At 43.4% G+C, this 144,179-nt stretch overlaps 6 protein-coding genes and 2 long non-coding RNA genes across 13 annotated transcripts; 4 read left to right on the plus strand and 4 right to left on the minus strand.

Annotated features, from left to right (window-relative positions):
• Positions 1 to 6,115: 6,115 nt before the first annotated feature.
• LOC138795879 (uncharacterized) lies at positions 6,116 to 12,136 on the plus strand. The gene is made up of 4 exons (XR_011363680.1): positions 6,116 to 6,144; positions 6,665 to 6,728; positions 6,999 to 7,022; positions 12,123 to 12,136. It is a non-coding gene; the product is annotated as an uncharacterized lncRNA (long non-coding RNA).
• A 9,144-nt stretch (positions 12,137 to 21,280) lies between these two features.
• LOC138795880 (uncharacterized) lies at positions 21,281 to 44,207 on the plus strand. Of its 5 annotated transcripts, XM_069975562.1 has the most exons (8): positions 21,281 to 21,404; positions 22,869 to 22,904; positions 27,270 to 27,305; positions 28,996 to 29,019; positions 35,921 to 36,013; positions 36,162 to 36,224; positions 41,239 to 41,331; positions 42,635 to 44,207. In XM_069975562.1, the coding sequence occupies exons 1-8, from the start codon at positions 21,366 to 21,368 to the stop codon at positions 43,352 to 43,354; spliced, it is 1,104 nt and encodes a 367-aa protein (XP_069831663.1). In that variant the 5' UTR covers positions 21,281 to 21,365; the 3' UTR covers positions 43,355 to 44,207. The 5 variants fall into 5 exon arrangements, with proteins under 5 accessions (XP_069831663.1, XP_069831667.1, XP_069831665.1 ...); XM_069975566.1 differs by lacking the exon at positions 36,162 to 36,224; XM_069975564.1 differs by lacking the exon at positions 28,996 to 29,019.
• A 4,769-nt stretch (positions 44,208 to 48,976) lies between these two features.
• On the plus strand, positions 48,977 to 55,538 carry MRPS22 (mitochondrial ribosomal protein S22). 2 transcript variants are annotated; one of them, XM_069973926.1, is made up of 8 exons: positions 48,977 to 49,101; positions 49,446 to 49,606; positions 51,471 to 51,635; positions 51,718 to 51,861; positions 51,944 to 52,027; positions 52,103 to 52,248; positions 54,147 to 54,249; positions 55,354 to 55,538. In XM_069973926.1, the coding sequence occupies exons 1-8, from the start codon at positions 49,023 to 49,025 to the stop codon at positions 55,438 to 55,440; spliced, it is 969 nt and encodes a 322-aa protein (XP_069830027.1). In that variant the 5' UTR covers positions 48,977 to 49,022; the 3' UTR covers positions 55,441 to 55,538. The 2 variants fall into 2 exon arrangements, with proteins under 2 accessions (XP_069830027.1, XP_069830028.1); XM_069973927.1 differs by having other exon boundaries at positions 49,088 to 49,161.
• Positions 55,539 to 57,141: 1,603 nt separating this feature from the next.
• COPB2 (COPI coat complex subunit beta 2) lies at positions 57,142 to 73,101 on the minus strand. The gene is made up of 22 exons (XM_069975568.1): positions 72,998 to 73,101; positions 70,217 to 70,354; positions 70,046 to 70,132; positions 66,950 to 67,076; positions 65,673 to 65,821; positions 65,436 to 65,582; positions 65,247 to 65,346; positions 64,768 to 64,910; positions 64,285 to 64,484; positions 63,583 to 63,693; positions 63,072 to 63,160; positions 62,852 to 62,958; positions 62,613 to 62,756; positions 62,216 to 62,346; positions 60,516 to 60,723; positions 60,217 to 60,327; positions 58,996 to 59,210; positions 58,676 to 58,768; positions 58,355 to 58,535; positions 58,174 to 58,242; positions 57,566 to 57,691; positions 57,142 to 57,472 (listed from the first exon to the last, which is right to left on the minus strand). Exons 1-22 carry the CDS (start codon positions 72,998 to 73,000, stop codon positions 57,380 to 57,382), a joined length of 2,772 nt encoding a protein of 923 aa, XP_069831669.1. The 5' UTR covers positions 73,001 to 73,101; the 3' UTR covers positions 57,142 to 57,379.
• Positions 73,102 to 77,713: 4,612 nt separating this feature from the next.
• On the minus strand, positions 77,714 to 81,178 carry LOC138794991 (retinol-binding protein 2-like). Its single transcript, XM_069973928.1, has 4 exons — positions 81,004 to 81,178; positions 79,654 to 79,832; positions 79,463 to 79,564; positions 77,714 to 77,850 (listed from the first exon to the last, which is right to left on the minus strand). Exons 1-4 carry the CDS (start codon positions 81,074 to 81,076, stop codon positions 77,797 to 77,799), a joined length of 408 nt encoding a protein of 135 aa, XP_069830029.1. The 5' UTR covers positions 81,077 to 81,178; the 3' UTR covers positions 77,714 to 77,796.
• A 1,650-nt stretch (positions 81,179 to 82,828) lies between these two features.
• LOC138795883 (retinol-binding protein 2-like) lies at positions 82,829 to 88,056 on the minus strand. The gene is made up of 4 exons (XM_069975570.1): positions 87,863 to 88,056; positions 85,594 to 85,772; positions 84,930 to 85,031; positions 82,829 to 82,994 (listed from the first exon to the last, which is right to left on the minus strand). The coding sequence occupies exons 1-4, from the start codon at positions 87,933 to 87,935 to the stop codon at positions 82,941 to 82,943; spliced, it is 408 nt and encodes a 135-aa protein (XP_069831671.1). The 5' UTR covers positions 87,936 to 88,056; the 3' UTR covers positions 82,829 to 82,940.
• On the plus strand, positions 87,119 to 93,720 carry LOC138795884 (uncharacterized). Its single transcript, XR_011363681.1, has 3 exons — positions 87,119 to 87,225; positions 89,738 to 89,830; positions 93,075 to 93,720. It is a non-coding gene; the product is annotated as an uncharacterized lncRNA (long non-coding RNA).
• RBP1 (retinol binding protein 1) lies at positions 90,986 to 116,332 on the minus strand. The gene is made up of 4 exons (XM_069975569.1): positions 116,159 to 116,332; positions 110,351 to 110,529; positions 96,372 to 96,473; positions 90,986 to 91,200 (listed from the first exon to the last, which is right to left on the minus strand). Exons 1-4 carry the CDS (start codon positions 116,229 to 116,231, stop codon positions 91,144 to 91,146), a joined length of 411 nt encoding a protein of 136 aa, XP_069831670.1. The 5' UTR covers positions 116,232 to 116,332; the 3' UTR covers positions 90,986 to 91,143.
• Between the last annotated feature and the right edge of the window lie 27,847 nt (positions 116,333 to 144,179).

The following is a 144,179-nucleotide window of genomic DNA, read 5'->3' on the forward strand; positions in this document are numbered from 1 at the left end:
GCACAAACCAAGTTAAGCCCTCAAGTCTGTACAAAGATTATCTATCTGCTGCCAAAGTGTTTTATATTATTCAGAGACTGCACAGTACAGCTGTTCTATTTTTATCACTGGGACTCAGTCATCTTTTCATCAGCACCAGCACCTTTACACATTCGCCACACACCTTGAGTAATTTTTTTCCCCTTTCTGTGGGTGGAGGTACCGATAGTCCGGGTGGGTCAATTGCCACTTAGGACTACCGTGACAGGAGCCCAAGGGACCCATCACAACCCAGCAGGTCACCGACCATTTCAGGGGGATACAGTCAGCCACTCTACAAAGCAGGTACTAACACCACAACTGTGTGCTGGACTAGCACTGGCACCACAACATTACCATCTTTGGCTGAGCTGTATCATACCACTGAAAACATCACTCCCAGTGGTCACCACCCTAGTCAGGTGAGGCGGCGCCATTTTCCCCTTAGCAAATGGTGACCTCAGCTTCCTCACAGCACACAGCTCCAGGGCCTTTACATAAACTATCACAAACTTCACAGAGCTCACAGTCCTGGGATTGGCAGGAGCATAGGAGACAGCTTCCTACACGACAGGAAATGGAACATTTTGTGCAGCGCCTAGAAAATTCCTATAAACAGGAGCTGACATCCATTAAAGCTGCTATTCAAACAGCTGAAGCTAAGATTGAGGAACTGGCTGCTGACCATGCTGCAACATCAGTCCAGATAGAGGAGGCAGTGAATAGAGTGGATATGCATGATTTTCACATAGCCCAGTTATACTGCCTTCATGATGACAACGAAAATAGAAGCAGGTGCAATAATATTCAGATACACAGCTTACCAGAGGCTTGAGACAGCAAAAGATTGGCAATTTGTACAAACAAGCCATGATAAGTCCGCCGTGAAGGGCTGGCTACAGGCTGTGAAGAGTCTACACTAAGGGGGACATTTATTAAGTCCAACGTTTTTTACGCCGGACTTAATGTCCTTAATGTGACTGCCTCTACATAAATCCTGTGCGCTCCGGTGCGCACGGCTGAAAACCTACGCCAGCTGAGGGCTGGAGTAGGTTTTCGGCGTATATTTAAGAAATAATGAATCGCGCTGACTATGAGTCCGCGCCCCCCGTTCCGCCCCCCCCTTCCCCCCGGCGTACCCGGCGGAAAGTGGCAAATTGCAAATATTTTATTCGCAAAACGGCCATTTGCAAATAAAATATTCGCAAATCGGCACTTTCCGCCAAAAAATATGCATTTTCTTCTTGATACATGTCCCCCTAAGACTTTCTTTTGTGCATTTGAAAAACATGATAGAAGCGCATAAAGTCTGATATAATTACCCATATAAGCAGAGAAAAAAAATCTCCACAACACCACCAATACCTCTCCCTACAGAGGGTTCTGTGTTGTTGAACCACTGGTGTGTTTTTTTTCTTTGCACCTGTCCTAAAGTTCTCATGTTAAAGTGGTGAATGACGTATGCAGTTTCCCCACTAGGTGTCAGTGTTTCTTGTATGTATTCTATTGCACAGCTGAAGGAGGTAATGGGTTAATGTTTTGTGGACGGATGCAGGAGAGTCTATCTCTAACAGACAAGAGTTCATTCAGACAAGCAACCTTTCATTATGCAGTGCTAAACTACAAGTAGGGGAGAGCAGCCACCAATGAACACCCTAGCCCACGCCAGGAACATGTCTAAACAGTGCAGGACAGACTCCTGAAAAAAAGAGGAGCTGATCCCAGTAGGACAAAGCTACCATAAAGAAAATGTCTACGTATCCTACTGCCCAGTGCAGGTAACCGGGAAATCTCGGACACCTAGCTACATCCAGATTGCCATGACTGGGGCTCGTGCTACCCACCTAGGACGGGTTCTACCAAACTAGGGGGCAGAAGGCGGTCAGACATTGTCTAAACGTGAGTACGAGTATCCTTTCATTACTAAGATATCTTCAGTAAAGTTCTGGCGGAGTATAAAGGCTACATTGGGCATAAGGCTCCTCTGGAAAACTCCTCCCATATCGAACTTCTACAAGCACTACTAGAAGCAACTATCGTGAGCACTGCGTCAGCACTCAGGTTTGTGTCAAAGTTTGTGTTTGTGTCATTTCTACTGTCTGCAAAACATGTACTGTTCTCTTGCAAAAGCTCAAAGCTCAAACGTACAAGACTATGTCTTCCTCTGTCTGCATCAGCACCTATACACACACACCTCCACACACCTTGGGTTATTTTTCCCCTCCTCTGTGGGTGGCAGTGCCAACATCCCGGGTGGGTCAGTTGCCACTCTAGATTGCCGTGACAAGTGCCCAAGGGACCCGCAGCAAACCCAGAAGGTTACCGACCATTTTAGGGATTACAAGCTGGCCATACAAAAACAGGTACCAACATCACACCTGTGTGCTGGACTAGCACTGGTATCACGACAAGTAACATCTGCAAACATTGGCCGAGGCTTAGGGAGACTACCACAGTCCCACTATGGCAGAGAGTACTGACAGCAGGGAACACAGGTATTTATTAAAAAAAAAAAACAGTGGGCTTGTGAGAACACTGGCACCTCTGGGAGTGGAGTGATATTATCTGAGCCAAGCACTAGAGGTCAGTATGTACACACGGCCCACACATGCACAGGACTCACGTGGAGCCTCATGAGGGAAAACTTCCTGATCCTTCAGCGCACAGTGTATTATGCCGATAGCAGTGGTTGACAAACGATGAGCCCCATGCACGAGAGCCAAGTATGCACTCGTATGCAGGGCCTGATAACATATTTATGGAAGCCAAGGCACATAACACACACCATGTATATGGAACCCATGTATCCAATGCAAATTTAAAAAAAAGTAATTCTTAAATACTTTTTACATATTAGAGGGACATGTCAAAAGTTTTGATTGGTCCAGGTCTGAGTGTTTAGACCCTGACCAATCATGAGAACTAGCCAGGAAAAGGCAGCTCTCAGCATCACGTGATGAGTCGGGCTCATAATAAAATCAGCTAACCGTGACGCTAATTCTGTGGTGTACGGCTAGTGATGGTGGTTGTCGTGACGCCAGTGCTAGTCCACCACACGTGCGGTGTTGATACCTGTTTTAGATATGGCCAGTTTGTACTGTTCCCAAATGGTCGGTAACCTGCCGGGCTGTGATGGGTCCCTTGGGCTCCTGTCACGGTAGTCCTGAGTGGAAAACGACCCACCTGGACTATTGGTCCCGCCACCCACAGAAAGGGGAAAATGACCCAAGGAGTGTAGCAGATATGTGTAGGTGCTGGTGTAGTGATGAATGAGTCCCAGTAGAATAAATATAATGGCTTTTCTGAACAGTCTCTTGGAATACAGAACACTTTGGCAGTAAATAACTTCTTTTGGTACAGAAGTGTGTTCACTGAATCTGTGCTGGGAGATACTTGTAAGTGCTGATATAAGAGGTAGTTTTAGCGGTTCTTGTATAGTTTAAAGTTGAACAGTGAAGACTAAAGGAGAGGAGTTTGTCGAGAGGGGTCCCAACCCAAGGTAGTTGTGTGCTCTGCCAGAACTTTTAGAGATAAGAATACTTGAGACTTGAGAGATACTTGTGCCTGTGTTTTGACTATAGTCTGACTACCTTCTGCCCTACAGTGTCGTGGGACCTGTCCTACTAGGGTGACACAAGCCCCAGGCGCGTTACCTGGGCGAAGCTAAATGTCCAAGGGTGTCCCTGTTTCAACTGCGCTGCAAGACAGAGGAGTATGTAGACCTTCGTTATGGTTGCTTTGCTCTATCCAGGTCAGTTCCTCTGTCCTATGATACTGCCCTGCACTGTATAGAGAGGTTCTTGGCGTTGGCTGGGATGATCCGTGACTTGTCCTCCTTGTGGGGTCTAATAGTACATAGTGGGAATAGTTAAACTACAGGAACTGAGGGTCTCTGGTTGCTCCATACACGTGTGTCTTGAACTCACTAACTCCCACACTATACTAGACTGGAATAGTCTATGTGTGTGTGTAATGTGTGTGTGTAATGTGTGTGTAGAGAGAGAGCAGGGATAGGTAGAGAAAGAGAGAGCATCTCCTATGGGAAACTATACAATGCTACCTTCATCACCACTAAAGAGACAACTTTGCAACAGGTGCCTAGGGCACTTCTGTGGGATACCACCCAGCTTGTCCCCCCAATTGGTACGGGTTTGAACACTCTGGTCTGAACTGATCAAAACTTTTGACATGTCTCTCTGACACGTCAAAGGTTTTTTATGATGACAGTGACTTTTTATACCATGTAACAACCAAAGAAAAGGAAAGTACTAAATCAGCACACCCAAAATATTATATCAAAGAATTTAAATTTTATTTGAGCACAAACATGAGACTTTACATTTAAAAACATACAAACATAGTGCCAGCCACAATAAGCTGCACTAAACCCACTGTCCACAAGGTGGCAGTAATATACTGCCTATATCCCACAATAAGGAAAAATAGTGTAAAGATTCCTGCATATAGGGACGAAATGCAGGCAACATAGGTAAGGTATCAATGATGCATAATATCCTGCCACTTCCCTCTATATGCAGAAAAATAAAATCCTAAGTACAAACAATGCAAGTGCCATAAGGCTATCCTATACAACCTGCCAGGGGCGTAGCTAAAGGCTGATGGGCCCTGGTGCAAAATGTTAGCTTGGGGCCCCCCCCCATCTCACCCGATCAGGCAAAGTCATATCTAACGTTATATCCAATTACTCTAATGTGCCACCATGTTCTAATGCACTGTCACTGCCTCCACCTCATGTACTGCACTACTGCCCCCTATAATTAATGGACTGTACTGTGTCATTGTCTAATCATTGTATTCTAATCTTTGACTCTCCAGCTGAAAAACTACAACTCTCATCATAAACTGCCAGTTGGAAACTATGGGGGTTGTAGTGCTGCAACCTGAAGAGCCACATGCTGCAAAACTACAACTCCCATAATAAACTGTCAGCAGGGCACAATGAAGTTTGAACTTCTGCAACCTGGAGAAGTCACCTGATATCACCTGCAGTCCTATGTAACACCACAGATAACAGTGATATCCCTCTGAGTACAGATAATGTAGTAGTCACCTGCAGTCCTATGTAACACCACAGATAACAGTGATATCCCTCTGAGTACAGATAATGTAGTAGATGTCATCTGCAGTCCTATGTAACACCACAAGTTAACACAGTTATATATCTGAGTACAGATGATGTATATGTCACCTGCAGTCCTATGTAACAGCACAGATAACACAGTGATATCTCTGAGTACAGATAATGTAGTAGCTGTCACCTCGGGGCACCCCTACTAAATGATGTTCTACAAAATAAGAAAACCGTCATACAGGGACTCACAGGTGACGTCTTCTTTGAGCTGAGGCGTCACTTTCCCTTTTCCTCTCCATCCGGCCCAGACCTCCATGATGATTCCTTCCAGATATGTTTCATCTTTTCAGAACCTGCGAGACAAACAATTTAGGCTCCGCACATTTCTAGCAACTTCCTTTCCTTTCTCCCTCCTGTAGGTTCCCATAGCCCCCAGAGGTGCCCCTAAAAAACAAACATCCTACTCACCTAATCCACGCTGTGTGGCTGCAGGCAGCAGCTCTTCCTCCTCTTCGGGCTCCATCTTGCGAGCCGCAGGGATGGGACTTCCAGCAGGCGTGATGACGTCACATCATCACGCCTGCCGGAGAGGTCACATCCCGGCGTCCCATAGGCTGCTGGTATGAAGTGCCGGCAGCCTATGGGAGGGAATACAGGAGTAGCAGGACGCTGACAGGTTCTGCTCCTGTATTCTGATTGCTTTAATGTTCAAAACATCAAAACGATCAGTGCATCCCGAGAAGCTGCGCGGCCGCAGCTTCTCGGGATGCTCAGAGACAAGTGGCAAGGGGGGCGGGCCCCCCTAGCGTAGGGGCCCGGTCGCCATGGTGACCGCTGCGACCCCTATAGCTACGCCACTGCAATCTGCACCACAGCCAATATGAAGGGGCCAGTTGGAGAAGAACCGCCCAACGCGTTGCGTCGCACAGTCAAACAGGCAAGGTCTTGAGGGAGTTAACTTTAGGTAAAGTTTAACTAGTTGTCATATACTATCATCTCCATTTGAAGTTTCACTTCCAATCAGCAGGACCTCTGTGAGTATTCTAGTATTCTTCTAGATAATTTCTAAACTAGATTGCCTCCTCCTCTAAACCTTCATTTAGGTTATGGAATGAGGCTGTTGAAGCACAGCTGTATTCTTGAGTCTCCTTAAAATACTGTACGTAACCAATGTAGCTGCTACTACACTGAAATCAATTAGCTCAGTTGGTATGCTGACATGTACCACACAAGTATTGTCTTTTTGAGATGTTTATGTAACTTTTAAAGCAGGGGTAGTGAACCTTGGCTCTCCAGCTTTTAGAAAAACTACAACTCCCATCATGCCTGTACAGCCAAAGCCTCCATTTGACTCTTAATGGAGGTCAAATACCTGCAATTTTTTACCTCTCTTCAGGTAGTTTCTGTTAGGGTAGCTCTGATCATAGCTACACAGAAGAGATATCTCAAGTGGCGCCCCCCAACATATACCCCCACTGGTGTAAAAAGAGCCTAAACCATAATATGGCATACTGCACATTCCATTTATCTATAATGTTTGTGTTTCTCTTCCAGTGTAATAGTGCTGAACACTTTCTAGATCAAGGATTTACTTTTTTAAAACTCAAATTCTAAAATGGTAAGTAAAATCAGGTTTTCTGCTGTTTAAAGTGGTTAATCCAGGATTAGAAAAAACACATCTACTTGGTTTAAAAAAAGTAAATAGTGCCACCCCTGCCCTTAGGTTGTGTGTGGTATTACAATTTGGCTCCGTTCACTTCAATGCAACTGAGTGGCAAATCCATACCAGAAGAGTGGTTCTGTTTTTTTTAAACCCTCTTAACTCACTCATTTATCCATTAATTTCACTAGACCTCATATATGTATGGTTTTGTGTTTCTTATTATAGACTTACCAGACCACCCTCCCAGAGGTAAGTTCTAAATGTACCAGTATTCTACTTTGCCACCACTATACCAAATGTCTGGTCTTCACAGATTTAGGCATGTTATGTTATGTTATGTTCATGAAGCCTGTAAGGAATCACTATGGATCACCTAGGCTGGGTTTGTGTTTATGTTTGAAGGAGACCTGTCACCCCCCGAGCTCAGGTGACCCCCCCAGTGCAGACCAATAAACTTACTGCTTCAGAGAACTCACAGTCCCGGAACCCATCCCGCCACCGAGAGCCACGCGCTCGCATCCCAGAGATGAGTCCGATGTCTATAGAGAATGATGGAGCCGTCATTCTCTATAGGTGTCGGACTCCTCTCTGGTGAGCGTGCGCGTGGCTTCAGATGGGGATATCTCCGCGGCGGGGCGGGCTCCGGGACTTCACAGAAGCAGTAAATATATGGGTCTGCATCGGGGGTAGGTCGGGCTCTGTCCCAGCATGGGGGGGTGACAGATTCCCTTTAAAGGGGTTATCCAGCTAAAATCTTTTTTTTTTTTTTCAAATCAACTGGTTTTAGAAAGTTATATAGATTTGTAATTTACTTTTATTTAAAAAATTTCCAGCCTTTGAGTACTTATCAGCTGCTGTATGTCCTGCAGGAAGTGGTGTTTTCTTCCCAGTGCTCTCTGCTGCCATCCCTGTCCATGGAATTTGCTGCTGCTCTGGACAGTTCCTGTCTCGGCCAGAGATGTTAGCAGAGAGCATTGTGTCAGACTGAAAAGAAACAACCACTTCAGGACAAACAGCAGCTAATAAGTACTGTAAGGCTGGATAGAAAGATGATTAGAAAGAAAAAGACTTTCACTGGCCCATTTAAATATTTTTTTATTGAAATTAAAATATATTGAAAACATAAAACAAAAAGCACTAGTGTTTCAGACTACAAACATACCATATACTCTTAGCACACACACTGCCCCATACTTCTTGCTAAAGGTGCATTCTGGCAAAAAAAACACCAATGGCTGTGTTAGTAACTGCAAGGCTGCAAAAGCCCTGTCCTCACACGAATGTTCTCAGGGTCCACCCTACATACACAGATTTAACCAGAGCCAAACCTTTCACGTTCGTATAGCAATTTTGCATAAAGCTATGTATGTAACCAGAAATGATAGTACACTGGCAGTACAATAGTTTCTGTCAGTATAGAGTGTCACTTAAGTTTTTTAAGGGGGTTTTCTCACCTGCAGAAATTCAGTTAGACACTGCTTTCACTTTCTGGTTCCTGGTACAGTAAGAAAAACATTAGCAGGTGAGAAGACCCCTTTAAGTAAAGCAGGAGTTCCTTTTCCTCGTATTAAATTACCAGGTGTTTAGAATTCTCCTAGTGCTTATTTTTTTCATGCAATTTTACCACAATTTCAGCTGCTTTATAGTAAATTGTGCTATTTTATCACAATTTGGGCAATTGCTGGAAAACAGTATCATTTATGTAGCTATATCACTGGAATTGCTGCAAAAGAACATAAAAAAACACACTGGGGGAGATTTATAAAACTAGTGTAAAGTAGAATTGTCTTAGCCCTAGCAACCAATCAGATTCCACTTTTCATTCCTCACAGATTCTTTGAAAAATTAAAGGTGGAATCTGATTGGTTGCTAGGGGCATATAATCAGCTTCTACTTTACACCAGTTTGATAAATCTTCCTCCATGTGTCAAAACAGCCTTAGTGACATAGAAGATGACCATCTGGTCCGCCCTTATATTACAATTATTACAATCTTCAGCTAAGGAGACCCATGACTGTTCTACCCTCACCACCAGGGGACCATTAACTTAACCATAGGCCCCAGGCTGTTGACACACTCCACTCATAGATAGATTTTTTTGCAGCTTATGGTAGAACTCAGGGGCGTAGCTAATGTCTCTTGGGCCCTGGTGCAAGAGGTCAACTTGCCCCCCCCCCCCTTCATCAACCAAGCGATGAGATATATATATATATATATATATATATATATATATATATATATATATATATATATATATATATATCTCAAGACTGATATTACTAATAATACCAGTATATGGGAAATATCACCATGCATGTTACTAACCAAATCCTGTATACTGAGACCAATATTGCCAATAATACCAGTATATAGAACAAAATTATTACTGCCGCACCACAACCACTACCATCACCACCATATTTTTACTGACCAGATCCTGAATACTAAATCAAATAAAACACAGTACCAGATAACAAGTAACAAATAACACCACCACATACTGACTAACACCACCACTGCTACTGACTAATACCACCACATACTGACTAACACCACTGCTGCTACTGACCAACATCACCACTACTGAATAACACCACCACATACTAACACCATACTAACTAACACCACCGCTGCTACTGAATAACATCCACTGTACACAGATCACTATCACTTCGTCCAGTCATATAGAGGTAGCCTCAGCTCTACACAGGTCCTGTACACCATATACATTACAGTGCAGTTACATCAGGTGACTCACATGGGACATCTTCTCTGATCGGAGTTCTTCCCTTTTCATCTTCTTCTTCTGTCCTGAGCCGGAACTTCTCCGAGCCAGGAATCCACAGAATCTGCCAGACAGACATGTTAGGCTCCTCACTTTGTCACCATCCTCATCTCTCTCTACACACTGCACATCTGTATTGTCCCCTTTACACCCTCATTTAGTGGGTAGGCTGACTATGTGACCCACTTATAGTACATGCCCTATTGCATACACTCCCTATGTAGTCCCCCAATGTTTCCCCCTTATAGATGGCCCCTTATAGATGCCCCTTATAATGGCCCCCATATAAATGGCCCACATGTAACCCCCTTATAATGGCCACCATTGTAATCCCCCTTATAATGGCCCCCATTGTAATCCCCCTTATAGATGGCCCCCATTGTAATTCCCCTTTATAATCCCTTTTATAGATGGCCCTCATTATAATCCCCCTTATAGATGGCCCCCATTGTAATCCCCCTTTATAATCCCCATTATAGATGGCCCCCATTGTAATCCCCCTTTAAGATGGCCCCCATTGTAATCCCCCTTTATGATGCCCATTATAATGGCCCCCAGACTGTACAAAAAAACAAACAAACAAACACGCAACTCACCTGACAACTCGCTCCCCGCCGTGTCTCTCTCCTCCTCGGTCTGTGTGTCGGCTGCCGCCCGGCTCCCGGCTCCCGGCTCCATGTCTGTCCCGTGCCCGGCCGCACACGCACCATAGAGCTTTGTGCACGCAGGGGATGGTACTTCCGGCACAGAGGTCACTGCGCCGGAAGTACCATCCCCGGCATACACAGAGCTCTATGGTGCGTGTGCGGCCGGGGACAGGACAGACATGGAGCCGGGAAACGCGAGCCGTGCGGCAGCCGGGGGCCCAGTCTCCCGCTTGTGACGCAAGCAAAACCCTGCTTGCGGTCACAAGAGGGAATAGGAGGGGGGCAGTGAAGTGGCAAGGGGGGGCGTCGTGGGCCCCCCCTTGGTAGCGGCCCGGTCGCAGCGGCGACTGCTGCGACCGCGGTAGCTACGCCACTGGTAGAACTGTAGCCAGGAGACATTACACCACTTTTTTGTGGTCTGGGCTGTAGGCAAATGCCATGGCATCCTGTAACTGTCCAATGGGGACCCCATAGTGTGACTGCGGGGGTCCTGATTGTTTTAACTGACTGCCAGAGGTGTCTTACCCTTATTAAATCAATGTAATAAGTCTCCTAGGGGGACTTGAAAAGTAAAAAATAAAGATTTTTTAAAAGTTAAAAAAAAAAAAATGACAGAGCCCCTCCCCGAATAAAAGTTTAAATCACCTCCTTTCCCATTAAATAAAACAGATAAACATAAAAAAAATATATATATATTTTACTGTAGCATGCATAGTTGTCCGATCTATTAAAAAATAAAATAGTATAGTGAACAGCATAAATGAAAAAAAGAATGCCAGAATTGCTGATTTTCTTTGTTACATTTTATGTCAGAAAAAAATTTATAACAAAAATGTCCTATCTACACAAATATTGTACCAATGAAAACTAGAGATTTTGGCGCAAAAAGTAAGACCCCAAACAGCCCTGTAGGTGGCCCCAGCCTGCCTGACACAGCTAAATATCACTGCTGCATTCAGTGCTAGTAATGCTGAGCCTTCCCTAATGTCTATTCTAATGCATATATATATATATATATATATATATATATATATATATATATATATATTACACTTGAGCAAGAAACCTGTGTCATTAGCACTGCAGGCACGACACCCTGTAACAAAGTAAGCAGTGATTGACAGCTTTTGCCCTCACTGCAGTGCTGGTGACGCAGGCCCAAGTGTAATGTGTATTCTAATGCCAACATGCATTAAAATAGATATTAGAGGAGGCTCAGTATCACTAAGGGCCCTATTACACCAAAAGATGTCTGACAGATTATCTGATTTTTTACAAGTCAGGAACAGAGTACAAACAGAGAACAGGTTGTAAAGATAAGACAGATTTCTCCTCTTTTCAAATCCATTCCTGGCTTTGACTGAAAAAATCTGTCAGATAATCTGTCGGACATCTTTTGATGTAATAGGGCCTTAACACTGCATGCAGTAGCACTAGTGATATGCAGCTATGCCAGGATAGGGCTTATGCAGCCCTGCAGTTCTTGACAAAACCTCTAGTAGCAGCAGAGAGGCTGTGTCGCCATTTACTGCTGTCACTCAATGTCAGGGGTCACCATACAACATCCCCATTTCACTGCTAAAACCTTCCTGAGCTTTCCAGACACGATATCCACCGGAAGAGCTATATATAAAATAAGTTATATTACAAAGTTATATAATTTTATTAAATGGAAAAAAATCTCTCTCTCTCTTTATATATATATATATATATATATATATATATATATTATATGTTCACCAGAATGCCCCTATAACCTATAAGTGTATGTTAGTTAGAAGTAGAGGATAGATGATAATAGGACTGCATTATTAGACTACACAGGGTGTTTTCTTGAGACACCAGAGCTGTAGCCAGGCTTTTCTTCACCCCGAGTATTAATTTGTTTGTATGTATGTTTTTTTAATTTCTTATAGCTAAGAGTATATGATGAGCCACAGGTATGTACTTATTTTATCACCTAAGTATTCTAACATTTTTCTGATTTTCAATAATTAAAGCATGTCATGTATAGTACGATTCATTATTTTTTTTCCCTAAAAGATACGCCGAAAACCTACTCCAGCCCTCAGCTGGCCTATTTTTTCGGCCATGCGCACCAGAGTGCACGAGATTTATGTAGAGGCAGTCCCGCCTCTACATAAATCTCCATAGAGATGTGGGGACATTTTTAAGTCCGGCGTAAAAAACGTCGGACTTAATAAATGTCCCCCTTAGGGTCCTATTACACTGAGCGATTTTTAGCGATTAACGACTAACGATAGCAAACGAGATTGTCTATAGTTAACCTGAAACCGTTCACCATATTACACAGAACGATAGTCGTTATTTACGATCGTTACTATGATCATTTATTCCTTCTGATCCCAGAACAATGTGCAATTACACTGAACGATTAGTGGAAAAAAACGCGGAACTTGAGCGAATGAACGTGGAATTACAGCGAACGATTAGTGTACGATTAACAATGATTTTAGGTTCAGATCTAAATCTACGATCATACAAACGATTTTTCGATCGTTGCCTACAATTACACTGAACGATTATCGTTTAAATTCGAACGATATAACGATTTTTCGCACGATAATCGTCCTGTGTAATAGGGCCCTTAAGATTTAATACATAATATAGCTCTTAGGGTGATATCAAGAATCGCTTTATAGTTGTTGAAGATATATGTGGTATTTCCTAAAAGTGATTTATAGATAAATAAGTCATGATTTTTTATTTTTTTACTAGTTATTATGTATTCTTTATAATATATTATATTATATTATAATTATATTCATTCACCAGAATGCCCCTATAACCTTCAAGTGTATGTTAGTAAGAAGTAGAAGATAGATAATAATAGGATTGTTCTATTAGCCAAGGGCTGGCTCCTGACCACCAAAACCACCATATTAAGTTGCTCTATAAGTCAGTGTAATGACAAGGGAAAAACCAAGGCCAGGTATCCATCCACAGACAGCTGTTTCGTGGGTGTTGCCCTTCATCAGTGTGGAGCAGCATTTTGGGTAGGTGGGAGCAATGCCTGGTAAAGTCATATGGGAAACAGATCACTGATCTCAGGGAGACCAGCCAAAGACAAGACTGCCGGCTGTTGTGAGTGCTTTAGCCAGCAGTCGACAGTGATATCTTCAGCTGGTCTCACTGAGATCAGTGATCTGTTTCCCATATATTTCTTTACCCTGGGCATTGATTCATTTGTATGTATTTTATTTTAATTTCTTATAGGTACGATATAAAGATGATCAGCAAAATGATCAGCTTCAGGTATGTATTTATTTTTGACCTAAGTATTCTAACATTTTTCTGGTTTTCACTAACTAATGCAAGTTGTGTCCATAAAGCCTGTATTGGGGCACACAAGGTCACTATGGTTCTCTTACAGCAAAGTATTAGTATTCTCTAGAAGAAATGCTACTAGGATGGAATAACTAGAGGTGACCATACACTGTGCATTGCTGTTGTTCAAACGTTTCATTCACCGTTATCTCTCCTGACTTCCCCATATACATGAAGAAAACTCTGGCATCAGCTGATTTCTCCAAAAACAACAGGATCGGGCAGTAAAAACCCATCTTGCCTAACCGTCCCTTCTATCCACTGACATCACCTGTTGGGGTAGAGTCAGAAGGTTGTCATACACTTAGTCGACTTTAGTGTAAGGTGTATGTGATGTCTAATGTTCCTGTACAATCTGCTAGAAAACAGCTACATGAGCCTCTTTAGAGAATGAACGGTATACACAGCTATAATACACCTGTGCACGTAGAGATTTTCTCTTCTGTCGAGCTAATGGTTAATACATTGTATCTCTGCTGATTTTGAGTGGATTATAAGTTGATGTATAATGTCCTTGGTGGCCAAAGATCACAAAAGATTTAAAGGGAAACTCCACATAAGGAAAACTGTTTTTCTATTAAAAAACACAAAAAGTTATATAGATGTGTCTATATACCATATATACCATATCTGTGCGGTTCTGCCACACTGGTAGCTGATTGACATCCAGGAAGTGAAGAAAAATGGCCTCTGTGCCACATTGACTGCTGCTCTCACTGCTCTTCCCACCTTAGGAGACAAATATTCCATGCCTCTGTCTCACATTGTGTGTGTTTGCCGAACACAGGCTGATGATGCAGGCAGGGGGGAGGGCGTGATGTCACAGGAGGTTTGGCTGGATCACCCACCCAATCCCCTGAGTGATTCACCCTCTGACCGGCCAGAAGCAGGTGCTGCAACTTCACTGATTGTGCAAACCTCTGCAGTGAAACTGTGTTCACACATGTTGAAGTTTCAATGCAGTACTGCGGCGTCTTCACAAAAATGATGCAGTAACACAATTAAATGATGCTAAACGGCACAGCGTATCAAAGCCGACACTGCTAATCCCACCTGGACAAAAATCAAGGCATAAACAGTATATCCCATGTAAGATAATATCAGATAAAGTCCTTATTGTGGGGCTGAACTTCAAAGATAAAAGATACTTGATCATAATACGTGCGTGGAAATTAAAAGTAAAGTAAAATAAATTCAAAAAGTTCTTTACTTTATTCCAATATCAGCATTACAGGTAGAGAATACAGCATGCTGTGTGGTGTTACAGGTAGAGAATACAGCCTGCTGTGTGGTGTTACAGGTAAAGAATACAGCGTGCTGTGTGGTGTTACAGGTAGAGAATACAGCGTGCTGTGTGGTGTTACAGGTAGAGAATACAGTGTGCTGTGTGGTGTTACAGGTAGAGAATACAGCGTGCTGTGTGGTGTTACAGGTAGAGAATACAGTGCACTGTGTGGTGTTACAGGTAGAGAATACAGTGCACTGTGTGGTGTTACAGGTAGAGAATACAGTGCGCTGTGTGGTGTTACAGGTAGAGAATACAGTGGGCTGTGCGGATGGGACCACAATGAAATGATAAAGAACTGCAAATAATTCAGTAACACAATGAAACTGCAATGTGTGGACATAGTCTAGAAGTTCTACAACAGATTTGGGCGGGGAATGGGCAGGGTGGAGGACTGTGATGAACAGCTGAGGGAAAGCAATGCATTCTGGATCCTGTAGTACTGTGTACAACTGCTCAACCAGAAAGTACAACCACACAATACAGAACAAACCCCCCAAAGTAATGGATTTTGGGTAGTTTCAGAACTGGGATAGACAGGTAAGCAATGCTATATGCTTCTGGAGCAGGTTTATAGTTTGAGGGTCCTGGATACCTGTAGTGTATAGTTGGTGGAGGTCTTGTATAGCTGTAGTATATAGTTCGGGGGTCCTGTATACCTGTAGTGTATAGTTTGAGGGTCCTGTATACACGTAGTGTATAGTTTGAGGGTCCTGTATACCTGTAGTATATAGTTGGTGGAGGCCCTGTATACCTGTAGTGTATAGTTTTGGGTTTCTGTAAACCTGTAGTGTATAGTTTGGGGTTCTGTATACCTGTAGTATATAGTTGGTGGAGGTTCCGTGCACCTGTAGTGTATAGTTTTGGGGTCCTTTATACCTGTAGTGTCCTGTATACCTGCAGGGTCATATTTACCATTAGGCACCCATGGTCTGGTGCCTAGGGTAGCATCTTGCAGAGGGGCAGTACCCTCCCGTTCAGACTTGCCAGAAAATCTGGTGTCTTTTCGAGGGGGGTATTGCGGTATTGGTCAGGTCTGGTATGGCGTTGTTATCCAGTCACAGTATGGCGGTATTGGTCAGGTATGGTATGGCGGTGTTCTCCAGTCACAGTGTGGCGGTATTAGTCAGGTCTGGTATGGCAGTGTTATCCAGTCACAGTATGGCGGTATTGGTCAGGTCTGGTATGGCAGTGTTATCCAGTCACAGTATGGCGGTATTGAACAGGTCTGGTATGGCAAAGTTATCCCAGTACAGTATGGCGGTATTGGTCAGGTCTGGTATGGCAGACATAGTTGGGGGGTGGGGGGCTGTATACCTGTAGTGTATACCAGACCTGACCAATACCGCCATACTGTGACTGGATAACACCGCCATACCAGACCTGACCAAATACCGACACACTGTGACTGAATAACACTGCCATACCGGACCTGACCAATACCACCATACTGTGACTGGATAACACCGCTATATCAGACCTGACCAATACCGCCATGCCCCCCCTCAAAAAGACACCAGATTTTCTGGCAAGTCTGAACGGGAGGGTACTGCCCCTCTGCAAGGTGCTACCCTAGGCACCAGACCATGGGTGCCTAATGGTAAATACGACCCTGCAGGTATACAGGACCCCAAAACTATACACTACAGGTGCACGGGACATTCACCAACTATATACTACAGGTATATAGGACCCCAAAATATACACTACAGGTTAACAGGAACCCACAACTATACACTACAGGTATACAGAACCTCCACCAAATCTATAATACAGGTATACAGGACCCCCAAACTTTACACTACAGGTATACAGGACCTCCACCAACTATACACTACAGGTATACAGGACCCTCAAACTATACACTACAGGTATACAGGACCCCCAAACTATATACTACTGGTATAAAAGACCTCTACCAACTATGGCCAATACCGCCATACTGTGACTGGATAACACAGCTATACCAGACCAATACCGCCATACCCCCCCTCGAAAAGACACCAGATTTTCTGGCAAGTCTGAACGGGAGGGTACTGCCCCTCTGCAAGGTGCTACCCTAGGCACCAGACCATGGGTGCCTAATGGTAAATACAACCCTGCAGGTATACAGGACACTACAGTTATACAGCACCCTAAAACTATACACTACAGGTGCACGGGATATTCACCAACTATACACTACAGGTATACAGGACCCCAAAACAATACACTACAGGTATACAGGAATTCCACCAACTATATACTTCAGGTATATAGGACCCCAAACTATACACTACAGGTTTACAGGAACCTAAAACTATACACTACAGGTATACAGGACCTCCACCAACTCTATAATACAGGTATACAGTGCCCTCAAACTATACACTACAGGTATACAGGACCCCGAACTATATACTACTGGTATACAAGACCTCCACCAACTATACATTACAGGTATACAGCATCAACCATATAGTACAGGTATACAGGACTCCCGAACTATACACTGCAGGTATACGAGACTTCCCAAACTATACAGTACAGGTATACAGCCCCCCCCCCAACTATATGCTACTGGTATACAGGACCTCCCTCAACTATGCAGTACAAGTATACAACCCCCCACACACACACACACACAACAGGTATACAGGACCCCCAACTATGCACTACAGATATGTGAGACCCCTAAAAACTATAGACTGAAGGTATACAGAACCCCTTCAACTATGCACTACAGGTATACACTAATTCCACTGATTAACTCAGATGAAATAATACCTTTAGGCCTTATTCACACGTTCCGTAATTTACGGATCCATATTTCCGCATCCGAGTTAGTGCACATTGAAGTCTATTGGGCTATTCACACGATCAGTAGCAGAAATGGATGAAAAGCAATCCGTAAAAAAAAAAAGGACATGTCCTAGTGCGGACCCGGTGCGGACCCAGATTTTTTTACGGATGCTCTCATTGAAATCAATTGTCTACTGATTGTTTGCGGATTGCAACATGTTTGGCATCCGTATTTCCGTAAAAAAAATATGGAACTCATGCTCCTATTTGCACAGCAGTATATAGAAGTGCTGGGATCTATAGTTCTCCGGATCTCTGCTGCACATCGTGTGCCGATTGTAGCAGAATCAGTAGACGAATGCAGTGTTGGTGATGGTATATCAGAGAGCTGGGATCTGTAGTACTCCACAAGGTGAAGACCATACAGAAGGGTGCCTGCTCGGAACATTCATGCTTTTCCTAACCACATAGTAAACACCAATTTATTGTGCTAATTGGTAATGATCATTGGCAGCTGGGCTACAAACGTAAAATTACCAATTACCTCAATAAATTGGTGTTTTCAATGTGGTTAGGAAAAGTATCAATGAATCAATTAAGAGCACTGATGGCAGTACGGCACAGGAGGATCGCTTAGGAGATCGCATCATTACCGCAGGAGAGGTCTGAGAAGGAGGTCTGATTATGCTGCAGCAGAGGGGTCTGATATGCCTGTAAAGACCGAGCACAGAAGTGTCCCCGTGCACCTCCTGCGATCACCATGGCAACCGGGGACGCTTCCGTGCTCGGTGGTGATTGCAGGCATCATCAGACTGATGCGATCTCCTTCTTGTCCTGTGCCGTTTTTTCTCTCTCTGCCATTCATTCAGTGCTCAGTAACTCTTAATTGATTCATTCATACTTTTCCTAACCACATTGTAAACACCAATTTATTTTGCTAATTGGTAATGATGAGTGACAGCTGGGCTACAAACGTACAATAGCTGTCCTGTCAGTGTAGACAACTATGGCAGGGCAGCATTAACATTAAAGACTGAACCCCATAGAAAACCATTAGGACAGATAGAGTAGTCCAGCTGTCAATCATCATTACCAAATAGCACAATAAATTGGTGTTTACAATGTGGTTAGGAAAAGTATGAATGAATCAATTAAGAGTTACTGAGCAGTGAATGAATGGCAGAAAGAGAGAGAGAACGGCACAGGACAAGAAGGAGATCGCAGCAGAGAGCCATAGGGCTGTGTAAGTAGCAAATCTCTGCATCTTTTCCTACACAATGTTAGGACAAGGCTCTGTGGTAAGATAAGACAATAGTTTTGGAGGAAAATTAGGTGTTTTTTTGTGTGTGGGAACAGATCTAGACATTGGTGATGATAATTGGCAGCTTTGGATACTGTTTGGTAATTGGCAGCGTTTGGTGATGAATTATGTGATAACAGCAGTTTGTGACAGCACTGTATTCTTTATTTATATCTCGATGGTCGATACAGTGCATGTAATTTGAGAAAAACACTGTAGCTCTCTGTGCTGTGAGATCGGCGATTTCCACAGGGATTAAGCAGCATGCATATTAGACATCTCTCACCCTTCTGAAGTCTGGTCCATCAACGGATGGAATACGGATGTCAAATCCGCAATTTCTCACGGGTTGTTTCAGGACCAGAAAAAAATACTGAACGTGTGCATAAGGCCTTAGCTTGGCCTCCTGGGCACCTTAGAACAAATCTAATTAACACACTGACACTTTATACCCGGGTACATTTTCTAGTATAGATTATTTTACTAGTTATTAACATCACTGCTGGGTAACAATGACTCCTTTATACAAACTCCAGAAACCAGATGTGAATAGAACATCAGCATACAGCTTTCTTTTACTGGACAGGTTAAAGACATTGAAAGGCTATGTTTACACATTTATTTTGCTCCATTTAAAACTACGTCCGTCATTTCAAACTCATTTGAAAATTTGGTTGTGTCTTTAATTGAAAAGCCATTGAATTTAATAGTAAAAACAGTGAAAGGACGAAGAAAAAAGAAAAACGGTGTGTAAACAACAAATAAAATAGGCGCCCAAAAAGAATTGTCATGATCATTATTTTGACGCCCGCACAGATTATGTCCATCATTTTATACACTGTGTGCATTGGGTGCATTGCATTGAAGTCAATCACATCTGAGCAATAACGGACGTCTTTTTAAATAGAAAAGGTGGCTGCGGTTGAATGCAGAGATCTATGGTAAGATTTGCCTAAGCTGAATCTCGTTCCACTTTCCAAACGTTCTGTCTCATTCTAGAATTCTCTGAGTAAGCAAAACGCTTGGAAAGCAGAAAGATAGCTACAAGATTTAATGGGCAGCTGATTCATGGTATGTTTTCCCACCCCTGGATACACTGGCAAGTGGCTTTTTCTGTTAGAACTGGTGTAGTGCAGGTGTCACAGTAACCACTGAGTCCCAGGCACTTAAAAGGGTTATCCAGTGCTACAAAAACATTGCCACTTTCCTCCAGATAAAGAACCACTCTTGTCTCCAGTTTGGGTGCAGGTTTTGCAGCTCTGTTCCATTGAAGTGAATGGAGCTTAATTGCAAATTGTACCTGAACCGGAGATAACAGTGGTGCTGTCTTTGGAAGAAAGTGGCCATCTTTTTGTAGCAAGGGATAACCCCTTTAAACAGGTAACGTTCCCATTAGGGTAATAAACAGTTTTTATACAGTTTAGAAATCTCGAGAATACAATAGACGTCTTGAAAAAACTCTAGAAAACTCAGAGCACTTCTACAAATCACTTTAACACAAGCAAAAACCACATAAACATATAATCATATAATGAAGGTCATAGAGCACATTCAACACAGATTATCATCCAGATGCTAGTTGTACATTAACAGGTTATCTGTCCATTAGGTCGTCAATAAAAGGAGACTTTAATACTTGTCCTATAAAAGACTTAAAGAGGAATCAACAAATATTACAGTATTCTACACTTCTTACGGCCGTCTTTATATTAGATGCACAGACACTGTATTCTTGGGGTTTACAAGTCAAATTGAACTTTTCTCCAAATCTTACACAGTGAAGATGGCTCCTTAATGCAGACATAGTTGACAACAGTTCCGGTTTTGCCGGGACTGCGCCGATTTTCAGGAGACAGTCCCAGCAAAACAATGTCCTAGGTATGTCCCTGGAAGTCCTGCTTCTGCCGACACGCTTTTCTAATGAGTGCTTTAAACAGGGCCATTTCTATCACAGCCAGAGGGCTGACAGCCAGGGGCGCGTGATTCACTGGCTCAGCAGTGTGAGCTGCTACCAGCACTACACAGTGCACCACTACCACTCCAGGTGATGCATAGATCACAGACAGCGGGCACCTGCACCACCAACCTCATCCTCTCTGTTGCCCGGCTGCAGGCTCCCCGCAGTCCAGGGCACCACCAACCTCCCCCAGACTCATCCCGTGGCACTCACCCTCGCCCAGTCGCAAGCTCCCCCTTTCCAGTGATCACCCGGCCGCTGCTAGGGGGCACTGATAGGGGCCACACGTCCCAGACGGATTAGCCTGGGACGTGTGGCCCCTACCGGTGCCCCCAAGCAGCAGCCTGGTGATCACCGGACAGGGGGAGCTTGCGACTGGGCGAGGGTGAGTGCCACGGACTGGTGCTGGGGCCGAAACTCTGAAGGGTAATTTCAGTGTAGGCTGTGCTTCAGGCAGCCTGCATCAGAAGCTCTTTTATTAGACGCCGATGGGAAGAGAGAGCAGCTGCTGGGGAGTGATTGGTCAGGTGAGTATGTTTTTTTTTTTTGTTTTTTTTATAGGAGTGACCTATACTATATATTTACTTGGGGGGGCACTATATCATATGAGGACTTATAGACTTGGGGCTATATTAAATGGGGGCTGCTGGACAGGGGCTATATCATTTGCTGGACAGGGGGTTAGCGATACTATATGGGGATTGCTGGGCAGGTGACTATATTATTTAGAGACTGACAGACGGACGGGGGTTAAACTATGATAGTGGGGTGTATAATATACTGAGACCTGATAGAAGGGTGTGTAATATACTGGGAACTGATAGTAGGGTGTATAATATACTGGGAACCTGATAGTGTGGTGTGTATTATACTATGGACCCGATATTCGTGTGTGTAATATACTGGGAACCTGAGAGTGTGGTGTGTAATATACTGGGACCTGATACAGGCGTGTGTAATATACTGGGGATCTGATAGTAGGGTGTGTAATATACTGGGAACCTGAGAGTGTGGTGTGTAATATACTGGGGATCTGAGAGTGTGGTGTGTAATATACTGGGGATCTGATAGTAGGGTGTGTAATATACTGGGACCTGATCGTGGGGTGTCTAATATGCAGGGGACCCGATAGTGGGGTGTCTAATATGCAGGGGACCCGATAGTGGGGTGTCTAATATGCAGGGGACCCGATAGTGGGGTGTCTAATATGCAGGGGACCCGATAGTGGGGTGTCTAATATGCAGGGGACCCGATAGTGGGGTGTCTAATATGCAGGGGACCCGATAGTGGGGTGTCTAATATGCAGGGGACCCGATAGTGGGGTGTCTAATATGCAGGGGACCCGATAGTGGGGTGTCTAATATGCAGGGGACCCGATAGTGGGGTGTCTAATATGCAGGGGACCCGATAGTGGGGTGTCTAATATGCAGGGGACCCGATAGTGGGGTGTCTAATATGCAGGGGACCCGATAGTGGGGTGTCTAATATGCAGGGGACCCGATAGTGGGGTGTCTAATATGCAGGGGACCCGATAGTGGGGTGTCTAATATGCAGGGGACCCGATAGTGGGGTGTCTAATATGCAGGGGACCCGATAGTGGGGTGTCTAATATGCAGGGGACCCGATAGTGGGGTGTCTAATATGCAGGGGACCCGATAGTGGGGTGTCTAATATACTTGGGAACCGATATTGGTGTGTGTAATATACTGGGGACCTGAAAGTGGGTGTATATTATACAGGGGTGTGTAATGCTCCCTTTGTATTGTTCTGACTGTAAAATAGTGGGTGACAAGCCACACCCAGAATAGGCCACACCCACAATAAGCCATGCCCCTTGTTGTCAACGCTAAAGTGTCCCTGGAAAAAAAAAATCAAATGTTGGCAACTATGAATGCAGATGGCTGGTACCATAGCTCTACGTAGTACATAGGTGTAGTCTGAGAAACTAGAGCTATAAAATTATATAAATATCTTTGTATTATTTGTTCTAGCCTTCTTCTTATATTACTGATGAAATTCTTCTATCGGTAAGTAGTGATCTAATTTTACTTACTTGAAAACTCCTTTCTGGGCTCCATATCCATGCAGCCTACACACAGTAACTATGATTCTCCTAGGTTGGGTTCATACTGCGTTTTGCTCCTATGTTATACATACATCTTTTAATACTCGCAGAAATTATAAAGCAGAAATTAAAAATCGCTGAAATTAAAACCTACACAACATAGACAATGTTTCTCTGTCCTCGTTTGTTGCTTTACATAACAATGTATCAGTTTGGGCTATTGTATCTAACAAAAAACATATGTTGCTTTATGTTAAAATTACATTGTATTTTAATGGGCAATGGATTAGAATGTGTTTCTTAGCATCTGTTTAGGCTTTTAGGCCTGTTTAAGGGTATAACAATGGTATACATTAAATATAAGCACCAACAGTGTGAACCCAGCCTTGCAACAATGTATTAAAAGAAAACATCTAACCTGTTTATAGGTCCCAGTAATGCACAGGACGCTGAGGATGAAGGGAATTTTCTTACCTTGATCCTCAGCACCATACTCGGGTAAATGAGATGGTTTGGTGCACTGGGGGGGGGGGGGGGACTACCGCCCATCAGTCCACCAATCTACAGAAATGTGGGGACAATGTGCCAGATGAATATACATTAGCTGTAGCTAGGCTTTTCTTCACCCCTGGCAAAGTTTCATTTGTATGTTTTACAATTTCTTGTTGCAGCAATCTTATATACATGGATATCAGACACCGGTAAGTATTCATTTTAACACCTAAGTATTCTAGTTAAAAACTAATATTCAGTTACTACCAGGGCCAGTTCTAGCTTTTCTGCTGACTAGGGCAAGAATGCAAATGACCCCCCCCCCCTCAAAATCATAAAGGTAGTACCGAATCCCCTGCAGATTTTATGTTGCGTACCTGCAGTATGGTATTTCTGCACCAAACAAAAACATTTGTAATCTGCAGTATGTACAACAGTAAGCCTACTGTATGTATATAGACATACAGAATTACCAATAATAGCAGTACACAAGGAACATACTCCAGCCCCCCACATATTGTCATCATACTTACTGACTAAATACAATATATGGAGACCAATGTTATATACAGAACACATAATACCACTGTGGTAACCCAGGGGAGCCAGGTGATGTTTACCTTGGGGCACAATGGTATGTCAGGGTGGCCAGGAGTGGTATGTGCCCACCTCTGGATGTACAGACACACAGCTTATTTTAATAGAACAGTTGTAGTGTTGGTGTATTGTGAGAGGAACCACGTAGTCCAGCAATAAGACTTAACCAGGAATACATATACTTGAATCCTTAAAGGTGCAGTACATAATAACAGTCTCTTTCAATAGTAGTTCAATAATACAGGAACACTTTGAAGACTGAAATCCCTTGAGCTGAGTACTTGGAATAATACTTTTAGGGTCCTATTACACAGCCCGATGATTTTAGGTCTGGACTTAAAGAAATTATCAGCCAATGATTGTTTTATCGACTGATTGTTTACTCTATTAGGGTGCGTTTACACAGAAAGATTTATCTGACAGATTTTGGAAGCCAAAGCCAGTCTTTCCTTTATGACCTGATCCCTGTTTATAGTCTGTTCCTGGTTTTGGCTCCAAAGATCTGTCAGATAAATCTGTCTGTGTAAACGCACCATTACATGGAGTAATAATCGGCCGAACTGGCCTGATTCTGCCGATTATCACTTTGTATAATATGGCCCTTATGGTCCTATTGCATCAACAGATATCTGACAGATTTTTACAGCCAAAGCCAGGAATGGATTTGAAAAGAAAAAAAAAATCCAGTCTTTCCTTTATGACCTGTTCTCTGTTTATAGTCTGTTCCTGGCTTTGGCTGCACAAATCTGTCAGATAATCTGTCAGATATCTATTGGTGTAATAGGCCCTTAGACTCGAAGTACTTGACTATACTTTGAAATACACTTGACACTACTCCGAGAATCACAGCTTCTTCCTGGCGGACTAAATCACAGCCTCTCGCTGATGGAAATAACACTTTAGACAATCACAGCTTTTCGTTGGTGAAATTGGGATAGTCTCTAAATACTTGAATAGACTTAAAGGAGAAGTCTAGTGATTTCTAAAAGCCATCAGCCTGCAGGGGGAGGGGAATTGATTTCAAGTAGGAACTTACCTCTCCTTGTGCCCGTGGTAAGCGTCAGGAGCGGACCCCCGTCGGAAGTAATTTTTTCCTTGAGTTGTGATGACCTCACGACTGAGGGAAAAATCCCAGTCATTGAATGGCTGAGTAGCCAGTCCATCAGCCAGGTCGTGACGTGGACACTCTGGAGATCCCAGAGTCTTGTGGGGGTCTGGCGGCCGCTCCTGCTGCTCACCGTGGGCACAGGGAGAGGTAAGTTCCTACTTGTAATCAATTTGTGGAGGCCTAAAGAAACAGTACCTACATCCACGGGTATGAACCTTCTGCATATTGCTGTCTGTGGACACCGAGTGACCTTTAATTGTTTGGTATATAATGCAAAAGCATAGCACAATTATTATTATTTTTTTTGCATGGGAGCCTATATGCTTGAGAGACTTTCCATTTGAAGTATAGAATGTAAGGGAAGTCCTCCTGATGTATTCCTCAGACTCAGACTTAATGTGAATAGAGCCTAGGCATACAGCTTTCTTTTACTGAACAGGTGAAAGACTTTAATAGGCTATGTTCACACAGTGTCTTTTCTGCTCCATGTTAAATGACATTTATAATTTTGAGTTTAAGACGACGGACGTCATTTTGCTGTTTGTGCTGATGGACAGCCAAAGATGGCTGTTGGTACATTATTCTACTATAGGTAAACTGATTGGATGTCTTTAATTGAAAAGCCATTGAATTTCATTGTAAAAATGGTGAAAGGACAGTGAAAAAAGAAAAACTGTGTGTGAACAGCAGAAAAATAACATCCGCTGTTTGCCAATAGACATCCGCAAATTGTCATGGTCATTATGTTAACGTCCGCACAGACAACGTCTGTCATTTTATATACTGTGTGCATTGGACATCTGTCATGCCATTGACTTCAGTGCATTGCATTAAAGTCAATTACATTACAGCAATAATGGACATCTTTTTAAATAGAAAAAGGGCTGAAGAGGGGAGCCGGGAATTTCAAACGGCTCCCCTTCAGTCAGTCAGTACTGGAGAGGTGCACTGATTGGCTGAAGAGGAGTCGTTTGAAATTCCCGGCTCATCTCTTCAGCCAATCAATGCGCTGAAGAGGGGAGCCGGGGATCTCGAAGACCTGCACGGAGCAGGTAACGTATGCTCTTGGCCGCGGCGGCGATCGGAGCGGGGTGGGGGCGATCGGAGCGGCGGCGGGGGTGGTGAACGAGCCGGCGCAGGGGGCTGCGGATGAGCGGGGGGCCGGGCGGCTGGACTATGGCGCAACAACTGTTTACACGGAACGATCAGCGAATTTTTTGTGACCGACGATTTATGAACATGTTAAAAGATCAAAATGAACGATTTTTCGATCGTTCGCCGCGTTTACATGTACGATTATCGTTCAAATTCAATCGTTATCGCGAACATTCCCCGATAATCGCTCCATGTAAACCCAGCATTAGGGCCCTTTTACACAGAAAGATTATCTGACAGATTATCTGCCAAAGATTTGAAGCCAAAACCAGGAATGGATTTGAAAAGAGGAGAAATCTCAGGCTTTCCGTTATGACCTGATCTCTGTTCATAGTCCATTCCTGGCTTTGGCTTCAAATCTTTGGCAAATAATCTGTCAGATAATCTTTCCGTGTAAAAGGGCCCTTATTCAGGTTGCAGCAAATTGTAGCGCTTCAGCCAATTATCGCTCTGTGTAATAAAGACCACAATCAGCCGATGACAACGATCGTCGGCTGATCGTTGATATAGGTTTGAACCCATAATTGTCGGGCGCCGACTGCAAATCGCTACGTGTAATAGCGGTGCACGGACGGTGGCTGACGATATACATTACTTATCCACGCTGCAGGGCTCCTTTTGCGGTCTTCCCCCGAGTCCCGCACGCTCCAGCTTCGGAGCGGCCTGTCTGGGCTGACAGGCTGCTCAGCCAATCTCAGGCTGGGACCACCGCGGCCAGTGATTGGCTCAGTGGCCTGTCAGCTGAGACAGGCCACTCTGAAGCTGGAGCACACGGGACCCGGGGAGAAGCGGACCGCAAGAGGAGCCCTGCAGCGTGGATAAGTACTGTATACAGTTCGGTAACTATATCCATGCAGCCCTTGTTAAAAGATTATCGGGCCGTGTAATAGGTCCAGTAAACGAGCGCCGATCTGAGCAACCAGGGCTATAGCTAGATGAAAAATGATATAAATGTCTTTGTGTTATTTGTTCTAGCCTTCTTATAATAATCTTGATGAACCTCTTCAACAGGTAAGTAGTGACCTAATTTTTCTTACTTGATGTCAGGACTGTATCTTTGCGGAGCTTGATGCGCCCCTCGGCTCATGCTGTGTGGCCGAGAAGGCGCTGATTTGACTCCCAGGAAAATAACTTGGGCGCATAGGTACCCTCTGGCGAAATCAATATTTCAAGTTCTGCTGGACCAGTTTTTCCTGTATCTGATGTGAATTTACCATGTTCTTCTGCCAGGCCTGTCAGTAAGCCTGTTGTCTTCTTCTCATGAATGGGAGCCAGATGTCAATTTTCTGAGTGAAGTCAAGTCCTGTGAGGGTCCTGAGGCCCCTCATAAAAGAGGGGGGTACTATCAGGACTGTATCTTTGCGGAGCTTGATGTGCCCCTCGGCTCATGCTGTGCGGCTAAGAAGGCGCTGATTTTCTTGATTTTGTTTTGTTTCTGTGTTTTGTTTTGCATCAGTCTGAACACTGGTTTATTTGTCTGCTCACTTGATTTTGTAGACACACCCGGCTTCACCTTCTGGTTTCTGTCTGGCCATTTCATGGTTAATCTTGTTTATGTTATTTCTGTGGATGTGTTTTGTTGTCAGGTGTCTGTGGTTGGAGTTCAATTGTATTCTGGACCAGACCCCTGGCCTCCTATATAACACTCCCAGTCTGTATACTCCTTGCTGGTTATTGAGCTAGTCTCTGCCTGCTTGTGCTATTGTCTGTTCTGTATATCTGGTTCTGGCCTTTTGGCTTTTGTTCCCTGACCTTCCCTATTTGCAGCCTGCCTCGATCTTTCTTTCTGCCTGACTAGTCTTTAGGATCCAATTTTGATATTTTGCTGCCCGCACTGATCTATTGTGTTTGTTTGTCTGTCCGTGTTTTGTGTACCACCTATACCAGAGCAGGGACTGCCCTTGTGGTTGTCCACAGCCACTTAGGGTTGTCCATGGCAAGTAGGCAAGGACAGTGGGCAGGAACAGCGCAGTGCTCACTGTCTGTGTCTTTCAGCCTATTCCACCCGTTGCTACTGACGTTCATAACACTTGAAAACTCCTTTCCAGTCTTCATATCCATGAAGCCTACACACTGTCACTACGATTCTCCTAGGTTGTGTTCACACTGCGATTTGCTCCCATGTTATACATGCATCTTTTTATACACTTGAAAATCGCTGAAATGAAAACATACACAACATAGACACAATGTTTCTCTGTCCTCTTTGTTTGTTGCTTTATATAACAATGTATCAGTTTGGGCTATTGTATCTAACAAAAAACATATGTTGCTTTAGTTAAAATGACGTATTTTGATGGGCAATGGATTAGAATGTGTTTCTTAGCATCTGTTTAGGCTTTTATCCTGTTTAAGAATATAACAACGGTATACATTAAATATAAACACCAACAGTGTGAACCCAGCCTTGCAACAATGTATCAAAATGAAACATCTAATCTGCTGAATATGTCCCTGTAATGCACAGGACACTGAGGATGAAGGGAATTTTCTTACCTCGATCCTCAGCGCCATTTTCGGGTAAATGAGATGGTTTGGTGCACTGAGGGGGGGGGGGGGGGGGAGGGGACTACTACCATCAGTCCACCAATCTACAGAAATTTCGTGACAATGTGCCAGATGAATATACATTAGCTGTAGCTAGGCTTTTCTTTACCCCCGGAAAAGCTTCATTTGTATGTTTTTCAATTTCTTGTTACAGGGATCTTATAGCCATCAGACACCGGTAAGTATCCATTTTAACACCTATTCTAGTTGAAAACTAAAATTCAGTTACTACCAGAGCTGGTTCTAGCTCTTCTGCTGCCTGGGGCAAGAACCAAAATGACAAACAACCCCCCCAAGATCATAAGGGTAGTACCAAATCCCCTGCAGATTTTATGTTGCGCACTTGTGGTTTGTTATTTCTGCACCAAAACAAAGACATTTGTAATCTGCAGTATGTACATGTACAACAGTACTAGCAAAGCCTACTATATATTTATTTTGTGGGAGGATTTGCTCAGTAGAGTGCAGGATCGCAGTGTGAACAGCAGTCAACAGGCTCAAACGAGTAAAGTCCAAGTACAGGCTTTGGCTCGATTCACACGTTGTAAGAGTGCGGCTGTATTTGCGGCTGTAATTGTGCGGCGGTATTTTTGGTGGTTCGTGTGTATGCTTGGAAGTATAGGATATGCGGCTGCACAGTGCACACTATGTATGAATCTACGGCCCTATCGTAAACGGACCCGTAAAAAATGAACAAGACCATTGTTTGCGGCTGAATATGCGGCCGTGGATTGACAGGCGGTCCGTACGGAGTACTTCAAAAATAGCCGGCAATGATGCCGAATGCCGATGCCTCTAATAGTTAATATATTAAATTAATCAAACACATTTTCTTTGTAATCAAGACACTTTCGTTGATCAATAATTTATTTCTAACGAATCCATCATTTTGCAATTAAATATACTGTTAAAAAAAATAGATATATAAATAAATGTATATTTATCTATATATTTATTTTTTGACAGTATATTGAATTGCACAATGATGGATTCGTTAGAAATAAATTATTGACCAACGAAACTGTATTTATTTCAACGAAAATGTGTTTTATTCATTAAATATTAATTAGTACAGGAAGCTCTATAAGCCGGTAATTCATATGCCGGCAATAGAGCATTCTGTACTAATCATCACTTTACTTTAATGAAAACATCAAATGTTTCTTCTAATTATGTTATCACAATAGCATTATTAGAAGAAACATTTAGAATTATATGTGCGCTCAGCTGATTGGCTGTTCGGCTGAGCGCACATATAATAAGCCGGTCCGCAGCACAGTGACTTCATTGTGCTGCGGACCAGCGAAGAGGACACATCGGGGTGAGTATAGAGCTCTCCACCCCCTCCCCAGCACTGCACCCATCCCAGCAAGGAAGGGGGGGTCAGTTAACCCCTTCCTTGCTGGGATGGGTGCAGTCTGACATCAGTCTGGCCCCCAGGGGGTTAAGGGGGATGCAATACATCCTCCCTTAACCCCTTGGGGGCCAGACTGTAAGCAGCGATCTGTAAAGATGCTGCATACTGTAAGGTGCACAACACCGCTCACAATGATGGGTGTTGTGCTCCTGTTTGTGTGTTTTTGTGTGTTTCTCCCTTTTTGTTTTTCAGATATCGGTATCCTGGGGATTACGTCGGATTCCATGGACTACGTCGATGACCAGCGTTTTTTTAATGTTTTTTTTTATAAAATGGTCAATGAGGGGTGTGGGGGTGTTTTTATTTGAATAAAAAAATTTGTAAACTTGTGTCTTGTCTTTATTTCTTTACTTTATAGACTTAGTAGTGGAAGCCGTCTAATAGACGGAATCCATTACTAAGTCGGGGCCTAGTGTTAGCCGGTATAAAATGGCTAACACTAACCCCCTATTATTACCCCAGTACCCAATGCCACCAGGGGTACTGGGAAGAGCCGGGTGCCAGTGGTCCTGGAGCGTCAAAATTGGCGCTCCTGGACCGGGCGGCAGCAGGCTGGTAAGATTTAGGCTGGGGAGGGCCTAAACCAATGGCTCTTCCCACCCTGGTGTTACCAGGCTGCTGTCGTTTGGTTTTTAACCCGGCTGGTTATAAAAATAGGGGGGACCCTATGCGTTTTTTTTTTATTATTTATTTATTTAAAAAAAAAAACGCATAGGGTCCCCCCTATTTTTATAACCAGCCGGGTTAAAAACCAAACGACAGCAGCCTGGTAACACCAGGGTGGGAAGAGCCATTGGTTTAGGCCCTCCCCAGCCTAAATCTTACCAGCCTGCTGCCGCCCGGTCCAGGAGCGCCAATTTTGACGCTCCAGGACCACTGGCACCCGGCTCTTCCCAGTACCCCTGGTGGCATTGGGTACTGGGGTAATAATAGGGGGTTAGTGTTAGCCATTTTATACCGGCTAACACTAGGCCCCGACTTAGTAATGGATTCCGTCTATTAGACGGCTTCCACTACTAAGTCTATAAAGTAAAGAAATAAAGACAAGACACAAGTTTACAAATTTTTTTATTCAAATAAAAACACCCCCACACCCCTCATTGACCATTTTATTAAAAAAAACATTAAAAAAACGCTGGTCATCGACGTAGTCCATGGAATCCGACGTAATCCCCAGGATACCGATATCTGAAAAACAAAAAGGGAGAAACACACAAACAGGAGCACAACACCCATCATTGTGAGCGGTGTTGTGCACCTTACAGTATGCAGCATCTTTACAGATCGCTGCTTACAGTCTGGCCCCCAAGGGGTTAAGGGAGGATGTATTGCATCCCCCTTAACCCCTTGGGGGCCAGACTGATGTCAGACTGCACCCATCCCAGCAAGGAAGGGGTTAACTGACCCCCCTTCCTTGTTGGGAGGGGTGCAGTGCTGGGGAGGGGGTGGGGAGAGCTCTATACTCACCCCGATGCGTCCTCTTCGCTGGTCCGCAGCACAATGAAGTCACTGTACTGCGGACCGGCTAATTATATGTGCGCTCAGCCGAACAGCCAATCAGCTGAGCGCACATATAATTCTAAATGTTTCTTCTAATAATGCTATTGTCATAACATAATTAGAAGAAACATTTGATGTTTTCATTAAAGTTAAGTGATGATTAGTACAGAATGCTCTATTGCCGGCATATGAATTACCGGCTTATGGAGTTTCCTGTACTAATTAATATTTAATTAAGAAAACACATTTTCGTTTAAATAAATTCAGTTTCGTTGGTCAATAATTTAATTCTAACGAATCCATCATTGTGCAATTAAATATACTGTCAAAAAATAAATATATATATAAATATACATTTATTTATATATATATATTTATTTTAACAGTATATTTAATTGCAAAATGATGGAATCGTTTACATTTAATTATTGAACAATAAAAGGGACTTTATTAGACAGAAAATGTGTTTTATTAATTCAATATATTAACCATGAGAGACATCGGCTATAGTGCAGAGGATCGCAAACCCCGGTAATAGCGATTCATGTAAACTGTGTTCCCTGCTTTCCCAGATGCATCCAGAGGTGTTTCCATCACTTTCTTAACATTTTATTTGATATTTTTAGTTGAACCAGATTTCCAAGTAAATGACCGTATGTTTTGAGCCGCATGTCTATTTTTTCCCACGGCCGGAGTTTCACCCGCACATTTACAGCCGCATAAAAAATACAGGCGCACAGTTACAGCGTGTGAATCCAGCCTTTGCCTGCGTTTATTATCCAATACAAGAAAACAAATAAGCAGCCTTGGCTTTAGGCATAACACAAAATAAACTCTGCTTGTCCAGCACTAACTAAACAGAAGGCGGCCCTGTCTATACGCTACGACTAGCTGCAGTCGCACGAACATAATATATTGTATACAATCCAGTGTTTTTTACCTTGGTCAGGTATATGGCTTCTCCTGAGGCTGCAGCCTTCCAGCACACTCAGCTGCACCCAGCCTCTCTCTGTCCATGGCTCTGCAAAACTTTATGGAGCTGCTGATTATCCAGCCTCAGCACCTGTGGCATCCGATGCCAAACAATATCTGGAGTGGAGGAAGTGGAATGGATAGCCCCACTACCAAGCCTGCCATCCATTCCTAAAAACCAAGCCCAAACACACTTTATCAATACATCCCCAGCAACTACCTTTGCTGGAGATCACAACACATCCCTGGTTTTTCCATGTCTCAGATAGTGAGACATGAACTTCCCTCAGTCCTAGTAGGTGTAATAGCTGAACCCAGGTGAAACATAGCGACCATCCAGGATTGACCCCTTCAGTGTCTTACAATAAATATATATATATATATATATATATATATATACACACACAAAATTACCAATAATAGCAGTACACAAAGAGCATACTCCAGCCCCTACATATTGTCATCATACTTACTGACTAAATACAATATATTGAGACCAATGTTATATACAGAACACATAATGCCACTGTGGTAACCCAGGGGAGCCAGGTGATGTTTAGAAGGGGCGTAGCTAAAGGCTGATGGGCCCTGGTGCAAAATTTTAGCTTGGGGCCCCCCCATCTCACCCGATCAGGCAAAGTCCTATCTAACGTTATATCCAATTACTCTAATGTGCCACCATGTTCTAATGCCCTGTCACTGCCTCCACCTCATGTACTGCACTACTGCCCCCTATCATTAATGGACTGTACTGTGTCATTGTCTAATCATTGTATTCCAATCTTTGACTCTCCAGCTGAAAAACTACAACTCTCATCATGAACTGCCAGTTGGAAACGATGGGGGTTGTAGTGCTGCAACCTGAAGAGCCATATGCTGCAAAACTACAACTCCAATAATAAATTGTCAGCAGGTCACAATGAAGTTTGAACTTCTGCAACCTGGATAAGTCACCTGATGTCACCTGCAGTCCTATGTAACACCCCAGATAACACAGTGATATCCCTCTGAGTACAGATAATGTAGTAGTCACCTGCAGTCCTATGTAACACCACAGATAACACAGTGGTATCTCTAAGTACAGATAATGTAGTAGATGTCACCTGCAGTCCTATGTAACACCACAGATAACACAGTGATATCTCTAAGTACAGATAACGTAGTAGCTGTCACCTGCAGTCCTATGTAACACTACAGATAATACCGTGATTCTATGAGTACAGATAATGTAGTAGTCACCTGCAGTCCTATGTAACACCACAGCTAACACAGTGGTATCTCTGAGTACAGATAATGTAGTAGATGTCACCTGCAGTCCTATGTAACACTACAGATAATACAGTGATATCTATGAGTACAGATAATGTAGTAGTCACCTGCAGTCCTATGTAACACCACAGATAACACAGTGGTATCTCTGAGTACATATAATGTAGTACGTGTCACCTGCAGTCCTATGTAACACTACAGATAATACAGTGATATCTCTGAGTACAGATAATGTAGTAGTCACCTGCAGTCCTATGTAACACTACAGATAATACAGTGATATCTCTGAGTACAGATAATGTAGTAGTCACCTGCAGTCCTATGTAACACCACAGATACCACAGTGATATCTCTGAGTACAGATAATGTAGTATATGTCACCTGCAGTCCACTTCTCCTCTCCTCAGTGGTGTAAGTGGTTCCTGCAGGGTTGAGGCTCCTCCCCCCACCGGATCACAACATTGCTGTGGGAGGGAATGCAGGAGCAGGACGCTGACAGGTTCTGCTTCTGCATTCTGCTTGCTTTAATGTTCCGCCCACTCACTGTGCGGGCGGAACATCAAAGCGATCTGTGCATCCCGAGAAGCTGCGCGGCCGCAGTTTCTCGGGATGCTCAAAGAGACAAGTGGCAAGGGGGACTCAATACTTTATTATTCTATACTACAATCATCAGCCATCGGCCGTGCATCGTTCCAAGTAAAAGGGCCCTTATGGTCCTATTACATCAACAGGTATTTTAAAGATTATCTGACAGATTTTTACAGCCAAAGCCAGGCTAAAAAGATTTGAAAAGAAAAAAAAATCCAGTCGTACCTTTGTTACCTGTTCTCTGTTTATAGCTTGTTCCTGGCTTTGGCTGCAAAAATCTGTCAGATTATCTGTCAGATATCTGTTGGCATAGAGGTTTGCTTTACGTGTATGAAAAGCTATTACATTTATTACATTCAAACAAGCACACACATGCATTTAGCCACATATACACATACAGACACAAACATTATATATACATACAGTCACATGCGCAGAAATAGACACATACGCGCATTTACTGATAAATATGTATAGTCACATATATACATATTCATACACAAACATACAGGCACATACCGTATATACACCCAGGCACATATATACATACAGACAGACAAATGTATACCCATATAGACAAACATATGCTGTACACACCCACACTCACAGTCAGCCCTCCTCTCCTCTCAGGTTTCTTATCGAGGCAGCCTGTGGGCAGAGCTTTCTGCAGGGGGTGGGGAGAGACTGCCCAGCAATCTTCTCTATGCTGTCTCCTCATTTTCTCCTTACTGATCACCAAACCACAGAATTCTGTGATCAGAAGCCTCAGTAAGGGGCTGAGCAGCAGTTAGAGGACAGTTGATTCTCCCCAGTTCTGGTGAATGGGCTATGATTTCATTGGCTGGTTCACCCAAACTGGGGAGAAACCTGTGCCTCAACATAATGCTGAGCCCCCCACCCCTTCCAAGTAGTGCTGAGGTCAGGCATCCGGGATTGCTTAATCTGAAAGCAGGATCAGTTGCCTGCACCGCCCAACACACCATAGGACTGGACTCAGGAGCTACTTGCTCCTGCCTCCCTCTTGGCCCAGATGCTGTGACTTCATGGCCGTCTGAGGCAAGATGCTCCTCTCACCTCATGGGAGTGCTATAGTACTATTTTGGAAGGGGGGTGATTGGGGTGAATTTATCAAGACCAGTGTATCCATGAGCCAAACTGGATTTATAAAGGGGTCAAGTGCCTCTGTAAAGACCAACTCTCCTCTGGTTGAGCCATTGCTATCTGGACACTATTAACATGGGTTACACTGCTACCATGAACGACACTATGTGTGAGAAATTTGAGTACATAAGCAGAGTGGGGGTGCAGCCAAAGATGTCTGTGTGTTTTACAGAAACAGAAAACGGCTGTAAAGAGACCTTCTCTCAGTCCGGGCGGGCCAGAGAGTAAACGAAAAAGTGAACCAAGTGAACAACTCCAATCAGAGGTATTATTTTACTTACAGTACATAGAGGGATGTTGTTGGTAATCTTGATACAGTTGGTGGTAATATTTGTTATATTATCAATAGTAGTGGTATTATTTGATTACTGTATGTGCCGGACAGTGATTGGCTAAGCAACCTGTCACTTCAGATTCAGAGACTGGCTCCAGCGGCTGTGGGGAGAAGTCAGGAAGACACCAGGCAGCGTGGAGAGGTATGTATAGACTTTTATATTTATTTTCTTCACAGTCATCAGCCGTCGACTACGCATCGATTTTACAAGAAGCAATGCGCGGTCAGCTGCAGATAATTTTAGGCCAGGACCAGAAGACATGATCAGCCGATGATCGCTGTCATCGGCCTGATTATGGCAGATTATCACTCCGTGTAATAGAGCCTTTAGTCTGACCATGCAGTCATTTGCCCCAAACTGGTTAACCTACCACATGTATGTTAGTAAGATATAGGGGACAGATGGATGGTAATATACCTGGATGATAAAGGCCCTATTCCACGGAACGAATGCCGTTCGTATTCGGCCGATATCGGCCGCTGCAAACGATAATCGTCCCATGGAATAGAGTGCAACGATCAGCTGACATCGTTCATGTCGGCAGATCGTTGCAGAAAAACAAGCGACTGATACAGCAACGATTTGCTGCCGTTGCTCCGTTGAATAGGAGCATCGGCAGCAGACGCTGCTATATCCTATGGGCTGCCCGGACAATCAGCGATCACCCGGGCAGCCCCCCCCCCGCAGCTCCCCGCCGCTCCTCCCGCACTCCTCCCGCACTCACCCACTCGCTGCAGCCGCGTTGAATAGCGGCGACAGCGAGCAGGGAACGAGGAGCAAACGAGCGCCGAGAGCGCTCGTTTGCTCCTCTAGACGACCGGTGGAATAGGGGCATAAAGCTACACAGAGTTTGTTTGTTGAAGCTGAAGCTTGGCTTTTCTTCACCAGTGGCACCCACACCTATAGATACACTCATCAGATAGATCAGGTAAAACCATCTGCCTCAATCCGTGTACATTCTAAAACAGCTCTGAGGCATAGACTTCATATGACATATAAAAACTGAAAATGTATAGGTAATGCTTGCATCAGCATTCATCTTCACTGGGCCAGGCTGTGCAGAGTAGAGGGACACCTGACGTCACTACCTGTATTTGGTCTTTTTTTTTTTTTTTTTTGCTGTTATTAAAGACAACTATCTACTTAGGCTGCATTCCCACGTTCCGTGATCCTGACGGATCACGGACATGGAATGCCGGTACCGGAGTCCCCCTGTGCCCGGACAGCATCTGTAATTAGATGTTGGGAGCGGGGGAGACTGTATTCATAAGCGCCGCGCTGTAATGAATCAGCTGGGCAGTGCTGTTACTACAGCGCGTCGCTTATGAATACAGTCTCCCCCGCTCACAGCATCTAATTACAGATGCTGTCCGGGCGCAGGGGGACTCCGTTACCCGCATTCCATGTCCGTGATCCGTCAGGATCACCGAACGTGGGAATGCAGCCTTAGAGTAAATAGATCTCAAGACAGCCAACAACCTTCAATATTCACTGCCCGGTGGTTTATTTCAATATCCAAAGAATCACTTATAACCACTACACCATAAGGTGATGAAACGTACCTTTTTTTTAAATATTTAAAATAGCAAATCACCCACTCAGGGAAAACCAGTGTCAAAACAATACAATATATATATATATATATATATATAGTAGTGGATTATAATAGGTCCGTTTCAGGCGGTAGCCCGGTGTAACAGGCAAGAGTATACCCCCAGCCTAGACTATACCCGGGGTTGAAATGGCCTAGGCTAGATTATACCCCTGGTATTTTTTAGCCTAGGCTATTTTATACCCCAGGGTATATTTTGGCCTAGGCCAATTCATACCCCCCCAGGCCATTTTATACCCCTATGAAATCAGCAGCATTGAGTGATATACACAAGAAATACTTACTTTTTCACCATTTTATTGGGGATTCGGCTTTGTCTGCTGAGATAAGTGAGAAGCTGCTGATGGAAATCTTAAAGAGTCACTGTCGTATTTTTTTTTTTTTTTTTTGCAGAAATCAATAGTCCAGGCGATTTTAAGAAACTTTGTAATTGGCTTTATTAGCCAAATCTGCCATTATCTGCATGTAAAAAGCCTTTTCCCAGGTCCCCCCCTCCTTCCTCTTTTTCATCCACTCTGAAAAATCTGAAAATTGTGACTTGTTGCAGGAGACGTACCCTGTCTGTTCTAGGGAGAGGGGAGGGGGGAGGAGGAAGGAGGGAGTTAGCTGGCAGCAGAAAGCAGATAACAGAGGATTACAGGCAGGAGCTGGGTGACAGCTGTAATCTGAGCTCAGACAGGTCACTGGTGACTGTTACAGGAGATATCCCGTGAGGGATTTGTAGATTAACTCTTTGTTGTCCTGTTTTGGTCTTTTCTTTAGCTCTCTCCATAGGAGAACAATGAAGACAGGGGGGAGAGCTTCAAACTGCTTTTTCATGATAAAAATGCATTTTTCGGATAATAAACCCAATTACAAAGTTTCTTAAAATCGCCTGGACTATTGATTTCTGCAAAAAAAAAAAAAAAAAAAAATTCACGACAGTGACACTTTAAAAGTCTAAATACATTGGGGCAGATTTATCATTGTGTTTACATTATTGTTTTATTTTTAGTTTTTGCTAATAAGGAGTGCAAATCTGTGCAAAATCTGTGCAAGATTTATTAAGGGTTTTGCGCTATTTTCCATCAGTTTCCGCCACCTGCACCTTTTTTCAATGTTTGCACTGGGAGGGGGAGGGGTTTTCTAGTAACTACTTTTATCATTAGATTTATCATTTGAAAATTTTCAGTTTTTGCGCAAAATCCTCCCCTAGCGTAGCTTTTTAGCAAAGCTGTGTTAGGCTGGGTTCACACTGCATTTTTGCAGTCTGTTTTTTTCCATCCACTTTTTGCAAAAAATGGATGAAGAATACGGATACATTTGTGTGCCTTCGTTTTGATCCGTTTTTTCCATTGACTTCCATAATAAAAAAAGGATAAAAAAGGGATCAAAATGCATCATTTTTTTTAGTGTATCAAAGATGTATCAAGGCACCGCCTGCTAAAAAAAAATGTGTAGATGATAAATTTTTTTACTTCAACCAGAAAAACTTGGCTGTTCATAATATAAGGAAATCATTGGCCAATTATCGGGTGAATATGAATCCGTCACCTGATCAGCACATGACGTGTCATACACCAATCAGCACATGACGTGTCCTACATGGATCAGCACATGACAAGTAATACACTGATCAGCACATGACGTGTCATACACGGATCAGCACATGACGTGTCAAACACGGATCAGCACATGATGTGTCAAACACGGATCAGCAGATGACGTGTAATACACCGATCAGCACATGACGTTTAATACACGGATCAGCACGTGACGTGTGATACACGGATCAGCACATGATGTGACCTGGAAGCCCTGCAGAGATAGGAGACAGTGCACTTTTTAACAAAGTAGAGACAGTGTGAGAAAACCAGTGAAGTGATAACATTGTGACCTGGAGAGATATAGTCTATTTTAAGCTATTTTACACTCCCCCCCACCCCCCCACCCCGGGTATATTCTGGCCTAGGCTATTTTATACAGCGGGGTATACTCTGGCCTAGGCTATTTTATACAGCGGGGTATACTCTGGCCTACACTATTTTACATCCCGGAGTATAGTTTGGACTAGGCTATTTTATACTCTGGCCTAGGCTATTTTATACCCCGGGGTATATTCTGGCCTAGGCTATTTTATACCCTGGGGTATACTCTGACCTAGGCTATTTTATACCCTGGGGTATACTCTGGCCTAGGCTATTTTATACCCTGGGGTATATTCTGGCCTAGGCTATTTTATACCCCGGGGTATACTCTGGCCTAGGCTATTTTATACCCCGGGGTATACTCTGGCCTAAGCTATTTTATACCCCAGAGTATACTCTGGCCTAAGCTATTTTATACCCCAGGGTATACTCTGGCCTGGGCTATTTTATACCCTGGGGTATACTCTGGCCTAGGCTATTTTATACCCCGGGGTATATTCTGGCCTGGAGGCGTATAGTTTGGCCTAAGCTATTTTATACCCCGGGGTATACTCTGGCCTAGGCCATTTTATACCCGGGTATAATCTAGACGGGGGTTAATCTGGCCTGGTACACCGGGGCCCTGGGGTCCTGGGGGGCCCATGGCCACCCAAACAGAGGTATACTTTCAGTGGTGTATTGTCTCCTGGCTGCAGTTCTGCCATAATTTGCAAAAAAATCACAGCTTTTTTTAACACAATTTTGCTTAAATCAGTGCAAAAACTGTAGCCAGGAGACAATTCAGTAACATTAAAGAACATACTGAACATGTGACAATGTCGTCATCACAGGTCCTAAAGGTATAGTTACAGTAGGGTGGGGGGCTCAGGCTTGGTGAACAACCCTGGGCCTATGGTAAAATTAATCCGCCCCGGGCCCTGTATATATATGTCCAGATGCAGAGGGGTTTCTCTGTAGGGGAGGAAAGGATAAAGTGCTCTCTCATAGCTAAATCCAATAGATGCAACTCTCTCTACCTTTTGGGGTGCCCACCTCCTTAAGAGGGGGGCTCTAACCACAGTGCCGATCCCTCCCTCACCACAAAGTGCAGGGGAAAAAAAAAAAGAGGGGGAAGTGACAATTATGTGAAAAACCAACAAAAAACATCCTATATATACCAATATATATACACTTCCAACGCGTTTCTCCTGTCTTTCTTTTACAGGGAAACAGGTGTTGTCGCAATATTATTTTGGAATAATTATTTCTAGATATTTTCCAATTGCATAGATAAATTAATGATAGATGGCCTGCCTACAATATGTTGGTTATACAAGCCTCAATTCGATGCACATTATCACAAATAAGTCAAAATTGTAACATCACATTAGCAACACGGATTGCATGTCTATGTGTATTAATATTAACACCTTCTCATCCCCCCCTGGTGGGGACATCTGTCATCCAGGTAGCCAGGGTAATGTAGGTATCAATATTAAGGACCAAAAGACTTTAGTGACCGATCTTTGACTGCAGTTTTCCAGTAAATGAGACGCCTAGTAGCCGATTTTTGGGACTTGTATTTCATACAATTTCTAAAGTGTGATAACTGTCAGTAAAATAAGTTATAAATGCTATGTATAAATATTATTTACAGGGTGAACAGCATGGAAGACACGTCTTCTATGGTAGTCAGAACCTCTCCAATCTAACCCCTTGGCGGTCAACTCTGCGGACTGTATTCACAATGGTAAGTATAATAATCACTGATGTCTAAGTCCTAGTGCTTGAGCTTTAACCTACACCCACGAGCATATCCTTATTGTAATATGTCGCTAGGAGCCTACGGCCCACTGGCGCCATCAAGACACGGGTGTTTATTGAGCTTTGTACACCCATTGGACTGTTATTTTGGGAATAATATAAGCAGTGGTGACATGACTGTCTCCACCCTAGATAGAAGGGGCGAATCCGCACATTCTCCCTGGCTTACGCCCCAGGCACAGGTCTCAAAAATGTCCCCCAATATACTTATACCACCAGTGAAGATAACTGGTGTATTATTAGGCAGAATTACTTATTGTATGAGTTTAGGGATTATGGGGGAGATTTATCAAGCTGGTGTAAAGTAGAACTGGCCCAGTTGCCCCTAGCAACCAATCAGATTCCACTTTTAATCCCTTACAGATTATTTGGAAAATGAAAGGTGGGATCTGATTGATTGCTAGGGGCAACTAAGTCAATTCAACTTTACACCATGTTTGATAAATCTCCCCCAAAGTGTTTTAAAACTTGCTCTACATTTTAGGTTATTTAATGGGAGTAAAATTTTAGGCCCAGTTCACCCTGAGCAAAAACATCAAAGATTTTTATTAAAGTATTGTATTGCCCCCCAAAAGTTATACAAATCACCAATATACACTTATTACAGGAAATACACAAACAAACAAACAAAGTGTTTTTTCCCCTGCACTTACTACTGCATCAAGGCTTCACTTCCTGGATAACATGGTGATGTCACTTCCTGGATAACATGGTGATGTCACTTCCTGGATAAAATGGTGATGTCACTTTCTGGATAACATGGTGATGTCACTTTCTGACTCCCAGAGCTGTGCGGCTGTGGCTGCTGGAGAGGATGATGGCAGAGGCATGCTCAGTGTCCCTCCAGTGCCCTGTGTCCCTCAGTGTCCCCCTGCCATCATCCTCTCCAGCAGCCACAGCCCGCACAGCTCTGGGAGTCAGGTCGTGACATCACCATGTTATCCAGGAAGTGACATCACCATGTTATCCAAGAAGTGACATCACCATGTTATCCAGGAAGTGACATCACCATGTTATCCAGGAAGTGACATCACCATGTTATCCAGGAAGTGAAGCCTTGATGCAGAATTAAGTGCAAGGAAAAAAGCACTTTATAAGCATTTCTCGTAATAAGTGTATATTGGTGATTTGTATAAGTTTTGGAGGGCAGTACAATACTTTAATAAAAATTTTCACCAGACTTCTCCTTTAATCATTCTACCATTTCTTCTTATCATCCTATTTTATAGATGAAGAATTCTATTAAAGAAATACAAAAATATGTATCCATTTTGTTGGAAAGTCAGAAGGATGGAAACAAAGAACTATTGGGAATTGCGGAAGATTTAGACAATATGCACAAAAGAGTAAGAGATGCAGAAGTTAAAGGAGGAATAATTAAAATGATTGGAGGTGCCTCAGCTCTTGCATGCCTGGCTTTGGCCCCTTTTACCTTTGGTACAACCTTGGCTATTGGTGGTATGGCCCTTGGTGCCAGTATAGCAGGAGATATGACAGCATCAGGGGGTTCTACTACTATTACTGAGAGTATAAAAAGCAAATACAGCAAATTAAAAAACATTGTAACTAAAGTTATTGCACTGAAGGAAAATATTAAAAAGGCTTATGAATGGTCAGATTCATTAATTAAAACCATGGACAATATAGGAGCCAATTCTGATGCAGTTGAATTAGAGAATGCCAGTATGTATCAGCCAGACAACGTGTTAGCAATAGTACGTCGAGTGCGACCGTTGCTGATGCGAACACTACAACTAGTTACAACCATTGTATCGGCCTTGGTATCTGTGTATACACTAGTTAGTAATTTTGTTGAGACAATGAATGGGGGGGGAAACTCAAATGGGACATCGTTGGCTACACAAATAAGGAATGATGTTGGTAAAATTAGACAGTCAAGTCAAGATTTGCAAAAAACTCATGAAGACTTAGACAAAGATATGAAATAAAAGTGTCTGGAAATGCATCACATAAAGTGTAAAGATATTGGTCAGCTGAAAATACTGTACAAACTGCTGACAGTGTTGTATAGCTAGTAGGACGAGGAGAGACATGGTTGAGCTCTCTGTGCTTCTACAATGGTAAATAAGGCTTCTTTCTGCTGCTGTTCCCAAACCTCTGGAGTGCCATGGGCTGGAATGCCTCCCGACTTGCCCTCCTCACTCTGTTATAACTTGATTGACAGACAGGGCTTAGTGCTGGAAGCCCTATATCGTGTACAGGTGCCATGCTTTCATACTGAGTTTTCCAGTTTGACCACCAACATCACTCAATCATTGAACAAGCTTGCTCTTGTTTAAAATTAAGTGAATCTGACAGGAAAAAAAGACAAATCTCTGAACACAATATGAAAGCATGGATGCACAACATTTATACTGGGCTTGGCACTAAATCAAAGTTATTATCTATACAGCTGTAACATCTGGGCACACGCAGGCTTTAGCACCAGCCTCTGTCTTTAAATATGGCAGAGGATGCGCTGTTGACCTTGAGTTTGTACACATATTGTATGTTGTCTGGCACTGGTCTGAACTCTGTTCTATTCTACCTCCTTGTTGTGTTAATTGGATTCCACCACACCCGTCGGTTTTGTTTGCTGATGTTGTTTTGCGACTGCAGCTGGTTAAGTTGATTGACAGTTCCTACACCACTCATATTCCTTCCTTACCTGTCTGTGATCTGTGTGGTCTGGATGTCAGAGGATTGGTTCAATCGCACCCTGGACCAGGACGCTGACATCACATAATTATTCCCCTGGCCCTATATTCAGTGCTTGCTATGAGTCTTATTTGGATTTAGATGGATTATGGATTATTATGGATCTTCTGACTTCTGCCTTACCCTTCGCTGACTTTTCATTTCTCTGCTCACTTGGTGTTCGTAGTGTGTGTGCATTACTTTCATTGCGTCTGTCTCTCAGGACTATCTAGTTCCTTGGCCCCAGTTGGGCGACAACTGTTATGCTGTTAGTTCTGTCACATTGACTGTCTGTTCCAAATTACAAGTTATAAAGTTTATAGTGCGCACTGAGAATCAAACACCCTGACACACTGATGGTAAGGTGGATCTCCTTTATTCAAAGATGGCAGCCAGTTTATATATCCTGGGGGCAGGTGTTCTTCTATTAAGGCTCGTGTCAGTACCTTTATTGGCTGAGGTACAAGAGGAGTTAGTTACGTAGCACTAGTGTTTACTTACATAAGCTTTAGAGAATATAAATCTCTCTACGTGTTTAGAAGGTCAGCGCTATATAGTAATGGCTTCACTAAATATGACATCCTTAACATAAAAGACTTACCTTTAGGGTAGCTTCACACGTACCGGATCCACAGAGGATTTCACGCTGCGAGTTTTCATTCCGATGCCAGTATGTGACCCGGCCCCTTTAACCCCCCGCAGCCCCCAGCCCGGAGCATACATTATCTGCTCGACCCCGCCGGTGTGTTTGAGGCTCCCATCGGTCCCCATCAGCCAATCAGTGCTGCTGTGCTCCGGGCCGGAAGCTGCAGATGGCAGGGGGGTTAAAGGGGCTGGCTTACATATCCGCAGTGAAATGAAAATTCCGCTCCGGATATGTAACCCCATAGACCTTCACACTACATGGATCCGCAAACTCGCAGCGTGAAATCCGCTGCGGATCATGTACGTGTAAAGCTACCCTTAGACTTAGAAATGAAATGAATGAATCCAGTAATCTTGGGAACCTTTGTAATCCAGTCTTTATTCAGCATAAAACCACCGACATGACATGTGCAACAAACAGCACTCAGGAAGATCGTCTACACATTTCTGGTGTACTACAGACATCCCTACTCTGGCTTAGTTACCTTTAGACAGGTGGTATATAAGATGTCGTGGGACTGTACTGGGACACTACATGAGGCCAAGATACTTGGTAAAATGCCAAGGATCTAATCTCCTGATCGTACAGTCCAAGTACAACACTGTTCATAGTTTGTACAATGTTCCTCAGTTGACAGATTCTCATATCCTGCAATGTATTTTAGTAATGATTAATTCCTTCCTTCCACTATTATTGTGTTAATGAACATTTGAATAAATTCTTTAAAGTATATAAATATAAATGTGTACAGTTGTTTGTTTGTTTTTTCACAACTCCACTTGAATGTTTCAATTATTTCTATAGAACAAGACCAATCTTTTTTGTTCCACCTCTGGTTTTGCCTAGAAATACTGACCAAAATGGGCTCCAAAATAAGGACCAAAATTATAGTGACCGAAATACTGTGTGTGAACCCAGCCTTAGGGTACTATTACACGGAACGATAATCGGCCGAATTGGCCCGATTCCGCCGATTATCGTTCTGTGTAATAAAAACAACGATCAGCTGATGATCATTGTCATCAGCTGATCGTTGCTATAGGTTCTGACCTATAACTGTCGGGCGCCGACTGCGCACCGGTATGTGTACTAGCGGTGCGTGGCCGGCGACTGATCATATACATTACCTATCCATGCTGCAGGGCTCCTCTTCCTCTGTGCTTCTCCCCAGGTCCCACGTGCTCCAGCTTCAGAGTGGCCTGTCTCAGCTGACAGGCTGCTCAGCCAATCACTGGCCGGGACCGCTGCGGCCAGTGATTGGCTGAGCGGCCTGTCAGCTGAAACAGACCACTCTGAAGCTGGAGTGCGCGGACCCGGGGAGAAGCACGGAGGAAGAGGAGCCCTGCAACCTGGAAAGGTAATGTATAACGTTTAAACAAGGGCTGCACGGACATCAGTAATAATGTCCCTGCAGCCCTTGTTAAACGATTATCGGGCCGTGTAAAAGGCCCAGTAAATGAGCGCAAAACCATCACTTTTAATCGGCCTCTAAAATGGCTACTATTGATCCAGACAACAACTCCTGGGGTGGCGTTGTTACCCACCCCTGGTCGGATGGACATCGTTCCCGCAGGTTTAGATAGCCCAAGTATACGCTGGTGTTTTGGTGCAAAAGATTAGACCAATGAGTCCAATGACTTAACCTGAATAATGTCCGTTCTGAGTGCAATACACAAAAAATAGGCTTTGCTTCTACAACAGCAGGTGCAGGCAGGAGAACGAAGAGGTGTTAATCTGTGAACCAGAAGAGAATGGAGTAGTGGAGCGTCTTGATGGCCCTGTTAAATGTAGCAGTGTACTCTGCCGGGATAGCAAAGCTGAGAGTAGAAGGAAGAAGAGAAGATACTCGTACTCACGGTTACTGACCGCCTAATGCCCTACAGTGTTTAGGGTGCCTGTCCTGTGAGGTAGTACGAGGCCCCAGGTGCCAGCGCTGGGTTAAGCAGACACCCGAAACTTTCAAGGATAGCCATGCGTTACGCAGTGGAATATGTAGGCTAACTGCAGATTTGATCCACTGGGGTCAGTGCCTTACTGTATCCAGGTCACTGCCCTGTACTGTGCGGCTAGTATCCCTGGGTGGACAAGATGATCCTCAGAGGACGTCCTTTTCCTCCTGAGCGGGTCTAGCACTGCATGCTAGTAGAGGCTGCTCTTCTTCAGAAAATAAGTTTAGTCTCTTGGTCCTTGGCAAGGGTCCTGGCCGGAGCCAGGCCCTGGCTTCACTGCAGCAGAAACTCTGTCTTGTTGTCTTGCCCTCCCTTGGAACTGACTAGGACTGAACTCCTCCCACCAGGAACTAAACTTCCTTTTCTAGTTGTGAACTACACCTTCTAGTGATTGGTGGGGCTTGTGTGTAAGAGAGAAGGGATAGGATAGGTCAAAAAAGAAGGGAACACAACCTGCACCTGTGACTGGACATAAGAATAACATATGTCAAAAAACAGTTAACCCAATCAAATACAAGTAGATGCTGTCCGGCTCCAAATCATAAAATCATTTCTTTATTGTAGCATGTTAAAATCTGTACATGAAAATATCATGAACGCCAACGCGTTTCGGAAAGAGCTTCCTTAATCATGGCATAAAATACAATGAAAAACACTTCTATTTATACAGACATTTCAAAAAGGGGGAGGGAACAAGAAACGAAACAGGAAAGGGCAATGCTCTATGCCGAACACCTGTGAGAGCATGGACGTGGAGTGGCACACATAAAACCAGAGATTGATTAATTACATGGACAGAAAAAACGCATAATGAACTAAGGACTAAAAATGCAGCATGTGAATGCATTCCAAAGGTTTATAGTAAGGAACTGTGCTGGATATAATTTAACACCAAAATAAAGTAAACACATTATGAAGAAAAGTATATTACATATGATAGAGAACGTTCCAACTAGAAACCATCATGGAATATTTAATAAATAAAAACGAAATTTCATATTAAGGCCAAGTGGTGAACGAGTCTAAACCCAATACTTTCTTCAGCTGTGCACAGAATAGGTCGTAGCAAAATACAGTAGTGACACCTAGTGGGGAAAAAACAGAATACACTCAGACCATATCCCACCATGTGGACTCGAGAGAAAACTTTACACATGTGCATAATAAACATTGGAGTCCACTCCTAAATATGTTCTTATACAGCTGTGTTTTTAATTTGTGATTGCATTGGTTTTATATATTTTCTGGATGTGCGTTCTTGCATTTGTTTTGGGCTTATAGACAATAGCAGCTCCTGTGGAATGACCTCTTCAAAGGTCACAGTGTAAAAAAATCTTAAGTCTTCCCATACTTATCAGCTACTGTATGTCCTGCAGGAAATGCTGTTTTATTTTCAGTCTGACACAGTGCTCTCTGCTGACCTCTCTGGCCGAGACAGGAACTGTGTCTCGGTTTTCTATAAATCCCCTTAGAAAACCTCTCCTGCTCTGGACAGTTCCTGTCTCAGCCAGAGATGTCAGCAGAGAGCACTGTGTCAGACTGAAAATAAAACAGCATTTCCTGCAGGACATACAGTAGCTGATAAGTATGGGAAGACTTAAGATTTTTTTTAATAGAAGTAAATTACAAATCTATACAATATTCTGATGGCAGTTGATTTTAAAGAAAAATATTTTCGCTGGAAAACCCCTTTAAAGGGGTTATCCAGTACTACAAAAACATGGCCACGTTTCCCCCTACTCTTGTCTCCAGATTGGGTGGGGTTTCAAACTCAGTTCCATTGAAGTAAATGGAGCTTAATTGCAAACCACACCTGAATTGGAGACAAGAGAGGGGGAAAAGTGGCCATGTTTTTGTAGCGCTGGATAACCCCTTTAAGAAGTCAGTGTGTCAGTACATCCAGGTGTGGGCATCTACCACTCCTCGCCATGGGGACAAGTGCTTTGTTAGTACGCCACCATCTTGCCCACCTAAACCCCATCTAACAACCCCTGGTTACTGCAATGAGAAGAAATAACTGAGCAGTATCACCGAGTGGCTGTCAGAACTATGACTGTGGGCGTGTTTAAACGTATTGGGGAGCCAACGGAGACTGTGAGCCGTGATTTCCCTTGAACACCAATCTTAATAGTAGTAACACCCAATCAGCGTCCAAATCACATTGATATCTACTAGAAATACAAACGACGGGACTAACTAGTTGGAACTCCTATAAACATCTTTGTATTCAACTGCGCATGCGCACGGACATTTTTTTCTCCTGCGGACTACCGTTCCCGAAGTTCCTTGCGGCAGAGCGCTGCGGGCGGATGTGTCAGAGCAGACATGGCGGCGCGCATAGCATGGCTCGGACGGAGGATTACTCCGCAGAGGGTGACCGGTCACCGGAGCCTGTGTGCAGGAGGTGAGCTGAGGGGACGGCGATGATGGTGGTGTATACTCCTGGTAGTGGTGCCAGGCTCGGGTATGTGCCATCATGATGGGGTAGCGCAGGTTTAGTCTGTCCTGTGCACATGATATGGTGTCATATAGGTCTGTGCTGTCATACTTTACAGCAGTCTTCCCTAACTGCTGTTGCAAAACTACAACTCCCAGCATGCCCAGACAGCCCTCGGCTGGGAGTTGTAGTTTTGCCCCAGCTGAACCCCCACAAGTTGAAGGAAACTGCTGTAGGGCTTGTTGTGTGATGCATCTGCAGCCGCCAGTGATGGACATCCTATATTCACCCACCTTTCTGTGTTTCACCAGCTCCTAGCTCTTCCTCCACGCCTGCCTGCTTTACAGACCCAGAGGTGCAGGGCATCCTGAAGAAGATGACCGGTCTGAACCTGGGGAAAGTGTTCCAGCCCATCAAACAGGAATCCAAGCCGCCCACCTACAAGCTGATGACCCAGCAGCAGTATGAAGAGGTACAGTATGGCGGCACTATGGCCCACACATGCTGGAAGGGACGGCTGTCACCCCTCATATACTGGCAGAGCATCTGTGTGTGCTCAAAGAGTGGGGGGCAGGTTACTGCTGCAAATGTCTTATCTACCCCAAGATCACCTGACAGGGTGGAATCAATAAGACACCATACATACTAGTTGACCGGTTCAGTCTATATGGAGGCATTTGAATGAGGTCTCCTGTGTGGCTGCAGGTTGGCATGCAAATGAGACCACAACTACCACCTGCCATGGCCGATGGCTGTATAATATTGCCCCCAATGCAACAGTTTCACCAGCAAGACCATGCTGGCAATTGGTCACCATGTGTGGGGAGTGCTGGGCAATATGGGAGAAAAATAAAATCTCCATTAAGATTATGCATGATTCTTAATTAACCCCTTAAAGACAGACCCAATTTATATTTTTGCACTTTCGTTTTCCTTGTGCTTAAAGTGATACTCCGTTCCGGGGTTATTTTTTACCAAAGGGAGGGGGTGGTTATAAATGGCGCAGGTGACTTACCTCCCCGATTCCAGCGCCGGGTCCCAGACCGCGACACCCTGTACCCCCGTTCCGCAGCCGCTTCCTGGTTTGAGCTGCGGCATAAGACGTGACGTCTCGGGGCAGCTGAGCCATTCAGCGGCCGTAGCGGAGTCCCGCCTCTGGATTTGATGCAACCAAAAATGCACAATTTTGCACTTTGGAATTTTTTTGCGCTTACGCCATTTCCCATGCGAGGTCAGGAATTAAATTAATAGTTTGGGCACTTACACACTCGGCGATACCAAACATGCTTGTTTGTTTATTTTTATTTATAAAATGAGAAAGGGGGGGTATTCAAACTTTCATTAGGGGAGGGGATTTTTTTTTATTAATAACATTATTTTTTTCTACACACGTGCTAGAAGCCCCCCTGAGGGACTTCTAGCATAACTACACTGATCTCTCGTTGAGATCTATGCATAACTAGTTATACTGCATACGGTAGATCAATGAGATCAGTGTTCTGTTGCTCTCGGCTTCTGCAGCGCAGACTCTAGCCAGGTGAAGATGCGGGGATCACTCCTCAGTGATCGCATCACAAGGGGACGAACCCCCCCACACACACACACTAGACTACCGGGGACCAGAGAAACAGCTTTTTAAATGCAGCTGTCAACTTTGACAGCTGCATTTAAAAAGCTAATTAGTGGGCACGGCGTTCGGAACGGTCCCGGGCTGCAGATAGCGCCCAGGATTGCGGCGGTTCAGAGTGGGGTCGCCCTGTGTTGTTAAGGAGTAATCCTTCTCTGTAGGTAATCATCCTCTGTGCTACGTCTTTTCCCCTGTAGATAATACACCTATATAGGCATCCTGCCCTTGTGACTGGAGGCAGGATGCCACCTGCGGCCACTAGAGTAACTAGCAGGCCAGGGATTCAATGGCTCCTCGCTCTGTCAGTGCACTTTACTTTACTATAAAGGCCTCTTACACTTTACTGCCCAGCTAGCAAATTTACAGTTGATAGATAAAGTGAATGGCACTTGAGGGCAGAGGGCTGAATAGTATGACATATGGGCTATCCTTATCAGACCATTTTGCCCAGATAACCCCTTTTAGTACAGTGCAATCAGCTAGGATCCATATGTGCAGCCTTTTTTTATCCATTGCAAAAAAAACAACAGACTGGCAGCCTCCATTGTAGTAGTAGGCATGTAATGTAGTGACTGCAGCTATGATGAGGTCTTTGGGACCTTATTATGAGATAAAGTCTGCATTTATCCCAGGACTGGCACGTGATACTGGTATGTACTGTATGAAGATCTGTATTCCTGAGATAACACAGTGTAATGTTTCCCCACAGTCCCTCCAGAAAGCAGTGGTGGCCGCTCAGCAGCACCTGGAGATGCCCCCTATGCCCGGTGAAAGAGAAACAATAAATGAGACACTGGCTGTGGATGAGATCCTGGATGGCACAGATACCGCTAAATTTGTGTTCACCGACATAACATACAGCACCCCACACCGAGTGAGTATACTCTTTAGCTGAAGTGGTGAACACTATGTCAGCCACTTGTAGTACTGAACGTTGTATTTTCTGTTATTTCTAGGAAAGGTTTATTGTAGTCAGGGAGCCAAATGGTGTCCTAAGGAAAGCCACATGGGACGAGAGAGACCGAATGATCCAAGTATATTTCCCACGTCAAGGTCGCAAAATGGTCCCACCACCGGTTTTCAAAGCGGAAAACATGAAGGTAAAGATGTCTGGATGTCAGTTCATGGATCTCCCCGGGTGTTACAGGTAGCCAGTAACTTTTCTTTCTTTTGTCTCTGTAGCGGTTGTTTCAGGAAGACCGACACGAGGAGCTCCTGAACCGCTGCTTGGTCCAGTTTGAGTCTGATGCTGCGGACTACATCAGGGTAGGGTCTCGGGTCAATAGCCTTTGGGTAATGCTGTCTCCACCATCTTACTGACGTCTTCTTTCTGCAATGCAGATCAGAAACCAAACTTTCGAGGACCTTGACAGACAAGGAAAGTATGACTTGCTGCGATCCACTCGACACTTTGGGGGTATGGTGTGGCACCTGTGTTCTCAGAAGAAGATCGATGGGCTGCTTGTAGACATGCTGCAGAGAGACTTGTAAGTGTCTATGGGAGTTATTACACAGTGCAAATGCCGCACAGACATTTCTTAAAGCGAATATACCATTTTTTTTTTTTTACATTACCCAGCCAGCGCGGGGGTCCCATTGGCATGGTCTTCTTTTTTTCAAAACCCCCAGTTCCCACGCTCAGTGCCATTTTGTTCTTACGCACTGGCCTGGCTTTATACACTGGAGGTGCGCCCAGTGCAACGATATCACCTCCCCTTGGTGACACGGTCCTGTTGATTCCAGTAGATCCCTGTGTCGGCTGGATAATGTAAAAAAAAAAATGCCTTCTGTAATGGTACATTCACTTTAAAACCCTTCTTAGATGAATGGGGCAGAAAACATATCCGGCCCTCATCATCTCCAGCCTGAACTACTGTGACATGTGACCTCCCATCGAACAGTCTTGCTCTTCTCCAATCCACCCTTAACCCTGTTGCTCAGCTAGTCCATCTTGCTGCTTCTCTGACTCTCCCATCACTGGCTAATCATTGCGAACCTGAACATCAGCGCTGTTCGATCATCTCTACTGGGTACAGGTGGTGGCCACAAGGGTCTGTTCTGGGTCCTATTCTTTTTAATATGTTGGTAAGTAAGATAGGAGAAGGTTTAATAGGTAAGGATAGTGACACAGGAGAAGGTTTGGTAGGTAAGGATAGTGACACAGGAGAAGGTTTGGTAGGTAAGGATAGTGACATAGGAGATGGTTTGGTAGGTAAGGATAGTGACATAGGAGAAGGTTTGGTAGGTAAGTAAGGTTAGTGACATAGGAGAAGGTTTGGTAGGTAAGTAAGGTTAGTGACATAGGAGAAGGTTTGGTAGGTAAGTAAGGTTAGTGACATAGGAGAAGGTTTGGTAGGTAAGTAAGGTTAGTGACATAGGAGAAGGTTTGGTAGGTAAGGATAGTGACATAGGAGATGGTTTGGTAGGTAAGGATAGTGACATAGGAGAAGGTTTGGTAGGTAAGGATAGTGACATAGGAGAAGGTTTGGTAGGTAAGGATAGTGATATAGGAGAAGGTTTGGTAGGTAAAGATAGTGACATAGGAGACGGTTTGGTAGGTAAGGTTAGTGACATAGGAGAAGGTTTGGTAGGTAAGTAAGGTTAGTGACATAGGAGAAGGTTTGGTAGGTAAGGTTTGTCTGTTTGCTGATAACACAAAAGTGTGCAATAGGGTTGATATTTCTGGAAGTTTCATTAATAAACTTTTTGCTTTATTAGGTAAGTGACCCAAGAATTCCCCTCTCCATCCCACACAAACTCTGGATCTTACTGCTGGACACATCAGACTCACCGAGAGAAGCAACCCTAAGGGTACAAACACACACCGTATACGCAGCAGATCCGCAGCAGATTTGATGCTGTGTTCAGTTATTTAGATCTAATCTGCTGCGTATCGCAGCAGTAAATACGCTGCGTATACAGTGTGTTTGTACCCTTAAACAAATCTCTTCATAAAGACGTACAACCTACTATAACTCTGCTATAGCCATCATGAGACGGGTGTACTCCAAAAAGATGTACATCAGAGATCTGAAAGGGGTTATACAAGATTAGAAAATGATAGTGCTGTCACTGGAAGAAAACACCTATCCCTGTCCTTAGGTTGTTTGTGGTATTTCAGCTTACTTACTGTAGGCAGTGCCTGTCACTGTGGCCGCTCCGGATCAGTAGTGAAATAGACTCTGCACCTGGAAGTTTGGGTATTCGTAGGATCAGAATTGGTCATTGGTCATATGCGCCTTTGTTTCTGGGTTTAGAGTTGATTTCCCCGATGATCCAGCAGCAGCTGTAGCGACAGGTACTCTTTAATAGGAAATAAAAGACAAAAAAAAAAAAAAAAAAAAAGAGAACCTTAAAACTTAGATTTTTGTTATTTATTTTTCAGATTAGAAGATGCAGTAAGCTTGGTGCGCCTGTATCACATGGTGCATCCAGACACAGCGTGTGCCAAGGAGTCCCAGGGGGCTGATGGCAGAGACCTTATTAAGGTATTCCATAGTACTTGCTTACCTCTCTACTGTACTCAGTCATACAGTACGTCTACAGTAGTCACTGACTACCTAAATAGGCCACATGAATGGTGCTGCAGAGGCATATGGCTTACAAACCTGGGATCCCTGCACATACTCAAAGAAACCAGAGTCATGTTCACCTTATTTACAGAGTGCATTGCAGCCGAGGACTGACAAAGATAATGGGGGTTGTAATCATTTATTTTTCTTTTATATTTAACTGTGCCCTTAAAGGGGTACCCCGGGGAGTAAAGATTTAAATATATATATATATATATATATAAAAATAATTATATATATTTTTTTTTTTTTGCTTTAATAAAGTTATATTACTCTGCCACCACCAACATTCATGCAGGGAAACGCAGGGCTGTCTAAGCCGGACAGTTTTCGGTTTTCTGCTCCGATCTAGCGCTGCCGAACAGCACTATTAATGCAGGACAGTGTCCCTTCCCCCTGTGTACTGTAAATCTTTTATTAGAAGTCCGTCACTATTGGGCTGTGTTGTCACAATGTCTTTTGATAATAATGGATGTTATTAATGATCAAGGTCATCATTATCAAAAGGAGGAGGGTTTTCACGTAAAAAAGACATTGTGGGAACATAGCCTTGCTATGTTCAGCAGCCTCTCCACAGCAATCAGTGATTGCTTGGGGACCCTGCTCTGTATCAGTTTCTACTCTGGATCGGAGCTTAGACAGCCCTGCAGTTCCCAACATGATTGTTGGTGGCACCAGTGGGGGCCATGTCACCCTTTACGACTGTCAGTCAACAGAGATTGATGTATACACAAAAACCCTATACATTTATTTCAATATGTCAGTAAAGAAGAAATGTGAAATGGCTGCAGTCACATGGTGTGTTTACACAGAGAGATTATTCTGACAGATTTTTGAAGCTAAAGCCAGGAATGGATGTGAAAAGAGGAGAAATCTCAGTCTTTATGACCTGTTCTGTTTATAGTCTGTTCCTGGCATTGGCTTCAAAAATCTGTCAGATAAATCTGTGTAAACGCACCATTAGTCACATGCTCCGTTCCATTAAGTATCATTTTGTAATTTTACATTGTATTTTTTCAGCTTTTTGTAAAAATGGAGTCTCAGAAGCCAGGTTATCTGGAACTAGCTCTACAAGTCTATCCAGAGTCGGCAGCTGCATCCTCCTGACATCACAGCTGAAACACTTCTATGTATCTTGTCCTGTATCTGTATATTAATAATATTCATGTCATTTGTTTCTACATAAATATCTATAAAAACACAAAGTTCTAAGAGATCATTATTACATTCACAGTAAGAAGATGTTTGAATGCATGTTGCAGAAATGATAATGTGCAGTATACCCTGCTACATAACATACAAGAAGGTTGTATGATTGTGGTAGAAAAAGAAATCTGCAGAGCAATAATCTAGATGTATGTTGTTTTTTTTACTGCATAAAATCCAAAAGTACAGTATATGCCATAAATGTCTGACAGGGATTTATATCTATGGGTAGAATAGGTGTCAGAGAATAAATGGTGAAGCATCTGTGCATAGCTTTCCTACTAACCTCTATGGGAAACAGCAAGCAAGGTTGCTTCACCAAGCAGATTGGGGGCTTCCTGCACTCCATGAAGGTGGGGCCTTTATCAATTACAAATTTGTAAATTTGTGCATATGCCACAAATACTATTTTAAAGGCAGCACAATAATTAAAGGGTAAAATTCTCAGCAGCCTGCATACACAAAATAAAAACTTTTTCTAAAGATTTTTTTTTTAAATGAGGTTCTTAGTACACTCTGATCAAATTGTTTGCTATCTCACCACGTTAAAGTGACCTTAAAGAGATGGTTCCTAACACTGGCGCCTCTCGGACTAGAAGTCTACAAAACTGGGCATAAAGGATCCAACTACACTGTTTAAGGGCAGCTTCACACACAATGGTTCGCAGCGGAAATCTCACTATGAGGTTTGCAGTGAGATTCTTAACGATCCAAGGTCCTGTCAGTTCCTATGTGAATACAGATCTTTCAGACCGCTGCAAGTATGTAAATCACCCGCCATCTTAACCCACACCCCGCCTGCACATACATTACCCGTTCTTGCACTCGCTTGCTGCACAGGCTCCTGGCTTCCTGCTCTGCTGCAGCCACTGATCGTGACGGAATGTGCAACAAGATTTCCACTGTGATCCGTTAGGTACTCCAATACCTCTGTTCACACTGTGCAGGTTGCACTCTGCTGTGGCTAACACAGACAAAAGCAGAAAAATGCTGTAGCAACCTGTGTCAGAAGTCAATGTATATACTCCTCACATTCATTCCTGCCTGAACTACAAGTCACCAGGACAATCTCCAGCAGCTTCTCCCTGCACCCCACCCCCAGCCTAGACTAATAGATCTCTCCCAACACCTAATTTGTCAACACTGGTGGGGAGCAGGGAGAAGCCACCGGGGACCACTCAGTCACCTGTGGTTCAGGCAGAAATTACGGTGATTACAGGTTGCCTTTAAAGGGTATTGTGATCATGAACATAGGAGATGTGCCAGACATTATCAATAAATTGGGGGGGGGTCTATTTCTAGAGAGAACATTGAATGGTATGAAAACATGGTTTCCATGATTCCCCTGTGCCATAGACTCCATTCTATGCACAGCTGGATTCCGCTGTACACCCAAAGAATGAACAGGATTATCCGCCTGGATTCCGTAGTGTGCACATACCCTAAGAGGATTGTCAGGGAGCGTAGCATTTCTCTAACAGTGGTGCATCTACCACCTAATGCAAACCAAGGCCTAGGTTGCCTGCAAGTATAAATACCTTACTCGGTGTATCTAATATCACAGCATCTTCCACTTATATAGTAATAATCAGGAGACACACATTAGCAATAACCTTTATTCCGTTAATGCACAAAAATCAAAGGTTTATATTTTGACAAAACAGCAGAGAGAAGAGTTAGTGATACGGAAATGTACAAGGAAGGGCCTGCTCCTACATCGATGGACCATGTCTAAACACTGGATCTGGGCAATAATTACTCCAAGTGCAGTTTGGCCAAAAAAAAAAAAAATGTAAAGAGCCATTTTGGTCACTTAAATTAAAATCCCAATGAAAAGAGTTTAGTCAGAGAGCTCATCATCCAGGTTTATGTCTGTTGTGTCAATGTCATCTAATTCCATGTTGTCCAGATCATCTTCTAAGTCCAGGAAAGCCTAGGGGGAAAAAAGTGAACATTTATATTGTTAAAATGACCGGACCTGGTTCTGAAGTTTGCTGCCATATAAACAGTGAAGACCAGCACTTACCTTCTCTTCTGTGCTTTTGGAAGCAGGCATTACTGGCTCCGGGACAGGGACAGGTGATTTTGGTGCAGGCAATGAGGGTGCAGGGGCTGCTGGTGGAGGGGTGACTTCTCTTTCTTTCTCATCTTCCTACAGTAAGTAGGATAGAAACAGCTCAGTATCTGACAGTGATGTCTAGCTGTGCAGCCAGTTCGGATCAATGATCAAAGATGGGTGACATTCAACAACATCATTTTGTCACTCAGCTTTTTGAGAGCTGAATGGCAAATTTGCTCCCTTGGATAGATACATAATTATTGGCCCAGATTTACTAAAACTCTATGGGGGAGATTTATCATGGCTGCTCCTGGTGAATACCTAAAAGTAATCACGACTGCTCTGCTCAAAAATCTGCTTAGATTTTGCACCAGTTTCTGCAATTGGGGGGGTTATTAGACCAGTGTCTACGCCAAAATGCATAATAGATGTGAAGAAATGTCCTGTGTGCCATTTTTGTCACCAGAATTTTGACGTTAGTCTATCTGTGCCATTTTTTTAAAGGGCGTGTATGGTTAACATTTACCAAGCTTGACAGGTTACTACACAGTGTGGAAATATTGGGGACAACTCACCGCTATGGGGGCTTCTTCAGAGTATTCAAATCCCTTGGCTTCTTCCAAGACATTTCTCTCTTCATTTGGCTGCACAAATAGAAGAGAATTTTTTGCATTTACAGCATTAACCTCAATGTAAAAAATAAGTAAGCTAAGTAACCAGCTTAATAGAAAAGACAAGCAGTGACCAGATACTCACAGTGACGTGGCGATACTGACTGCCTGGACGGAGCATACTGCCCTTCTGCTTCAAATACTGCTCTCCCACAAAGGCTTCCTTCAATCCAGGGAACAAGTTCTCATACTCGGTGGGGTCAGCCAAGGAATCGGCAGCCTTTTGGTTAATTTTAGAAAGATTCTCCTTCCACAGCTTCACCACCCTAGAAAGGCAGGATAAGGTTAAAACCATTAAGCGCCAATTTTTATACTAGCCCCTCAAACAGTGAAAAGAGATCCTGTCTACAAACCATAAGACTAAGTTCTAATCAATATCCCATGAAATACCTGTAAGCACAATTACCTGGAAACCTGGCTAGGGAGATATGTTCGTGCCAAGAAGGCTGCCTCAGGTAGACGACCCGTAGAGATCAGAAGCTCCAGGCAAGTGTCCATTCTGAAAATGGAAGTGACAATTGTAACAACATAAATAAGTGGAAATCAATCTCTTTCAGACAAGACATCATGTTCACAGGAAAGTTCTAATAAGCTAGATAAGGGATGGGGAACCTTTCACCCCCCAGCTGTGGTAAAACTACAACTAAAAAAACAACAGTTTTACCACAGCTGGAGGGCTGAAGGTTCCCCATCCCTGCTTTAGAAGGACTAAACTTTACTACTTACTTCCCCAATAAAAAGTAGCTCAAGAAAGCCACATTGTTCTTCCCATCTCTCTCCGCCCCTTCAGCCAGCTTGTTCACCATAGAGGCATTTCCGGAAGATGTGGCCAATAGTAGAAGACCTCCATAGTCCTGAGCATTGTGCAGACACTCCTGGGCCAGGCCAAACTGGCATTTGCTGATGGCCAGTTCGGCCAATTGCTTCCACTTCTGTTCAGACTAGAAGATAAATGGTAGAAATTATTATTAACATTGCATACACTGCACAAATAATCTGTGCTGTTCTCTTCCTGGAAGCTGGATGACTGTATATGAGCAGCAGTGTAATATGGAGATATCCTGTGTAATATAGAGGAGGAGGAGAAGCCATAAGTAGTGTAGCAGTAACCTCTGTCCTCAATGTAGTGTTCTCTGTCTGGGCGAAGATTGTGTGTTTTTCATCAATGTGCTATGGCTGCAGCAGTCTGTGTGTGTATGTGTGTGCGCACTATTGCTGCAGCAGTCTGTGTGTGTACGCACGCTATGGCTGCAGACGGCCGTGCTTATGTGTGTCACCCCAGGATCATGTAAGACATTAGGAAGCTGCTGCTGAGACAGATCTACTTTACACCAGTTTCATAAGTAACTCCCCAGGTGACTGAATTGCCAATGTCTGAAGTAGCTGGAGTCGAACTCAGGAATTGGAATCGGTCCCTGATAAAATTCAGGAGTCGGGGCTGCAGCTTACCAACTCCCCAGCCCTGGCAGCCACAGTCTCTTACCACCAATAACTGGCAGTGAACAATCACTGAATGTTATAATATATAATTAATATAATCATTTATAATTTATAAATTGTTATAATATATAAATGATATAATTATCTGCAGGACATCCCTGTTGCAATACCACAAACTGTGGGCAGGTAAGGAGCTGCCAGGTCAATATGAGCTTTCATTGACTATGCATAGGCTTATTGAAGTTCATAATCAGAATGCATATGAAACCACACACCCCATTGCAAGAAGGTCAGGTACTGGCTCCCTCTATAAGTGATGAGAGATAGGTACCTACTAACAGTGGCTGCCACTTTACAGGTGTTAGTGTTGCAAAACTCAGATTATCTTGAGAAATCCTTTTTCGTAAACGACATAAAGGATAAGACTGTGGTATGGCTGTGATGGAGGTGCAAGGAAATCTAAATGTGAGAAACAAAGCTGTATATTTATAGGGGCAGACACTTTACCTCTGCTTCTACTGCTAGCTGATAAGCAATCTTGAGTTCTCCTAACTGCAATGCCAGCTCAAAGCGATGCTCAGGATCTGTAGACACAGCCAACGCTTGTTGTTTGAAGCCCTGCAGCACAATAAGAGGAGAAATACAACTTTACACTCCATTCATATGAAATGCGGCCTAAGGACATTTCAAGGAGAAAATTGTGACTGTCCGCACAGTTTCCATGTCAAAAATAATACAGTTTATGCCCATGTGAACATACCCTAACAAACAATGGAGAACACAAGATTAGAAATGTAGGTCTTTACCTGCTTCTCCAGAAAGTGGGCAACACGTGTCCTCTGCTCTTTAGGGATGGTTGGAATAACCTTGTCCGCCATGCTGAAATCTCTTCTCATCACAGCGGTCTGATACTCGAGGACAGACACAAGCAGAGAGTAGCTGACAATGTTCAGTTCTTTGTCCCCGAGGTACAGGCGATTATCTTTAGGTATGTACCCCAGCAAGTACATTGTTCTAAATTTGGAAAAATACAGTAGTAGGCAGTCAGCAGTTATCTGAAGGAGAACTGCTTGATCTGAATAATCCAAAGTAGCCATCTGATCAACTAAATATGACATGGAATCTATCTATTCTCAACTTAAACTTATTAATCTAGCTGGTAATAATGATGTATCTAAGACTAACTAATGAAAAATAAGAAATTTAACCCCTTAAGGACGGGGCCCATTTTCGTTTTTGCGTTTTCGGTTTTTCCTCCTTGTGTTTAAAAGGCCATAGCACTTGCATTTTTCCACCAAGAAACCCATATGAGCCCTTATTTTTTGCGTCACTAATTGTACTTTGCAATGACAGGCTGAATTTTTGCATTAAGTACACTACGAAACCAGAAAAAAATTCAAAGTGTGGTGAAATTGAAAAAAAAAAACGCATTTCTTTTATTTGGGGGAAGTGTGTTTTTACGCCATTCGCCCTGGGGTAAAACTGACTTGTTATGCATGTTCCTCAAGTCGTTACGATTAAAACGATATATAACATGTATAACATATTGTATCTGATGGCCTATAAAAAATTCAAACCATTGTTAAATATACGTTCCTTAAAATCGCTCCATTCCCAGGCTTATAACGCTTTTATCCTTTGGTCTATGGGGCTGTGTCAGCTGTCATTTTTTGCGCCATGATGTGATCTTTCTATCGGTACCTTGATTGCGCATATACAACTTTTTGATCGCTTTTTATTAAATTTTTTCTGGATTTGATGCGACCAAAAATGCGCAATTTTGCACTTTGGGATTTTTTTGCGCTGACGCCGTTTACCGTGCGAGATCAGGAATGTGATTAATTAATAGTTTGGGCGATTACGCACGCGGCGATACCAAACATGTTTATTTATTTATTTGTTTACTTTTATTTAAAACCTGGGAAAAGGGGGGTGATTCAGACTTTTATTGGGGGAGGGGGCTTTTTACTATAAACAACACTTTTTTTTTTTTTTACACATATACTAGAAGCCCCCCTAGGGGACTTCTAGTATATACACTTGGATCTCTCATTGAAATCTCTGCAGCATAGATATGCTGCAGAGATCAATGAGATAGGCACTCGTTTACTTCCGGCTGCTGCAGCCGGAAGTAAACGAGTGCCGAGCCGGGGACGGCGCCATCTTGGATGAGCCCCCGGCCGGCATTAGTAACGGAGATCGCTCCGGAGCGATCTCCCCCACTAGACACCAGGGAAAGGTTGCCTCCGGTAATCGGAGGCAGCTGTCAACTTTGACAGCTGCCTCCGATTAGCTAATTAGCGGGCACGGCAATCAGACTGTGCCCGCTAATAGCGGCGGTCCCGGGCTACACGAGGCACCCGGGACCGCGGCGCCCGGGACCCGGTATGTCATATGTCCTTAAGAGGTTAAGAATATATCTGATTGGTAAGTACCAGCTTCTTATCCTCACAACACAATGACAAATAAATGGTAGAGCTGTGCAATTATATAAATGATCACTTACCTGTCCAAATGTGCAATGGTAACAATCTCTCCACCTACATAATAGTTGAGTCTGTTCACTGTGCTGGTGTAGATGAAACAGTCTCCAACCCAAAGACCAGTTTTTACAATCTCCTGAATTTCTCCAAGCACCTGAGAGGAAAATTGAATGATGGTAAAATTATTTAAGAATATACAATTGTTTTCAGTAGCCGGAATGAAAGTCAAAGATTCTCAAAGTCAGAATTCCTAATCAGCTCCCAATTCTCCCTGATATGGTGCTTGTCTATAGGACTGATAGAAAGGTGAACAATACTATATAACTGAGTAGCAGTCCCAAAAAAGTAACGTTATCAAGATTTTTGGTCTATGTCTCATTTATGTTGAGTTAAAAAAATATATACATATACTCAAATTACCTCAAAAGCATCTTCTATGCCATCTTCAGAAACTCCTTCATGTGTCTCCTGAGCAGTGGCTACTTTCTCAGAGAGGTATTTTAGGATAAAGAAAGATTCCTCTGTAGCAATGCACACCAGCTCTCCAGAGTCAGACCAGAAAATCTGCCAAACAGTAAGAAAGTGTAAAAGAGAAAGTACGTGATGCACGTTCCAACTAAACTAAATGAAAGAAAAAAAAATAATTTAAAAAAACTCACATGTTTGGGCTGAATTTCTATCCTCCGGATAAGCTCTGTGTTCTCCCAGTCATAAAAGGCCAAACCGTTAACGGACCGAACACCAAGCAGAAATCCTCCATAGATACCTGAGAATAAAATGTCATCATTTACACTATATACACTCTCTACAATGTCTCATACACATATGACAGGCATACAACATATGTCCATAAAGTATATAAGATTCCAGACAACCAACCTTCTGCACCAAAGTCTGGCTTGAAGCTTTTCTTTTCCTTAAAGTTTTTAAAAATCTTCACTACGCTGCTGCTCTCGCGGATGGCATACCTACAGGAAAGACAGGATGCAGGATTAGGAAGTGAATTGCATGAAGTACAATGTAATTAAAGTGTGACTGTTGTTTCGCAAAACTTTTGTCATGTCATAGAGATATGGCAAAAGTTTTGATCAGTCCAGGTCTGAGCATTTAGACCCGTACCAATCAGGAGATGCAGTGCGTCCTCTCCCGGCTGTGTCACATGATCAGTCGGGCTTATAATAGAGCCCGACTGATTATGCTGACACACAGCAGGGAGAGGACGCACTGCAGCGCAGTATTCTCCCGCTTGGTACAGGTCAGAGCACTCAGACAAGGACCAATCAAAACTTTTGACATGTCTCTATGACATGACACATCTCTATGAAACCACAGTGACACTTTAATACTGAAATTAGAGTACTAAAAATTTAAATAAAGAACTAAGACTTACTCAGAAGAGTCATGAGCCCACACAAACTCTTGTGCAGATCCAAAGCTCTTGTTTCTCAGGGCCATGGCAGTGTAAATGATGTATTCTCCATCTCCGCACACAACCACAAACCTGGAAATGAAACATGAATTAGAACAATAATAATAATAACAACTATAATTATAAAATAGCTATGTGCTGACGTTACTTGGCACTCAAAACAACAGGCATTGTTTTTAATGAAAAATTGCATTGAACTCTGTAAACAACGGACTTTGTTTTAATTGAAAATAACGGCTGTTCTTTTTACAAAAGGTACGGTATGTGAACATAGCCATAGTTTTCCCTCTCATTGCATGCTATACATCCATAGTCTTTCCTCTAACTGTAGTCTGTACAGCCATAGCCTTCTTTTTCAATGTACTTTTAGCAGCTATAACCTTCGCACCCTCCACATTCATAACCTTCCCAGCTGTTGTACACTCTATGGCCACAGCTGTTCCTCCCACTGTACACTTAACCACAGTCATCTCTCTCATTGTAATTTTTCCACCCACTGTACTATCCTCAGCCATAATTTTACCTCCCAGTTTACCCTGTCTACATAGCTAGACCGAGATTTACTCATTTTTGCTAAATATACAGCCATAGTCTTCTCTCTCACTGAACCCTCTACAGCTATAGTCTTACTATCCATTGTACACTCCACCACAAAAGTCTTACCTCCCATTAGGGTTGTGCTGGATAGTCTGGGGATAAATTTCACAGCTGCCCATGTCCTTTACAGCTAGTGGAAGCCTCTCTCCATCTTTAATCTCTGTTTCCCCCATGGCTTTTAGGTTAGCCTGCTGCACTTCAGAGTGCTTGGCCCAGATGATTTTTCCATTTGCATCCATGGACATTGCTGGTTCTTCACGGCCCAACTACAGGTATAAGGAGAGGCTATATAAGGTCCATTTCCAGTTTTAGATTGGCATGATTGTTATAGGTCAGATTTATCAAGATTGTACATGTGAAATCTGACACATCTTCAGTGTCTAGTCTAACTTTAGATTAAATATTAGTAGGCTTAAAATTCATTTGCACTGCATCCATAAAGCCTTTTTTTCTGGGCCACTCTTTATAGGCGCAAACTTTTTGCAATAGCAAATCTTTCTGATGGGTAATAATAAATTTTAAAAAATCTGCACAAGCAATAGACCTTACCTTGACAATGATGCTGCCCTCATCATATCCAAGAGCCACGTTATTGGAGCCACGAAGACCAGAAACACACCAGACTCGCTCCATGCCATAGTTCAAGGTACTCTCCAGACGGTAGGTGCTGGAATGCCAGATTCTGACAGTACCTATGGGATTGTCAAGGTTTTATACAACATGTCAAAACTGCCCTATGAACTGCATTAGCAGTAGCCATGACATTCTCTCTTATTTAGCCATTAGTTAGTCTTCACAGGCCAGGGATACTGAGTGACAACCACTAACAGTCACCAGTACAGTGGCCCAGGGATTGCTACTCATCTTTCCACAGACATCTGTAAAATTTAGAGCTGTATAAGAGCCCAGTTCATGTTACTCATAGAATAGAAAAAAAATAACTCAGAAACAGTATTTGAAGAATTCATACAAGCAGATAAATGGGTTTATATTCTAAACTCTCTTTACATGCTAAAGAACATGCCTACCATCTTCTGAGCCAGTGATGATAATGGGAAGCTCAGGGTGGAAGCTGACACAGGAGACGTTCTGAGCATGACCCTCCAGAGTCTGAACGCAGGTTTTGTTCTAAATAGGAAGAATATGATAACACATCTTTAAAGAGACTAAACAAGAGACATATAGATAACATGCCACTCACTAGTATGCTAACTAACCTGGTAGTCCCAAATCTTGACAAGTCTGTCATCAGCTCCAGAGATCAGATAGGGTTTGTCACCTCCGCTGTAATAGTCGATGCAGTTAACCCCTTTCTCATGCCCCTCCAGTGTGAAGTTGGGGGAGGAGGAGCCAAGTTGCCAAACCTGAAAAGCAGACATTAGCAAATTAATAACCCACATCGAGAAATCCATAAGCATGTGTATCATCCAGAAGTGGTACTAGGTATACCCTACCTTAATGGTGCGATCTAAAGAGGCACTTGCAAACTGGTTGTTGTCCTTGGGGTTAATGACGATCTGCATGACGTAATGTGTGTGACCCTCAAACACCTGAGAACAGGACCACTTCTTCTCCCAGTCCCATAACTTAATCAGCATGTCGTCTAAAGTAAAGAGATAACAATGTGAATCATTTTTCCTTGCATTTCCTATATCAGGATCTCATGGTAATGCAGAGTATGGCTCATATATGGCTCATTTTATTCTTCATGGCTCATATATGGCTCATTTTATTCTTCACTAGGTGACTATTTGTGGCCTGAGAACAGTTTTATCCTTGTGCAAAAAACATGGAGGAATGTGTAGAGTCCCCAAGCAATACTGTTTCCTATTTTGTATGTAGGCTTATAAGGATGACTGGTGTCCATATATACTTCTTGTCCCCCACTATGCAAATCTACACAGTAGCCTCAGACTGTACATGTTACTTGCATATATTTTTTTAGCCAACCATCTGACAACTAGAGTTTCTCACTTCACATTGACTAAGAAGTTTCACATGTCATGAAAGACCAGGAAACTTTTAGGCAGATAAAAGTTAAAGGGGTTCTCCAGCACTGCAAAAACATGGCCACTTTCCCCACTCTCTTGTCTCCAGGTCAGGTGTGGTTTGCATTTAAGCTCCATTTACTTCAATGGAACTGAGTTTCAAACCCCACCCAATCTGGAGACAAGAGCAGGGCAAAAGTTTTTGTAACCCCTTTAAAGGGGATCTGCCACAATGGAAACTTATGCCCTACCCACTAAATCAGAGATAAGCTGGAGGCCAATGGGATCTCAAGAACTGGACTCCTGAAGCTCCTGTTTGATCGGAGCAGCAATGTGCATACTTATTCACCACTCTATTCAGTGTCTATGAGAGAACTAAAGATAGCTGAGCACTGTACTCCAATGACAATGGGTGAAGCAGCGATAAAGTAAGGGCACTGCCATTCTGTTCAGTAGGAATAGAAGATGGACCCAAATCATCACACACTTCTCTGACTCCAGCCATTCTTCTCACACATCTTAACCAATCCGGCACAAGCTCTCTTCCCCCTCTATCCGTATACCATGTTGATAAAGGTGATCCTACCAAAACATCCTCTAATGGTGGTATACATTTATGACACAGCAATTCATCAACTAATCATGTTTCCTGTGAACTGGTACCTTAGATGTATGACTGACAAGGACCCTTGCAAGCTTTATTGCATAATAAACAAAGCTTGAGTACATTAGACAAGTCTTACCACTACTGGTGAGTATGAAAGGCTGAGTGGGGTGCACGGCAATGCATCGGATGTAATCGGAGTGCGCCTCGAACATGTGGACTCTCTCCAATGTATTGTAGTTGAATACTCTTATCTGCATGTCATCCTTAGGAGAGAATACAGGTCCATGAGATCATATTAACATATACAATAGGCTAAAATGAGCTATGTGTTTATACTTCACATGGTAAAATAACTTGAACATCTGAATTTATAGGTGTTTTCTGAGCTTTAAAGGGGGTATTCTGGCACTTCAAATTTTTTAATATAATTCTCTCCTTTTATACAACATTAAGAATGGTATTTGTTACCCCACCAAACTCCCTTGATGTCCTACTGTGGTGTCTTCACATTACCCCCTGATAGATCCCACTGCCACTTTTAAAGTGCAGGAGTACCCCTTTAAAAATGTAAAATTAAGGTGGTAGTCCAGACCCTAAACACTGTCTATGCATTGTGTATGGATACACCAGCGTGTTGTACTTGGATATCTCTGGTGCTCCCATAAACAATGCATGGAGCGCATGCTGATCCACTGCTACATGCAGCAAGGAGATTCAGGGCCCTATTCTAGAGATCCACAGGATAGTGGCTAAGCGTATAATTGCGGGGGTCTGACCTCTGGGACTTACAGGGACTGGAATACCCAGCAGTGGCTGTACATTTACAGTAACCTCTCAACTAGGGCTGGGCGGTATACCGCGAAAATACCGATACCGTCCATGGCGTCGGTAAACCGACCTCAACTTTGCCAGGGCGGTATTTGCGGTATTTCTCCTCCGCCCCCTCAGCTCCCCAGTGTCACCGCCCCCAACCTGCCTGGGATTCCATCCAGGACGCATATTTACTATTGGGGCAGTTGACCTCCCATCCCCTGCCCTGCAGCAGTCTAACAGTTGGCAGCAGCCCATCGCCCCCCATCTCCTCTCACCCCGAACAGTGGCTGACCCGCTCCTCATACCTGGCAGACACGCGGCATTCCCGGCCGCCACTCACTCCGGAAGAGCCGACCCGCTCTTCATAACCAGCACTGAGTTCACACGCGGCCCTCCTGGCCGCACGCACCCGCAGGTTCCCGGTCTCTGGAGAAGGAAGTTGCAGGGACCGGGGGATCGTGTGATGGATGGCGTCACTGTGGGTGGTGAAGCTGTATAGCGGGATCGGGGGTCTGCACTGCGCCCCCACATCCCGCTATACAGCCCCAGCGCAGCGACGCCATCCATCACACGATCCCCCGGTCCCTGCAACCTCCTTCTCCAGAGACCGGGAACCTGCGGGTGTGTGCGGCCAGGAGGGCCGCGTGTGAACTCAGTGCTGGTTATGAAGAGCGGGTCGGCGACTGTCAGAAATGCTGCGTGTGTGCCGGGTATGAGGAGCAGGTCAGCGACTGTTCGGGAGGGGGAGGGGGGGGGGTGGAGAGGAGGTGGCAGCCGTGAGGGCCAAGTGTGTGCCAGTGCTGTATCTTCTCCCTAGTGACAAGGGAGAATATACAGTTTATATCACCCCCAGCTTCTGCCCCCCCCCCCCCTTCTGCCTAGATCACCCTCCCCTTCTGCCTAGATCACCCCAGCTTCTGCCCCCCCTTCTGCCTAGATCTCCCCCAGCTTCTGCCCCCCCTTCTGCCTAGATCACCCCAGCTTCTGCCCCCCCTTCTGCCTACATCTCCCCCAGCTTCTGCCCCCCCTTCTGCCTAGATCTCCCCCAGCTTCTGCCCCCCCTTCTGCCTAGATCACCCCAGCTTCTGCCCCCCCTTCTGCCTAGATCACCCCAGCTTCTGCCCCCCCTTCTGCCTAGATCTCCCCCAGCTTCTGCCCCCCCTTCTGCCCAGATCACCCCCAGCTTCTGCCCCCCTTTCTGCCCAGATCACCCCCAGCTTCTGCCCCCCCCTTTCTGCCCAGATCACCCCCAGCTTCTGCCCCCCCCCTTTCTGCCCAGATCACCCCCAGCTTACCCCCAGCTTCTGCCCCCCCTTCTGCCCAGATCACCCCCAGCTTCTGTCCCCCCTTCTGCCCAGATCACCCCCAGCTTCTGTCCCCCCTTCTGCCCAGATCACCCCCAGCTGCTGCCACTCTGCCCCAGTTCTAATTGCAGTCCCCCTTGCCCCCGCTTCAGCTGCCCCCTCTTCTATTTGATGTGCTGCCAGAGGTTGGGGGGCTCATACAAAATTCATGGGGGCCCATGTATTTTTTTTTTTTTTTTTGCTATGGGGTGTCATGAATCCTAGCTATGCCCCTGCTCCACCCCCAGCTGTCTTTTGTGATCCTCTAAGGGTGTATTTACACAGAGATTTATCTGACAGATTTTGGAAGCCAAAGCCAGGAATGGATTTAAAAAGAGGAGAAATCTCAGGCTTTGCTTTATGACCTGATCCTTGTTTATAGTCTGTTCCTGGCTTTGGCTTCAAAGATCTGTCCGTTAAATTTGCCTGTGTAAACGCACCATTAGACACATGAATGCTCAGCTTAGCTAAGTGTGCATGTGTTTTTAATGTAGAACCTGCATAGCTGTATACCTGTGTATACACGTCTTGTATTGTGGACATACATATATAATACTGCCACTACAGGACGTGTATATACGGGTATACAGCTATGTACGCACTACAGGACATGCATACACAGGTATACAGCTATGTAGTACATAGCGCTATACCTGTATATACACGTCCTGTACTTTGTACATTGCTGTATACCCGTAAATACATGTCCTATTGTAGCTGTATACCTGTATATACATGTCCAGGTTCTCTGAGACCCCCTAATTATAATAACAAATAATGACAATAGACTAAATGGCTCATCCTTGTGTTGCTGCTCAGTGAGTTACTTTTTTTTTACTCTATTAAAACAAAATATCCCCAGGTTGGCACGGTTAAGTGGGTGTGGCTTGCAGAAGGGTGTGGCTTACCTAAGGGGCGTGTCATAATTATCGTTCAGTTATCGTTACCGCGGCTACATGTACGATTAACCGCGATAATGATTTAGGTCAATATCGCCCAGCCCTACTCTCAACTAAGATAAATGAGATGTAGAGATCCCCATGTTTCAGTTATTACATTATCAGATCTATACTTACTGCTCCGGTGACTACCCAGTTTTTCCTTGCCACAAACTTTGCCGCTCTGACTGGCAAATCACAAACTTCAAAGGTTTTCACCAGGGTCTAGAAGAACAATAACAGGTTTTAATGGAGAAGTAAATATGGAGAGTTCCCAGTCTTCATATATTCCACGTAATTTGGTATTACCTGTGTTTCATGATTCCATACACACACGCTGCCATTGTACAGACTGGCCAGCATCCATGGCTCTGTAGGGTGCAGGTCAACACTCTTCACTCGGTCAGACCGAGCGGTCAGCTTCCTCTTGATGTCAAGTCGCAGAGGCTGCAAATAATGGACATGTGAGTCAATGACAACTAAAACTTCACTTAACCCCTTAAAAGGGTTTTCCACTCAAACATAACTTTCCATGTGTTGCTGCCCATGGTGAAACTAACAATTCCTTCCACACTTATCTATTCAGTCTCCTTCCCCCAGTTCTGAGCTGCTGCTTTCTGCTGAATGAGCTTCTCTCCCTCTTCTGTCTGAGACTACTGATGTAAACAAGTCCCTGGCAGACTGTATCTGCAACTTTGTAGCTTCTTTGTAAATGTTGGGAGTGTTGATCTGATGTCAACTTGCTGATTAACTCACTGTGATTAATCCTCCCAGCATTACAAAGCAGCTACAAAGTTGCAGACACAGCCTACCAGGGACAAGTTCACATCAGCTGTCTCAGAAGAGAGGGGGAGGAGGAGATGGAAAGAAAAGCTCACACACAGATTTTTGTGTCTTCAGTAGAAAGCAGCAGGTCAGAACAGGGAGAAGGAAAGGGAGAATTAAATAAATTATTAGTCTCACAATGGGCAGAAACATATCAAAAGTTATATTTGACCGGAATACACATGGGTTACTTCCAATCAGACAGTGACAAGTACAGCTCCTGTCACTGACTCCCTTAAATGCCACAATGGCTATAGATTACAGCGTTTAAAAGGTTAATGGCAGCCGCTGCCTGTCAATGTGTGCTGCTCCTGATACATTAAAGGGGTAGTGCGGCGCTATACAATTATTCACAAAATAACACACATTACAAAGTTATACAACTTTGTAATGTATGTTATGTATGTGAATGGCCCCCTTCCCCGCCTTTCCCCCCACCCACGCTAGACCCGAAAGTGTATTGCATTATACTCACCTGATTTGTGTCGACCCCAGTCCGCCATCTTGTGACAATGACGTCGTCTTCGGGAGGCCGGCCGAACCGCTCCATCCATCCCTCATGCTGGCCCCCCTCTGCCGCGTCATCAGCAGCTCAGCCGCGATTGGCTGAGCATAACTGTGCGCAATCAATCGCGGCTGAGCACAGTTATGACGCGGCAGAGGGGGCCGGCATGAGGGACGGATGGAGCGGTTCGGCCGTCCTCCCGAAGACGACGTCATTGTCACAAGATGCCGGACTTGGGTCGACACGAATCAGGTGAGTATTATGCATCACACTTCCAGGTCTAGCGTGGGTGGGGGGAAAGGCGGGGAAGGGGGCCATTCACATACATAACATACATTACAAAGTTGTATCCAGCCAATTTTAAAATCTGTCAGCCAGCAGGGTGGAATTTTATTAGGAGTACAAATTTACCTTTCCCCGTGCCCGCGGTGAGCCGCAGGACCAGCCCTGGGATCCCCGAGGCCGACTTCTTACGACCCAGCTGATGGAATGGCTGCTCAACCAGTCAATAACTGGGACGGGACACCACTCTAGTCACTGATTGGCTGAGCGGCCAGTCAATCAGCTGGGACAGGTCTCCCCCCAAGTTGTGACATCATCACAACTCGGGGGAAAATGCCTTCTGGTGGGGCTCCCAAGGCCGGTCTTGTCCCTCACCGCAAGCACGGGGAGAGGTAAGTTTGTACTCCTGATCAAATTCCTCCCTGCCAGATTTTAAAATCGCTGGCTGGACTTCTCCATTAATGTGCACAGGGCTGAACACACTGAAGTAGTCTCACACGCATTAAAACCCCTCCACGCCAGGATCACGTAAATGCAACTGCATGGGGCCTCAGCAGTTCCAATGTATATACACATACTGTTGGTGTGAAGGGGTTAATGGACATTATTGTGAGCAGCGACAACACTGTGCATTACTTTTATTATGTGACAAGACCGTGCTGTGTATAGCGCTGTGTGGCAGGGCTTCATCAGAGCAGACACAAACATTGGTGGCAGCACAGGGGCCCGTATCCCTCTTTACTGAGGCCACTCGATGGAAGTTGAGTAACACAGAAAAAAAAAGTATACATTTTAAAAAAGTTACATTCAAAGGTAATATAAATTTATTAAAGCAATGTATTGGCATTAGAGTCCCCCTTTAAACAATGCATCTCATTATTCTCCGAAATGATCGGACACCCAATGATCATACAGTATAATAGCCATATATTAGCATTACTGCAGGGTTCCCCGCCCTGTTGGAACAACTCCCAGTATGAATGGACAGTGACAGGGCCAGGGATGCTGGGAGTTGTAGTTCTGCAGCAGCTGGACAGCCATGGACAGGGAAATACTGCAGTACTGCATTGATCCATCCCTTCTGCTTTTCCTCAGGAGTATAGGAGAGCTGGATGATAAGCTCCATCCCAGGTGTCTGCCAGCTCACTGCTATCACATACAGCTGCTCACAATGATCTCCAATGGAGTTCTGGACAGATCTATGGTCAGTCCTAGAAGGAACAGGCGGCCATGACAGCACAAGGGGGACCTGATCATCAGGAAGAACATCCATTATACAGTGTTAGAATTACAGTAGTGGAACTGCAAGTCCCAGCATGCCTGGCCGACAATGTACACAACACTCCCCTGACGTGTCCATTGGTATGGGGTAGGGGTATCACGTGGTGTCACCTATGGCCGCCTCATCCCCCACAGACACTGGTTACACACAGCTGAGACTCCTCGGTCTGTATTACATCGTCCCCGTCACCACTCACCATTTCTCCGGTTCCCCCTGGTCTCTCTCCCTCTGACTGACGTGGAGCTTCCGGGACGAGGGCAGACCTCGCGAGATTCCAAGCACTTACACTTCCGGCCGCTGAGCACAGTCCAGGTGACGTTACGCAACCATCTTGTGAATGGCAATGTGAGCAGATTCAATGACGTGGCGGCGGCGACACGTCCGGGCAGCCATGTTGTGGTTGGCATAGTGCTGTCATGGTTTCTCTTAGACCTGAAATTTGTCATTGACTGATATTTATGTAACAATTCATAATCATATCAGATTTACTGTAAAGATGTATGGGACTAATAAGTAGCTTAGAGGGGCAGATACTATGCAATGGGTGAAATGCATAGGCCAACTTCACACCTTGCAGCCCTTGTCATCAAGGTGGCCTTGGCTTCAAAAACTGCGTAAAAACCTGTATGTGAGAACTTCCACATGTAAATGCAGATATGTTGAAAAATTGCCGCAGCGGATGTTGGTAATGCCTAAAACAATGTAACGGGGTTTATTTATTAATCTCTGGGGATGTTTACACAATCCGGGTAAAATATGGCCGTAATTTTGAGAAAAAAATGTGCCCCCCCCCCCAATTGAAAGTCAATGGGGCACATTAATATATTGAAAATACAATTGTATTTGCTCTTTCTTAATATATTTTAACTTCATAATTTTCTGTTGTATACTTACGGCAGCCACCAACGTTCATGTCAGGAACTGCAGGACTGCCCAAGCTCTGGTCTCTCCAAGGAGCTGGGAGAAGTGCATGCTGCTAAGAACGTCCTCTCCCCCAGTTCTGTAACAGACCTTCTTTCTGGATAATCGGACGTTTTGTGCACGGTCCATGTGCTACATGTAATTCATGTGCTACGAACCAGAATCGCAGAGCTCCTGGCATCATAAGTCATTATCATGTTGGAAGCTCCGAGACAAGTTTAAATCTTCACGTTACAGTACTGACACAGCCGCATGTTGCCGAGCCAGTGTATTCAGGGGTGGCCATAGCTGGTATCACTCCTGATCACAAGTGCCTGTGTAGTGCTTCTAACATTTGCCCCCCTGGGTTGCTGCACCCCCCGGCACACCGCACACATGTTGCAGTTTCACTGCAGTACTATTACTGTACTGCAGCGTTTTCACCGAGAAAGTACTGCAATGAAACCACAGTCTAAAAGGGCTAGCAATCAGTCAATGAACAAGAAATTGCTTGTTGGTCGGCTGATTGGATCAGTTATGCAGTCCTGTGTAAATAGGAGATCTGTCACGGACAATGATGAAAGTGACTGGCCGCACAAGTGATTCAGTGATCTCTGTCTGCAGGACGATTAAGCTATGTAAAAGCTTCCTAAATGACCACTGATCTACTAGATCGCCACCGTTTTGCAGGCACAGGTCAGCCCATCTACAAATGACCTTACTGTAATAAATATTTGTCCTTACATGTATGAGCCAACCATATATATCCTACAAAGAATTTCATCTTAGACACATAACATTTTTTTTTTTTTACAGAAAATGCGTTAATTCGCAAAAAAAAATTTAAAAACCAAGGAAGCAGAACAGATACATTGGATGGGTGCAGAGCAATAACACAACAATTGGGGAGATTTATCAAACATAGTGTAAAGTGAAACTGGCTCAGTTGCCCCTAGCAACCAATCACATTCCACCTTTCAGTCCTCACAGACTCTTTGGAGTTGCTAGGGGCAATGTACACCAGATGGTTGGGGGGGCTCCCAATATAGTGAATAAATATAGTGAATCGCATAAGCTTGCAAGCACAATGCTTGTATGTTATGGTGCGTTTACACAGACAGATTTATCTGACAGATTTTGGAAGCCAAAGCCAGGAATGGATTTGAAAAGAGGATAGATCCCAGTCTTTCCTTTATGACCTGATCCCTGTTTATAGTCTGTTCCTGGTTTGGGCTTCAAAGATCTGTCAGATAAATCTGTCTGTGTAAACACACCATAATTCAGCACAATTAAATCAGTACAGTAGTCACCTCAACCCAGCCTCTAGTATGGTGTTCTAAGCAAAATGAAATGAAACACAGTCCAATGCCCTGCACACCCACCCACCCAATGCTGCGTTTCGCATGGATGCGGCACCCATCCATTGTATCTGTACTGCTTCATTCCTTTTTTTGTGAATTAATAAAGCATTTTTACTATATAAAAAAAACAGGTCAGCCCATCTAAAAGGGCCCTTAAGGTTTAATCTGATGTATGTTAGAGGGAATACATACAGTGCAGGATGATTGCTCAATTTCAGCTGTGAGAAAATGGGAATGAAGTATGGGAGCTCATGTACAGTGTAAGGCTGCGTTCACACTATGTATATTTCAGTCAGTATATGTATATTTCAGTCAGTATATTTCAGTCAGTATTGCAACCAAAACCAGGAGTGGATTAAAAACACAGAAAGGATCTGTTCACACAATGTTGAAATTAAGTGGATGGCCGCCATTTAATGGCAAATATTTGCTGTTATTTTAGAACAACGGCTGTTATTTTGAAATAATGGCCGTTATTTACTGTTATATGGCGGCCATTCACTCAATTTCAACATTGTGTGAACAATCCTTTCTGTGTTTTTAATCCACTCCTGGTTTTGGTTGCAATACTGACTGAAATATACGTAGTGTGAACGCAGCCATATACTGTATAACATGCTGGAGCTGCTCATCTAGATGCCGCCACTAGTCTGATTGTACCTTGTTACTATGGAGGAGAGTCTCAGTCCTGTGTGAACTTTGTCCATTGTAATAAAAGTTGTTGCACAAATGTCATACAGTAAAGATATGCCAGTCATATTTTATCAGCCAAACACAAAAGCTATAAGCGCTGCTTCTAAAGCGGCCGCAGATTAAAATGGTCATACACACTGGAGAAAGCTGGCTTTGCCCACATTTCTAGAAAACTATTGTGTATGGGAACAATTCAGCTGTCAAAAGGAGCAGGTAAAGTGTGACTGTCGTTTTACAAAATTCCAGATCTGAGTGCTCAGATCAGCACTGATCGGGAGAGTTGGGAGAAGGTCATTATCTTAGGATAGATGTTTATCCCAGGCCGGTTTACAAGTGGAGTCCCGCTTCGGCCGCTGAATGGCTGAGCTGCCTTGAGACGTCACGTCTCATGCAGCAGCTCGCACCAGGAAGCGGCCGCAGGACGGGTGTACCAGGCGGCGCGATCCGGGACCTGGTGCTGGAATCGGGGAGGTAAGTGACCTCCGCTGTCCATAATCACTCCCTCCCCGGCCATAGCTTAAAAATACCCCCGGGCCGGAGTACCCCTTTAAGTTTCCTATTAGGAACACTTCCCTTCTGAGCCCTATTTCAGCTTTTAACATATTTATTAGTTTCAATCGTGTCCCCCCCCCCCCCCCCCCGCCCCACTTTACTTTTTTTCTGGCAGCAGCTTGTTCCTGTGTATTTGCAATTAGAGTCCCGCCTGTGCCTATGGCCCAGGCTGTATTTCTGTTTTACAGGCGGGAATCGGGCTGTCTCCACCTTCTCCACAGAACGGGAAGACTGCGGAAGTCAAATACCGATGGCTCTAGTTCATACGAACCTTAACATCAGGTGTGTCCATTTATGCGGGATTTGGGCTTAAAAAAATATCTGCATATGTGTCTACTAAGAAATTCTGCTTCTATATCAAGCACTATGTAGGCCGAGATTCACAAATGCATTTTTATGTTAAAAAAAAAAAAATGTAACCGGTGATGGAATTAGTTTTTTTTTTTTTTGTGCAGTATTCTTTTATTAATTGGGAGTTGATACAGAAATATGAAACACCATACATACATGCTGTGTTTACATTTGTCACGGCAGATCATGGTTTTTCACAGTAGATCATGGCAAAATATGCTCTATGCCCTATGATCGGCACCTTTGGAAGCTGTTTTATTCACAAGCTTACCGACTGGTTCACTATTTCACCCACTGGGTGGAATAATATTCTGTTTTTGACTGAATATTTACTATTCATTATTTATTATTGCCCGTCATTCTTGTCTGTGACTTCTAGTTTACATGTCCTCCCGAGTTTAATGATTCTACATATAATTTGCTTAAAGTGTACCTGCTAAACGCAGTCCTCTCCTGGCTCTGTCACGTGATCAGTCGGGCTCATAATGTAAGTCTATGGAGCCCGACTGATTATGCTGACTCAGAGCGGGGAGAGGATGCAATGCAGTGTGGTCCATTCCCTGCTCGTTCCCCCGATTTGTACGGATGTGAACACTCAGACCCAGACTGATCAAAACTTTTAACATGTCTCTGTAACATGTCAAAAGTTTTCTGTGATGACAGTGACCCTTTAAAGTATAATAACTAGAAGTGACATGAGTTGCAGAGATTAGTTCTGCATTAGAGATGAGCGAATTTACAGTAATAGGGAAGCAAAGTGCTTTCTTATCTCCGCAATCCGCTCATCAGCTGCTTTCTTCTAACTCACTGCCGCTCCTTCCTAGGTGCTGGGAAAAGCTGGATCCAGTCCTGGAAAACTTCTCCCATTACAATAGTCAGCATTTCCCAGCACCCGGGGAGGAGTGGCACGGAGTTAGAAGACAGCTGGCTGATGAGCAGAATGCACTTCACTTCATTATTACTGTAAATTCGCTCATCTCTATTCAAGATGTAAAGTATAAAATAGTACTCAATGATGAGTATACACTGTACATATGATGAACACACAAAGAATGTTAGACTTTGTCAAAAATAACTTTTTTTATGTGTACACTATAAAGAAAACACAGGGCGGTATGCTGATAATCCTGAGCGCTTCTTAGTTCTTCTTTTTGAAAACTTGATGACAAACTTGATCTTCACATGTAAGATCCTATAATGTAAAAGATATATATGAATGAGAAAATGCATCGTTCAGATGGAGATTCATCCAGCTGAATCCTGGGCTAAATGTTTCCCTTTTGTTACTGGTATCCTGATACTATAGCTCTGGGGTGCACAGACTTTTCTGGTCCGTGGATAGCTCATCTCCCAAGGACCGCCATAATATGTAAAGGCGTTTTACAGAACTTCAATATTTGTTAAGTGGAATCCAATTCTTAGCATCCGAACTGTGGATTGCTGCAGTATCATGCACAGTCACCGGTGAGCAGTATGTAGTAAACTGGAGTGGATGCGGTGCTATCCATCTGCTTCAGTCAGGCCCCCACTAAGGATAAACCATCAATATAAATGTTCCGGAAAGCTCCATTTTAAGGATAGTATTAAACAGGCCGATGGGGGCCCGATAATAACTGTAAACTAGCGCCGATCTGCTAGATCGGCGCTCGTTTACTGGGCTTATTGCACGGCCCAATAATCGTTTAACAAGGGCTGCATGGACATCGTTACCAATGTCCTTGCAGCCCTTGCTTAAACTATATACATTACCTATCCATGCTGCAGGGCTCCTCTTGCACTCGATGTAATAAACACAACGATCAGCCGATGACAACGATCATTGGATATATTGGATATATTGGACAAAGATCATTGGATATCATGGATATAGGTTTGGACCTATAATTGTCGGGTGCCAACCGTGCATCGCTACGTGTAATAGCGGTGCATGGCCGGCGGCTGACGATATAGAAAGTGCATACATTACCTATCCATGCTGCAGGGCTCCTCTTGCGCTCTGCTTCTCGCCGGGTCCTGCACGCTCCAGCTTAGAGCGGCCTGTCACAGCTGACGGTCCCGGCCTGTGATTGGCTGAGCGGTCTGTCAGCTCAGACAGGCCGCTCTGAAGCTGCAGGGACCAGAGGAGAAGCAGAGCGCAAGAGGAGCCCTGCAGCATGCACTTTGCATATCGTCAGCCACCGGCCACGCACCGCTATTACACGTAGCGATGCGTGGTCAGCGCCGACAATTATAGGTCCAAACCTCTATATATGATCAGCCAATAATCGTTGACATCGGCTGATCATTGTGTTTATTACATAGAGCAATAATTGGCCGGATATGGCCCTAAGAGTTATTCATATGCTATACATGGCTTATGTTCCTCTATTCGAGATTTCAGACTAGAGGAGACTGTACATGTACATGTCCTTCTCTATTGTGGCTTATGGCTTCTTGTCTAATAAAAAGAAGACTAGACATACATTGTTCTACAGAGCAGAGACATAACACAAAGCTTTAGGGCTCCAAGACCAAATGAAACGACAGCGTCCCCACTTACCATGTGCTATTTACTATATGGACGTCTCACCCCGTGGCACCATGAACTGGATACAATCCCCACCTCTGAACCCCTTTAGCTACAGAATATATTCTAGACTGGACATATTTGTAGAATAGACTTAGTGTGATGAGTGTTAAAAATATTCTCCAGTTCAGCCAAGATCTTAAAAAAAGAGTGTGAGCCCTACAGGTGTACCGTTATCTATAGTATTGTGTAAGTTCTTGAACTGACCAGTGGTGGCGCTATAACCCTAAGTTCTTACCAAGTAAAGTTTGTCTCCTTCGATCCAATGCGTCCATCCACGGTTTTTCTTTTCTCCCTTCTGGACACAGACAAGTTTATCTCCATCCCAGGACACCAGGGTCTGAAACATTAAATGATACAGACATAAGTTTCACAATAAAAGCAGAGGAAAGAATCATGTCTGACTATGGAAACGCTGCACCAACTCACCTTCACCACCCGATTGTCCAGGCCTTTGGTATGCTCCTCAAACTCTACCCCAACCGTGTAGTTGAGCTCATAGTTCCTGAATGTGCTAAGGGTCTTTGTCTTAAACTCGTTTCCATTCTGAATTAATTCTTTGGTCTGGGTCAGATGAGCCGCGATCTTACGGGTAGCAAAGTCAATATCTGCAGTAGAAAGGGTGAATCCATTGTCATAGTTAAAGGGGTACTCCAGCGGGGGGGGGGTGTCTGAGGGGGTGGCTGAGGGAAAAGACGTCCACTAACCTCCCCGGTTCCAGCGGCGAGTCCCGTATCGTGGCGCTCCAGAGCTTGTTTCCCGGCCGCTTCCTGGTGTCTGACGCGGGCCTGAGACGTGACGTCTCAGGTCCACTCAGCCAGTCAGTGACGGAGGCGGGATCCGTTTCAAGTCCGCTCAGATCCCGCCTCTGTCACTGATCGTATCGGACCCGCGTCAGACACAGGAAGTGTCCGGGGACTGGAGCGACGTGATGCGGGACCCGCCGGTCCCAGCAAAAAAGTGCCCCCCCCTCTGGAGTACCCCTTTAAGTCTTTTATAAGATATCCTATACATGTTAAAGTGGTTGTACATGAAGTACAAAAATATCAGTGCATGTAAATACAGAGCATAGACTGGTGATATTTTTTCTAGCATGAGAAAAATATTACTTTGCAGGCTATTATAATAGGTGCGCATTCTATAGAAACACCAGCAGAGGGCACCACAGAATAGTAATTCTCAGTAAAAACGTATTTGCCTGCTCTGCATTCTGTGTCAGGTGTGGCAAGCAGCTGACTCGGGTCTATTGCGATCTCACCGTGCAACATGTATTGCAGCCAAAGTCATCCTGTAACCCTCATCTGTCTATTCCTGTGGGACAAGTACTGTTCCCTAAGCAGAATAATGCACTCTCTGGACATCAACACTTAGGCCTTATTCACACATTTAGTGTTGCAAAAATTAAAAGTGTTACTGTCACTTTTCATAGGGACATGTCAAACGTTTTGATCGGTCAGGAATCCTGAGACCCCCCCACCCCTACCGATCACTAGAATGAGACGGAAATAGTGCTCAGGTAAGTGTTCTCTCCTCATTGCTCCTCACTGCAGCAGATGGATCTTATAGTAAGTCTATGTGAGGAGACACAAGCACTTATCTGAGCACTTCTCCCTGCTCATGTTGGCTTGGGTCTCAGAATAATCTAACATGGTACTAAAGTCCATACTGTGATATAAAAACTGCAATCACACAGAAAAGAAACCTGATATAGTTCTATACAGTCCCCAAGTAAGCACATTCCTCCTTAAAACATAGCTTAGTCACCAGAATGAAGAATACCTAATGCCTTCATGAGTCCATCAAAGTTTTCATTGACCTCCATGACCCAGGTGCCATTGTAGTCTGCAGGCATGATGATGTGATGGAGATGGGCAGCGGCACGGACAATGTGGTCGGGAGAACAGACTGCAGGGACTCTCTGGTCTGCCAGCAGCTTATATCCTGTGGAGCAGAAGGATTCCTGGGATCCCGATAAAAAGGTTTCAAAGTCACAGATTAGTTGACAAGGAACTTATCTCTAGTAATAAGTCCATAGGGCAAGTCTGAAATATTATTGGTTTGATTGTATATTTATCGTATGGGTGGACGGAGCCTGTAAGACATTAACTTTAATATCTTAACCCAATATTTAATATGTCAGCTTTGTAATGTTTTATCCACAGAATGTAGGAAGAGTAGGCAGGTTAGAAACATCTAACCTGCCGATATGTCCCTATAGCGCACAGGCTGCTGAGGATGAGGGTAATTCTCTTACCTTTATCCTTAGAGACAACTTTAGAAACTTTGCAGTTTAATTAGATATGTAAATGAGAAAGTTCGGTGCACTGGGGAGGGGGGGACTACCAGCCTTAGTGCACCGACCTGGGACAAATATTGGGACGGCACTCTACAGTGATGTCACTCCGATGCTCATCACTGCAGAGTGCTGGATAAATAGGGACAGGGCGGATTGGTGAACTGACGGTGATAGTCCCACCCCCTTGGCACTAAACCACCTTATTTACATATCTAATAAACTTCAACGTTTTCAAAAACAGCGTCGCGGATCAAGGTAAGAGAAAAATATCTTCATCCTCAGCATCCCATGCACTATAGGGACATATCAGAAGGTTAGATACTTCTAACTTGCTGATAGTTTCCCTTTAAGCGTTTTGCTGCCAATCCAAAGAGTGAACAGGGACAATTGTAACTTTTCTGCTGCCTGAGGTGACATTTGAAATGGTGCCTACTACTCATTAATAATTAGTTATTAAGAAATCCATGTATCCAACTGCGCACACACACACACACACACACACACACACGTGTTTGTCTTTAATTGAAAAGTCCATTGAATTTAATAGCAAAGACAAGGAAAAAATAACTGTGTGTGAACAACTAAAAATAGTGTCTGTTGTTGGCAAAAGACGTCGGAAAATGCTCTACTTATCATGAACATTATTTGACATCCACCTCAAAAGACGCCTTTTTCCTTTTTTTTTTTTTTTTTTTTTATTAGTGTGAACATAGCCTTAGAGAGAATATCTACTATTCACTAATCATTATTGCTCGTCCTTCTTATTTGTGACTTCTGGTTTACATGTCCTTCCAAGTTTAATGATTCTACATATAAATGTATAATAATAAGAGTTAACATGAGTTGTACAGATTAGCTCTGGATGTAAAGTATAAAATAGTATTCAGTGATCAGTATACACTAGACATATGATGCACATACAAAGAATGTTAGACTTTTTTTTTATGTGTACACTATGGAGAGCACAAGGATAATCCTGAGCGCTTCCTTGTTCTTTTTCAAAATCTGATGACAAAATTGATAAGGATAGTGATTCTATATATAAAGAACTTTATGTATAACCTTCTGGAGGGAAGGTTTCCATACTTCTTATCTGAACATTGTCTACAACAAGGCCTTGTGTTTTTATACAGTGGTGACTTCTTAATATTAAATAGTAGAGGGGACACAATTCCTTATAATAAATACTTCAGCTGCTGCAGAACTTCTTTTTTAGGTGACGTGAGTTGTGCAGCTTAGCTCTGGATGGATGTATAGGATGGTAATCAGTGGCCAGCATACACTACATATTATGAACATGCAAAAAAGTTAGAAAAAAGTTAATTTTTTATTAGAAAATGGACATAGACCTTTATCACAGATGTATACACTACACTATAAAGAAAACACAGGGCCATATGCAGATAATCCTGAGCGCTTCTTAGTTCTTCTTTTTGAAAACCTGATGACAAACTTGTTCTTCACATGTAAGATCCTATAATATAAAAGATATAGATGAATAAGCAATTGTGATATTCAGACAGAGCTTCACCAAGGTGGATCCCGGACCACTGCTCAATTTATTCTTTTGCTAGTATCCATCTACCCCAACCCTGATGCTATAGCTCAGGGGTGCACAGAGGAGGGCCTGGCTACTATATGAAGGCACAAAGGAGGGCCTGACTACTATATGGGGGCACAGAGAAGAGCCTGGCTACCATATGGGGGCACAGAGGAGGGCCTGACTACTATATGGAATGCACAGAGGAGGGTCTAGCTACTATATAAATGCATAGAGGAGGGCCTGGCTACAATATGGGAGCACAGAGGTGGACCTGACTACTATATGGGGAGCAGAGGGGGGCCTGGCTACTATATGGGGAGCAGAGGGGGGCCTGGCTACTATATAGGGCTTACAGAGGGGTACATAGTGAAAAGAAAATTTTAACCGGTATTCTCTTTTAACCACTTGTTGTCTGCCTGTCCTTAAGTATAAGAAGTCCTCCAAGATTTAGGTGACAGGCCATCAATATTACTGCTGTTAAAGGGGTTGTCCAGTGTGGGGGCACTTTTTTGGGGGGACCGGGGAGGAGGTGGCTGAAATAAAAGACGTCCACTCACCTCCCCAGTTCCAGCGGCGGCTCACTCATCGCGGCGCTCCGGTCCCCGGTTCCCGGCCGCCCGAGACGCTACGTCTCAGGGCTGCTCAGCCACTCAGTGAAGGAGGCGGGATCCGTGTTAAGTCCGCTCGGATCCCGCCTCCTTCACTGAGTGGCTGAGCGGCCCTGAGACGTAGCGTCTCGGGCGGCGTCAGCCACCCGGAAGCGGCCTGGGAACCGGGGACCAGAGCGCCGCGATGAGTGAGCCGCCGATGGAACCGTGGAGGAGGTGGCTGAAATAAAAGACATCCCCCCAAAAAAGTGCCCCCACACTGGACAACCCCTTTAAAGTGGTTATACAGTTATAGGGGCCATGGCACACATGTTCCTCTTTGTTCTCAGCTAAAGTTGGGAGGAAAGTCCTAAGGACAAACCATCAATATCAAAGTTCCAGAAAACCCCATTAGAAAAGGTATTTATATCCTGTAAACATCTGATAAATGTTCCTCAATTGAGCATTACAGACCTAAGGAAACAGTGCATGTATGTGTCATTCTCCATTGCAGCTTATGAGTGTTGCAGGGGGGCCCAGAGAGGGAGAGGGGCCCGGTGTTCTTATGTTCAGCCTGCTCACTGTAATGCAGGGTGAGAGAACTGAACATCAGAAGACACAGAAGATGGAGCAGGACCTGCACAGAGAGAGAAAAGGGTGAAGGACCTGATCACATGACCTGAAGGTCCTCAACCTTACAGTGTGGAGAGCAGCCCAACAGAGAGGAAGAGGGAGAAGACTGAGCTGTAAGTGCTGTGCTTCAGTGTTGGAGTGTGTCTGTGTCAGTCTGTCAGTTAGTGCCAACAATGTGTGTTTGTGTAAGTTAGTGGTGTCTCAAGTAATTGTGCAAAGTGTGTGGATAAGGGTCTCACTGAGGCTCTGTCGGCCGAGCACCCGCAAAAACCTGGAGCTGGCCCTGACTCCATGTATAATATACAGTGTATTGATTATACTATTATGTATGTTCATATACATTGTTATACAGAGCAAAGGCATAACATGAAGCTTTAAGGATACAAGACCAAATGAAATGACAGCATGGTCTGTGACACCAGGGCCTGGATGCAATCGCTACCTCTGCACCTCTATAGCTACACCTCAGTCACAGAAGATTTCCTAGACTGGACACATTTGTTCAATAGATTTAGGTCTATATGGGTTTTTATCAGCGTGTTAAAAATAGAGTGCTAAAAATATTTTTTACAGTTGAACAGTTATCTATAGCATTGTAAAAGTTCTGGTTCTGACCAGTGGTGGCGCTATAACCCCAAATTCTTACCAAGTAAAGTTTGTCTCCCTCGATCCAGTGCGTCCATCCACGGTTTTTCTTTTCTCCCTTCTGGACACAGACAAGTTTATCTCCATCCCAGGACACCAAGCTCTAAAACATTAATGATACAGACATAAGTCTCACAAAAAAGCAGAGGAAAGAATCATGTCTGACTATGGAAACTCGTTATATATATAAAGCTAGTGGGCACCACTAATAATCATGGAGTGCTAAACCAATGCATATAAGTAGTACATCATCCTCTCAAAAGAAAAAAAGCATATGCACAAAAAATGGTAGCACATCACAAAAATCTTTATTATAACACTGACATAGATACAAAGAACCACATAAATATATGAATGTACAGGAGTAGTAAAATAAGGGAGACAACACCCCAAATACTGCTCTACATTAAAAACACTAAAATGTCACCATAAGTCCTGCTGGTGTTCCAGCCAGGGCTAATCTACCACTCTGACTCTGGACCGTATGTACAATAACAAAAATCCAACATCTCTACCTAGACAGAGACCCGGTAAAACAAAATATAACCACAAATAATGAAGCATAGGAAAAAAAGGAAATTGGAAAAGATCACCATATACAGTCCAACAGAATGAGAGTCAGATGGGATAGGAAATCACCCTATGGAAACTCAGCACCAACCTACCATCACCACCCGATTGTCCAGGCCTTTGGTCTTCTCTTCAAACTCTACCCCAACCGTGAAGTCGAGGTCATAGTTCCTGAATGTGCTGAGGGTCTTTGTCTTAAACTCGTTTCCATTCTGAATTAATTCTTTGGTCTGGGTCAGATGAGCCGCGATCTTACGGGTAGCAAAGTCAATATCTGCAGTAGAAAGGGTGAATCCATTTTCATAGTCCATTTATATCAGGTATAGGAAGCCTTGGCTCTCCAACTGTTGCAAAACTACAATTCCCATCATGCCTGGACAGCCAAAGCTTTAGCCTGATGGAAGTTGTAGTTATGCAGAAAATGGAGACCCAAGGTTCTCTATCACTGATTCATATGATATCGTATACATGTTAAAGTGGTTGTAGATAAAGTAAGGACTCCAGTCTATCCTCTCTATTTTTATGCACAAATATTTTTTCTAGCATGCGAAAAAATATAACTTTGCAAGCTTCCATAGTGTGGTTTGCGTTTAGATCGTCATCTTAATTGTTCAGTACCAGTTATTGGCCCGGGGATATTTCTTTGCAGGTCAGATAATATTCAGATCTGGTAGATCAGTATAGTGTTCATCGTTTTGCTATTATATCCATTTGTACTAGGTGCGCATTCTATAGAAACACCAGGAGAGGGCACCACAGCATGGTGATTCTAAGTCATCAGTTTTTCACTTGCCCTGCATTCTGTGTCTGGTGTGGCAAGCAGCTGACTCAAGTCTATTACCTGTGTCCTATGTGTGAAAAAAAAAGATATATGTCACAGGACTGTCCAGACTAAGGGCACTATTACACCAAACCATTATTGTCCATATTTGGCAGACCACCACTGACTTCAATGGGCAGCCTAAACGATCTAAGAATTGTTCGGGCAGCCACTTGCTGTTCGCTGTCTGTGTGCGTAATATCACAGGCAGCGAGTGGGGAACGAAAAGGAAGCTTCCTCGTTACATCATGCCATGTAATACAGCCTTACTTGGTGTCCGGGGCAGCGATTCTAAGTGTGAGTCGGACAATTTTTCTTTCCACAACTATCTGTTATACGGTTTACAATGCATCATCTACAGGACTAGCCTCTGCTTACTGCCGGAGATGGATTCTATAATAAGTCTATGGAACCTCTCTCCTTTAGGGTGTGTGCACACTATGGAATTCCTGCGCATGACCCGCGGCGGATTCCATCGCTTGTACCCGCACACAGCGTCGCGCATCTCAGCCCTTGCAATAGATACTATTCTATGCACGGGCGGATTCCGCATTCCGCCGAAAGAATTGACGTCAATAGTGTCTATGGCGGGGCGGAGATGTGCGCTGCCGCATTCGGGTACGAGCGACGGAATCCGCCGCGGGTCATGCGCGGGAATTCCGTAGTGTGCACGCACCCTTAGTGAGGAGACACAAGCACTTAGCTGAGCACTTCTCCCTGTTCTTTCTAGTGATCAGTGGGTTCTTAGCAACCAGATCATTACTGAAATAACTTGTGACACTTCTCTATGACAGGTCACTCACACCTGTAGTCCTCTGTGTATCCGTGGACCTGCAGCTCCAGACAAGACTGCCGATGTGCACCAGCAACCTGTTCGTGGTTGCACAGACCCCTTCATTACATATAGGTAATTTGTGCTGTAAATATGGGCAGCACTATGGTTTTCCCATTATCTTTTGCCGCACAGATTGCAGCCAGATCTGTAAAATGACAGATGTGTTTAAGGGCCCATAGGAATGAATGGGTCCATATTCTGTCTGTATTTGCAGATCCTCAACTACAGAAAGAAGCAATGTGTATACGTAGCCTTACACTTTAAAAAGCATAAGATTTTTTTTAAACTATAAACGGTTAGGCTGGGTTCACTGCGTTTTTGCAATCCGTTTAACGGATCCGTTTTTTTTAACGGACAAAAAAAATAGTGTCAGCAACGTTTTTGTGTCCGTCAAAAAAAACAGATCCATTTTGATCCGTTTTTTTTTTATAATGGAAGTCAATGGAAAAACGGATCAAAACAGATGCACACAACTACATCCGTTTTTGCAATCCTTTTTTTTTCAAAAAACGGATTGCAAAAACGCAGTGTGAGCCCAGCCTTACATTTATAAATTAGCTTTTTCTACCTAATAGGATTTGACCTAGTACTAAAAAACTGCAATCACGCAGGAAAGAAAACCTTCTGATATAATTCTATACAGTCCCCAAGTAAGCACAACCTTCCTTAAAACTTTACATAGCTTAGATAGAGCCAGAATGAAGAATACCTAATGCCTTCATGTATCCTTCAAAGTTGTCATTGACCTCCATGACCCAGGTGCCATTGTAGTCTGCAGGCATGATGATGTGATGGAGATGGGCAGCGGCACGGACAATGTGGACGGGAGAGCAGACTGCAGGGACTCTCTGGTCTGCCAGCAGCTTATATCCTGTGGAGCAGGAGGATTCCTGGGATCCCGATAAAAAGGTTTCAAAGTCACAGATTAGTTGACAAGGAACTTATCTCTAGTAATAAGTCCATGGGTCAAGTCTGAAATATTATTGCTTTGATTGTATATTTATTGCATAGGTGCATGGAGCCTGTAAGACATTAACCTTATTAGCTGATCCCAATATTTAATGCAGCTGTTTAACAAAGTTTTATCCACCTCATCCTGTCTGAGGAAGAAGATAGAAATGTGCAACGGAAGGCGAGGTCCACACAGAGCAGTGGATACATAAAAGATATAGAACTGAGATAAAGTGTAATAAAGCGGTGTGTGAGGCCATGATAAGGCGCAATGGTTGCTGCTGACTCTTTGGTAAAATCAGATGAATAGACAAGATGATAAGCGTGGGTTGGGGTTGGTTTACACTGCCATTTTCAGCCCTTAGTTCTGCTGTGTGATAGGAGCCGAAAGTGTTGCATGGTGGACACTGCGCCTAATAGACTCCAGCCCAACCCACCCACACACTTTAATGGGGGAGATTTATTAAACTGGTGTAAAGTGAAACTGGCTCAGTTGCCCCTAGCAACCAATCAGATTCCACCTTTCATTCCTCACAGACTTTTTGGAAAATGAGAGGTGGAATCTGATTGGTTGCTAGGGGCAACTGAGCCAGTTTCACTTTACACCATGTTTGATAAATCTCTACCTTTAGGTCTGTGCATATAATAGCACAGACAGCATGTGGGAAACAAGGAGGAAGCGAGCGCTGATCTGATAGTTCGGCGCTCGCTTCCTCCTCAACATCAGCCTGTGTATCAGGGCCCTAAGTGTTATGGACAGCTGCACCACCTTACTTTGCACAATCGTAGAGGCTGTGGGCTTCCATGGATATATGAGTACTCGTGTAGAAGAGGCAAGGGATATTATCAGATGAGAATACTAAGAAGTTATAGCCTGAAGTGAAGTCTGAATGAAGAAATGTTACTTTTATTGGAAAGCACTTCTAAGCATGCTATTACTTTCTTATTACTTGTTGTAAAGCAAACATTGCATCATAAGGGTTCAATGGTCACTAAACTTTGCATAAATCAATGGTATGAAATTAAATAGCATGAAATGAGATTAAATGGTCACTGCTGTTTTAAACAATTTCCCTTTATGTGATCCCTAACATTAGTCACTTCCTTCACCGAAAACAAATCCTTACCCCCCCCCCCCTTGTCCAGTGTAATGCTATGCTTTCCTTTCTGCTCATATAATACATTGCAAACCCAGTCTATCAGTAATCCCTTCTCTTCCCCATGCTATCCATATTAATATACTGTATACATTATCCCAAGCACAGTGCAGCTGGTTGAGTGTTTGCTGTGATGCTGCTATTGTTTATTTTATATGTGCCCAAATAATACCTTGCAAACTCAGTGCATCAGTAACCCATTCTTTACCAGCTATGATGGCATAGCATAGAAGAGTATGTGATGTGCTATGCTGGGATTGGCTAGGGAAGTCAGGGAAAGGAACAATCTGCGTATTTACTACTGACAAACAGCTCAGCCCAGTTTCCTTTACGAACATCATCTCTCCTGGATTAAAGGAGAAGTCCGGTGAAAATTTTTATTAAAGGGCAACTCCGGCGTTTTTTTTTTATAGCTTATTTAACACACATTACAAAGTTATATAACTTTCCTTTTCTTGCCCATTCACTTCAAACAGACCCGGAAGTGAGGGAGTTCTGAAGACCGGGGCCGGAGGTGACGGAGTCGCGGGTGGCGGGGTATTCAAGTGCCGATCGTCACCGGAGGAATGGTGAGTATGTTTTGTGTGTGTGTGTGTCTGTTTTTTTTTTTTTTACGTTCCGCCGGAGTTGTCCTTTTAAAGTATTGTATTGTATTGCCCCCCAAAAGTTACTAATATATATACTTATTACGGGAAATGCTTATAAAGTGCTTTTATTCCTGCACTTACTACTGCATCAAGGCTTCACTTCCTGGATAAAATCATGATGTTACGACCCGACTCCCAGAGCTGTGCGGGCTGTGGCTGCTGGAGAGGATGATGGCAGAGGGACACTGAGGGACACAGGGCACTGGAGGGACACTGAGCATCCCCCTGCCATCATCCTCTCCAGCAGCCACAGCCCGCACAGCTCTGGGAGTCGGGTCGTGACATCACCATTGTATCCAGGAAGTGACATCACCATGTTATCCAGGAAGTGACATCTTGATGCAGTAGTAAGTGCATCAATAAAAGCACTTTATAATCATTAATAATAATAATACTAATAATAATGCTTTTATTTGTATAGCGCACACAGATTCCGCAGCACTTTACATAGTTCCCGTGATAAGTGTATATTGGGGATTTGTATAACTTTTGGGGGGGCAATACAATACTTTAATAAAAATTTTCGCTGGAGTTCTCCTTTAACCCACACACAACAGCTTATCCTGAAAAGTTGCTTTAAGGGTAATTCTGGGGATTGAAACCTTTTAGAATGCACTTGGGGCATTTTTAAACTGCAAATGCAAGTGTACTCACCTGCCCTGATCTCCTGCAGCTGTTGTTCTGACTGTACTAGTTCCTTGTTGCTCACTGCTGCTTCCCCCGATGTGTCATCTCTTCAGGAAGTGTCCACTCAGCTTGTCACTGGCCGCAGCAGTGACCTACCCCAACCAGAAATAAGCTGAGCGGGCATTTCCTGCAGTAAAAACATGTCATAAGAAGTGAGCAGCAGGAACATGGCGATGTTGGAATATTAGATGTGGGGAATCAGGGCAAGCGACTACACTTACTTTTATATTTTGAAAACATCCCATTCAAACATTTTTAAGTCCCGGAATAACCCTTCGAAAGGTTAGTAACCATTTAAGTATGCAGCAAACTATACCTCCATTCATAATGTTTTATTATATACCATATGTAGGAAAAAAGTTTCTGTAAATATTTGACAGGGACACAATATTAAATCAGGGTAAGGTTTTTATTAAAGTACCTAACATCACATTATAAAAGAAAATCACAGAAAATTGGACCCTAAAACAATAACATGGTAAAAGGGAAGTGGAGGGAATTTTCTACATTTTTCTAGAAAGGAGGCCTTTTCTCTATTACAGTCGGCGTCACTGAGGAACCTTCTTAAAAACTTGTTTGCAGGCTACATCTCCTACCCGCATCTCCTAGAAGAAAAAACACAAATATTAGCATCAGGACAGGCAAGAGAGGTATGACAAGGATTATAAAGTTACAGCATGAACCCTAAAGACATTTGTATGATTGAATATTAAAGCGACTCTGTACCCACAATCTGCCCCCCCCCCCCCAGCTTGTACCTTCGGATAGCTGCTTTTAATCCAAAATCTGTCCTGGGGAATGTTCGGCAGGTGACGCAGTTATTGTCCTAAAAAACAACGTTTAAACTTGCAGCCTCGTGCCAAACGGCCGTGGCCTAGAGTGTCTGTGCATTAGGCTGGCACAACCTCTCTGTCCCTCCTCCCTGCCCTCTTCATCTTTAGGAATGCTCCAGGCAGATTGCCTCCTATTTATCAGCTGTGAGAACACGGCACATGGGCTTGATCGTTAAGGCACCTGTGCATTGTTCAGACAGGTGATGAATAGGAAAAATCCTGCCAGTGGTATTCCTAATGATGAAGAGGATACTCTAGGCCACGGCCATTTGGCACAGGGCTGCAAGTTTAAAAGTTGTTTTTTAGAACAATAACTGCATCCCCTGCCGAACGGACCCCAGGACAGATCTTGGATTAAGGTACAAGTGGTTTGGGGGGTCAGATTGTAGGTACAGAGTCACTTTCAAGGGAATTTGTCAGCTCCGTACCAGGTACAGAGCTGTAGACACAGGCCGATAGGGATTACAAAGTTAAAATAAATGATGCCTTTGTCTTTGCTGACGGCTATTCGTAGATTTATAAAATTGCATTTTTCTTTGGAAGCTGAAGAGCCACAGAAGTGATGCTGAGCCACAGCATGCATGCCTCCTCCCTCTTACACCTTCCCCATCATGACTGATTACAAACAGGGCTGAGAGTCCAGCCCTGTAAGTCAACTAGTCAAGGCAGGGAGAGGTGAGGGAGAAGGCGTGCATGCTGTGGCTCAGAATCTTTTTTGTGGCTCTTCAACTTCCAAAGTAAAATGTGCAAATGGCCATAAAAAAAAAAAAAAGCATAATTTGTTTTCCGGTGTCTGCAGCTCTGTACCTGGTACAGGCCTGACAAATTCCCTTTTAATCCCAGATTAGAAAAACAGCACCACACCTATCCCCAGGGTGTGTGTGGTATTGCAGCTTGGTTCTGTTGACGTGAATGGAGCCAGGTTGTAATACCAGACACATCTTATTGACAGAATCACCACAGAGCAGGACAGCACAGCATGGAGGAGGCGAATCTGATTCTAGTTCTATGAGGTGCACAGGGAGCTGCTGTCAGTAAGTGCAGTAAGTACACTTGCTAAGGCTATGTTCACACAACCTAAGTAAAGTATTAATCACGGCCATTGCTGCCCATTTGCAACACGGTCGTGATTAATACATAACTTACATTGTGCTGCAGGGGAATTCCGTCCGGAGAGTATACACTAGCGCTAGTATCGCTAGCGGCCCTGCAAAAAACTGACATGTCAGTTTTCTGCAGCCGCTAATGATTAAATAATGGCAGCAGAGAAACTGTCAGTTCACACAATGGAGCGTGCAGCTCCATTGTGTGAAGCAGGGAATTCGGATGCAGGCGCACATGGATGCATCTGTATACGAATTCAGCAGAAACGAAGATCAACCGACTGGTACTGCAGTACACTAAACACTATAAAGTGGACAACCCCTTTAACCTTTCTGTGCAGAGAAATTGAACCATGAACAGTTCATTGCCTCCTCTCAAAATTGAACGATAAACTAGACAGCGATCCATCAGTGTAGTCACTTTTTGTCAAAGTGCGCTGCTCGCCTTCCTCCTGCGCGCTGCTCGCCTTCCTCCTGCGCGCTGCTTGCCCAGCCGTGTATTGTGATGTATTTTTAAATTCAGTTTCTGTTTTTATTTAAAAGGATTCTTTTAACTAAAAAATGGATAGACCACTGCCTGGAATTGACAAAGGAATGACTCATTCCACCACTTCTCCCTCTGAATACTCTGGCAAATACACACTTATTTTTGTTGAAGAAATCTTTGTGGTTTTGTTAAAGAATTCAAAAGAGGAGGGAAAGATGAAAGAAGATAGCTTGGAAAAGCAGCAGCAGCCCTGGTTCAGCAGAGAGACAGGGAGAATGGAGCCTTTGTGTTCAAAGCAAGCTGGTTGAGCATTGCTCACGGCCAATCAAAAGCTTTCATCTCGAGGGTCTAACTTGTCAAATGTTCAAGGGAGGCCTTTACCATCCTCAAATGTAATCTGCTTCCATGTTTGATATAAATAGTGTAAAAAAAAGTGTATGAAGACTAAATGGAACGGTTAGCTGCTGAATAGAATATAGAATATAACAGTTGTTATTAACAGAAAATATAATAACCCACTTATAGAGGAAAAATATAGAGTTTTTTTTTAAATTAATGTTTCTCAAGTCAGTGACAAAACCGCAAGTGTTGTGGATTTAGCATAACTTCCTGAACTTAAAGGAATATTACTTCTAAACATGGCTAACGATCAGACGACGAACGAAAATTTCTTTGGATGTCATTGGTCGCATTTTTTTGAGCAAAATCGCTGTTAAAGTGGTAGTCCAGTGAAAATCTTTTTCTTTCAAATCAACTGGTTTCAGAAAGTTATATAGATTTATCATTTGCTTCTATTTAAAAATCTTAAGTCTTCCAGTACTTATCAGCTGCTGTATGTTCTGCAGGAAGGGGTGTATTGTCTCCAATCTGACACAGTGCTCTCTGCTCCCACTCGTGTCCGTGACAGGAACTGTCCAGAGCAATAGAAATTCCTATAGAAAACACCTCCCACTCTGGACAGTCCCTGACATGGCAGCAGAGAGCACTGTGTCAGACTGGAAAGAATACACCACCTCCTGCAGGACATACAGCAGCTAATAAGTACTGAAATACTTGAGATTTTTAAATAGGAGTAAATTACAAATCTATATAACTTTCTGAAACCTGTTGATTTGAAAGAAAAAGATTTTTCCAGAGTACCTCTTTAACTTTTTGTAGCAATCTATCTTCTTGTCTAAACGCCTATTGTTTAAAAAAAATAAATAAATTTGCGGATGTAAAAAAATCTTAGTGAATGTACCACTAGGTACATCGCTTGGAGTTTTTTTTTTACAAGAACAGACCGGCATCGGCAGGGGGATGCCACTGCTGCGTTTTGTTTTTTTTAATCACCTGACTCCCATGCACAGCGCCGATCTATTCCCAAGCACCGGCCTGGCATAAAGCATTGGGGATGAACTATGACCTACCCTCCTCACATCTGTGCCATTTTAGAGTAATCATAGTTGTAACTTCAGTCTGGAACGTGACTCTCTGGCAGTGGTCCATCAGCTCTGACTGACACGTCTGCTCCTATACTCCCCCCTATGTGAGAGACCTGTCAGTCAAGGCCTGTGTACCGCCTCCTTGACCCGGAGCCTGTTCACAGCAGAGTCAATCATAGATTGCTGTTGTAAGTCTGTTGATGTTTAATGCTGAACTCTAAGCAGATACAAATAATCGTAGTTGTAATTTGGGCAGGGAATTGGGCTCAGTCATCAGGGCAGTCTATGTAGTTTGATTCAAGTGGATGGAAAATGCAGGCAAACGTATAGAAAAGTCCTGGCACTCACCAACTTAAACAAATGCTTATTAGAGATGAGCGAACCGGGTTTGGGTCCATCCGAACCCGAACAATCGGCATTTAATTAGTGGGGGCTGCTGAACTTGGATAAAGCTCTAAGGTTGTCTGGAAAACATGGATACAGCCAATGACTGTATCCATGTTTTCCACATAGCCTTAGAGCTTTATCCAAGTTCAGTAGCCACCGCTAATCAAATGCCGAAAGTTCGGGTTCGGATGGACTCGAACTCGAACCTGGTTCGCTCATCTCTACTGCTTATTCATTCATTCAGTGAAGTAAAATGTAGATCAGTATACAGAGGATGCTTTTCAACTAACAGAGCCTTCATTGGCTTCACTGAATGAATAAATCTATGTATGTTGGCGAGTGCCGGACTCTTGTATAAATTTTAGAAGCCCTTACTGACAGATATGTCCCTGTTTGAGTATAGGAAGAGGTGGGTTAATCATGGCTGTTGGAACATTGCAATATCTCAGAGCTGCTTTTCTGGCTGTGATTACCTTGAAAATGTTGTGATAAGTAGGTGTCAAGACTGTGCGCTGGCGCTCCTTGGCCTGAGCTGTGCGGCCGAGAAGGCGCTGAGTTGGTGCATTCCAGAATCCTGTCTGCCTTGGCAGCTTGAGGGTTAACCTGCTGCTGTGCAGGTGAGCTGTGTGGAGGATCAGGGGCTGGTTCAATCAGCTGCTGGACTGAGTTCCCGATCCTGTATAAATAGTAGGTAAGCCCAGCATTCTGAGCTGGCTATTAGTTGTTACTAGTCCCAGCTCCCCTGCTCCTTTCCCAGCGTTCCCCGGTCCTAATACCCTTGCTATTATTCTGCCAGTTTTCTGACCTTTTGCCTGACCTCCGACTATCTGCTCCCTTTTTGATTTTGTACTGCGTTGTCCGATTGGTTTTGACTTGGCTAGCTGACTCTCCTCCATTTTGTTGTTTGTCTGTCTATGTTCTGTGTGTTCACCTACTCAGTGTAGGGACTGACTCTGTGGTTGTCCCCGGCCACTTAGGGCCGTGCGTGTCAAGTAGGCAGAGACATTGGTTAGGGCAAGTTCAGGGCTCACTGTCTTGTCCGTGTCTCCCCAGCCTGACAGTAAGTTTGTCAGTGCTTCATGTTGCCCATGGTTCGGGAAGCTTGAAACTAGGGACAGTTTTTTTTGAAGGAGTTGTCTGGAGTAAAAAAAATTATATACCTGGGTGTGGTGTAAAAATAATAAAGAAGTTATACTCTCTCCCCCCCCCCCCCCGATCCTCTGGAGCTGCTTTAACAATGCTTCCAGTCCCTACCACTAGAGTCAGTGTAAGGTTCTTATAGGGGTGACGTGCCACCAGGAAGAAGTAGTGATAAGCAGGGATCGGGAACATGGACATAGCAGCCACCATTTTGTTTTTCTCCTGGACAAACCCTATACGAAGAGTAGGATGAGACATCATTCCCTTTAGACCTGTATTTCAAAGTGTCTTCACCCTGGGTACTCTAATGCACAGATATAAGAGTAATAGACCAAAACCAGGGCTTTACACAATAGGAGGTTAGAAGCAATCTTACTACTTAGAATGCCAAAGATTCTGTACCAGATGTAACGTGTCTCCTTCCACCCACTGTGTCCATCCACGTCCTTCCTTTTCGCCTTTCTGTATACACACCAGCTTGTCACCTTCCCAGCTGACCGTTGTCTAAAGAAATAGATATTAGGGCACATTGAATAATAGGTATAACAAACAATACTTTTATTTAATATAGTAACGGGACTATACTGTGAAGAGCATGGCTTATACATCCTGCCATCATGGCTCTCCGCTGAAGTCATACGATAGAGTATTTCATGGTCTAATTGGCTCTGACTTGAATTGAAAGCATATCGGCTGCTGCATAATTCATACAAATGTAGATGGCAAAATGAACCCACAGAACGGGATGGAATCCAAGCATATAGCTATGGACTTGATATACTGACTGAAGCTCTTGGGCTCCTCGCAGTGTTATGTCTCTGACAACAGGAAAAGCTTTATATCTATGACCTATTACACTGGTCTACATTTGAAAAGAAAAATTCTGCTGATGTAAATATTTTTGCTGATTCCATATTTGAAGGCAAAAAATATGCAATACGTACATTTTTTTCACAAATGAGAAATGTTTTAAGCGACTCTGTACCCACAATCTGACCCCCCCAAACCACTTGTACCTTCGGATAGCTGCTTTTAATCCAAGATCTGTCCTGTGGTCCATTTGGCAGGTGATGTAGTTATTGTCCTAAAAAAATACTTTTAAACTTGAAGCCCGTGCCAAACGGGAGTATCTGTGCACTAATTTTGCACCACCCCTCCGTCCCTCCTCCCCACCCTCTTCATCATTAGGAATGTCACTGAAACATTTTCTCCATGCTGAATATTGCACAGGTCCACTCCTTAATGATCCAGCCCATTTGCCGGGCTGCCACAGGTGGAGAATAGGAGACAATCTGCCTGGAGCATTCCTAATGATGAGGAGGGCGGGGAGGAGGGACAGAGAGGTTCAAGATTAAAAGTATTTTTTAGGACAATAACTGCATCCCCTGCCGAACGGACCCCAGGACGGATCTTGGATTAAAGGCAGCTATCCGAAGGTACAAGTGGTTTGGGGGGGGTCAGATTGTGGGTACAGAGTCGCTTTAATTAATTAAGCCAGTTTTCATTTTTGTTCTTTCATTTTGTCCTCTGTGTTTAAAAGGCCATAGCGCTTGCATTTTTTTACCTGCAGACCCACATGAGCCCTTACCTTTAGCGACACCAATTATACTTTGCAATGACAGACTTAATTTTTCTATAAAATATACTGTGAAACCAGAAAAAAATTATTTGTGCATTTGTGAAATTGAAAAAAAGTGCAATTCTTTTTATTTTGAGGGGTTTTATGTTTACACCATTTGCCCTATGGTATAACTGACATGTTATTTCTGTTACTCAAGTTGGTATGATTACAGCAATATGTAACTTATATAACGTTTATTTTATTGGATGGCTTTTAAAAATAAAAAAAAACTTTAAAAAAAAAACTAAAAAACTAAAAAGTTCTTCAAATTGCCCTATTACCATCCATATAATGCTTTTATTTTTTGGTGTATGGGGCTGTGTGAGGTGTAAATTTTTTCGCCATGATCTGTTTTTTTCTATCAGTACTTTGTTCACATATATGCCACTTTTTGATCGCTTTTATTACCATTTTTCTGCATTTGATGTGACCAAAATTTTGCAGGTTTTGGCGGGTTTTTGCGCTTACACCATTTACTATGCAAGATTAGGAATGTGCTAATTTTATCGTTCAGGTGATTACGCATGCGGCGATACCAAATATGTTTGTTTATTTATTTTTGTAAAATGGGAAAAGGGGGGTGATTTAAACTTTTTTACATACATTAATTTAAATTCCTCCTGGGAGACTTCTAATAAAACTGCGCTGATCTCTCATAGAGATCAGTGCAGTATACATAATACAGCACTGATTGATTAGATCAGTGCTGTATTACTCTGGGCTGCAGCAGATTGACGAGCCGGGATCAGTGTCAGTGCGACTCTGAGGCCTGGCCTGTTGAGATGAGGGGATCTCCCCTCCGCAATTCTTTTTCTGGATGCCCTGGAATAGTTATGATCAGGGTAAACACCAGCAGTAGTCTGCCGTCATGTTTGTGTTCCATCTGCCCTGATATCTATGTTCCATAAATATATATAGCCACAAAATGCCGACATCAGCAGTTTTAAACTACTTATTCAGTATTCTCCCATTTAGTTATACCTACTGCATATCTTTCATATTTTTTCACACTCAGCATTTCCAAATAATTATATATAATGTTACGTTAAAACTTCAAAAGTTTTCTAGTAAACAGCGTTTTGCGCAAAAACTGGACGTGACTGGAGGAAACGGATGTTATTTTTGGATTCAGCACCCCAAAATACATAAAGATCACATGTAATCTTGTAGTCAGCAAAATTGATGTATACCAGTGTTATAGGCACATGGCCCTAACAAAAGTGTTGCATTAGGCTGTGTTCACACAACGTACTATTTTTGAAAAGAACGACATATTATACTGAAAGGATTTGCATTAAAGTCAATGCAAACAACGGTTGTTGTTTCACACAATGTATTGAACAACGGCCCTTGTTTACTACAGCTGTTAAAATAATGATCATGTCAATTATTTCCGGCCCTTGTCCATAGATTTCAGTGCAATTTTTATTCCTTCAAGATAGAATTTTAGTAAAATTTCATGTAGGAATAAAATTGGAGAAACATCAAAGGGTCAGGATAGAAAACTCTAAGCAATATGCCCTGAGTATAAAAAATTCACAAGTGTCACAGTGGTTGTTTTTTTTTTTTTTTTTGCAGAAATCATTAGTAGAGGCAATTTTAGGAAACTTTGCCATTATATGCCATTATCTGCATTCAAAAAGACTCCCCCCCCCCACACACACACACACCTCTCACTCACTGCTCATTATCAGGAAATCAGTCAAATCCTGTCTGTTCTATGGAGAGGGGAGGGGGGAGGAGGAAGGCGGGAGATTAGTTGGCAGCAGAGAGCAGAGAACAAAGGATTACACAGTGGGAGCTGTGTGACAGCCAGTATTCAGGGGGTCAGAGAGGTCAGTGCTGACTTTAGAGGAGATAACCCGGTGATGTAGCTGTAAATTAACTCTTTGTTGTCCTGTTTTGGTGCCTCATCTCCATAAGAGAACCACAAAAATAAAATTGCATTTTTCGGCGAATAAACCCATTACAAAGTTTCTTAAAATCGCCTGTACTATTGATTTCTGCAAAAAAAAATGTAAACGACAGTAACACTTTACCAAAAACAAAGACCAAACAAACAGGTGGAAACTGGAGTCAATGCATGTAAATAAACAAATCGGCAGCATGAAATGGCAAGTAAAACCAAAAAACAAATACTAACACAAACACAGGAACACAAGATAAACCATATAAAAAGGAAGCCTGAAGAAAATGATCCCATATTTCTGCTCTGATTTATGGTAACAGGATACATGTCAGGCTCCTCCCTGTAAAGCTGATCTATCATCGCTGGAACCAATTTGCTGTAGAACATTTTATATTACTAGTGAGATGCAGGCCATCATAAGAGCCGGAGGAGGAGATTTTAGACTAATTGGGAACTTATTGTGGATGATCTACTTGACCTGGAAAAAATATCTGTCACTTATCACAGCAATATACAGTACTTTCTTTAGTTTGAGTTATTTTTCAGAATGTTCAGTTATTAAACACAAATTGTTGTGTATCATATCTGGAATTTGTCTATTTGTTTTTATGTTAAAAAAAAATAAATGGGTCACTGTCCTCCAAGTATGATGAATATAGGGGTTGCAGAATGGGAAGTATACACTTAATAGGAGAACTCCTTGCTGACACCCTATCATAACCAGCAGTGACATTAACTGTAGGGCTACAAGAATTATATGCAATTTGCATGACCGTAAGTATACAGGTGTATGTGCTTTTAATTTTTTTTGTTATACTTACCACATGATTTTAAATACTGAAAAAAGTGAAGTTTTAAAGAGGTACTCCGGTGAAGAGCTTTTCCCCAGTAATTGAAACACATTACAAAGTTATATAACTTTGTAATATGCTTCAAACATATATCTGCCCCCCTTCCCTATCTTTCCCCCCTCTCAATCCCCCCAAAAGTATACTCATTCTCAGGGCCGATTCTAGCTTTTCTGCTGCCTGAGGCGAGAACTGAAATAGTGCCCCTCCCCCCCCCCACACACACACTAAACTGAGATCAACAACATATAAAAACCTAATACCACTACATAATGACTCCATATCACCACCCCGTAGTGACAAAATATTATCGCCAATATTATCACCACACAAGGGAAAAATACCACCACACACTACCCCATCTTAATGACTGATCAATACCACCAGTACTGCTACTGAAAAAAAATTACCGTATAGAGTCCAGCATTACCCCCACATAGTGATAGTACATTGATCAGGGTGCAGTTACATCCAGTGACGTCTTCTCTCATCAGAGTCGTTCAATTTCTCGCTTCTTCTCCATTTGAATCCGGCTCAATCGTGAAGACTTCTGTAAACCATGACTTGTCCCCGCAGCATCTATCGGACAGACATTTTAGGCTCCACAATTTACCAACACTCTCTTCACCCTTATACAATACCCTATCCATAGTGCCCAGATATGAATAATTCCCCCTATTATAATCCCCTCCATCTCCGCATAGTGTCATAATCTTCCTCCCATGTCCCCATGTAGCTTTAAAGGGAACCAATCACACACAAATTGGCCATAAAGATAAGGAAACGTGCTGGTACATCAGCCAGCATGCTTCCTAACCATCCCCCTGTCCCCTCTGTCCCATGAACATTCAGCCCGCAAAGTTAGTTTAATAGTGTCCCGCGCTGTATGCAAATTACCATGTAAGTAGTCAAGGTGGGCGGGCGGCTGGTCAAGTAGTCCCGGTGGGCGGGGGCTTCGTCATGTAGTCACAGGCTCCTGGGCCGCCTCCGATGCTGTAATCACGCCCCTCCGGGCGTGTTGTAAAGCGGCTCCTGGTGACGTCACTCGGGGGGGCCGGCATTGCACGTCGGCCGCGCCGACGTCTTTACTAAGCTGCGCGTGCGCAGTACAGTGGGTGAAGCCGCTGCTGTACTACGCCGCGCAAGCGCAGTACAGCAGCGTCTTCTCAGGCTGCACTGCGCACGCGCAGCTTAGTAAAGACATCGGCGTGGCCGACGTGCAATGCCGGCCCCCCCGAGTGACGTCACCAGGAGCCGCTTTACAACACGCCCGGAGGGGCGTGATTACAGCACCGGAGGCGGCCCAGGAGCCTGTGACTACATGACGAAGCCCCCGCCCACCGGGACTACTTGACCAGCCGCCCGCCCACCTTGACTACTTACATGGTAATTTGCATACAGCGCGGGACACTATTAAACTAACTTTGCGGGCTGAATGTTCATGGGACAGAGGGGACAGGGGGATGGTTAGTAAGCGTGCTGGCTGATGTACCAGCACGTTTCCTTATCTTTATGGCCAATTTGTGTGTGATTGGTTCCCTTTAATCCTCCTCCCATGCCATGTAGTTAAAATCCCAGTCTCCTCATGTAGTCATAATCCCCCCGTATCCCCCAATCTCCTCATAATCCCCCATCTCCTTAGTCCCTCGTGTCCCCCATCTCCTCATATTCCTCCCTTTGTCCCCCATCTCCTCATAAGCCCCCCGTGTCCCCCATCTCCTCATATTCCCTCCTGTCTCCCCATCTCCTTATAATTCCACCTGTCTCCTCATCTTCTCATATTCCCTCCTGTGTCTCCCCATCTCCTTATAATCCCCCGTGTCTCTCCATCTCCTTATAATCACCTCATATCCCCCATCTCCTTATAATCCCCCCATGTCTCCCCATCTCTGTATAATCCCCCGTGTCCCCCCATCTCCATATAATCCCCCCGTGTCCCCCCATCTCCATATAATCCCCCCTGTGTCCCCCATCTCCATATAATCCCCCCTGTGTCCCCCATCTCCATATAATCCCCCCATCTTCATATAATCCCCCGTGTCCCCCCATCTCCGTATAATCCCCCGTGTCCCCCCCATCTCCATATAATTCCCCCCATCTCCATATAATCCCCCCTGTGTCCCCCATCTCCATATAATCCCCCCATCTTCATATAATCCCCCGTGTCCCCCCATCTCCGTATAATCCCCCGTGTCCCCCCCATCTCCATATAATTCCCCCCATCTCCATATAATCCCCCCTGTGTCCCCCCATCTCCATATAATTCCCCCCATCTCCATATAATCCCCCCTGTGTCCCCCCATCTCCATATAATCCCCCCATCTCCATATAATCCCCCCTGTGTCCCCCCATCTCCATATAATCCCCCCTGTGTCCCCCCATCTCCATATAATCCCCCCTGTGTCCTCCCATCTCCATATAATCCCCCCTGAATCCCCCCATCTCCATATAATCCCCCCTGTGTCCCCCCATCTCCATATAATCCCCCCCATCTCCATATAATCCCCCCTGTGTCCTCCCATCTCCATATAATCCCCCCTGTGTCCCCCCATCTCCATATAATCCCCCCATCTCCATATAATCCCCCCTGTGTCCCCCCATCTCCATATAATCCCCCCATCTCCATATAATCCCCCCTGTGTCCCCCATCTCCATATAATCCCCCCTGTGTCCCTCCATCTCCATATAATCCCCCCTGTGTCCCCCCATCTCCATATAATTCCCCCCATCTCCATATAATCCCCCCATCTCCATATAATCTCCCCTGTGTCCCCCCATCTCCTTATAATCCCCCGTGTTCCCCCATCTCCATATAATCCCCCCTGTGTCTCCCCATCTCCATATAATCCCCCCATCTCCATATAATCCTCCCCCGTGTGTCCCCCATCTCCATATAATCCCCCCTGTGTCCCCCCATTTCCATATAATCCCCCCTGTGTCCCCCCATCTTCAGCAAAGTAAAAAAACAAACAAAAAGGCCAGCTACTCACCTCACCAATCGTTCCCACGCTGATAGTCACAACCCACGCTGCTGCTGTGTCCTCCTGGATGCTTCCTGCTCAGGCTGATCACAGATCTCATAGAGCAGCCTGACCAGGAAGACATCACTGGCTGCTCCAGATCACTTCTAGATCGCAGCACTAACACAGCCTGCGATCTAGAAGTGAATGGCACAGAGCAGAGAACTGATAGTTCCCTGCTCTGAGCCTCCTGTCAGCTGTGTGTGCCTCCTAATGAGGACACAGACACAGCTGACAGCAGGGGGCGCTCCTATAGTGCAGAAGCAGGGAGTCCGGCATCACACTGGAGTCCCTGCTTCTGCACGTATACTCCGTGGGCGGTACGCTATTAGCGTAGCACGCCCCGGAATAGGCATACAGAAGCAGAGACATATGTGGCTGATATCTCTGCTCCTGTAGTCAGTGAGAGGTCAGGCATATAATATATGCATGAACGCTCACTGTGCAGGGGCGGCCAGTGCCGCCCCCTGCAAGGTCCCATGAGCTGCCGCCTGAGGCGAAGACTTCACTTCGCCTCATGGCAGATGCGGCCCTGCTCATTCTTACCTAATGACTGTTGACCCCAGGCTGCTCTGTGGCAGCCATTTTTTGACAATGACATCATCAAGAGGGAGGCGGGTCTAAGCCCTGTTAAGCCAGCCTCCCTTTGTCAGATAACACAGGTTGCTCAGCTCTGATTGGCTGAACAAGCTGTAAGCTAACAGTTTTACAGAGTCAGTCAGACATTACTGGAGACAAAGTGCATCATGGGAAAGCCCAAACTAGGAAGTAAAGAAAAAATGAAGACACAAACTGGAGCTTCAGGGACCTGCAAACAGTAGGAAATTCAAATGGAGACAGACTCAGTAGGGATGGTAAATGTAAAAACTATGTTTGTTTGATTGATTGATTGTTTTTTTTATCAGCGCTGTAGTAAACCCCTTTAAGTCAGGTCCCTACGGAGGCTCTACAAGTACCCTTAAATAAAATATACAACATCCATCTTATCCTTCTGTCTCCATGCTCCCCCTATGTCCTCCTGCGGTGTCTCTGGGTCCCCTACTGATCACAACCACTGCCAAAATGAGTGTCTGCGGCAGTCCACTCAGCTAATCATAGACTAAGACAGGACAGCTCCGCAACCAGTAATTGGCAGAGCGGACAGTCACTCCCAAGAGGAGTTTATTTACAGAAGTGGCAGCAGCTGCGGTGCCCAGACTTTAGTGCCTAGCTTTTTTGTGCTTGAGGAAGTGCTTGAGAAGAATTAAGAGAGGTAGTTGTAGCGGTGCTTGTAAGGTAGAGTAGAGTACAGCAGAGCAGAGGAGTTGGCCAGAGGAGCCCCAACCCAATGTAGCAATGTACTCCGAAAGTCTACTTGTATTTGTGTATAGACTTTGGTCTGACCACCTTCTGAACCCTGGAATTGTCAAACCCGTCCCAGTAGGGTAATACAAGCCCCAGCTGTGGTTATCTGGGTGTAGCTAAGTGTCTGGGATGTCTCAGTTACCTACACTGTGCGATAGGATATGTAGACCTCCAGTACTGGCTGCTTTGTCCTTTTGAGGCTAGTTCCTCTTGTTTCAGGATACAGCCCTGCTCTGTGTAGACGTGTTCTCCGCGTGGGTCAGCGTGTTCCTGTAGTGAGCTCTCCCTTTAAAGTGCTTAGCGCTGCATAGTAGATATAGTAGTAGTTGTGAAAGAACTGGTTATGTCTTGCTGCATCTATACACTCCTGTGTCTAGACTAGACTGCCTTCGTTGTCCCTGACAGAGGTCCTGGCATCAGCCAGGCCCTGGCTTAACTACAGCAGGAATAGTGGTTTTTGTGTCTTCCCTCTCTGAGAATCTAGATAAGACTAACCTGCACTTCCTCCACCAGTGAAATTCCTCCTACAGGGGCCTCTGTATGCCTCTCTGTGAGTGGTAAGGGTGAGCGTGTGCAGGAGAAAGGAGAAAAGAGATAGGCTAGAAGAAAAGAGCACCTCCCATTGGTCAATAGTAAACACATGGTACACATAAAACATTAACCCATGACTACCTTTAGCTGTGCATATAAATAAGGACATAGAAAACACTGACACCTAGTGGGGAAACTTTAGAATAACTCATCACCACTTTAACCTGAGAGAAAAGGCTTTTTGACAGGTGCAAAGAAGAGGAAAAACACCTGTGGTGAGATACCACAGCAGAAACTGTAAGCAGTTTTTACATGTTGGAATACCCCTTTAAGGGTACATTCATGTGTGTTTTTATGGGTGGAAGAGTTTCCCTTAAAGGAACAGTGCAGATCATGTCCACCAGAGAGCCAGGCTCACAGATAGCAGGTATACAGCCCAGGCTACTATGGACTCTCTTTCCCTCTTCTACACTTGGTACATCCGGCCTTTCTGTAAATTGTCTAACCTAGCTATTAAGAAAGACAAATTGCCCCTGACCACAGGCACACGAACATTGCTGCTTATATATTTATTCTACAAGACAATGACAACATCTATTCAATGAAAATAGCATCTACTGCTGGCAGAAGGTAGTATACAGTATATTACTAGATTTATTGTTCCCTACAGCTCCATATCCAACACATACATCCCATCCACAGACATGGATGCATGCCAACCAGCGCAGCTTCCACTACTTCTTCACAGCTGCAACCCACAAGACCAGCAGCCGGGGACTGGACTGTAAGTCAGGCTACCTAGGAAAGTTGAGAATTCTGTATTTTTAATGTCATCCATTTTTACCCCATTCATTTTTTTTTTTAGATTTCAGATTTTTTTTTTTACGGATACCATTTGTTATAATTCCTGGCCTTATACAACATTCTTCTTCATATGTAAGCAGGATATTAGTGCAGTTCCTGGATAGATCTATTCAGACCTTATACGAGTTGATTAAGAATTATCTCGGCCTTGTGGTTAACTTTGTCCTTTCCTCTGATATACGTGGAGTGACCTTTGGAGCATGAGAGTGAGCACTAAAATAGGAGATCACTAGTGATGTGTGAATTTTCACATTGCTGCTCTGAATAAATGTACAAGGGGGAGAGAACATTTTATTAGTAATATTATGAGGAAATCTACCAGCGTATGTGACAAATATAAAGTCCTGATGTACATCACTGAATACCATACAGTGCCCAATTTTTTATTTTTTTTTTTAAACATAAGACTAGGCAACATTTTTAATTGCAATAACCTGTGAATGAGATTTAGTTAAATAGGACCTGTAGCCCCCCCCCCCCAAAAAAAAAAAATGTTGCTACCAGTAAGTAGTTTAGGTTGCCTTGGTCACAGACCTTTAACAATTTATTTTTATACGCCTCCACATTTCTGAGATATGTGGGTTTATAGTTTTTTTTTTATAAATATAATTCAGGGAATGGTCAGATGGGTGTGAACTTTATTTTAATAATGGGAGTGAATATCAGGTGATGGAGAGGATTATACAGTCAGGGGTGTGGTTTATATTGAGGGGTGTGTATGCCCAATACACACACCCTGACTGTATCTCCATGGATATAGAGATGCAAGCATGCCATCCCCAATTCACGCCCATCTGACTATTGACTGAATTGTCAAAATATAAATCCACATATATTTTTTATGTGTACCTGTCATGAAAAAAAAAAACCTTTTGACATGTCAGAGAGGGATAAAAAAAAAAAAAAAAAAGTACAACAGCAACCTACAGGTGCAAGTGCTTACCGTATATACTCCCCTGGAATACACACGATAAAAACCTGCTCTAGAGATATTAAAAAAATGAGGATCTCAGCAAACTATTTGATCAAATAGAGTGTACCATGTCGCCAGGTTAAGGTGTCCTCAGAGACATGGTCCTACTCACACTAGCATTCTCACACTAGCGATGGCCAGGGCCGTATTTACCACTAGGCACCCGTAGTCCGGTGCCTAGGGCAGCATCTTTTTTTGTTTTTATTTTTCTAGTTTCCCTCCCCCCGTTTAGACTTGCCAGTAAATCTGGTGTCTTTTCCAGGGGGGTGGGGGGTATGGTGGTATTGGTCAGGTCTGGTATCGCCAATAGGTGCGTGAAGATGTGGCGTCTTTAGGTTTAGTGCCTAGGGCAGCTGCAGCTGTTAATACAGCCCTGGCGATGGCCTCTCCTGGGATCATCTGTTTGATCAAATGGTTTGCTAAGATTTACAGAGCAGGTTTTTAGTGTGTGTAAGCTCGGGGGAGTATGTACAGTAAGCACTTGTAGGTTGCTGTTGCACTTTTTTTTTGCCTGTACTTTAGCTACATGCGGCGTGCAACCTACAGTGTGAACAGAGGCATTGGAGTGCTGCTGACATATGTCAGAGAGATATGTCAGAAAAATTGGTTGGTTGGGAAAGGGGATGCTATAGAATTTTACACACATAAACTAATAAGTAGCAGGGCCGGGGAAGGCCCCTTGTGCACCAAACTAACTAAAATATTCTGCACCAAACTAACTAAAATATTCTGCTGCTGTTAGTTTCCCTTTAAGGACAATCACAAGTAAAAGATTCTGTTGTACATTCCTGGTTTTGATCTCAACCAGAATCTGTGCAAGATTTTTTTTTCGAGGTTGTAAAAGAATAGCACTGATATACATCTGGCAAAAGAGAAATACTCAGCATGACCTTCACAAGGACAGATAACTTGACCTGAGGTGAACAAACTGAAAAGGAAAAGGGTATTTATATAGTGAAGTGGGAGGCAGACCCCTGTCCTCTCTGCAGAAGACATGCAGATGTTGTGAGCACATCCCTCAGTAATGTCCTGCTTTGTATACAATGACTGTGGAGCTCACAGCAATTACAGAAAGGACAGATAAAGACCCGCTGCCATTTATCTGCAGCATTCCCTTACTATAGTAGATAATTATTATAATTCCGTAATGACCTCCCATTACAGCCCCGGAGTTTACAGAACAGCTACTGCTATCAAGAAAAAATAAAAAATTCTCTCGTTATTGCTCAAATTATTTTTACTGATGGAGAGAAGCCAAGGCTTCTGTTATTTCCAATGGCCATGGAGTCAATGATCAAACAAGTTTTTTATATATTAAATCTTAAAGGGGAATTATCAGCAGGTTAGACGAACCTGCTGATAACTCCCTATTGCGTATTGGGCGATGAGGATGAAAGGTATATCGCTTAACTTCATCCTTGGCGCTGTTCCTGTGCAGTTTAAATGTAGTGCTCTGTCCAATAAGTGTAGATCCAGTCCACCCTCAGCCGGGGGCAAATCGGAGACATACCTTCATCCTCAGCATCCCATGCGCAATAGGGAGATATCAACAGGTTAGATTCATCTTTAAAGTGCTCTCTGCTGCCACCTCTGTCCATGTCCACAGCAGTAGCAAATCCCCTTTGAAAGCCTCTCCTGCTGTGGACAGTTCCTGTCATGGACAGAGGTGGTAGCAGAGAGCGCTGTGTCAGACTGAAAAGAATTCATCACTTCCCCGCAGGACATACAGCAGCTGATCAGTACTGGAAGACTTGAGATTTTTAACTAGAGGTAATTTACAAAACTTTCTGACACCAATTGATCTGAAAACTTTTTTTTTTTCTCTGCAGTACCCCGTTAACTACAGTACATAAAGTTCTCTTACGGCAGTTCCTTTCTCAGTTTCTTCTATGCTAGCAAACGAACCAAAATCCCTTTCATGCCACTACTAGGCTGTGTTCACACTGTGTTTTGTTCTTCCATTGTAATGCATTATTTTTGCTGCAGACTATACTATTCTATACAGCAAAAAAAAAAAAAAAAAAAAACATTTACAATGCATTTTTTAAACTATGCAAGTCAATGAAAAATGTATTCTGCCATACAACAGTATCCATTTTTATTATTCCTAATGTATACATTTTACCCTCTTTACGAGTATATAGCGTATACACTAGAGGCCTATCAATCTAATCAAGTTTTATGTTAAGCATGTATATTTTTTTTTGTAAATGTTGGTGATGCTCTCATTTTCCTTTTTAATATCTTTATTATAAAATAGTCCAGAAATCTTGAAGTTTTTAATTTGACCAATAGGCTTAAAACTGGGACTTCCTGTTCTGTCTGTGATAATAAAATAGGGGGGGGGGGGGGGGGCAGCTGGTAAGTGATCTGTACAGAATTACAGTGACAGGTGACACCAGTAGATAGCAACTCTGCTTCCCCCGCCCTGTGAGGTGACCTACTGTATGCACAGGTCACAGAGCATACTTACAAATGTGTCCTGAGTCTGGAGATGTTCATTGTGTCTACGTCTATGAAGTTTGCCATAAAGCACGTCACTAAATGCTGTTTCATACACATCAGGCAAGATGGCAGCTTCCCAAAATAGTATGTATGCTGATATGCTTTTCCAGATGTAAATCTTAAGTAAAATCCCTACCTTGGCCCTTCCGCAGTCCATTTCCGCCTATAGTATATAAAATTTCTCCATTCTTCTCAATGGTCGCTTTCATTCCCCTCTATATATGCAGACTAAGGAGTGTCTTTGGCATCCCCCTGGTCCAAGGTTTGGAAGGATATGGCGGCACTAATTCCACCATGTCCTATGTACATTTGTATTCAGACTACTATCCACTACACCAGCAGCGGAGACCATACAGTGACAGATTGTATACATAGAAGGACATGTGAATGGACAGCTCCTGAGCTATGGAGCAAAGTTCATGAAATCGCCTTCCAGCAGAGGTGGTAAGACTACTATACTTAGGGAATACAGGACTAATCTTCTCAGACAATAAGGCAGCCATTGTGGAAGAAATGGGCTAATCTGGCCTTAATTCTTGCCATGCATATGTGATCATCTACTCCAGACAAATCCTATACAGTGAAAGATCGCATACATAGAAGGATATACTGTATGAACGGACAGCTCTTGTGCTAAGGAGCAAAGTTCATGAAATCGCCTTCCAGCAGAGGTGGTAGGCACAAGTATAGTTAGGGAATACTGAACTAATCTTCTCAATAAGGCCCCATTGTTAAAGAAATGGGCTAATCTGGCCTTAATTCTTACCATGCATTTGCGATCATCTACTCCAGACAAATCCTCTTCAAACTCCTTTCCCACATCAAACTCCATGATGTAGTTTCTAAAAGTGCTCAGCGTTTTAATGACCATGTGCTCACCGTTCTGGTGAATATCTTTGTCTGGTTTCAGCAGAGTGGCAATTTTCCTGAGGGCCACATTGACATCTGCAAAGAGAAGAAGAAAGTAGTTTCTTTATTGTTCTTCAAGGGAGACCCTTCGACCCAAACTTATTGCCCTTTAGTTTTAACAGAAAGAGACTTAGACCCAATAACCTTGCCCTATTTTGTATTCTTTTGCAGCCTTAACAGGGTTATACATAAAGAAAGGACAGAACATCCATATTTAGTGTCCCTTATTTACACAAGCCCACACTACCCATGTCAAAAGCCAACCTGTACGTATTACGCCAAGACTTGGCCAATGTAAAACTTTTTTTTTTAAATTGAACTATGAGTGGCCGTTTCCTAGGTAGAATGTATATACTACCTTGTCTCTCAAAAGATAAAACCTAGCCCTAGCTTAATTTTTGGCTTAGGCCTTAAAGGGAACCTGTCACCCCATCCCTGGACAAGGCCCCACATACATACTGACTCCTCCACGTCCTGATGCCGGCCCTGCCGCAGAGACCTCACCATTGGCTTATTTCCTATTTCCAGTCATTTCCTATGGCCATCAGACTCATCTCCGCTCATTTGCATGAGTGCACAAGATGGGCCGACGGCAAGATCTCTGTGGCAGGACCGGCACCAGAGCCAGTATGTATGCGGGGCACCCTGGGGTAACAGGTTCCATTTAAATATAACCCCCCCCCCTCTGTATTATAATTCTATTCCATATTAAGGTTCTGGGACAGCACCAGTAGACTGGCAGATATGGTGTTTATGTTAAAAAAGGTCTCTGGATGTTCCCTAGGAAAGTGTGGAAACATGCTTGAGGGACTCTTAAATGAGTATATACAGGAGTATGTGGCAGAATAGAAGTGATAGCCAGCATGGTTTTCTTTCTTTTTCATGGAATTACTTTTACATTTGCAGATTACACCAAGCCATTTAATATAGAGCAGTCTATTGACAATGTTAATATTAAGAGGCGAGTGGAAATAATTTATTTTGGGGCGCTAGTTCATATAAAAGATCCCTGGAATTTGAAAAATTAAAAATAAATAAATCATGCAATTTTATTGATACTATACAAAAACAAACATAGTTATGGGGGACAATTAAAGGAGAAGTCCAGAGAAAAAAAACAATTGTTTTCAAATCAGCTGGTGGCAGCAAAGAGCATTATGTCCGACTAGAAAGAATAAACCACTTCCAGTACTTATGAGCTGCTGTATGTCCTGCATACACAAAACATGGTTGACCACAGTATTGTGTAGGTTAAAAGTAACTATTTAAAACAGATCCGTTTAACAGACTGCAAAAACACAGCGTGAACCTACCCTAACTCCTCTTTACTAACCCATAGTAACCTAAACTCCTTTAATACTTTTTGCCACAGCCGCCAATACTATGCCTACTGCCCAGCAGAGAACATTGTGTCAGACTAGAAATAATACAAAACTTCCTGTAGGAAGACTTGAGATTTTTAAATAAAAGTAATAAACTTTCCTGATTAAAATTAAAAAAAAATAAAAAAAAAAATCTCCAGAGTACCTCTAACTATATGAATATATTTTTGGTACAGTAAATATAGTAAAAGAGAGGTGTGCTGAGAGAAGCAGCAACTTGTAGCTGGCAGGTAGTTAGTAGTATTGTTATAGTGCAAAATCCCAGTGTGTTATAAGAGTTGTCTATGCATTATAAGCTGTATATTGTCTGCCATGTACAGTAGCTGCAGATGTGTGAATGATGCCATGATCTTTCATTGGTATAACACCCAAGTGATTTGGCAGGTCCGATAAAATTACCTGCTCCACTGCTCCATATCCCAGATACCCTTAATCTAGTCCTGTCTCTGTTACTTATCCAAGCACATACGATTAATCCCAGTATTACCAGGATGATCACTTTATCCCCTAGAATGCATTACAAAACCAAATTTTCCCACTGGATTTAACCCATGAATATAAAGCCATGGTAAAGTGTGCACAGAAAGGGCACTGCCATACACGTCTAATGTTATAAAACACTGCGGTATCAAGGTACAGTCAATTGTTTAGTCCTGTGTGATGTGGAAATCTATGGCGCTTAGCTAGTCCTTCTTCCCTCACATATACCAGACAGAACCTAATGTATGATGGCTGAAGGGTTAATATAAACCAAATGACCAGAAGGAAATAGCTGACTGATAAGGGTATGCTGTGCACTGTCAACACTGGAGACTTTCACCTCTACAACATACACATGACCCTAAAATTCTTTACTGCAGAAAACATCATTCATTATCTGCACTAAAATAGCAAGATATAATAGGCCCCAGAGCTGTCTTGTGTCTCTGTAAAGCAGTGCTTCTCAGTTCCAGTCCTCAAGGCCCACTTGCCGGGGCACTGTTCACCTATGAATGGGTCAGTAAAACTGTGGACAGCTATGGTTAAGAACGTGTGAACGCATCCTAAGTCAAAGTCATCTGAACAATGGTGGGACCATACAACTGTAATGGGGTCTCCCAGCTCTCCCCCTATTGGGTGAACAGAGAAGAATTGGGCATGTTGGGATTTCCACTGCTTGACCATTTTGTTCTCGGAGAGATAGTGACAGAGCAGCTAACCCTGCCTTCTTCATTGCACTGAACATTCATGTATATAGGGAGGCAGGGAAAAATGGCCACCAGCCAAACTATTGGCCATTGATGGTGTATGGCCACCTTTAGGCCAGCTATACAGTGATATAAAACTAGGAACTGTGCCACTGTTGAACCACTTAAAGGGGTTGTCCAGCGCTACAAAAAGATGGCCACTTTTTTCCAGAGACAACATGAATCTTGGGGGACATTTATCAAAAATGGTGTAAGGTGATACTGGCTCAGTTGCCCCTAGCAACCAATCAGATTCCACCTTTCATTTCCCAAAGAGTCTGTAAGGAATGAAAAGTGGAATCTGATTGGTTGCTAGGGGCAACTGAGCCAGTTTCACTTTACACAATGTTTGATAAATCTCCCCCCTTGTCCCCAGTTCAGGTGCGGTTTGCAATCAAGCTCTATTCACTTCAATGGAACTGAATTGCAAAACTAGACCTAAACTGGAGACAAGAGTGGTGCTGTCTCTGAAGGAAAGTGGCAATGTTTTTGAAGCGCTGGATAACCCCTTTAAGGGAGGCCCTGATTTGTGTCTTCAGATACTTTAGTGCTACATTCCAAGAGCTATAACCTTTCTATTTTATGTTTCCATCAATGTAGCTGTACGAGGGTGTTTGCTTTTTCTATGTTGCAGAAGTAGGTGTAGTTGTCATTGCCACCATGTTTAACTAAACAGAATTCACTGATAAATGGGGGGTTGTAAGCTGGGGGGGGGGGGGGGGGGGGGGGGGGAGGGGGAAATAGAAACATAAAATAAAATAAAAAAATTTGCAATTGCTGTTTCTCATGAGATGTTCCTTTACAGCTTGTTGCAATGACTGATATAGCCACCACTTACTTTAGAGCAGCAATATTAAACCAAAGAAAGTGTAGTTTTCCATTACACAATGATTAAGCTCTATCTAAGGAGATCTAGGCAGCATGTGAATGGGATTCTATAAAATCCTATTCACTTTTTTTGTTGTATAGCTATAGCTGTAAGAACAGGGTCAGACATGTTGGATTTACACATACATGATCCTTTGTTACCTCTAGTAAGTAGATTATCTTCTTCTCTATAGTGAAATGAACGTGCACGGCCGGCTGATCCTAGGGTGTCTATTTATGGAGTAAGATGGGCGCTGGCCAATTGAACCATTGTCAGTGTATGGTCTTCTATAGAATGTGGATTCACATAGACTTCTAATAATGTGACAGACATGAGTCTAATGCCCAGACCATACAATGCAGTGGGATTTTTGTATATAGGCAATAAAGCATTGTTTTGTCCCCCTTCAATAACGCTAGCGGAAAGACTTCACGTTATATGATGAGTGTTATATGATGAGTGTTATAATACCAGATATAGAATTTATACATCATAAGAGACATGTATTTTGCAACACTATGCAATCCAAGTATACACGTGAGCATGCATTGTTGCCAGGACGTGCATGGCAGTGTGACCGATACTGCGCCCATGTGAACAAAGACCATGGGATAAACACCATAGATCATAGTAAAGTGTTCACATGATATATTTTTCATAATATTTAGTAGACCAGCAGTCATCACTTTGACCCACATTCACCGCCATCAGAAGAATGTGCTATACATTGCAGAGCTGGATAGTGACGTCACTAAGTGCCTTTGTCTCAGTCCCTTTGATATAAGGGGTAACGTTGATCAGGTAAGTGTAGTTTAACACGCAGTACAGAGGTTAACAGAAAAGAAAGGATACAATCTGTATATCATTTATAATGTAACAAGCCATAGTTTGGGTTTTCAGTGCATTGTACGTGAAGTACAATAAACTGTATATCACTGAAAAACTTTGAGTGGTCAGTAAAGATGAGTTTGTCATTTGGCCTATTTTAAGGTTACAGTGGACTGCACGTAATCCTTCTTTATGATCTTAAATCCTGTTCCAGTCGGCTGTAGCACAGATGAGTTTTAGCATCTGCATTATGACTATGATAGGCGGACGTGCAGCTTCTCTATACGGTGCTCAGCAGTGTCACAGATCAGTGTTGAATTGTTATGGCCATCTGAACTCTGTCTAAGGCCGCTTTTCTTTTTTTACATCGGCCAACCAGATGACGGGAACATCTGCACCTCTTTCAGGTGTTGGACCCGCTGCTGGCTTTGGCTTATAAATACTAATACAAAAGGCTGACGATAATCCCGCTTTGGCGCTTATTCACACTTCTATATAACACTTTCATCATAGAAAACATATGGTTATATGCAGATTCACATTGTTATACTGTTTTACTTTTTTTTTTTTAATGCCCATGGCATTTTCTTTAATACGTTCCAACAGATCCATATTGATACAGTTTATGGTCCCATAGAAGTCAATAGGTTACATTTAAAAAATGTTTGCTTTATTTTTGTATGGTCTACATATGTATTTCTTTCATTTTTGCTATCTATATATTTTAGCAAAAGTAAAAGAGACTAAAAATTTGTATAGTAAAAAGAACAAAAAATTGGAATGATTTTTTATGTATCGGTATTACATATCAGTATTGTGTGATCCACAAGTGTGAATGAGGCCTTGCTCATATCATAGAGGTAAATGAACATTTCTCTTCTCGGGGAGACACGCACTCTACGGGCTCTTTCATGCCTTCTTTGTTACTATATCCTTAAAATCCCACATGGCAAACATCCAATTCACCTCACTAGCTGCCTGAGATAGGGAGAGAGCTCAGATTACCTAAAATGTGCCTATGAGTAGCATAAAATGCGAATAAAACCCATGATACAACAGTCTATCAAGATTTCCATAGAGACTAAAGGGAAATTGCATATCAGCATGTTTAACCCAGGGGTGTAATATGAGATCTGTGTGGGGGGAACCAAAAGTTAGAATTTAGGATTAAGGAAGAACATTCCTGCCTCCATAATGAATCTTTGGAAATGTAGATGGACAAAGGAGTTCTCCCTTTCACTAGTTAACGGAACTGTACATTGATCCATCAGAAGTCAAACAAACCTCTCATCACATTCCTGACTGCAGAGATCAGAGAATTCTGGCAAAAACAAGACACCTGACCTCAAACCTCGACTCACCCAGCGCCTTCAGGTAGTCCTCAAAATTCTCATTGCTTAGCATTTTCCAATAGCCATTGAAGTCGACTGGCATGATTGCTGTGGATAGTGGAATGCGTGCTGCGGAGGTGTAGTGTGTTCTGGCTCTGGAGTCACTGAAAGCTGTGGTTACTCCAATCCTGCTGGTAACTGAGCCCCTCCTAACTCTATCACAATGCAAGAAGTTACCTCCCACCCGCTGGACATCTCACAGTCTGCACACATGCCTGGGCTCTGCACAGCTTGATGCACTCACTAATAGCCTGTTACATGGTGGGCTTGCCTACTCCTTATCCTGATGCCAGGAGACATAAGAACATATGATGTATGGGAGATGACTGATTTATTCTAGACCTCCACTTGTGTTTGTTTTATATATAAATATATATATATATATATATATATATATATATATATATATATATAATTTAGGGTACAAACACACACAGCGTATGCAGCAGATACGATACTGTGTTCAGTTATTTAGATCTAATCTGCTGCGTATCGCAGCAGTAAATATGCAGCGTATATGCCGTGTGTGTTTGTACCCTTACTATCTATCTATAGATCCTTTGTGTCATGTTTTTGTGTTTTAGTTCACTCTTTAGGCTGGGTTCACACTACGTATATTTCAGTCAGTATTGTGGTCCTCATATTGCATAAACACAGAAAGGATCTGTTCACACAATAGTGAAATTGAGTGGATGGCCGCCATATAACAGTAAATAACGGCCATTATTACAATATAACAGTCGTTGTTTTAAAATAACAGCAAATATTTGCCATTAAATGATGGCCATCCACTCAATTTCAACATTGTGTGAACAGATCCTTTCTGTGTTTTCAATCCACTCCTGGTTTTGGTTGCAATATGAGGACCACAATACTGACTGAAATATACGTAGTGTGAACCCAGCCTTAGACTGGATTCACAGGTTGCAGTTTTGTGTCAATATTACCGCCAGGTGTCCTGGTCTAGAGACCCGATCGGACAAGAAAATATGATGCTGTAATGCTGCGTTTACACGGAATGCTAATTCATACGATTAACGATTTCGAAGAAGCGATTTTTTTTATAACGATCAGCGTTTAGCTGGAACGATATATCATACGGAAAATTCGTTTTGCGATCACTTAAGCCTATCTCGCACATAGGTAAAATCGGTGAACGACTGTTAACACGGAACGATCTGTGAATTTTTTGTGAACGACGATTTAAGAACATGTTCAAAGATCAAAATTAACGATTTCTCGTTCGTCGTTCGATCGTTTGCTGCATTTACACGTACGATTATCGTTTGAATTTGATCGTTATTGTGCAAATTTGCACAATAATCATTCTGTGCAAACGCAGCATCAGTTTAGGTCATTAGATCTCCTGTCAGACCAATCAGGACTTGTGGCGGTAGTACAGATGCAAAAATGCAACTGTATCATGGTTAGTGCTAGTGATAACTTACAATAATCTACTGCAATTCCACTCCTGGTTTTGGTTTAAAAAAAAAAAAAAAAAAAATGCTTTATGTGAACCCAGCCTAAAGCCAGTGTCACACAAGTGTATTTTGGTACACACATGCTTATTAGGGGTAATCTGGAGAGAAAAAAAAATATTTTGGATAAACTGATATAAAATTATACAGACATGTATAGAATGGAAAGAATGCACCACTTCCTGCAGGATTTAGAGCAGATGAAGGTTTGAGTTTTTTTTTTTTTTTTTTATAATAGAAGAGAAGAATTTAAGTCTCCATCTGACCACGGGTTACAGAAACGCAGTCAGGCTGGAACCTGCAGGTGAGGTACAGACATATATATATGGCTGAAATATGCCAGTGTGAAGCCAGTCTAAGGGTATGTTCACACTTTTTTTTTTAGACAAAAGACCTATAATATATCAAATTTAACCATTAAAAGATCATGTGCAAAGCAGAGAGCATATAACGTAGAAAGGCACTTTTCACTTGTTAGTTTAGGAGTTCAGGGGAAGGGACAAAGGTTTTGAGAATTATCTTTCAGGGTTTGAAGATTCTCTAAACTTCTTCCAGGGGGACCGGCTTTTTTCAAAGCGTGCATGTGACCTTGCTCCCAGCTTACTAGGTCCTCCATCCTGCACAATGTGTCTACCTTGAGCAGCCAAGTGGCAAACTCAGATGGTTCCGCTGACCTCCAATGGAGCGTAATTTTGCAGTTGTGAGAAAAAAAAGTCGCCAGATCATATCTACTAGGCCGGAAGGTGGAAATAGGAGCCCATAAAAAAATCTGTGATTTAGAGAAGGGGATACATTTCCCCATAACCTTCTTAATGGTATCTAATATGGCATCCCAATATATTTTAAGGGAGGGGCAAACCATCCAAATATGAGAGAGTGCCCACCACTTACACCACACCACCAACACTTATCATTATCCAGCAGATAATTTTATGCAACCAATCAGGTGTGCGGTACCACCTAGTTAGGAGCTTGAAAGAGTTCTCCTGGACCCCCCCTTCGTGAAGCCATGTGAGTTGTCAAGTATGCTCTTTTTATCAAGTTGAGAGAATTGTTCATTCAACTCTCTTTCCCATGCTAGGAGATATGTAGGGGTTTTAGGGGCTGAATTGGATAACAAACTTTTATAGATAACGGAGATTAAGCCTCCTGATAATTTAGGCATACTTAGTATTTTGTCCAGCCAAGACAGAAAAGAAAGAGCTGGGATTATCGACTTGAATCTCCACATTGTCTGCCTTATATGCAGAAGTTCTAAGAAGTTTATGTGTACCAACAACTAATAGAGACTGTATGTCCCCCAGGTCAACCCTATATAAATCCTACAATGTAGTATTGTGGAAGTCTGTCCAAACCGTAGAGAGGCACTACGAGATACCCAGGTAGTGCGGTAATTCACTCACTGGGGCCAGAGGGGAGATTTTCAGGGGCAGGGAGGATAGCAAATGTTTTCTGAATATGTCTATGGTGCCTTTAGTAGTGGAACTCTGGTTTTTAGGCAATCCTGTGTCAGGAAGAGAGGACCAATAAGCTCTGCAGTATGCAGCCGGGGGCTATGTTCACACTACGTATATTTCAGTCAGTATTGTGGTCCTCATATTGCAACCAAAACCAGGAGTGGATTAAAAACACAGAAAGGATCTGTTCACACAATGTTGAAATTGAGTGGATGGCCGCCATTTAATGGCAAATATTTGCTGTTATTTTAAAACAACGGCTGTTATATTGAAATAATGGCAGTTATTTACTGTTATATGGCGGCCATCCACTCAATTTCAACATTGTGTGAACAGATCCTTTCTGTGTTTTCAATCCATTCCTGGTTGAGGTTGCAATATGAGGACCACAATACTGACTGAAATATACATAGTGTGAACCCAGCCTAAGCTGCAATCTTTCAGTTCTCACATATAAACAATCGTCTTGAGGTCTAGTCAGCTGAATCCATCTACTGAGTTAGGACATCCCATTCTAAGTTCATAGGCATTAATATGTGGCTGGTCCTCCATTTTCAGGTATAATGATTTCTGAAGACTTTTTTACAAGACTTTGAAGGTGTCTGTGGGAATTTTTGCCTATTCTTTCGGAAGAACCTTTGTGAGTTAAGACATTAATGTTGGAGGAGAGAAACTGGCTCACAATCTACATTCTAGGTCAATCTACATTCTAGGTTGGATGGTGTTTTGGTTAGGTCTCTGTGCGGTCAGTCAAGTTCTTACACACCAGACTCCCTTTTCTTGCCCTTATGGACCTTGCTTTGTGCACTGGGCTGTAGTCATGGTGGAACAGAAAGGGGCCAAATCCAAACTGTTTCCAAAGGTGAAAGTGTCCAAAAATGTGTTGACTGCTGAGCTAAAGATTTCTCCTCGCTGGAACTAATGGACTTAGGTAGAATTTTATGTGGACTGCCACTACCTGCAGCTCCTGTTGTAGGTGTAGCCCTGCATTCATTGCCACTCCATTCATTGTCTATGGGACTGGTGAAGACTACATACAATGCTCATCTATCTTCAGCAGTTCCATAAGCAACAAATGGATGATGAGTGCACACACATGACTGCTATTCTGTTTTGGCAGGGCCTTCAGGAACCCTGTTCTCAAGCAGTCCCAGGAGATGAAGGCCCTGCAATCATACTTTAATACTCCAAGTGGCAGCTCGTCCCCAGGCTGGCCCCCTCCATTGATAAAAATTAGAGGGGGCAGCCCAGTCAGGGGGCTGTAGCCCCACCCGAGAAGTGATTTAACCCTGGCCTGCTCCCTCCATTTGTAATCATTGGGGGGGATTGCTGTGAGGGGGGGGTCGGTGCTCGGAGGGGTGGTAGCCACACCTCCCGGTGCTTCTAACGACTTACCAGGCGCAACTAACAGCATGGCAATGGCGCTGAGGATAAAGGTAAGTGCCCTGTGCCCACTAGGGAGCTATCAGCAGGTTAGATTTGTCAAACCTCCTGATAGTTCCCCTTTATTAAATGTAATGTATTGTAAACTATCTCTCTATTTCTGCTATTAGTTTGACTTAAAGGATATTACATTTCAACCAACATAATTATGTGGTGTCCCACCACGGGTGTTACCAGTATGTTACACCCTTCACAAAAGTCTGTACTTTAAGTAACTGTGGTGATGAAGTAGTACCTAAGTTTTGCCACAAGATGTCACTATTGTACGTAACTGTACTTATGTTTTGCACAGCTGCAGGTAACCAAAGAGTTATTGTTTATTGTGATCTGTACACAAATGAGGACCTTCTCTTCTTCTCCAGCTATGCCTGAACTCCTTTCTTTTCTATGCTTTCTTCTCCACCACTCACAGGGAATATTACACCACCTGTAGGAAGTTGTCACATGGGGAAAGGAAGTATACACACACACACTAGGTAGTCTTAGTCTGGTCGTTGAACAGAGAGGACGCAGAACAAGTTGGTCCCTGCTGTGGCCCAACTGGGCCCTGGCTTTGCCAGGTCCCCACTCCAGAACTAGTCAGTCTTAGTCGGGTTCCTGTGTAGAGCAGACGCACATGGGAGACCCAGAAACCAGTTTCTTAAAAGCAGCACGTCTACACACTATGCAGTGTTAAGCTACTCAAGGGAGAGCATAAGTCAGAGAAAACCCCAACCCATGCCGAGAACAAGTCTAAAGGTGCAGGACGGTATCTTATAGTAGAGGAACTGATCTGGATATAGCAAAGTTGCTAGAAGCCTACATACTTTATCTCACAGCGGGGGTGTAACCAGGAAATCTTGGCCACTCTGCTAAACCAAGGTAACGAGGTCTGGGGCTTGTGTCACATTCACAGGACGGGTCACACGACACTGGTGGGCAAAAGGTGGTATAGCGACAAAGGTCGAAACACGGGCACAAGTAAATGTCTACTTTTACGTCTTCAGTATTCTACTTCTTCTAAAGTTCTGGCAGAGCACATTACTACCCTCGGTTGGGACTCTCACAACACACTCCTCTCTACTACTCTGAACTTGCAGTACAAACTCCTCTCCATTGTTCTGGACTCTCAACTACTCTAAAGGTCCTCAGTACAGCTCCTGTCTTTTCAAGTCTACAGTCCGCTATCAGCTATTGTACAAAGTATTTCTATAGTAAAGAAGATTTATTTATGCTAATGGCACTCGTTATTACTCAAGCACCTACACAGTAGAGACCACATCCTTGGGTCGTCTCCCCTTTCTGTGGGTGGGTCACATCTCCGCAGCAAATCCAGAGAGGAGAGTCACTAAACATCCCAGAAGAACAACTGATAGCTGCAGACACTGCACGGCTCAACTAAGATCAATAACCATGACTACAATAAGAAAGAGTCTGTACAGAGATGGGATTCATAAGGGAGTGGCAAGGCGGAACCCAAAGAGCAACATCAAGGCTTAGCTCTAAAAACAGCATTACACAGCAAGAGCCTTAGATAAACAGCCAACCATGGCGGTGCATACGTCATGTTACAGGTCCTTTTTGAGTGGGTCTGGGACATCGTGCCCATAGCCTGCCAAGAGCCCAGACTGGGAATCTCATTTTACACAGGACACACAGGGATTTTCTTTCTTGAAATCAGAATTGGCAAGAACAAATTGTCAATAGTCACAGGTTATATCTCATGTTACCCTACTCTAGAAGCATTGGGAGAATGCAGTACCTTACAGGGGATGAAGGGATTCTACTTTATATTAAGTCCACATGAATTGTATTAATATAAGGAAATGAGGACATGTTCAATGGGTGAGGGGCCTATCCACCTATGGCTGCCATTACTATGATTTACCAATGCATTTAACAGCTTTATTGAATGAATACGTTTCTGCTTTGCTGCTTTATATATGTAGCTCTTATGGAATATATGTGAAGTCAGTGTGATGTCTGACCTCTGGCCATAAAAGCCTCTAATGCAAATGGCACTTGTATGACCCCACCATCAATGAGGTAAGTCATTGAGCATCGATTCCGCTGTGTGTTAAGTGTGATGTGTGAAAGGTATTGATTCTCTACATCTTCGCCCAATGATTCATTGTGCAATTGAGTAAAGAATGAAATCTTCATAACTTATATAGTAATCGTAATGAAATCTTTAAAGGGTTTTCATGTTTTTATCACAGACTCATATATATAAGGGAGTTGCAGAGTGTTCCTAATATATATCCACTATTGGCACTTAGTGAAAACAGATTTACTAAATTTGCTCTTCAGATTACAGACCACTATTTTCAGTAGTCCATTGACTGCAGACTACAGAACATTCCAGCACGCTTACATATATTACAATATTATATATTTCATATGCAAGTACAGTATAGGTGTCAGAAAAGGGCACAGATATGGAGGTGGTGGTGTGGGGATACTGTTATGGTGCTAAATATCTACCTTGAACACTGGAAGAAGTACCATCTACAATCTTTATTACCCCTCTGCAACCAATTCTATTTTATTGTCTACACAGAAAAAAAAACATTACACATGGGATTGATTTAACAAAACAGCTTGCACTGCAGGTCTGACTTATTCTGCACAACTTTATAAAAGAGGTATCTCAAAAAGGCAAAAGAAACCCTGTACTCACCCCTCAGTTTACTGCCAGTGCTTAAGTCTCTCAAGATGGAATTCTGCAATGATGAAGTCCCATACAATGTCCTGTACATTGTTTCATGATACCTAGGGGTCGGAATGTAAGACAAAGGGGCTGGGAGGAAGGGGGAGAGGTGTTGTAGGCCTAGGGCACAATGGTGCTGAATAACAGACAAGGCAGGTTTTGACTGGTGAGGATTTACTTTCAGTAATCAAAAGGTACCAATGCTTTGGGGGGGGGGGGCTGCTGAGTATTGCAAAGCATCCAATAATTCTGCATGGCATTTCGGTCCTTTGTACACCTTTTGTAGTACAAACACACACAAGAGAAGATCAGCACCAACCCTGACACAATGTGCGGCTCCGTATCAGGAGAAGGACGGGGTGCTTACCACAATAGCAAAAAGTCTTTGTACATGCAGTATATACGTAGAGGCAATGAATAGGTAGCACTCACCCTCCAATAAAATCTTGTAGCTTTTCCAAAAAGCAACGGACAAACAAGGTGCTGACATATTCAAGGCAGACGCTGAACAGGTAAGTGGTTTGTACACCTTTATTACGTAGGATCTGGAGTGACGTCTATGTGGGGGACAGGATGTATTGTACTTAAGCTCTGTGTAGTTTGTGCTAAATAATAAATATAATACCCTGACATACCATGGATAATATATATATATATATATATATATATATATATATATATATACACACACATGCAGGAAGAATCTTCAAGAATCACACAATGTACAGAACATCAATGGGGACACTGGAGCCTGGAGCCACAGGAGAGCTGAACTAGGGGGTGAAAATACTGGGAAACCCTCTTTTAATCCACCCAATGTCTATTATACATTATAAGAAACCTACAGGCTTAGATTTTTTTAAAGGTACGGACATATTCAAGGCCGACGCTGAACAGGTAAGTGGTTTGTGCACCTTTATTACATAGGATCTGGAGTGATGTCTATGTGGGGGACAGGATGGATTGTACTTAATCTCTGTGAAGTTTGTGCTAAATAATAAATATAATACCCTGACATATACCATGGATTATATATATATATATATATATATATATATATATATATATATATATATATATATACATGCAGGAAGAATCTTCAAGAATCACACAATGTACAGAACATCAATGGGGACACTGGAGCCTGGAGCCACAGGAGAGCTGAACTAAGGGGTGAAAATACTGGGAAGCCCTCTTTTAATCCACCCAATGTCAATTATACATTAAAAGAAACCTACAGGCTTAGATTTTTTTTAACGTCTGTACACTTTTTTTTTTAATAAATGAAATAAATGGAAAGATCAATACAGTTTGAAGTATAAAAATATGCATTCCCCATAATGGAGCAAAGACAAAACCATTTAATGGGTTCTCCAGTGCCTAAACGCTGATGTCTATGCTTAGGATAAGCCATTTATGTTTGATGTATGGGGATCAGCATAACAAAGGATCTCACTACATTCCCTTTACTGAGTGCACAGGCACATCTGCTTGGCTTGGTGCTTTTGTGGTGTCCTACCACGGGTGTTACTATTATATACACCCTCTGTAAAAGTCTGTACTTATTGTACTTATGTGGTGATGAAAGTAGTGATGAAGTTTTGCCACTAGATGTCGCTGTATTAGATATGTGTGTTCATTAGGGATGAGCAAACCGGCCGAGGTTCGGGTTCGTATGAACCAGAACTCTCGGCTTTTGATTCCCACTGTCCGTCCGCTCTGTGGAGAGGGTGGATACAGCCTGAGGACCGCCTAGAAAACTGGGATACAGCCTATGGCTATGGCTGTATCCCAGTTTTCCAGGCGGTCCTCAATGTTGTATCCACCCTCTCCACAGATCGGGCAGACAGCAGGAATCAGAAGCCGAGAGTTCTGGTTCATACGAACCCGAACCTCGGCCGGTTTGCTCATCCCTAATGAACACACATATCTAATACAGCGACATCTAGTGGCAAAACTTCATCACTACTTTCATCACCACATAAGTACAATAAGTACAGACTTTTACAGAGGGTGTATATAATAGTAACACCCGTGGTAGGACACCACAAAAGCACCAGGCCAAGCAGATGTGCCTGTGCACTCAGTAAAGGGAATGTAGTGAGATCCTTTGTTATGCTGATCCCCATACATCAAACATAAATGGCTTATCCTAAGCATAGACATCAGTGTTTAGGCACTGGAGCCTATGGCTATGGCTGTATCCCAGTTTTCCAGGCGGTCCTCAATGTTGTATCCACCCTCTCCACAGATCGGGCAGACAGCGGGAATCAGAAGCCGAGAGTTCAGGTTCATACAAACCCGAACCTTGGCCGGTTCGCTCATTTCTAGTGTTCAGATGCTGTACAGCTGAAGTGTATAAAGGGTTATCGTTTCTTTGTATGTCACATTGATCTGCGGATCAATAGAAGTCTGTTCTTCCTCTCTCCTATCAGCTGTCTCTTTACTTCTTCTATTGCACTCTTCACCCACTCACAGCGTACATTAGTTACGCTAAGGAAGGAAGTCACATGGGTAGAGTAAGTGTAAGGGTCTTTTGTGTTGAACATTGTAGAGGAAGGACGCAAGCTAGACAGCTCTCTACAGTGGTCCTCTCTGGGCCCTGGTCCTCTGCCAGGTCCCCTTTCCTCGTCAGTCTTAGTTAGAATCCCGTATGGGTAGGACGTCAGACAAGTCACGCTTAACAGTTTTCTTCTCAGTAACCCTACACAACAGTATGCAGTGCTAAACCCCTTTCAAGAGAGGACAAGTGAGAGACAACCTCAACCCACCCAACATCTCTGGGGGCTTACACCACACTTGTGCCTGGTACTCTATTCAGGTGAATGGGACAATCAGTCGTGCCAGGCACAGATGTCCATATGCCCCTACACTTTATGCTATAAAGGGGGATGCTACACTATTGTAGAAGCTCTGCATTACCTTCATTGTGCTGATTAAATGGGTCCCGGAGGGCAGGCCTGTGATTTTAGATATCAGATCACAGATTGTGCACAGTGATATCTAACAGGTTAATACTGAACATAAGATTAAAGGAGAAGTCTGACATTATTTAATTTTTAACAGGTGGCAGGGGAAAGAGTAGCAATGAAGCGTTGCTTACATGTCCCCATGCGCCACCTGACCATCCCCGGGACCCCTGTCGGAAGGCATTTTGCTCCTTGCTGTGATGACATCACAGGGGAAAATGCCCACCCCGGCTGATGGACAGGCCGCTCAGCGTCCCACCCCAGTCACTGACTGGCTGATCGGCAGTCGTCGTGACAACTGACGGAGATCCAGAAGCCTGGTGAGGGTCCCGGAGAGGGGAGTTAGTGCCTTTTGTTATTTTCCCCCGTGCCCCTCCTTAAAAAAAAAACGGAGGCTGGACTTCTCTTTTAAGGCCTCAATCACACGTGTGTGAATGTAGCTGAATAGGCTTTCAGCACACTGCTGTTATTGGAAGCAGTACTGCAAATGTTTCATGTAAATGCAAGGAGAAATATAGGCCTGATCGCTGCACATCTTAATTAAGCACTACTAACAGTGTTGTGTCCCTTTAAGGCAGTGTTCCCCAATTCCAGTCCTCAAGACCCACCAACAGTCCATGCTTTGAGGATTCCCTTAGTATTTTACGTGTGGTACAATTTGTCAGTTCATGTATTCCCACAGCTGTTCTTTGTATGAGATATCCTCAAAACATGACCTGTTGGTGGGTCTTGAGGACTGGAGTTGAGGAGCACTGCTTTGAATTGAATGTACCATCAGGTACATTCACTTTAAGTGTTGCACATGAATAGAACCGCGCCGGTGCGGGGAAGCCAGAGCAGCAGTCATTTTTTTGAATCGTGTCCCGGTTCCTGTGCACAGGGCTGGTCTATTACCAAACACTGGCCAGGGCTGAAGCAATGGAGGCGGGCTGGTCTGCCCCCAATGGGAGGAAACCCCCTCCCCTTTATGAGGCGTCTCCATTAGAATGATATGCAACACTATTCTACACTCTCCAAAAAATATATATAGGTCTTATCATAAGCAAAGTTAAAAGCAGATCCGTGCAAACGTACAGAATCATGTTTGCATATGTTTGCACGGTATATGTTTGGAATCATCCAATGGAAAAAAGAAAAGCAAACCAGAACAGATCTGTCAAGCAGGTGACAACTGGATGTAACTGTATATCACCCAGCTGGTATTCACTCCCTATATTTAAATGATACTTCTGATGGAGGCCTGTTACAGGGACGTGAGCTTAGCCTCCATTGGTTACTTTAGCTGGACTGGTCATATACCATTACAGTAATAGCAACGGCGGCAGCCGCCCACTTACATTACCTGTTAAGTGAATAGGCCTATTTTGGATATGGATTTTAAATTCATAGCAGAATGAAGGGTAAATGCACCCTGCAATGAGTGTAAGGAGAAGCCCATCTTGTTATAATAGTTCACTGCAGATTCTGTACATTACGATACAATACCTGCTTACAAAACTGCTGACTGGGCAGTGAAGTCATGTGCACTGGGCGTTCTGCCAGCTTTACTGCTTTACTGTAACCTGTGACTGATAGGTAGCTCAGATTAACTGAATTTTAAAAGCTTTCTTTTAGTTTTAGTAAATTCAACTTAAAGGAGTACTCCAGAGAATTTTTTTTATTTAAAATTCATTGGTGTCAGAAAGTTACTTTTATTATTAAAATATCTTCCAGTACTTATAAACTGCTGTATGTCTTAAAGGAAGTGGTGTATTCTTTCCAGTCTGGCACAGTGCTCTCTGCTGCCACCTCTGTCCGTGTCAGAAACTGTCCAGAGCAGTAGCAAATCCTCATAGAAAACCTCTACTGCTTTGGACAATTCTTGTCACAGACAGAGAAGGCAATAGAGAGCACCGTGTCAGACTGGAAAGAATACTCCACTTCCTGCAGAACATACAGCAGCTGATAAGTACTGGGAGAAATTTTAAAATAGAAGTAATTTACAAATCTACATAACTTTCTGACACCAGTTGATTTGAAAGAATAAAAAAAAAACATTTCTCCGAAGTACCCTTTCACTAGGAAACAATGTGAAGACCTGCACCTTTCTTATATACTTAAAGTGTCACTGTCGTGTTTTGTTTTTTTTTTGCCAGAAATCAAGGCGAATTTAAGTAACTTTGTAATTTGGTTTATTAGGCAAATATGGCATTATCTGCATTCAAAAAGACTTTCCCCAGGTCCCCCCCCCTCCCTCCTCTCTCTCATTTACTGCTTATTATGAGGAAATCGCATGTTGTTTACATCAGACGTGTCCTGTCTGTTCTATGAAGAGGGGAGTCTCCAGCAGAGAGCAGAGAACAAAGGATTACACAGAGGGACCTGTGTGAAAGCAGTATTCAGAGGTCAGAGAGGTCAGTGCTGACTTCAGAGGAGATAGTCGGTAATGTAGCTGTAAATTAACTCTTTGTTGTCCTGTTTTGGTGCCTTGTCTCCCTCCACCCCTCCCCTTTCCAAGAGAAACAAGAAGACAAGGGGGAGAGCTTTAATTGCTTTTTCATGATAAAAATGCATTTTTCGGCTAATAAACCCATTTACAAAGTTTCTTAAAATTGCCTGGACTATTGATTTCTGCAAAAAAAAAAATAATAATAAATTAATCGACGGTGACACTTTAAATCAATTCAATATCAGATCAAAACCTCTTCCTACAGTGAGTGGAAACTTCTTATACATTATACCAGGTAGGTGTTATACAGTATAGTTCATTGACTTCAGGGTCTCTGCTATACGAACGGTTTATAAAAAAGCATAATTTTTTGCCACAATTTCAACAAAATTGAAACAAAACACGAAACTACCTTAGGGAATACCTGTTAATGGCTAATTCACAGTAAAGACAATCAATACGTAATTGATGGGGTGCCAGCACACAGCATCCCCGCTGATCGGCAACTCTGAGAAGTCAGTGGATCAGTGTATATATAAAATTTAGTGGACCACCCGTACTGGGACACTACAAATGTATAGTTAGATATTGTCTATGTATAGTATAGGATTCCATTAGGTTCTAAATATAGGATCATTTGTGTACACACACACGGCATTAGCTTATGATTTCGCTGCAGTATAGCACACAACAAGTCTCTTCTCTGCAGTACTTTATTACTCCATAAGGTAACTTTGGATACAGCCATAATGAAGCTGACTCCTTCCCTGCTGGTACACCCTTTGTGCTACATAAACACTAAGCACCCCCTCTTAGAGATGTCCTTTTGTCTATGTTCAGTCCTATATCTCCGCACCATGTCACAGCGCGCTGTTCTTTGATATGTGTTTGGGCCAAGAGTTTAACATGTTAAGCAGCACAATAGGCGATCGGTTGATATACAGCCCACCAGGTCATTGCTGTGGAAGTGGCAGCAGAAGAAGACAATTTGTTGTGAAAATTAAATTGTCTGTAAAAGGGGGTTACGGGATGGTCACAGGACTCATTTAATGCTGTTCATTGTAAACTGCTGCTAAATGTTCTCCTAAAAATCTGAGGTTTTAGGAAAGATTAAAAGATAATAATGTTTATAACTGGGCAGAAAAAAAAGTGCGGTCAGAGGATGACTGCTATCTCCTATCAGGCTATGTTCACATAACATTTTTTCAGCTGCGTTTAAAATAACGTCCGTCATTTTGAGTCTAAAATATAGGACGTCATTTAGCTGTCTGGCCTCCCCTTAGTGCAATGGCGGCATCAGCGCCCGCATAAGAACTCATAGCACACAATGAAGCAAGCAGCAAGAGCCGCTTGCTTCATTGTGTGAACTGACAGGTCTTTCTGTGGCCGCAATTCACTGAATTGCGGCCGCATAAAACTGACATGTCAGTTCTTTGCGGCGCCATATGGGATCCCAGCCGGGGCGTATACAATGTGTATACGCTCCGGACGGGATCCCATAGAGCAACGTGAGGCTAGTCCACTCGTACAAAGTACGGCCGTTTTACGTAGTGTGAACATAGCCTTAGGCTGTAAAAGCAGTTACCAAATTATTAAAAAATATATTTAAAAAAAATACAAATATATGAAATAAAGTAATGTAATAATAGTTGTATTATAAAACGTGTAAAATATGCATATATTTGTGGATGGTTTTTTTTAGTTGCCCAAGTAATAGAATGTGAGCAGTTTCTTGCTCAATGTTGATAAAATACACAAGGAAGTTAGGAGTAAGCCCTACAAGTAAGATATTAAGATCAGCAAGCAGGGCATATCTTATAAATGTGCAGTCATTTTATATCCTTTAAATCCCAAAGAGCCTAACTGTGTAGTGCAGGATCGAAAATGCAATGCAAATAGTTCACTGGCTGCTATAGTATAGTTGGATCAAAACTGTGTCAGTCAAATAGTGACCATGGTGTCTAGAGATGAGCAAATTTACAGTAATAACAAAGCAAAGTGTAGTATACCAGAGCACAATTCCTGCGGCTGGACTTAGGATAGCACCTGTCCACAAATGGTTTATTGTATGCTCTATGAGGTAACATGTTCCTATGTAAACTGTTATATGTATTTCTCTGTACCAGTGTAACTGGCAGGCAGAGAATGGGTTACATGCCTTACAAAGTACACATTACACAAACTGTTAGGAAACAGCGACACCTACTGTCTTTAGGGGGAACTGCTTTAGTGTAAGAAGCCCCTAGAACTTGCTAGAAAGTGGGAGGAGCAGGATCCTCACAAACCTAGCTGTGACAGGAAGTAGTGTTCAGTCAGGGTTAAGCTGTGAGTGTCAGTGCTCAGTGTGTACAGTCACTGAATAGTGCAGCTTGTGGCTGATCTGTAAGCAGGCCAGTCAAGCCTGTCAGTTACTAAAGAAGGGGAAGGAGATAAAGGAGGAGGAGAAACTGAACAAAAGAAGAAGGAAAGTTGAAAGTGAAAGAGTTATTCAGGAGTATATACAGAGACACAAGGTACTTCTCTACTGTTAATGGGAATCCTAAGGACAGGAACCCTAAGCAAAAGGACTCGAGTATACTGGGTAGCAGAGATAACTGAGGCCTCTGTACCCCTTTTTCTGTATGCGCGGGGAGTGGGGGGGGGGGATTTATTAGGACCCCTGGGTACCTCTAGGACCCGCAAGTTGTAGCCTACGTCCCGGCCTTGTAACTTAAAGCAGGAAGCCCCCTAGCTGACAGGGAGGGAAAGACTTAAGCACCATTGGGGGAGAGGTCCACAGGATCACAGTGCCCACCAGAGTCCCACACGTACTGACAGAGCAGGATCTGAGGCAGATCATCTCTGCACACACCGCCAGACTCTCCACACGCACAGTAACCCATTCAAGGCCGCCAGTATTAAGAACTGTAGGAAACTAGACTGTAAAACATCTGCAAGTTCATCAGTAAAGGGGTTATTGTTATATTGCCTCCCTCCTTGTCTCCTTGTTGTCCTGGTCTACCTGCACCACACCACCATCAAGGGCCATATTACCAGACAGCAGTATTTGGGGTTGGCCCCGGGGGAACTACAGGTCCACACCACCGATCACCATACACACAGGTGCAGCCCCCCTCCAAAACCCTCTGCAGTAGCCCACAGAGGAGAGGGAGAATACAAGGAAGTACCTGTGGAGGCCCTCGTGCCCACCTGAGACCGTGACAAGTCAGTGCTTAAGGCTGCGGTGCACCACAAGACCCAGCCATCCTGCAGGTACAGCACCCTCTCACTATGCAGCCCTCAGAGCATGCCCTCACTCAGGAGCTCATCGCTACGCACAGGAGAGGCATAACCACCTTCAAGCCAAAAACTACAACCAACATCATCCTCTTCTCATCCCCTCACTCTCATCCCCTCACTCTCTTCCACACCCCAGCTCGCTGCAAAAGCACTTCATTATCTTGGCAGTCAGCTCATACTGCCTCTGATGTCTGCTGCTCCATGTCACTCTGCTCCAGGTGCCTGGAAAAGCTGGATCCAGTCCTGGGAAACTTTTCCTGGGAGGAGCGGCACAGAGCTCAAAGGCAGCCGGCTGACAAGCAGACTGCAGAGCTAATGAAGTGCTTTGCTTTGTTAATGCTGTAAATTTGCTCATCTCTATTGGTGTCCAATCTAAGTAAACATCACTTTTCTACAAACAGATATCAAAGCTTTGGTGCTTCGATCCTGGCCAGTGATAGGCTGAGCGGTCTGTCAGCTCAGACAGGCCACACCGAAGCTGCTGCTGCGCGCGGGACCGGGAGGAAGAAGGAGCGCAGGAGAAGCCCTGCAACATGTTTAGGTAATGTATTGTGCTTGTGGAATTGTCGGTCGCCCGCCTGCTCTGCACCGCTATTCCACGCAGCAATGCGCGGTCGGTGCCCGATGATTTTAGGTTTGACCCTAAATAAACGACCAGCCTATGACACGATCGTCGGCTGATCATTGTCTCTATTCCACGGAGCGAAAATCGGCCGAATCAGGCCCCTTACTGTATGCACAGATTTGTGCCAGATCCCTGGGTCTTTATTGATATCAATACCTTTCATGCTTTTGATTTTGTACAATTCTGTGTATCTTCAAAAGAATCTATTTTAAGATTGGAAAAAAAGATAAAAGTGGTGGAATAGTGTGAATTCTGTGCTATGATAATGCTTTGTGTAAGAAGGCAGACGGTGCATTTATATCTTATATTTCACAATAATTCTGATGGTAGAGCCGCATGGCCTTTAGAGTTTGTACTGTGTTCTGTTTTATCTCATAAAAGGATTGTGACATATATGTATAGAAGGAGATCTGATTAGACAATCCTTTTATTGATCTGAATCAGGTGGCTTCTATGGATTGCAGTTAAACTCGCCATACTGTTCATATAAAACTCACTTGGTTTTTGAAGGAATGGGTGAAGAAGGTATCTCTGTGCTTCTCTGTAGTGTTTTTGTTTAGGCAAGGGTGCGTTTCAGTGTGTCTGCCTGCCAGTGTATAGTGGAGACCTCCCTTACTGGCTGGGCCTGTGGTATATGCACTGCAGGGTAGAGGTGTGTGAGTTGAGTTCTAGAGACTTTGAGGCACTTTCACCCATTCCTGAATTTTTCAGGACCGCATGTCATGTCCGTAATTTTTAGTCCGCAATCCGCAAAAATGCATTCATACTGCGTCCTTTTTTTTTGCAGATCCATAAAAGTGGAAAGTACAAAAAGCAGGAATGGTTAAAATGATGACAAAATCTAGAATTATGAATCTATATTTTTTGTGGACTTAACGTCTATAGTCTATGACGTCTGTAACGTCATAGACTTCTATTGGTTTAATTATGGGCCGTACTAGGGCTTGTCAGTAATTTTTCCGGAAAATCCGTAAAACTATGGACAGTATGTACAGCCCAATAGAAATCAATGGACCACAATTACGGACAAACTTACAGAACATGTTCAGTAGCATTTTAGGATTGTATATTACGTTCACAATGGTTGTCTGCAATCCACAAAAAATTTCATCCATAATCTGTATTTTTTGCAGATGCGCAAAAAATCGTAAGGTGATAGTTAAAGTGATCCCATTGGCGTAGGTGCCATAAAGGCAGACCATGCCGCTGCTATGGGGCACATGCACTAAGGGGCCCGCAGGCCTCTGGTCCTTTAACTGTGAGTGTTTGTGATGAACGCTCACAGTTAAATGCTGCAGCGTCTGACTGACAGAACAAGAAGCCATTGGCTTCCTGCCTAGTCAGTTTCTCTTATGGCTGGAGGCAGCCTTAATGTCACTCATACGCTGGGAAGCTGGGAGAACTAAGGAACACGGGGAGTATGGGGGGGGAGGGGGGGCATACAGGTTTCATTGGAACCATAACGTTTTTTGCTATGGGGCCTCATGAATCCTAGCTACACCCCTGAGTTATCCTATTTTTTGCTGATGTTGTGGACATCTCTTCCTTTAAAATTACAGATCTGCAAAAATGACTGACGCTCAAATAGACTTCTATGGGACAATCCATGCTGCCATTACTGTCTGTACAAAGCATAGCAGAAGTTGATGCTGAGAGAGGGGCCAACAGGGTGCAGGCTACAGGCTAAGGCCAGGTTCACATTTCATTTTTGTTCTATGTTCCACAGACATGTTTTTGTGCACATTTAGGCCATGTTCACACAACATAAGTTAAGTATTAATCACGGCTGTTGTTGCTTTTTGCATTGTGCAGCAGCTAGAGGAAATCCCGTCCGGAGTGTATACACATAGTATACACTCCGTCCGGGATCGCTAGCGGCCACGGAAAAAACTGATTTGTCAGTTTTCTGCGGCTGCTATTCAATGAATAGCTGCCGCAGAGAACCTGTCAGTTCGCATAATGGAGAGTGCGCTCGCATCCAAACTCAGCAGGAATGAACATAATTAGTCCGGTACTGCAGTACCGGCCGGGATAATCTTCAGTAACATCGGCCGTTCTGTGTTTCCCGTTTAAATGGTTTAAAAAATGTACAACAATGTATGGCTATGTTCCCAATTCAGGAACATATTAGTGAAGGCAGCTATTTTGTAATATAGATGGTCACTAATAATGATCATGATCAAACAAGTGTCCAGTATTTTCATGTACTTTTCACAATTTCATTCAATTTATAAAAGGTGCATTTCTACAAATGTCCACTATGAGGCAGTGTAGCATAAGGAATGTACAACTAATTTCACAGTACTTTATAGCTGCATTCTTCATTATATAGCACACACTTATTGCACAGCACTTTACAAAGCTTGTCTTTGTTCAGGTATGCATCTCATAAAAACATATACAGTGGTGCCTTGGATTACGAGCATAATTCGTTCCGGGGCTGTGCTTGTAATCCAAATCCACTCTTATACCAAAGCAAATATTCCTATAAGAAATCACTGAAATGCAGACAATTGGTTCCACACCCCAAAATAATGATTTTACATTCTGAATGACATGTAAAACAAATGAAACAAACATTTATAACAGATGAGTATGTGATATTATAAATTACTGTACAGTAATGGTGAGGATGAGAAACACAAGGACTGACAGACTGCAGGGAGCATGAAGGAATAAGCAGGGCAGATGTGGGCACAGTATAGCAGCACTATCTGTCCAGGGAGAAAGGGGTTACAGCTATGGAGAGATTACCTCCACAGTCCTGTCCCCTGATGCAAGCCCCAGCCTGAAGTGGATCTACCATGATTTGGAAGGTGAGGGAGACTTCCTGGGTCAGAGTACAGGGCTGTAGACCACACTATGCAGACCATTCCCCTCCCCCACTCGCTCTCCCACCCAGTACAGGGAGCTCTTAAACCAAAGCAATGCTCTTAAACCAAGTCACAATTTTGAAAAACTGTGAGCTCTTAAACCAAAACACTCTTAAAACCAAGTTACTCTTAAACCAAGGTACCACTGTATAGAAAAAGTGGTCAGCTCACCTCCGAATGTCTTTAACCTGTGATCCCTTGAGGTAGGTTGGGAAGGGTGCACGAATATTCCAACGGTAGCCAGCCGTAGTAGTAGAAACAACAAATGCAAAAATTGTGAAGATATCCAGCACTCCAAAAAAATAAATAAAACATTCCTTTATTGATTACACATAAAAAATTCATCTCCCATTGGGGAGACCCGTCACTGACGCGTTTCATGCAGTATGCATGGTATATCATACCATGATTAAGCGCATACTGCATGAAACGCGTCGGTGACGGGTCTCCTCAATGGGAGATGAATTTTTAATGTGTAATCAATAAAGGATTGTTTTATTAATTTTTTTGGAGTGCTGGATATCTTCAAAATTTTTGGATATGCATCTCATATCATGTGTAGGTATTATTTTATGGACCTTTCCTTCTGAAAAACCAGCATCTCCTTACATTTCTTTGCCCTAGAACTGATCCAGGCTTGGCTGTGGGGTGGTGATCTACACAACAGACGGAAAGATTGGCCCCTTAAGTGGTTCACTGTGTAATAAATGGCAAGGCCAAGTATTGTATATCATATAGCACCACATTTCATAGGTACTAAAGTAAAAAAAAAAAAAAAACTTATGTCATATGCTATTATCTGTAAAGTGTTCAAAGGGTGTATCAGAGACGGCTGATCCGTCAATGAGTCAGCCCCTGTTCCATTTAGTGATGTGAATACCACCTCTGATATCATCTACAGCAGAGACCTGGCATATGTTCTTTTCTTGTAAGTGGAATCATTGTTTTGGGCATATGCCAGTTCAGCGAGAAAGCCGATGATCAGACCCTAAAAGTAATATGGAGAGCAGAGTTTTTGTGCTGGATCTCTGCTGGTGTGGCCGTCGATTACATCATATCAAACGTCTCATGCACCTCAATCAATGGGACGGGGCTGGCCTAGTGATCATTCTACCAGACTGATGAAGGGTCTGAATATGCTCATTGGACACAACAGGGCCAAATAGTATACAGCACAGGGTTTTTACAATAATTCATGGACTTCTTTACTTTTGTGAAACTATATCAAGTAAAAAGGCAAGAATCATTAGCCAGATAGCAGTAGAGTGCACGTTGACAACCGTTTAGCACTTATATTGCCCTTCTGCAGATAAAGAAATCCATGAAAACATATGGGTGAGTGCCACTGTTTTACTACTTGCTACTTGACTGACTGCTCTGTGTGTGTGTGGCTTGAGCAGCACCCGACTTTCCTCCTGGGATTTTCAATTGATTGAAGCCTAGATACACTCATAGCCCAGGTTATGGACTATTGTTTTTGTGGTTTATTCATCTGTATTTTTGAACTATAGAAAGGTTATACCCAAAAATAGATACAGTGGGGGTACCATCCTCCCCTGGCACACACAGGGAGAATCAGCCATCCTCTACTCTGATTGATCTAACCTGCTGATTAGAGATGAGCGAGTAGTTAAATATTCAACTTTCGAGAATTCGAATCGAATAGGCACCGATATTTGACTATTCAAACGAATATTCAATCCCATTATAGTCTATGGGAAAAAAATTCAAGGCACTTGGAAATCCAAATTCGACCACTTGGAGGTCACCAAGTCCCCCATGAAACCTCCCTAAACGATGCCAACACCTCCGAAATTACACTGACACCTTGTAGTATAATGCCACTCTCCGCAGTTGCGAAGGAAAAATGTTTGCGAACGCTTTACGAATGTTTACGGCAATGTTCACACATTTCCTTCATATTTCGTGCGCAGCATTACATACATGATTCCAATGTGCGTCAGTAGAGTGTGACGTTACTCGCGCGTATCATGCATTACGCTGTACGAACGCTAAGCCGCAGGAGAGCAGAGATTAGGCAACTGGCACAATAGGTATCACGTGCCTTTTACTGGGCAACTGCCACAATAGGTATCACTTGCCTTTTACTGGGTAACTGGCACAATAGGTATCACTTGCCTTTTACTGGGTAACTGGCACATGTGCCCTTAGTGGGCTAAACCAGGGACACTATAAGTCACTTGTACACACAGGGTACTGGAATGAATACACCTGCTGATGCTGCTGTTATATCATCTATTTCTTAGCACTGAGAAGTGCTTTGGATTCAGAGATGACTTTTTTGCTTGATATTAGCCCTGAAAAGGACTTTTGGGTTCAGTAGTAATCCTGCCTAACCAAAACGCTACTAAAACCTATCTCTCCCTGCTCGAAGATCTCTCCCTGGCTAGGTTGAAAGCGCATCTGCGGTCGAGAGGGGGAAGTCAATTATTAAATATTTGAGGTCATGTGGTTCAGCCATCCAATGAGGGTAGACGCCGTTTTCCTGCTGCGTGCGTACTCCCAGGGTCCCTCACGGCCAACGAATGTTTCCTGCATATTCGTCAAACTACTCGATTGAATTCGAATCTTTCGAATACCGCAATATGCGATCGAATAACATCTCGATCGAATCGTATTCGCTCATCCCTACTGCTGATAGTTCCCCTTTGATGTATGTGGCCCAATGTGGGTATGTAGAGACTAGAAACAGTATCATCCATTTGTCCTGGGTAAAAGAACCAGCTGTTAGGTGCAGGCACTACAGTGACAGCTGTAGATAGGCTATCAATTGTTTTATTCTGGAAAACCTCTTTAACCCCTTAATTCATATTCACTTGCATGCATATCTGGGCTTGCTGCACATTAGCGCAACCCCACGTATATGCGCAGGAGCATGTACCCCACGTACATGCACATCAGCGAGTGATGACAGGTCCCAGCTACCAGCCAGGGACCTATCACCACCCGTGTGGACCAGGGATCACTGAGGTTGGTCAGTCTTTTCAGATGGACCAATCACAGTGTGAAATGACAGGAGGGAACGGCTTCTGACAGCTCTCCTGGCCGCGATCTCCTCCGCTGTGTGTGAGAGGAGTTCAGAGCCGGGGGCCAGCGGTGGATCATATTGGATTAGACAGTATAAAGAACACATACTACTTCTACTTTAAAAAGAAACTGTACAGCGATAAAAAAAAGAGTAGAAGTAATATGTTCCTTATATTATCTAATTCATTATGATTCACAGCTGGTTTTGACTTCAAAACTGTGTCACAGAATTACACTGTGTAAGGGCACCCTTAGGCCCCCTGACACATCCCTGGCAATTTGGACTTTCAGGAAATACAGATCAGGAATTCTTTCAGGAGGCTTTGTGGTTCCTGACCACAAAAACAGAGGAGAAAAAAACCCAAAAACACATACTTACCTGCTGCAGGCTCCCTTCCGGTTTCTTCCTCTATCTTCCGGGTTTGTAAGACATTACTTGTGTGCACTAATACTGGGGGAGTGAGAGCGCCCTCTTGTAGTCGGAGGTATTATGCAACCCCAGACTAGATAAATCCTTGACAGGGCCGAGAGCCAATGGCTTCCCGCCCTGTAAAAAATAGCACCGGTTTTACTGTATGAGCTCCTGATGGGGGCTGGGTTCACACTATGTATATTTCAGGCTGTATTTGGTCCTCATGTCAGGTCCTCATAGCAACCAAAACCAGGAGTGGATTGAAAACCCAGAAAGGATCTGTTCACACAATGTTGAAATTGAGTGGATGGCCGCCATATAACGGTAAATAACTGCCATTATTTCAATATAACAGCCGTTGTTTTAAAATAACAGCAAATATTTGCCATTAAATGACGGCCATCCACTCAATTACAACATTATGTGAACAGAGCCTTTCTGTGTTTTTAATCCACTCCTGGTTTTGGTTGCTATACAGCCTCAAACATACAGCCTCAAATATACGTAGTGTGAACCCAGCCTAAGAGTGCGTACATCAGGTAAAGGGCCAGCATCAGCACCCAGCAGCACTTGTCCGGGTCCTGATGCTGGCCCGCTCTGCCAAGTCATGTATCCAGGGTCCCAGACAGTTTCTGGACCCCATATGATTCTATGGGGCATCTCTGACAGAATTCTGAACAATTACAGGACATGTCCTATAATTTCTTAGCCTACTTTCCAAAACAGACCCTCTTCTGGAAAATTCATGAAGGGTGTCCATGGGTGTCCATGCCCAATAGAACCTTATAGGTCAAGAAATCTATCCGGATTTCCTGATAAGAAATCTAGCTAGATATTCCTGACATATGAAGAGGACTTTAAGTGTTATAAATCCCTTTAAGTGTCTCTTTATCTCATGTTGTACCATTCTCTCAGTCAGACAGATGTATTGACAGGTTATAATCATGAGGATGATCTGCGCTGCCCATTTATACACTTTGCTACCATGGGAACAGCAGGGAAAATCATTCTCATTGTTGCTAAATAAATCTCTGCCATTTGCCACAATGGGATCTTTTATGGTGGCTGCCGTACTAGTTTTTTTTAGCGGGTTATATCATTTTGGAATCTATATTTTACGTATAGCAATCATCATAGTTACATTGTTAGAATGAAAATAAGAGCAATGATTGGGAGAAGAGAAGTGAATGTTAAAACATCTTTTATTGTCATGCCTTAAAATATATCATTCCGACTTATTCCGAAGTAACAACCATGTCTTGTAGTCTCTATGTTAATGTACTTGCTGTTTTTTTTAAACTGTATAATCCCCAAATAACCAAAACGTGTAAAAATACACTTTGCTGATGCCAGTAATCACACCAAACATATAAAATCTGGCTTCCAATGAGCACTGCTCCTCCCATACCAAGCTTGTTTAGTGGCAGCAATAAGGGAGCAACATGACCCCCTCTGCAGCCAGCAACATTTATGTCGGGAACTGCAGGGCTGCCCAATCTCTGTAAACAGGTGCTGAACTATGAGATCGGTGCTCATTTAAGTGTGGCTAACTCCATGTCATGTAAGTGAGAGAAGGTCATGATCTCAACTACAAGATATGGATGTTACTTTTGAATTATGTTCACTATTTGATCAAATATGTTAGCTTCGTACCTCAGCATGATATCTGTAGCAGTTATGCAGTTTAAACATGTTCTTTATTTCTAGTGTCTCTATTCCTTAAAGGGGGTACTCTGGAGGGGAAAAAAATAAATCAACAGGTGGCAGAATACTATATAGATTTGTAATTATCTTCTATTTAAAAATGTTAAGCCTTCCAGTACTTATCAACTGCTGTATGTCCTGCAGGAAGTGGTGTATTATTTCCAGTCTGACACAGTGCTCTCTGCTGTCACCTGTGTCTGTAATAGGAACTGTTCAGAACAGTGGAGGCTTTCTATGGGCAACGTGTTAGACTGGAAAGAATACACCACTTCCTGCAAGACATACAGCAGCTGATAAGTACTGGAATGCTTGAAATTTTTAAATAGAAGTCATTTACAAATTTATATAGGAAGTTATTTACAAATCTGTATAACTTTCTGCCACCTGTTGATTTAAAACAATTAAAATGCCCCTTTAATAATTTTTATGTGCTGTCCTTTTTCAGTACTTTGATTTTGATTTGTTCTGCAGCCATAAACAACATACCCCTAGGTATTTGTTCTTTCTTTTTGGAAGTGCTGGCCACTGTGTTTTTTGTACTGTATAATGGAAGTGACATGTCATGTTCAAATTAATAGGGGCTTCACGGCAGACCTTCCACAAAGGCCAAGGTTCAGAGAAATCCACAATGCAGCAGTTTACACAGGCTTGGGAGTGACAGAAAAGTCAGAATGAGAAAACAGATGAGAAAAGTTTTTTTTTTTATATATATACTTACACTTCTATTCCCTTTCTTCTTCCCCCTCTTTTTTGCACTTTTCTTTAGGGCAGGGGTCTCCAAACTACGGCCCGCATGCGGCCCCCCGAGGCGTTTTATCCGGCCCCCGCCGCACTTCCGGAAGGGACAACTCTTTCATTGGTGGTCAGTGAGAAGACTGCTCTCACTGAGCACCATTAAAAGAGTTCCCCCTTCCGGATCACGCCAGCCCCTGCTCCGCATCCACACTGCTGCCGACATCCCCGCCGAAGGGATCCCCCAGCAGGTACAGCGACGTCATCACTGCCCCTGCCGGAGGATCCGTCAGAGATCATTTCCAGGTTACATCCCAGGCGGGGGGTTGGTGGTCCGTGCGGCGCGGAGGAGGCTGGCGGCAGGGCGACATCTCACACTGCTCCGAGATCTGCGGTCCTGCTCCGGGATCTGCGTTCAGGTGCAACGGACCGCAGATCCTGGAGCAGTGTCAGATGTTATCCCTGCCGCCAGCCTCCTCCGCGCCGCACGGACCACCAACCCCCCGCCTGGGATGTAACCTGGAAATGATCTCTGAGGGATCCTCCGGCAGGGGCAGTGATGACGTCGCTGCTCCTGCTGGGGGATCCCTCCGGCGACTGACCGGCTGAAGAGGCTAGAAGAAATGAACACAGTATTAGGTGAGTATAATTTTTTTTCTTGTAGCAATGCAGGGGGGCATAATAACTATATGGGGGATATTGCAGGGGGACAATATAACTATATGGGGGACATTGCAGGGGGACAATATAACTATATGGGGGACATTGCAGGGGGTCATTATAACTATATGGGGGACATTATTACTATATGGGGGACATTGCAGGGGGTCATTATAACTATATGGGGGTAATTATAACTATATGGAGGACATTGCAGGGGGGCATTATAACTATATGGGGGACATTGCAGGGTACAATATAACTATATGGGGGACATTGCAGGGTACAATATAACTATATGGGGGACATTGCAGGGGGACAATATAACTATATGGGGGACATTGCAGGGGGTCATTATAACTATATGGGGGACATTATTACTATATGGGGGACATTGCAGGGGGTCATTATAACTATATGGGGGACAATATAACTATATGGGGGACATTGCAGGGGACAATATAACTATATGGGGGACATTGCAGGGGACAATATAACTATATGGGGGACATTGCAGGGGACAATATAATTATATGGGGGACATTGCAGGGGGACAATTTAACTATATGGGGAACAATGCAGGGATACATTATTAGTATATGGGGTGAGGGGGCTGGTTAAGGGTGTGAAGGGGGAGTTAGGGGACGCTGGTTGAGGGGGGAGTGAGGGGTTGAGTAGGGGCTGGGTGAGGGGTGAAAAGAGAGGGATGCTTTTACTTTTGGGGGGGGGGGCCTTGTGGCATTTTGCACTGGGATTTGATTATATATATATTTATTTTTTTTTATAGTCCGGCCCTCCGACGGTCTTAGGGACAGTGAACTGGCCCCCTGTGTGAAAAGTTTGGGGACCCTTGCTTTAGGGTGTGATTCATCTTATTGATTCTTTGTCAGCACCCAGTTACACTTTTATACAAACTGCATTTATATATTTTTGTAAGAAATATAAACCAGTGAGAGGCGTGATTTTTTTTTTAAAGGAGTTGTCCAGCGAAAATCTTTTTCTTTTAAATCAACTGGTTTCAGAAAGTTATTTAGATTTGTAATTTTACTTTTATTTAAAAATCTCACGTCTTCCCATACTTATCAGCTGCTGTATATCCTGCAGGAAATGTTTTCTTTACAGTGCTCTCTGCTGACATCGCTGGCAGAGACAGGAACTGTCCAGAGCAGGAAAGGTTTTCTATAGGGGTTTGCTGCTGGTCTGGACAGTTCCTGTCTCGGACTGAGATGGCAGCAGAGAGCACTGTGTCAGACTGAAAACACAACAACATTTCCTGAGGACATACAGCAGCTGATAAGTATGGGATGACTTTGATTTTTAAATAGAAGTAAATTTAGAAATCTAAATAACTTTCTAAAGCCAGTTAATTTGAAAGAATTACCAATTAACCTGCATAATTCCTTTTTTTAATTACATGTAACTGAATGTAAACCCTGACCATGACACTAGAGGGCGATAGAATAACAAACATTTTTCCTCAGCTCCTAACAGATTTCCGCCACCATCCCCACAAACGGTGCTTATTTAGTTAATAAATTAGACTATAATATTAGTAATCTGTGTTGTATACATGTATTTAAATCAAGTAGCTTTGGATAGGAGTTACAGATGGATACCAGGGAACAGATAATTACACAGATCAGCGTTTCAGCCAGCAAAATCGCTGCCGTGTTTCTTAGCGACTCGAACACAAAAAAAAATCCAAAGCGACAAGAATCCGTATGTTCTAGAAATGTCAGAGCGAATTTACAGATATCCTAAAAGAGCCAAAATATATCTGCTCTAAAGTCACACACAATGTTATCAGATATTCTGATATGTTGGTGTCGAGCGCCGGAGCGAGAATGAAACAAAAGGAGGTATAGTTACATCAGCAGGGAGCCTGCATCTCATTTACTCTGGTATTATATATCATTCTGACAGAATTACACAACTTCAGCAAACGTCCACACATTCCTCCCTCTGGTATCGGCCACTAAGGGTCAGGCCCTGCCATCCTGGTTATAACCCTACAGGTAATAGGACAAAGACAGCAATGATATTGAATCAGTCATAGGGCAAGTCACAAACTCCCCATATTGTGAACAAGGGGATGGAGTCCATGGCTGTAAATGATCTAACGCAGTGGGGGGGATTGATTTATACTGTGTTAAATTTAGACAGAAAAAAAAACAGAAGGTGCAGTAAATGTATC

This window comes from Dendropsophus ebraccatus, chromosome 6, assembly GCF_027789765.1.
Source record: "Dendropsophus ebraccatus isolate aDenEbr1 chromosome 6, aDenEbr1.pat, whole genome shotgun sequence".
Classification (NCBI taxonomy): domain Eukaryota; kingdom Metazoa; phylum Chordata; class Amphibia; order Anura; family Hylidae; genus Dendropsophus; species Dendropsophus ebraccatus.

Excerpts from the sequence above, each read along its gene's own strand:
- LOC138795883 (XM_069975570.1), bottom strand. The coding sequence starts at position 87,935 with ATGCCTGCAGACTACAATGGCACCTGGGTCATGGAGGTCAATGACAAC. Across the intron at positions 85,773-87,862 it reads AGGATACATGAAGGCATTAG|ATATTGACTTTGCTACCCGT; the intron begins GTATTCTTCATT and ends TTTCTACTGCAG. Across the intron at positions 82,995-84,929 it reads AGGGAGACAAACTTTACTTG|GATCTTACATGTGAAGAACA; the intron begins GTAAGAATTTGG and ends TTTATATTATAG.
- LOC138794991 (XM_069973928.1), bottom strand. The coding sequence starts at position 81,076 with ATGCCTGCAGACTACAATGGCACCTGGGTCATGGAGGTCAATGAAAAC. Across the intron at positions 79,565-79,653 it reads TGGACAATCGGGTGGTGAAG|ACCCTGGTGTCCTGGGATGG; the intron begins GTGAGTTGGTGC and ends TTAATGTTTCAG. Across the intron at positions 77,851-79,462 it reads AAGGAGACAAACTTTACTTG|GATCTTACATGTGAAGATCA; the intron begins GTAAGAACTTAG and ends TTTACATTATAG.
- COPB2 (XM_069975568.1), bottom strand. Across the intron at positions 60,724-62,215 it reads ACCATTGCACATTTGGACAG|AACAATGTACTTGCTGGGGT; the intron begins GTAAGTGATCAT and ends TTCCAAATTTAG. Across the intron at positions 58,769-58,995 it reads AGCTACTTTTTATTGGGGAA|AATGGACACTTGCCTGGAGC; the intron begins GTAAGTAGTAAA and ends TTCCATTTTCAG.
- RBP1 (XM_069975569.1), bottom strand. The coding sequence starts at position 116,231 with ATGCCAGTCGACTTCAATGGCTATTGGAAAATGCTAAGCAATGAGAAT. Across the intron at positions 96,474-110,350 it reads TAGATGATCGCAAATGCATG|ACAACGGTCAGCTGGGAAGG; the intron begins GTAAGAATTAAG and ends CTATTTCTTTAG. Across the intron at positions 91,201-96,371 it reads AAGGAGACACGTTACATCTG|GAGATGCGGGTAGGAGATGT; the intron begins GTACAGAATCTT and ends TTTTTCTTCTAG.
- MRPS22 (XM_069973926.1), top strand. The coding sequence starts at position 49,023 with ATGGCGGCGCGCATAGCATGGCTCGGACGGAGGATTACTCCGCAGAGG. Across the intron at positions 49,607-51,470 it reads CCCAGCAGCAGTATGAAGAG|TCCCTCCAGAAAGCAGTGGT; the intron begins GTACAGTATGGC and ends GTTTCCCCACAG. Across the intron at positions 51,862-51,943 it reads TCAAAGCGGAAAACATGAAG|CGGTTGTTTCAGGAAGACCG; the intron begins GTAAAGATGTCT and ends TTGTCTCTGTAG.
- LOC138795880 (XM_069975562.1), top strand. The coding sequence starts at position 21,366 with ATGGGAAGAGAGAGCAGCTGCTGGGGAGTGATTGGTCAG. Across the intron at positions 21,405-22,868 it reads GCTGGGGAGTGATTGGTCAG|CCTTCTTCTTATATTACTGA; the intron begins GTGAGTATGTTT and ends TATTTGTTCTAG. Across the intron at positions 27,306-28,995 it reads TTGATGAACCTCTTCAACAG|GGATCTTATAGCCATCAGAC; the intron begins GTAAGTAGTGAC and ends TTCTTGTTACAG.